Source organism: Saccostrea cucullata, unplaced genomic scaffold (assembly GCF_032062105.1).
Source record: "Saccostrea cucullata isolate Sc308-1 unplaced genomic scaffold, CSIRO_AGI_Scuc_v1 ctg1434, whole genome shotgun sequence".
In the NCBI taxonomy this organism is placed as follows: Eukaryota; Metazoa; Mollusca; class Bivalvia; order Ostreida; family Ostreidae; genus Saccostrea; species Saccostrea cuccullata.
Window position 1 is genome coordinate 1 of NW_026918295.1, and position 141,291 is coordinate 141,291.

The 141,291-nt window shown below is 33.4% G+C and overlaps 9 protein-coding genes and 1 pseudogene across 12 annotated transcripts; 5 read left to right on the top strand and 5 right to left on the bottom strand.

The window, feature by feature from the left end:
• Positions 1-2,312: 2,312 nt before the first annotated feature.
• LOC134262348 (5-hydroxytryptamine receptor 4-like) lies at positions 2,313-3,345 on the bottom strand. The gene has a single exon (XM_062744725.1). It carries the CDS (start codon positions 3,303-3,305, stop codon positions 2,313-2,315), a length of 993 nt encoding a protein of 330 aa, XP_062600709.1. The 5' UTR covers positions 3,306-3,345.
• Positions 3,346-12,379: 9,034 nt separating this feature from the next.
• LOC134262378 (golgin subfamily A member 7-like) lies at positions 12,380-14,433 on the bottom strand. The gene is made up of 5 exons (XM_062744758.1): positions 14,356-14,433; positions 13,779-13,907; positions 13,333-13,485; positions 12,961-13,062; positions 12,380-12,697 (listed from the first exon to the last, which is right to left on the bottom strand). Exons 1-5 carry the CDS (start codon positions 14,371-14,373, stop codon positions 12,659-12,661), a joined length of 441 nt encoding a protein of 146 aa, XP_062600742.1. The 5' UTR covers positions 14,374-14,433; the 3' UTR covers positions 12,380-12,658.
• A 235-nt stretch (positions 14,434-14,668) lies between these two features.
• Positions 14,669-17,322, top strand: LOC134262386 (post-GPI attachment to proteins factor 4-like). Of its 2 annotated transcripts, none has more exons than XM_062744768.1 (2): positions 14,669-14,813; positions 15,101-17,322. In XM_062744768.1, the coding sequence occupies exons 1-2, from the start codon at positions 14,772-14,774 to the stop codon at positions 16,328-16,330; spliced, it is 1,272 nt and encodes a 423-aa protein (XP_062600752.1). In that variant the 5' UTR covers positions 14,669-14,771; the 3' UTR covers positions 16,331-17,322. The 2 variants fall into 2 exon arrangements, with proteins under 2 accessions (XP_062600752.1, XP_062600759.1); XM_062744775.1 differs by having other exon boundaries at positions 14,695-14,818.
• Positions 17,323-22,896: 5,574 nt separating this feature from the next.
• Positions 22,897-24,289, top strand: LOC134262360 (post-GPI attachment to proteins factor 4-like). Its single transcript, XM_062744735.1, is given in 2 exon segments — positions 22,897-23,641; positions 23,644-24,289. Coding segments are annotated over 2 exon segments (1,215 nt in total). The 3' UTR covers positions 24,114-24,289.
• Positions 24,290-30,264: 5,975 nt separating this feature from the next.
• Positions 30,265-49,955, bottom strand: LOC134262403 (putative inhibitor of apoptosis). Of its 3 annotated transcripts, none has more exons than XM_062744796.1 (6): positions 49,896-49,955; positions 34,799-35,441; positions 34,156-34,310; positions 32,288-32,336; positions 31,837-32,004; positions 30,265-31,551 (listed from the first exon to the last, which is right to left on the bottom strand). In XM_062744796.1, the coding sequence occupies exons 2-6, from the start codon at positions 35,337-35,339 to the stop codon at positions 31,355-31,357; spliced, it is 1,110 nt and encodes a 369-aa protein (XP_062600780.1). In that variant the 5' UTR covers positions 35,340-35,441; positions 49,896-49,955; the 3' UTR covers positions 30,265-31,354. The 3 variants fall into 3 exon arrangements, with proteins under 3 accessions (XP_062600780.1, XP_062600772.1, XP_062600789.1); XM_062744788.1 differs by lacking the exon at positions 49,896-49,955 and adding an exon at positions 39,727-39,773; XM_062744805.1 differs by lacking the exon at positions 49,896-49,955 and adding an exon at positions 38,490-38,513.
• A 12,274-nt stretch (positions 49,956-62,229) lies between these two features.
• Positions 62,230-68,411, bottom strand: LOC134262429 (8-oxo-dGDP phosphatase NUDT18-like). Its single transcript, XM_062744826.1, has 8 exons — positions 68,090-68,411; positions 67,782-67,920; positions 67,283-67,443; positions 66,306-66,426; positions 65,850-65,946; positions 64,266-64,412; positions 63,103-63,208; positions 62,230-62,678 (listed from the first exon to the last, which is right to left on the bottom strand). The coding sequence occupies exons 2-8, from the start codon at positions 67,915-67,917 to the stop codon at positions 62,421-62,423; spliced, it is 1,026 nt and encodes a 341-aa protein (XP_062600810.1). The 5' UTR covers positions 67,918-67,920; positions 68,090-68,411; the 3' UTR covers positions 62,230-62,420.
• Positions 68,412-68,457: 46 nt separating this feature from the next.
• LOC134262450 (eukaryotic peptide chain release factor subunit 1-like) lies at positions 68,458-72,827 on the top strand (annotated as a pseudogene).
• On the bottom strand, positions 72,826-77,803 carry LOC134262439 (L-seryl-tRNA(Sec) kinase-like). Its single transcript, XM_062744836.1, has 6 exons — positions 77,679-77,803; positions 76,516-76,740; positions 75,919-76,165; positions 75,466-75,670; positions 73,700-73,881; positions 72,826-73,259 (listed from the first exon to the last, which is right to left on the bottom strand). Exons 2-6 carry the CDS (start codon positions 76,720-76,722, stop codon positions 73,084-73,086), a joined length of 1,017 nt encoding a protein of 338 aa, XP_062600820.1. The 5' UTR covers positions 76,723-76,740; positions 77,679-77,803; the 3' UTR covers positions 72,826-73,083.
• Positions 77,804-77,974: 171 nt separating this feature from the next.
• Positions 77,975-86,318, top strand: LOC134262418 (eukaryotic peptide chain release factor subunit 1). Its single transcript, XM_062744814.1, has 11 exons — positions 77,975-78,297; positions 78,688-78,863; positions 79,694-79,833; positions 80,398-80,536; positions 80,818-81,008; positions 81,383-81,512; positions 81,613-81,768; positions 82,818-82,882; positions 83,545-83,617; positions 84,075-84,149; positions 84,384-86,318. The coding sequence occupies exons 1-11, from the start codon at positions 78,200-78,202 to the stop codon at positions 84,470-84,472; spliced, it is 1,332 nt and encodes a 443-aa protein (XP_062600798.1). The 5' UTR covers positions 77,975-78,199; the 3' UTR covers positions 84,473-86,318.
• A 30,813-nt stretch (positions 86,319-117,131) lies between these two features.
• On the top strand, positions 117,132-118,665 carry LOC134262371 (protein IMPACT homolog). Its single transcript, XM_062744746.1, has one exon. It carries the CDS (start codon positions 117,397-117,399, stop codon positions 118,663-118,665), a length of 1,269 nt encoding a protein of 422 aa, XP_062600730.1. The 5' UTR covers positions 117,132-117,396.
• Positions 118,666-141,291: the final 22,626 nt, after the last annotated feature.

The window sequence follows — 141,291 nt, forward strand, 5'->3', positions numbered from 1 at the left end:
AGCATATCATCTTGAAGGTACGATTTATAGCGAAATATGCAATTGGATTTACGCAAAATAATAGACTAAAGGGAACTGTGTCTTTAATCTTGACTCCGGCAAAATTTTCCAGTAGAAATCTTAATATCTTACGTCGAGTTATTATCCATGGTCCATATTCCTACAGCATTTTCAAATGATAGAAATTAAAAAGAACTGCATCTGGATGTTCCATTGAATTACCCTAGCTATGATAAGATTTAAATTATAATGTGCAAATAAAGTCATAGTTCTATTGTAAATTTAATTGTTTTCGGATCCACATGTCGACTGATCACGCCCGCCGTCTGATTTAAAGAAATCATGTTTGTATACAGTCTACATTGCTTTTTTTAGTAGCACCTATTTTTCTGATCCTTTTCCAAGGAAGAAATCTTCATAAATCACATTATTTCTGTCTTCCACACTTTAAACATTCTCCTAGACCACAGTGACTTTGATCTACCCAACCTATATTGGATCCCTAAACTTGATAAAATCATTACAAACAGAGAAACATTGTCTGGTCCAGCGCAATTGTTTTACTAAACATCTATCTTTACTCCTTGCCGAAATATTAAAACTCTTGTTAAGGTATTGTGCAACATCATACTCTAAACTTGGTGCAAAATTAAGCCTTCAGTTAATACTGTGAAATCACTAATTTTCACAAAGGTTTAACCCCCTTCCCCACAGTCACGCATTTTAACGCATATACCCTTTCCTATTTCTAAAGCAAAATCACGCATATACCGTTTCCCCGCAATCACGCATTTTCACACACTTTAAAAAGTTCATTTAATCTTCAATTTATTGCCAAATTCCATCTCTTTTGTACTTGCTTAAATCTCATTGAATAAGAAAAGTTATTTTCTGAATAAGATTATATGTCATTATATTATTTACGCTAAACTTTAGAAATTACTTGTACCAGGCTATAATGTGCTTGCGGGGAAACGGTAACGTCATATTTCTATGACGTGACATTAAGTGCATGTTGCGTCACAGCTCAGTAAGTTGTAAAGAGTTTTCGTAGTTTTCAAGGTATGAAGAGACCCAGGAATTTATGTCTATCACGAAATGCAATTTTTCACATATGTTAGTCCTGAACAATTCTTCAACCACGAAATCAAATCCCCATGAATAAATATATTTTCCTCAAACCATGAAAATTTGACCCCTCTAAAATATGAAATTTTACAGTATATAAACTGAAAAAACACTCAATTATGACAAACATTACATTGATTTAATTTCCAGTGGTCCCCACTGGTCAGTAAAGATGCTAGATCAGAAGACTTTAGTAATGACAATACTTTTCAAATGATTAATACTACAGTCTGTAGTATCAATCGGCACACCTCGGCCGATTCGTACATCATCTATGTTTGACGAAGGCGACGGACGGAATCAGCCGAGGTTTGCCGAATGACTATAGTACGTGGAACCTTTGTCATGTTTTATTTCAACAAGGTATATAATTACAAAGCAAAAGAGAGCATTAAAACTTTATGAAGGTGTGATGAAAGAGAGTATATATCTTTGAAAAAAATGATACCAGGTAATCCAAAATGTACATGAATCTAATGAATTCATAGTATATACACTTATTAAAATTTCATCGAAGAAAAAAACTCAAAATCATATTTAACAGTACTGTCTAGACTTTTTACTTCCATTTTTTACTGTGATATCCAAAATATTTTTCTGACACTTGGTGGGATTTCTTAGCAGTGTCCCAGAGTCTCATGAACTCGCATACATCTCCAATTCTAAAGATATTAAGTCCTATAAAAAACTCCATGATAGTGAATCCAATAGGAGAATGGTGGGATTTTCAATCCCACCAACTATCCCACCATTCTCCCACGAGAGAAAAAAATGTCAGATGGAATACTTTCTCCAGTTGGGATTTTTTTTCTCCCATGAATTTGTTCAAATGGGATAGATACCACGGATATTGGCAATCTGACATTTCCTCCCGTTCTGAAACATGGAATACATCCCATAAATTATGACAATGACAAATCACTCATCCTAATCTATAGGATATATTTCACGTTTAACTATGTAATGGAGAAAAAGATTCATTGTCAATATCCATGGGATTTATCCCTTTTGAACAAATTTGTGGGAGAAAAAAATCCCACCAGGTGAAAATCCCACCATTCAGAGTTTTAGGACTTCATCTTTTTATAGATGTTTGTGAGTTCAACATGAGATCCTGGGACACTGCTTAGAAATCCAATCAACTGATATAAAAAATATTTTAGATATCACAATTAGAAACGATATTAAAAAGTCTGGACAATGTCTTGTCCGGAGTTAAATGTCGAACTGTTATTAGTAAATTGGAAACGGTCCTTATTTAAAGCTTTATTTTTATCAGATAACTTTAATCTATTATTGATGAAGTAATAGAGAAAAGGATTGATGGTGGAGTTGGTGTAAGCCAGCCATGTTACAAAAAGCATTGACCAAGGCGAAAATTCCACACGAAAGAAATTCTTCAGAATAAGGAAAAGAAAAAAAGGCGTAAAACACAATATAAAACAACTCTGCAAAATTATCATTGTTCTAGCCACTTGAGTATCTCCATTTTGTCTTTTGGATTGAAGTACTATATTCTCGTTCGTAGTCATCTGACGTAGTTGGTTGCTTCTATTGCGAACCTTGAGGTAAATACTGACACTGGCACTAATATTCAAAACGAGTGGAAAATAAAATGCTAATACGGAAACAATAACTGTTGCTTCACCTTCGACACTTGGATTGCAGGTGCCTTCTTTAGCAGTTAAGATAAGAACCACTGAGGCTAAACACGATATAGTCCAACAAATGATCAGGGTGAGGGAGACCAACTTTCTCTTCATTATTTGGTAATATTTCATCGGTTTCTTCACAGCAACATATCTATCAATATTCATACAGGTGAAATGGAAGATGGAAGAAATGGTTAACATTGCGTCCAATGCAAAAAATATATTAATCGTGACTGTATTTCTGAAAAACAATGTTTCGGTAAAGTTGTGAATAATAGAGAATGGCATAACCAAAAACCCAATAGAAAAGTCAGCTATAGCAAGGGAAATCAAGAAAACGTTGATTTTTCTTTCAAACTGTCCTCTCCTGGTCACTTTAAGGATCAAGAAAACATTTCCGGAAATTGTTACTCCAGCAATGAAAAACAGAAACAACATACACAATATTCTTCCTGTATTGTTCGGTAAAATGGCCTCCATCTCATTGCAGTTTGTTTCTGAAAGGTTATCCCAGCTGTTTTCCATTTATTTACGAATGCTCATTAATAAGCTATGTTCAAATTATGTTTCTTGTGTACATAAAAGCTGTAATGGTACCAACCTACTAAATGAAAATAAATAAAATAAAATAAAAGTTGTATTGATAGTTTCTGAGAAAAATCAATTTTTGACAGCAGACTAAACTAATGATAATTACTTCAGCTCTAGGCACATACAAATTTTGATCACGCAATTAATGCTCTGTCCCTCGATTGCTAAGGTTATACAAAGGTCGGAAGAAACAGTAACTGAATAAAACGAAATGAATCCCAGTGAGAAAATTATAAATATTTTACAACAGAGTAAATCATTGGTTATATTTAGTTTACAAAAAATTGTCAAAACACCACAGATTTAATAATTTATATCATATCCTCAAATGCATTTCCCTTCCTGCAATTCTGACGTACGTCATCCTAGAACAGACGTTTATAGAAAGTTGAGTATAGAGTACAAAACGCTTATAGCTACATGTGAGTACTAAGGAAGATCCATTTGATTCATAATAAATGTTATTCGTCATACCTGTCTAGTCTCAATATTTAAACTTTGGATCCATTTTAGTTTCATTTGACGTTATCAACCTTATCAACCTTTATTTTAACATTTCGCATAATCTAGAACTTGTAGCCATAGAACACTAGATAGATAAATTTCCTAATCTTTATTACAGATTTCACAAAGACTTTGTTTTTAAAGTCTATAATATAACTAGGAAAAAAATAATCAATTCTATCAAATGTTGCTGCTATGGGAACCATAGTTGCTCCAACGTACGCTAAATTTGTTATCGGATTCTTGCAAACAAGTTTTATTTAGTACTAAAGAAAAATTCGGTTGGCACTTTGAAACTTCTAAAAAGAAGTAATATATGCGCTACTCAGAGAACTAATTTATCATATGGGACAAAGTTGAAGATCAAATAATGGAATCTTTAAAATATTGTCAAAACTTTTAACCTTACATTGAAATTCACTATGCAATCAAATAGAAATACACTATCCTTCCTCGACACTGTATTCATTAAAGAAAAGAAACTTTAATATTATAATGTGATTCATGTCACTCTAAGCACACTAGGAATAATATTTCAAGACATACAATTTCACAAGGCATCTTTAAACAATAATTCCCTATACGAAAATCTTGGACGCATTACAAGATCTACTCCTTCAAAGACATTATCGTAGATGATTGATTTGAAACGGAATAACCAAGGCAAATCTTTCTTAAGAAAGGATCTACTCATTGTGAAAAACAAACTCGTTAATAATACCATATCATCCTTTTCTACGCATAATCGAAGAAATGCCCTGCTTATATTTTTTAAGGACGAGTCTGGAATGAAGAAAAGAAAATATGAGAACCATCTCAAAATCTCAATTAAGAGACAGTCTTTTGAAATCAATCTTATATATATAATTGGACTGCATCTTAAATTTTACAGTTGGTTTCATCAGGTATAATTGTCTATCACCAAATAGCAAGCTATGCAAGAATTAATAAGAAGTTTTTCAATCATGTTATGTTCTGAAGACTTTCAGAAAAGTATTGAACTCAGACCACTTATTAACTTCATTAGTAATCAAACGCCTAGAGGTTTGGTGATTGGTCCAAGGATTAATCTATATACAGAGAGAGAGAGGAGAGAGTATTAGATATATACTAGTATTCAACTGTCACAACGTTTGATTGCAGAAGTCTCTTACTTCCATCGATTATTAAAAAATGTGTAAGACTTGATTCTTCTTTGTCCTAAATAGTATTCATTTTGCTTACATGTAACATGTACACAGTCTTTTAATAAGGAGACAAATATTTTTTTATGAGATAGTAGCTATTCACCAGTGAAACCCTTCACCGGTAAATGGTAACGTCGCTATGTGAGTGAAAAATTCTCGAACGGGACTTTAAACAAATTTAACATTACATGGTGTGAGGAGCGTGTGCTATGCGAAAGCCTGTCCACTTCTCTAAAGAGAATAAGACAACCACGTGTAACAATTTTATAAGCTCATACGGTATTTAGCATGGCTCTCATTCCTGATTAAATGACTCTATTTCTTTTAAAATTAATTTTTTTTAATTCCAAGAGGCAAGACTTGGTCCTGTAATAAAGTGAACATTTACTCAAATACCAGCGTACACTGATCTTTAAGAACGGTTTATCTGCTAACACAATCCATACAAAACGTTAAGTGTAAATCTATGGTTTGTTGAGTTTTTATGTCAGAGTAGACGCCATGTAACAAGTAGAGGTAATCTGTAAGTTTGTTTACAGTACGCATTTAAATAAAACAATAAATGAACATATATATATGCAATGAAAAAATACCCGGTACACCTTACCGGGTAGCCTACTTGTAATGCGTAGAACAACGAGGGAGAAATAATGCATGTACATTTTGGTAAACACACCAATGTCTGGACAGGAATAAAATTATTGAAAAAATATAAAGAATTGTAACAGAAATGGAAAAAAATGTATGGCTGGATCGGGAACCGAACCCGGGACCCGTACTTCACCAATCATTACCCTACCAACTGAGCTACCCAGTCCGATATGTACATAATAAATCATATCAGAATTTAAGTAAACTAAAGCGAAAGAAATAGTAAATGTCAAACTCTATTCATTAACTTCAAATAAAGAATATCTTAATGATCTACTCTCTAGCTGCTTTATTGTCCAAGAAACATAAATTCTACTTCATTAAGTACGCAAGCAAACAGTGCAATGATCTAATTGTAAACTGGGAAGCAGTGTTTTCTATTGTACGAAGTTATTGCCCTTATCATTTCAAAATTACATTCATTTTTTGTATAGATAAACAATTCTGCTAAATTAAATTTAAAGTAAAATGTTCAAGAATAAACATTTCATATTTTCTTTTGGATAAACAATGTAAGTTTTCTCTTTTATAGAATAAAATATTTTCTTACTATATTCTATTTAAAATTAACTATGAAACATCTCTCTATTTCGCCTTTAAATAGTTTATTTTATAGATTTGGAGGAATCTGAATCAGATTGACAATAAAAAAATAAAGAGAGGGGGTGTTAGTGGAGAGAAAGAGAGGGGGAGAGAGAGAAAGTGGGGAGAAAGGGAGGGAGGGACTGAGTGGACAGAGAGAGGGAGGGAGTGGGGAGAGAGAGATAGTTAGAGAGTGGAAGAGAGAGAGAGAGAGAGAGAGAGAGAGAGAGAGAGAGAGAGAGAGAGAGAGAGAGAGAGAGAGAGAGAGAGAGAGAGAGAGAGAGAGAGAGAGAGAGAGAGAGAGAGAGAGAGAGAGAGAGAGAGAGAGAGAGAGAGAGAGAGAGAGAGAGAGAGAGAGAGAGAGAGAGAGAGAGAGAGAGAGAGAGAGAGAGAGAGAGAGAGAGAGTTTGGCAAAGAGAGAGAGAGGGAGAGAGGGGGAGAGGAGTGAGTGGGGAGAGAGAGGGGGAAGTGTGTAGGGAGAGAGGGAGGAGAGGTAGGAAGTGGGGATTGAGAGAGAGAGTGTGTGAAAGAGAGTGGGGAGAGAGAGTGATTGGAGAGAGGAGAGAGTGTGGGGAGTCGGGACAGTGGGAGAGAGAGAGAGAGAGAGAGAGAGAGAGAGAGAGAGAGAGAGAGAGAGAGAGAGAGAGAGAGAGAGAGAGAGAGAGAGAGAGAGAGAGAGAGAGAGAGAGAGAGAGAGAGAGAGAGAGAGAGAGAGAGAGAGAGAGAGAGAGAGAGAGAGAGAGAGAGAGAGAGAGAGAGAGAGAGAGAGAGAGAGAGAGAGAGAAATGGGGAGAGAAGAGAGAGTGAGTGGAGAGAGAGAGAGAGAGAAACAGAAAGAAGGCGTGAGTGGGGAGAGAGATGCTTTAACCACTGTGCTACTCAGGTGATGAAAGAGAGGGGAGAGAGAAATATAGAGAGGAGGAGAGTATGGATGGAGACACAATTTAGAGGAGGGGTATGAGAGTGTGTGTGTGTGTGTGTGTGTGTGTGAAAAGAGGGGGAGAAAGGGAAGATTGTTGATTGTATGTTGTTTAACATCCCACTCGAGAATTTTTCACTCAAATGGAAACGTCACCGTATGCTGGTGAAGAGCTACAAATTTAGACCTGTACTCGGCACTCATATGACTCATGGCCATTGAGCAGTGAGTGCTTTTTATCATGCCAACGCCTACACGGGATCTAGGTTTTTAAGATCATGTCCGAAAGATCTGTGACTTTCACTTCTAATGCCGAGCGTTTAGCAAAGGAACAGTCACTGCCTATGTTTACGTCTTAGGTTTGACGCGGTGCCGCGAACGAGAATCAAACCCCTGCCTCCCGATCATGAAACGAACGCTCAACCACTAAGCTACCATGACCGGTAGGATAGGGCGGAAAAATGCTACTGTTATACATGTGCACATTTTGTCCCCACCAACAATATAGGTCACCCTATATTTTGAAAAATGAGTGAAAACGACAGCGTGTACGATTGTCTTAACAATTATTTTAAAATATCAGTAATTGTAGCTATCCACGTTTGTTTGATATTCACACAGATAATGGAACTTGAATCTATTGCTTAAAACCCTCAAAACAAAATTTACCATAAGATGTACGAAGGGGTGATCAAAAAGTTCGCGAACTATCTATATATTTACAAAACCACAGTTCAGATCAGAATGAAATTTGGCACAGGTAGAGTCATATACATGTTCTATAAATAGCATATGTAATGGAACGTTTTGACCCGTGTTTGTGACGTCACAATGTGAAAATGACGTCTTTATGTAGATCACTTGTGACAAAAATTGGTTGACTCAGTCGTATTCGAGAAACGAACGGCTGTAAACTTAAACTTACATCTTGGAAATTACTTTGCAGAAGATTATAATAATTTGTACACGGTTTATAAAAACAAAAGACTTGCCAAAAGTTTTGTCATTAGTTGGATTGATTGTTTAAGTAAAGGAAGGGAGATATTTACAAATGATGTTTGTTCTGTTGCCCAGTGAGAGCAAGCTGGGAAAGAGACGTGTCCTTTCTTTAGCAATTTGATAATAAAAATCGTCAACTTACAGTTAGAAAAATAGATGAATATCTTTACAATAATATAATTATTAAATCCCTAAAATATTGTTTATTTTAGACTTTAAACATATCAGATATAATAAAATGAAGGCCCCCATACTTTAAACACATGGAATAAACGACAGAAGACTTCGGTTTTAACTGCAAAAGGATATCATTATCCACCTACACTATTGCCGAGATTTGGCCATTTCTAACAAATGGACTGTTTCTGTTGTAAAAAATAACTTGCGTGTTAAGAAATATGAGTTGAAAAATATTTTAAGCTTCTGTGACAGAACGCTTAGGAGCATGTCACGTGACCGCCTATATCACGTGATCCGCGCATGGGCAGAACGGTTGCAGATGCGCATTAAAATTGGAGAGGACTACTTTGAAAAAAATTTCAACACTGAAACCCTATATCATTTCTTTTTTAGAAGTTATTCAATTAGTTCGTGAACTTTTTGATCACCCCTCGTACTTGATAAAAACAGCGAAGGTCTGACAAGAGCAAAGAATTGCAAGAGCACCAAGACAGATTTATATGCAATTTTCTTAAATGTTAGTGGTATTGTTGTTCAAATTCGTATTCGAGGAGACAGTTTAATTTCTGGAGGAGTCTAGAAAGCAATTTTTTTGCAAAAAAATCGAAAGGTTTATTAGAGGAAGGACCTAGAATCAGGAATGCACTAAATTAAATTTCTTCATGACAGCGTCCAAACCCGCACGCCCTGAAGAGTAAAGAGGTTTTCGGGATAAACAGAAAGTTCATGTTTTTTCACAGTAAAAATATTCGCCAGATCTTTGACCTTTTGACTTGTTTCTATTTCCAACCTTGAAAAAAAAAAACACCTTTCAGAAGGAAAAAACAAGTCCAGGAAATTTGGATCTGTAATTTTCCAGTATACTAAGGGTCATACTCAAAAATGAGTACTAAAAACAATCAGAAATTGGATAAAAAATGTTACGTACATGTGTTTTAATTAAAAGAGATTAATAAGTTAAATCATGAAGACTAAATCATTGAAAAGCGTCTTTTGCTTCTTTCTGAGCATAAAACAAATAAAAGAGTTTGTGTAAAAGAAAGTGAGTTCTTTTCTTTGGTGTTTCTTATGTTATTGTTTTTGGACTCTAGCAGCTACAGATATGCCCGTAAAAATGAAATTATCCCAATATTTGTCATATTTAATTGTGTTCTAGACTAGAGGCCCAAGGGCTACAATGCTCATCTGAGTCAATATGGCCATGTTGTTCTTCATCAGTAGAATTTTTCTCTTTTATATGCTGTGAATCACATAATTTCATGGGGTTAAATTTTCGAGGTTTGATGAAAAATATTGTTTGTGGGGATTTGATTTCGTGGTTAGAGAATGTTTAGCAGAAATGCATGTGAAAGTGATTTCACAGTATTCCTATATTAAACTTTTATCTCTATTGTGACCCCTTCTAATCCTTAGTTGGTACAATTTTTATAGATGTAGCCAGTCCCCACCCCTTAGGATCATGTTTTAAACATTCATGTACCTACACTACTTCAAAACAATAGCAACTTGACATATCAATGTGACTAAAAATGTTTCTGTTCTTTAGCAAAAGGTTGCAAACAGTTCATATATATCCATATGTTTAAGTCTGATAGCACATTGTGGCCCCACCCTACCCTAGGCAGTCATGATTTAAATAAATTTGAATAAACAGGACTGAAGGATGTCTCTATTTCAGTATAACTAAACATAGCTTTCCTGTTCTTTGAAGTTTTTCCCCCTATGTATATTCCTATGTAAAATTTTGATTCCCCATTGTAACCTCACCCTACCCCTAGGGTTCATGATTTGAACAAATTTGAATCTACAGTATGTAAAAAAGATTGAATTCAAGTTTTCAGTTTTTGGCCCAGTGGTTCTTGAGATTTTTAAAAGATACCACGAATTTTCCACTAATTCTTAATTATCTCCCTTTCAAAGAGGGCATGGTCCTTCACTTGAACAAAATTGAATCCCTTCCACTCAAGGATGCTTTGTGGCAAGCTTGTTCGAAATTGGCTCAGTGGTTCTGGAGAAGAAGTTGAAAATGTGAAAAGTTTATAAACAGTCACTGATGGTCAGACAGGTGGTTGACAAATGTGATCAGAAAAGCTCAGGCGAATTAAAAGAAAGCACACAATTGTAAGCGAAGATGAGTTTATTTATCAAGGAACTACAAGACACAGTGTAATAAATACTGCATTAAAATTCCAAGAATACTGAAGCATTTTACTAAATATATGCACTCTTAAAATAATTTATCTTGTTGAGCTTTTTTAAATTGTTACAAAGATGACAAAACTATCAGTTTACTGTTGTACATTAAACTAAATCAACATAAATGAATTTTATTTCTGTTGCTTTTTTACTACCTATTAAACAACATCATGAAAATGCATGTTTTAATTGTCAGATCATTACAAGTTCAATCAAGACTGTGTTGATTCAAATTTCAAATTCTGGTATCATGAACACAGACTCAGACTGACTGACAATGTAATTAGCAATACATGTATTTGGGACTTTTAGAAATCAACATTTTGATTCAACAGAATGACACATCTGAGAGCAATGACCTCCCTTTTAACAAACCTCAGACTACAATGTATATATGCTACAGTACAGATGGTCAAGACATCAAATTTCAACCATGTAGAACTATTGCAGAATTAAAATGACACCTTTTAAGTACAGGATCGCTCAACAAATGTAAAAATAAATGTTTATCATGAATACAACAATAAAAGCTATCTAACAACACACACAGTCAAAAAGTTTTTAAGAGAGAATTCATAGAATTATCCAAATATTGAAAAATAAATACATGAGCTCTAAAAACATTTCACGAAAGAAACATCGGGAGTTCTATTCACAGTATTAACTTACTCAATTCAAAGGTGATTTTTCTTTCCTTAATACCCCTTCATATTCAGACTAGCACAATAGAACAATGATGAAAACACAAGTATCATAATTAAAATGTTCAACACCTTTTGTAACCCTTGTATCTTATTGGTAGAATGATACTGTTATTTTGTGTTAACATTTCTACAAATTGCATTTAACACATATTACTTGCATTTACCTCCGGCACCTGGTGAATTCTGGATTAAAGAAAAAGTGAATTCGGCTAACAGATGGTTGCAGCTGTAAAGTGTGTCTAGAGCATAAAAAATACAGTTTAAATACTGCAAGGATGACTAATGAATTTAGAATGCGTTTTTGGTGACTGTCGTTTTTGATGGGATGATGCTTGGATATTATGCATATTTTTTATGCAAAAATTAAGATTTTTTTTGTTATGTAATGCTGTTACATCCAAAGTAAAATAAGAATACATGTTTATGTAATTTAAGTCTGTAAGTGTGTCTAGAGCATAAAAAATACAGTTTAAAGGTGTTATATTTCAGAGGACTATTAAACTTCCTAAAAAAAATCTTTTCCAAATATACATGCATTTTGATAAATTGTTCAGGTGTTCAGACAACGTAGCAGTATGCTGCTTTTATAGATAATGATAATACAAGGATTAAAATGAAAAGATAACTTGAAATGTACTTTTCAAAAAAAAATGTCAGTCTTTGGGCAACAGAAGACTGGCAACACATTAATCAAATACCTTGGTAATTAAATGATTTACAATGCCACTTTCCTATCAAATAACAGTGAAGACACTAAAAAATTGCACATATAATATAGATCAAAGAGGATGAAATCATCTACATAGACATTGGTGAAAATTTAGTATTTTGGTATAATATGACAAAACTTTAATATACATGTATGTATGGATATCAGTACTTATAGATCATAAAACTTTTTACTGAAAATGAATGTTAAGAAGATTGTTACAGTAAAATAACTATAAAAATTTTCTTTTCTTCCAATTACAACACAATTTGAAGCTTTACTTCAATTAGCAGTGGAAAAGAAATGGAACCCTGAGAGGAGCTGACTTAAAGTGACTCATTCTCAAATCAAGGAATGTTTCTATTCAAGTTTACGTCAATCACAGATATCATGGTCAATAGACAGCTCTAAAATGTTCCTTTAGAAGTCATTGTTCAAGGTGGACAGCACAAAATTATAAAGTTTATTGAACAAGGTGCACAAATTAATTGTGTAGAAATCTGATGAATCCAAGTATAGATATTGAGAAATCTTGGAAGTAATTTTACAGCGCGCTGTTCACAACATCGAGCACAAAACCATGGTACATGTATGATGGATTTAGACAGCAACTGTTTCACTTTTATTTTCTCTTTTGTCTTGATATTGCATTGCCATCATCTTCCATTTGTTTCATTTAATATGCAGATTTCAAGCTACAATGAATTAGATATGTTTTATTAAAAACAATTCATTAAACATTATTAAATGTTATACATGAAAATATATTTCAAAATTTGCTACAACTCAATTTTAAACTTCATCAAGTGCATGGTAGCTTACTATCAAAAAAGATTATTTCAGAAAATTTTTCTTCCAAGAGGTTAATTTAGAAAAAAATTATAAGCAGGATATTGTGGTGTTTTAAATTTTGATCATGTTTACTATTTGTCACTTAACTGAGGGTATAAACACTCACCGTTCTTAACCCCCGCTCCACTGGATCCACCAACATAAGACCTCGCGGGACATACACTGTCTGGTTCTGTTCTGCTATGTACTTCCCAACCTTCTTCAATACCTGTTCAATATTCATTTTGCAAATTTAAAGTATGTAAATATCAGAATAAATTATGTTAAATAACTCATTCTTGGAATTACAATGTCTTTAATGATTTTATAATACACATAAACATTTAGGTAAAAGTAAAAACTTGTAGTATTTCTATACAGTACAATTTAATCATTTATAATATAAATCATATCAAAATCTATGTACGAGTTAACATTTATCAGATATATTATGAATGTGTGAAATAGATCTCCCTTGCATCCAGAAAAAATACCTTACTTTTTCGTAATGTGTGTCAAAGCACAAGTAACTGAGGTATGCTGTCAGGCAAGCAAAGCAGCTCTCACAATAATTCCGACTGGTTAGTGACTCGGCCTCCGAAAACATGGTATTCAATGTGCTGATGGTCCGTACAAAATGTTCGTTTTCAACCTGCAATTTCATAAAAAAATTCAAACAACTGTAGTAATTACCTACTGGTATCTGTTAAGTTTCAGTAGTATTGATATGTAGTTTTTTTTTTTTAAAGAAAGTCACACTGGGGAAAAACTTGTGTGTTCAGGAATTATGTACAATCTGCAGATGACCTTTTTAAAAGACTTCTTCCCTACAGAACTGAAAATGGTCCCTTTGTATCTTTAAAAGTTTAATATACCACACTGTCACATAACATAACAATAGTAGCACATCAATTGCACTGTAAAAATAAATGACCTCTGACATACCTTTCCTTCCAGTTCAGGGGGAAATTTGGTCTGAAACTTGACAGCAGTACCATCAGAGAAATCCCTCTGGACGAACACTTTGGAACAATTGGATGGAAGGATCCTGGTCATGTCATCCATTTTTTGACCCTGAAATACATTTATATATATAAACATACATGTCCACATTCTCTCAATCATATGACTGAACTGTGAATATATCAAAAGGTGTAAACTATGCCAATATGGGGTACCAAGATAAGTTTTAACAGCTGACTGTTAAAAAAGGATGTTCAATATTTTTCTAAAATTATTAACATGAAATAAATAATTAAAATTAAATATATTTTTTATAAACTAAGGTTTATCACATATAGCAAGAAATCGGTATTGTATAGTATTCATTAGGACTTAATCCAACACATGCCTGATGAATGTCCACACTACACAACAGTGACAGTTTGTCATTACTGAGTTATGACGCTGTAAACTGCCGACTGGGGCAAGGTTCTTTGTTTAGAGGGTCTGGCCATGTACAGTGAAATGAATTAAATTAAAATATGGTTGATTTACAACACAATCTAAACAATTTAAGTACCTGTTGATGTATAGCCATCCTAAAAAACTTTATAATTTTATTTGCATTATCCGGGGATTTGTAAATAATTGAGACGAAATAAAACAAAAACACGGTATAGGTCAATGATTTCTTTTCCGGATAATATGCATACTTAAAAAAACAAAACAAAAATGTTGTTGCAATTTTATTTTGTTGAAATAAGATGTTACTTGCTCAGTACGAACATATTACAAATAACAGATAGCAAAATTTTAAATCAAAATAATGATTTTTACAGTACGAGTATGTAATGGTACGATATATTTTGTTTCATTTGAGAGTAAATGCACTTCCGGTGAGGATTCTCTTTCCTGAAATGTGAAAATGAGTTAGTTTAGTTTATAAACAGACGACATATGCATTGTTCTATACTAGATAGAAAATTGAAAACTTAAATGTTGAATTGTTCTCAACAGATATTGTGCACAATTTCCACGGTAAAGTGAGTTTAACAGTCTTTTTCTGCAAGTTTGTCGAGGAAATTCGAAACATATACTAAATGTAATGTTTTGCTGATGTCAGTTTTATGAAAAATAAGCTATTGTTTAAGCTATTTTACTTTTTTCTTATTGATAAATGAAACATACCCTAAACTGGACAGAGCTGATTAATAACAGAGGCAGGCTTTACCATTGCCATTCATTTTTAGCACTATTGATTATACATTGTATTTGTATCTTTAAAGTGTGGTTCAAATTGATTATTACTGTGCTCTTTTTTACAGATCAATCCCTATATTATGATGAGAAGATTGTGCAGACGTTTATGGAAAGACAAATTTTGGAAACATTTGGGATTAATCACTTTGGTGACATATTTTGTCGCACTCCCTCTATTATCACTAAGGTACAGATACACAGCATATGACAAAGTTTGGAACAAGGACAAATCGCATGCACAAGAGATATTAAGGAGAGTGAATGATCAAAGGATAAAGGAGGCTCAGACCTACATTAATGCCTATGGTGAAATGAGAAATGGACTCTCTTTACCACAGCCTGTTAACATTGGTATCACAATCATTACTGTATCAAGAAATCGACACAGGTTGGATCAGTATGAACCAAAGTACTTAACACAAGTTGTAGGAAAGACTCTCCAACTTCTTAATGAAACAAAACATTTAAAACTGACATACTCCTTATTCATATGTAATGTTGATGATGAACCTTCCTCTTACTTTGAGCTTCAAAATCTGACAAAAATAGTAACTACATTCAATAGATTTCCAAACTCTTCATCAAGGCCATTATTTCAAAGGTCTGTAGATCAAACTCTAGAAAAAGAAAAAGAAGACTACATTTATTGTGGAGAGCAGGCATTTAGGCAGAATGTTTCTAACATTCTTCTAGTGGAAGATGACGCATTACCAAATGAGGACATGATATCTGTTGTTGACCATCATCTTTTTTCCATGGGACTTGGTAAAACAGGACCCCATCAATCAAATATCACCTTCATTAAACTATACCACCCTGATCGGCTCCTTGGCTTCATCAGTTTAGAGAAGGAACGCCTCCCAGAGCTCTTTTGTTTGGGATTGATTTTGACAACATGTTTCGTCAAAGCTTATTTGACCATTTATCCAATTGAAGCAAATCATCGAAAAATAATATGGCTGGGTTTCTTTGTCTATTCATGTCTATTTGTGTTGGCTGTAGGTAGACAGAATTTCACAGCCTTGAGGAGGATCTCCAAATACTTGTACCAAGTCACCCCAGCCCCATCTTGCTGTACTCCTGCCATTGTGTACACAAAACCAGGCTTTCGTGCCATTTCATCATATCTGAAGTCTGTGAGATGTAAGAGTGGGTTTGGTAAAGACACTGCAATTGATAAGTTAAGAAAACTCAATCCAAAGTTAAAAGCTTTATTGATTCAGCCCAATCTTTTTAAACATATAGGGATGTATTCCTCTCTGAGAGACCAGGTTTTGGATCCATTTATAGTTTGATGTTTTTGAACTCTGAATCATATACAAAGTATATTTTAATTGATCATTGTCATGATTGTAAGGAACAAAATATTTGAAATTTCCAAATTTAATTAGCCTCCATTGCAACTTTATGATGTTTATCTTTCTATGCTGTATTATACATTTTATCAGTTTTGTGCTGAATACCTTATTTTCAAATTGCTGCATTTGAAATGAGACATCTCTCAATGCAAGATCATTTGCAGTGAGCTTTATACATGTGAAAGTATTCCCTTTTTGAATTAAGCATTGAATCTTGCCAAATTAAATATATATTTATATATTAAGGTATATCTTTTTAGGTCCCCTTAGTAAACTCAGGTGCCCTATTGCTATCTGTTTTTGTCTGTCCATTGTGCGTCAACATTTCCAGTTTCTTCTTTAAAACCACTGAACCACTTATCAACCAATTTGGCATGTAACATCTATTGGTGAAAGGGAGTAAAAATTATCATGAAGTCCATGGCCCCTACCCCCTGAAGCCAAGGGATGGGGCTCCTCTGCGTCTGCTTCTCCTTTGCTCCAGGGTATTAAACAAACAAACTAAATGCATATTTATGATGAGTAAAGGTGTCTCTTCTAAAATTGTGAAATGCATGGCCCCAGGGTCAGGGGTTCCCAGAGGCATATAATATCGTAGAAATACATTTTTTCTTTGTTTCTCCGCTCTGCCTCTGGCTATTTAGTAATCAAACTAAGCATGTGAAGTGTATATTAATGATAAGCATGGCAATGGTGCCTCTTTCAAAATTGTGAATTTCATAGCCTCTGGTTTAAAACACAAACTAAATTCAATGGATGGAAAGTTGTTACATGATACTCAAATGACCTATGAGGCCCATATTTATTTATTAAACATGTTTAATGCAATATAATAATGCAAAAAAAAATTAATGTATATTTGTTAATATGCTGCTCTTTATAAGCTGTGTTATACTGTAATGTTAATGATCTTGTACTTTGTTGATTAAAAAAATATCTTGAAAAAATTATATTCCATGTAATCATTGTCAGCATTTTTATTACAACTTGTTACATGTAAATCAGCAGGGTGACCAATAAGTTTTCTTTCACTGAGTCTTTTAGTATGAATATGAAAATAGTAGGGGAGGGCTTGCTTGCTAAAAAAAATTGAGGCTTTATCTACCATAAAACAAGAGCCTTCTAAGTTTAATTGCAAACAAGTGTTTCTCCTCTCTCTCTTTCTCTCTCTCTCAAATGAAAACCCCCTTTCTCTCTCTCTCTCTCTCTCTCTCAAAAGAAACCTCTAATTGTGTGTGATTAAAAAAGTTGTCAATGATCATTAAACTTAGTTTGAATCCTCAGTAAGGGGTATCTTTTCATATTTATATTGTATCTTGCAATGAGAGAAAGGGGGAAGTGAGAGCAAAATATCTATCATGTCCCAGTGACAGAAAGTATCAGTTAACTAGACACTGCAATTGCAAATAGCAGCATATATATATTTTTCCTTGAAAACACTCCAACAGTGCAGTGGTCAACAAGTTAAAGGAATATTGGTAGCTCCGGATTGCAGGTGGGAAACTGTCTAATTTTTTGGTTAAATATTCTGATCAAGAAATTAGCTTGTGTGATAATAATTAGAATAGACATTTCCTTTAATGATTTGAACATATTTTATTGTATATACTTTACAATTGGGATTGAGCAAAAGTTCTAAAAACTTCTTACTTATTTCCTTTAATCATGTTAATTTTTTTCTTTGTTTTTAGCTCAGCTGAGGTGAAAGCTCAAGAGATCTTTTATGATCACATTTTGTCCGTCATCTATCCATCTGTCTGTCTGTAAACTAATCAAATTTTCAACTTCTTCCACAGAACCACTCAGCCAATTTCAACCAAACTTGCCACAGCATCCTTGGGAAAAGGGAATTCAAATTTGTTCCAATGAAGGGCCACACCCGCTTTCAAGGGGATATAATTAAGAATTAGTGAAAATTTGGAGTATCATTTAAATATCTTCTCAAGAACCTCTGGACCAAAAATATTGAAACTTATTGGACCTTAAACTGTAATTCAAGTTTGTTCAAATCATGATCCTCTGAGATAGTGTGTGGAAGCAATGTGAAATCAATGTTTTAAATGAGAACACATTAAAAAATCTCAAGTACAGCAAAGTGATGTGAAAGCATCCTCAGGTAGTGAAGATTCAAGTTTGGTTAAATCACAACCCCCAAGGAAGGGTGCACCTACAATGGGGGATCAAAGTTTACATAGGAAAATATAGGGAAAAAATCTTGGTCAACCACACTAATATGGAAGCATTCCAAGGTAGTGTATATTCAAGTTTGTTGAAATCATTACCACAGGAATGGGGGTGGATAGGGTGAGGGGTAGGCTGAAATGAAAAAAGGGATAAAACTTTTACATAAGAATATATAATTTTAAAAAAATTGCCCATGGGCCTCATGTGTTAAAATTAAGTTTTCATTGTTTCCTCTATTCTTTCAAGTTCCAAAAGGTGTATTATTCACATCTCAACACAATTAAATATATGTTTTTACATTTTTATTTGCCATTTACTGAGTTTTAATAAACATAGTAAAAACCTCTGTGATTAAAATAAAACAACAATGCAGGGGATAAAACAATATCCCCAAAATCATCCAAATCTACAACACATAGAACCGTCACAAAAAAGGTTCATGTATTTGAATTTCGATTAATTCTCCTCATGTGGTGACATGGGTGACATGCTGTGAACCAGATTTTATTTGTGTGTAAGAAACATATGTGAATTCAGAGTTTAAAAAATAATATTAATAATTGAGAAACTAGTATTTCGTTAAGACTTTAGAATGCATTTTCTCTGGGAAAAAAAAAAGAAAAACAAGAGGCCCATGGGCCACATCGCTCACGTGAGAAGCTTTGACCATTCTGTTCTTTACCAGATTTCCCCCTTGTAATACATAATGCATCCCCACCCTACCCCACTGATCATAATTAAGACATTTTGAAATCTACACTACCCCAGGGTCCTTCCTTGTGCACATAAGTTTCAGCTTTTCTGGCCCAGTGGTTCTTGAGAAGAAGATTTTCAAAGATTTTTCCTATATATTTCTATGTAAAACTTTGATTACCAATTGTGGCCTCCTCCCTTCCCCCGGGGGTCATGATTTGAACAATTTAGAATCTACACTACCCCAGGATGCTTCCACATAAGATTCAGCTTTTTTGGCCCAGTGGTTCTTGAAAAGAAGATTTTCAAAGATTTTTCCTATATATTTCTATGTAAAATTTTGATTCCCCATTGTGGCCCCGCCCTTTTCTTGGTGGTCATGATTTGGACAATTTAGAATCTTCACTATACCAGGATGCTTCTACATAAGTTTCAGCTTTTCTGGCCCAGTGGTTCTTGAGAAGAAGATTTCCAAAGATTTTGTCTATATATTTCTATGTAAAACTTTGATTCCTAATTGTGGCCCCGCCCTTCCCCCAGGGGTCATGGTTTTTACAATTTAGAATCTACACAACCCCAGGATGCTTCCACATAAGTTTCAGCTTTTCTGGCCCAGTGGTTCTTGAGAAGAAGATTTCCAAAGATTTTTTTATATTTCTATGTAAAACTTTGATTCCCCATTGTTTCCCCCGAGGGTCATGATTTATATAATTTAGAATCTACACTACCCTAGGATGCTTCCACATAAGTTTCAGCTTTTCAGGCCAAGTGGTTCTTGAGAAGAAGATTTTCAAAGATTTTTCCTTATTTATTTTCTATGTAAAATTTTGATTCCCCATTGTGGGACTTCCCCCGGGGGTCTTTGAACAATTTAGAATCTACACTACTCTAGGATGCTTCCACATAAGTTTCAGCTTTTCTGACCCAGTGGTTCTTGAGAAGAAGATTTTTTAATGACCCCACCCTATTTTTGTCAAAAATTGGCCCTTTATTTAAAAATTTTAACCCCTCTTTAACCAAGGATGCTTTGTACCAAGTTTGGTCAAAATTGGCCCAGTGGTTCTTAAGAAGAAGTCAAAAATATGAAAAGTTTACAGACGGACAGACAGACGAACAAATGGACAGACAGACGTACGGACGGACGGACGACGGACAAAATGTGATCAGAAAAGCTCACTTGAGCCTTTGGCTCAGGTGAGCTAAAAAGGGTAATTTCAAACAAAATTCGTAAATAAATGTAATTCTCTACTTATAGTACCGGTACATGTTTTAAGCTTGCTTAAATTTAATTTTAATCATTCTTTGTTCATTTTAATCATTCTTTGTCAAACAATTCTCACTTTTACAGAAAAATTATCATTTAAGAAAAAAAAAGTATTTTAGCTGAAATAATCAAAAAAGGGATCGAACTCTTCTATATCCAAAGAAAAATATAGTATTGTAGCATAGAAATACATATACGTCAGAGGAAAGCATTTAAAGCAATGGCTCTCCCCACTAAGCAACAATGACAAAATTATGACATGCATATCAATACCAATTGTTGATCAGTTTCCTTTTCCATAGCTCATATAATTAGACATCCGCGATTTACTTAAATATATATGCATCCAAAAATATACTGAGTAGGTTGTTTTAAATGCGTCTACATTCTCATAAATATATGTACAGTAGCAAAGTTTTGAGATACCTTGCATTACTACAATGTTCATTCACCAATTATAAGAAAACACCTGCATACTGTAGAAGCAGAAAAGTTCGTGAGGGATTAAAGAGCTTCAATTTATGCCTAAAGCCCTGTAGATATACCAGTTGATTGATTAACACTTGATTTTCCATTTGAAGCATTAAAATAAAATAGAGTCTTAGTGCTTTCATTTCGTATTAAAAATTTTCTCCTAAAAGCCCAGGTCTTGGAAAACTGGTTTTATGAAATTGCAATGTTCTTGAATTTTAAGGTAAACAGGTATAATTGAATACTTTCAGTAAAGAAAAATAATATGCGCGCACTCTCTGATCTAAAAAAAAACATGTCTTTAAATCCTCAGAAACAGTTCTATCATTTACTGGTTGCATATTTTAGATCAGAGGCTGCGCTCTAAATTAATTATCGAAAAAATAGCTTTAAAAAGTGGCCGTATTTGTAGACTTTTTCAGAATTATGCCTTGATGTTAGTTGGACACCGGCTGATGTTTCTGCCGAGGAAGGCCAGGGTGGAAATGGCCTTAATTCTTAGTAATCTTATCTATGTGCGTATCCCATCTAAGGTTCTTGTGGATTATGAGACCAAGATATTTGGCAGGGTCGACAGTGTTCAGGACTTGGCCGTGTATTGTATAATCAGCGCAAAGTGGGGATTTCCGGTTTGTAACCCGCATTACTTCACACTTATCCGGGTTGAACTGTATGAGCCATCTGTCCCACTCCTGAAGCTTATCTAAGTCGCTCTGTAAAATGGCTTGCTCCTCTGTTGTCCTTATCCTCCTATATACAACAAGGTGTCCTCGGCAAAGAGGCGAGTGGTAGATGGCACTGTTGATGGCAAGTCATTACGTGATTTAAGGTATCGTTTTCCTCAGTGTACAAATATTGAGTGGGTCAACTCGTACACAAAGATTTTTCTCGTACATTTTAATCTTTTTATATCTCTGATTTTACCTATATGCGCAGATTGTTTTTGTTTTTTGTTTTTTTTTTTACAACATTTTCTCGGCGTAATTAAATTCTGAGGCGTCAACTCCTACACATTTTTATTATTTAAATATATATTTATTTGATACATAAATGAGAAGTTAGTTTTTTGATTCTGTGGATTTAATTGTAAATTAAAATATATTTTATATTTGAAACAAAATACCAGGTAATCAATTTCATTGAATTTGATTTCTAATTGTTAAACATCACAACAACAAGAAATGTTTAATTTTACATTTTAAATTTAGTTTTCTTTTATGCAAGTAATATGTGGATATAAATATAAACTGATATACTTTAGAAATTTTATAGCACCGTAACGTTCATCGTTAGATATAATGTAGATAGTAAATGCGATTGAAATACACCGTAAGATTTTAATGGTATATCGTATCATTACAATTTCCAAAAAAACTTATAAAATTTAAAAAAGTAAAAAAAAAAAAAAACGGCAGGTTAACACGTCTCTCAAACCATGGTGAAGTTTAAGAAATGAAGAAATTGTGACATGATTTTGGTTATAGGAGCATTTCGTAATTAGCGTTTGTCGCAGATCAAAGAAATCTTAAAATTCCTATAGAGAGAAGTCACGGTTGATTTCAAATGTTAAACCACTAAAGTATTTATGAAAAAAATTAAATTAACACTTCTCTTTGTCATTATTTTATTTTTTTTTTAGATTATACATTATTCATATAAAATAATTACAAACAAAACGTTGTGTACGAGTTGACTTCTGATTTGCATACGAGTTGGCTTCTGATTTGTGTACGAGTGGACACATGAAATATACCATAAGCTGGACAGCGCTGATTAACTTTACTATTTCCATTCATTTTTAGCACTTCTGCAATTCTGTTTATATTATCTTGATAGTGTGGTTAAAATTAATTACGATTGTGCTTTCATTTACAGATAAATCCCTGTTTTTATGATGAGAAGATTGTGCAGACGTACATGGAGAGACAGGTTTTTGAAACGTTTGGGATTAATTACGCTGGTGACATACTCTGTCGCACTGCCGTTATTGTCACCAAGGTACAGATATACAGCATATGACAAAGTTTGGCACAATAAGGACAAATCTCATGTGCAAGAAGTAGTGAGGAAAGTGAATGATCAAAGGATACAAGAGGCTCAGACCTACATTACTGCCTATGGTGAAATGAGAAATAAACTCTATTTACCAGAGCCTGTTGACATTGGTATCACGATCATTACTGTATCAAGAAATCGACATACATTTGATCAGTATGAACCAAAGTACTTAACACAAGTTGTAGGAAAGACTCTCCAACTTCTCAATGAAACAAAACATTTAAAACTGACATACTCCTTATTCATATGTAATGTTGATGATGAACCATCCTCCTACTTTGAGCTTCAAAATCTAACAAAAGTAGTTACTACATTCAATAAATTTTCAAACTCTTCCTCAAGGCCATTATTTCAAAGGTCTGTAGATCAAACTCTAGAAAAAGAAAAAGAAGACTACATTTATTGTGGAGAGCAGGCATTTAAGCAGAATGTTTCTAACATTCTTCTAGTGGAAGATGACGCATTACCAAATGAGGATATGATATCTGTTGCTGACCATCATCTTTATTCTATGGGACTGTTTCAAACTGGACCTCATCAATCAAATATCACCTTCATTAAACTATACCATCCTGATCGGCACTTGGCTACATAAGTTTAGAGAAGGAACGCCTTCCAGAGCTCTTTTGTTTGGGATTGATTTTGACGACATGTTTCGTCAAAGCTTATTTGACCATTTATCCAAGTGAAGCAAATCATCGAAAAATAATATGGCTGGGATTCTTTATGTATTCGAGTCTATTTGTTTTGGCTGTAGGTAGACAGAATTTCACAGCCTTGAGGAGGATCTCCAAATATTTATACCAAGTCACCCCAGCCCCATCTTGCTGTACTCCTGCCATTGTGTACACAAAACCAGGTTTTCGTGCCATTTCATCATATCTGAAGTCTGTGAGATGCAAGAGTGGCTTTGGAAAAGACACTGCAATTGATAAATTAAGAAAACTCAATCCAAAGTTAAAAGCTTTATTGATTCAGCCCAATCTTTTTAAACATATAGGGATGTATTCCTCTCTGAGAGACCAGGTTCTGGATCCATTCATAGTTTGATTTTTTTGAATTCTGAATGAAATGCAAAGTAAATTTTCATTTTAATGGATCATTGTCATGACTGTACAGGAACCTAAATTAATCGGTACATTTGTAGTTGCAAGAAAATACGGTGTATAATTTTAAAGGTACAAGTCAACAAAATTTCTCAGTGTAGAATATTTGAATTTCCATATCCACTTTTAGCGATAGCCTCCATTTAACTTTTTATTTTAATATTTTCTATAACTTTTGTATTATATAATTTTGTGTCAGTTTTAAACCTTAGGCCAAGATATATGAAGTGTGTTTCCTTTGCCAACCTGAGAAAAAATAGGGTAGGTAGGTAGGGAAAACATTTTATTTTTCCATTTAATTGTTCAAAAATTCAACAGGGATCAGAAATCTCTGTCAAAAACATTCCTGATTAACGCGTATAGGATATGTCCATTTTCTCAAACATGGAAGTGATCCAAATTAGGATTTCAAACAGTGAAACCAGATTTGTTTACTTCCTGAGAAATTTCGTTGGATAAATTTTTCATATATTTTAGGGTCGGTAAGGGAACCAGAAACACACAGTTTATTTACCTAGGCCTAATTTTCAAATTGCAGTATCAAGAAATAAGACATCTCTTAATGCAGCACCATTTGCAGTGAATCTTATATGCATGAAATTATTTCCTTTTTAAATTAAGCTCAAACCTTGCCAAAGTATTAAAATATATTTATATATTAAAGTATATCTTTTTAGGTCCCCTTAGTAAACTCAGGTGCCCTATTGCTATCTGTTTTTGTCTGTCCATTGTGCGTCAACATTTCCAGTTCCTTCTCTAAAACCAGTGAACCACTTATCAACCAATTTAGCATGTAACATCTATTGGTGAAAAGGAGTACAAATTATCATGAAGTCCATGGCCCCTCCCCCTGAAGCTAAGGGATGGGGCTCCTCTGCCTCTGCTTCTCCTTTGCTCCAGGGTATTAAACAAACAAACTAAATGCGTATTTATGATGAGTAAAGGTGTCTCTTCTAAAATTGTGAAATGCATGGCCCCAGGGTCAGGGGTTCTCAGAGGCATATAATATCGTAGAAATGCATTTTTTCTTTGTTTCTCCGCTCTGCCTCTGGCTATTTAGTAATCAAACTAAGCATGTGAAGTGTATAGTAATGATAAGCATGGCAATGGTGCCTCTTTCAAAATTGTGAATTTCATGGCCTCTGGCTTAAAACACAAACCAAATTCAATGGATGGAAAGTTGTTACATGATACTCAAATGGACCTATGAGGCCCATATTTATTGATTTAAACATGTTTAATGCAACATAGTTATACAAAAAAAATATGTATTTGTTAATTTGGTGCTCTTTATAAGCTGTGTTATACTGTAATGTTAATGATCTTGTACTTTGTTGATTAAAAAATAATTTTGAAAAATATATATTCCATGTAATCATTGTCAGCATTTTTATTAGAACTTGTTAAGTCAGCAGGGTGACCAATACGTTTTCTTTCATTGAGTCTTTTAGTATGAATATGAAAATAGTAGGGGAGGGCTTGCTTGCTAAAACAATTGAGGCTTTATCTATCATAAAACAAGAGCCTTCTAAGTTTAATTGCACACAAGTGTTTCTCTTCTCTCTCTTCAAAATGAAAACTCTCCCTTTCTCTCTCTCTCTCAAAAGAAACCTCTGTGTGTGATTAAAAAAAGTTGTCAATGATCAGTAAACTTAGTTTGAACCCCCAGGAAGATGTTTCTTTTCATATTTATATATATTGAATCTTGCAATGATAGACAGAGAAGTGAGAGCAAGCAAAATATCTATTATGTCCAATGACTGAATGTATCAATAACTAGACACTGCAATTGCAAACAGCAGCTAGCATACATGTATATCTCCTTACTTTTTCAAATTTTCAACTTCTTCCACAGAACCATGAGTGGGGCAGTTTCAGCCAAACTTGCCAGAAAGCATCCTTGGGTAAAGGGGATTCAAATTTGTTCAAACGGGATATAATTAATAATTAGTGAAAATCTGGTATCATCATTTAACAAGAGACCCAAGGGCCTTGAATTGCTCTTCTGATAAATTGTACAATCTATCACTTCTATTTGAAGCCTCTTAAACTAAGTATCCCAAGATGCATGAACTGACAAAGTTTGATGATTCTTAGCCAGTTAGGACTGAAAATATTTCAGTATAGCTAAAAATACCACAAGTAGGTCACGGTGACCTACTTTTCGATTTGAAAATTTTGGAGGACTCAATATACATTTATTGACAAAGATTGATGATTCTAAGCCAATATGTGCCTGAGATATTCAAAAGTAGGTCATTGTGACCTACTTTATGGTCAACTTTCTCCGAAAACCCAAGACGCATTAACTGACAAAGTTTGACGATTCTTAGGTACTTACTGGCTTAGAATCATCAAACTTTGTCAGTTTATGCATCTTGGGTCTTCGGAAAGTGTCTTGCCACCAAAAATACATATATGTCACGAAATGACCTACTGTGATTGACATTTTATGGCTATATTTAAGTTTGTTAGGTACTTATTGGCCTAGAATCATCAAACTTTGTCAGTTGATGCAACTTGGGTTTACAAAGAATGCTGAACAAAAAGTAGGTCACTGTTACCTTGTTTTGAATTTTATGGCTATATTTAAGTATCCTGGGTACTCACTGGCCTAGAATTGTTAAACTTTGTCAGTTGAGGGTTCTTTGGTTTTCAGAGAATGTCTACCAAAAAGTACGACACAATGACCTACTTTTAATTACTAAGTATCTCAGGTACTAATTGGCTTAGAATCATCAAACTTTGTCATATCAACGTTTTTATTAATTAAGTGTAAATTTTGGTCAACTTTGAAGTGACCTTGAGACCACGCCCCTTGCTCCAGGGTCATGCCTTGAACAATTTTTAATCTTCAACATATCCTGATCCTTGATGTAAGATTGGTGAAAATCTCCCTGGTGGTTCTGAAGAAGATTTTTTAGCAACCAGTACTTTTGGTTTTATTTTCCTGATTATCTCCCCTAGTTTTAGGGTCCCACCCCTAGTTTTAGTATAAATGGTAGCCCTTGGGCCAAGGATACCCTATGACAAATTCGACAATGATTGGCCAAGGGGTTCTTGAATTATGGCCCATATTCTGAAAATTTTACGCACACCGCACAAATGGCCATAGCATTAGCTCTTTGAGCCCTTGGCTCAGAAGAGCTAAAAATCTTCTTCTCAAGAACCACTGGACCAAATGTTGAAACTTATATGAAGCCTTCTTTACATACTGTAATTCAAGTTAGTTCAAATCAAAACATTCTCAGGTAGTGTAGATTCAAGTTTGTTTAAATCATGACCCCCAGGGTAGGGTGAGGCCGCAATGGGGGATCAAAGTTTTACATAGAAAAATAAAGGGAAAAAATCTTGGCCAGTCATCCAGTACTTATATGGAAGCATTCCAAGGTAGTGTAAAGGTAGGGTGAGGCCGAAATGGGGGATCAAAGTTTTACATAGAAAAATAAAGGGAAAAAATCTTGGCCAGTCATCCAGTTTTTATATGGAAGCATTCCAAGGTAGTGTAGATTCAAGTTTGTTGAAATAATGACCACAGGGGGTAGGGGGTGAGGCTGCAACTGTAAAATCATGACACCTGGGGGTAGGCTGAGATGAAAATAGGGATGAAAGTTTTACATAATATATATAAAAAAAAACTGCTGATGAGCTATGACTCAGATGAGTGTGGTGGCCCATGGGCTTCCTGTGTTAAAATTATAATTAACTTTTCATTGTTTCCTCGATTCAGGTTCCAAAAGGTGTATTATTCACATCTTAACACAATTAATAAATATATGTATTTACATTTTTATTTGCAATATACTGATTTTTAATAAACAAAGTAAAAACCTTTGTGATTAAAATAAAATAACAATGCAGGGAAAAAATAATATCCGAAATATCCAAATCTACAACACATAGCAAAATGGTACATGTAATACACGTACCAGAATTAAAAAAAGAAACAAGCGCCACTCTGCTAGAAGAGACACAAAGTAATTGCAAGTTCCCTCATAAAAAGGTAAACAAATTTCGATAAATTCTCCCAGTGTGGTGTGCTATGAACCAGATTTTAACTGTGTGTAAGAAACATCTGTGAATTTATAGTTAAAATTCTTTAAATTCTCATAAATATATGTACAGTAGCAATATTAATATTTTGAGATACATTGCATTACTACTTAATGTTCATTCACCAATTACTTTACACTAATAAAGTAAAAATAAAACATCTACATTATATACATATGTACTGTAATACATAAAATAATTGGACATTAATTAGTCAAAATCAATAAATGTGCATATACTGTATGTATAACAAAAACTGACAGTTCAACAAAGTTTCAATACTTGAACAACAGATTTTTAGAATTAAAATAATTAAAGACATGTAAAATATAATTACTAAGATGATTTTTTTTTCTTTCTAATTCAACACCAATACATAAAATTTCTGTGTACTTATTTGTACATCTATCAAGGTAACTATACCTACATTTTCAATTGGCCTTCAAAATCTTCAGTTTATCATATACATATGGATAAATTCTTGAAGCTTTAATTTCTTACTGGCTGGTGGTGGGGGTTAATGGGTCAGTCAGCAAAAGCACTGATTGTGAGAAACTGTATTATAAACTTCAATACATTCTAGGTTCAATTCAGCACAATATACAGGTTTCAAATTTTAGGGTTAAGAAGAGGATTACTGAGCTAAGATTAGGCTCCTGAATATTTACACAACATCAAAATAGCTCTTTATCAACAGGCACACTTTTAATCGTTTATCTTTGGCCCTGATAAAAAGAAGACTTTATATACATACATATACTATATTGACTGACCTACAAACATAAAATTTGATCGAATAGGCACTAACCCAGATGTAAAATGTTGAAATATTTGTGGGGGATTATCCCCAAACCCATTTATTTCATTATTAACAATATCAACAAAAAAAGAATCTCCGAAATTTTTATTTTACTATATTTATATTTTTAACAAAACAATAAAATCATTATAGTCCAAATTTTTTTTTGATAACCAGGAAATCATTATCCAAAAAAATTTGTGTTTACAGTATTATGTTCCAAAAACATAGTATTTAAATTTTATGTTTTGAGGCCAATAATTTCAGACAAAATCAATTTATAAAGATGTATTTTTTTTCCCTGTGTTTGTAAAAGCAGTAAAATATGCCTAGGCCTAACATGGACCATTGATTTTTTTTTTTTTTTTTGGATGAAATTGCTCACTTTGTTGTAGCCAGGTGAAAAAATTCAATATTTGAATGAAGCTAAGATCTATAATTCACAAACTTTAGAAAGTTCAGAGGTACATGAAACTTGTCTGATAGCTAAATGCGCTCTTTTTGTATACAGTAGTTCACAATTTCTATTTTAATAATATACATTTAGCATATGATTTTCAAATATATAAATGCAGGCAAAAACTACACAAATAACAAATTCATAACAAATTTTGTATAATCTGGAGTTAAATTTACATTTGTTTCAATCACTAGAGATATAAACTCTAATATTTTCAAGAATTAAAAATCTAAAAAAAATCACCAGACTTTTGCATTTCAGGGGTTGTATCTCCCATTTTTTTTCGTTATTAGAGGACATGCCCAACATTTATCAAAGAGTTTCAAAAAAATTTGTCAAATTGTTTCAAGAGATTTTTTTAATTTTACAATTCATCAAAAAAAAAAGATGCTATATAATAGCATAAGCTCACTTGGCCCTCTGGGCAATTATAAATTAACTTCTTGTAATAAGTACAGAAATCTGTTTATATAATAGAGTTACACATCATTTAAAAATGAAATTGTACATCAGAATTATATTTCAGTGATTACATGTCTATATCCAAGTAACTATATATAAGTTGTCCCTGGACCAGACTTGCATAAAGATGTATCAAGTTTGAATGAAGTATATATATTACCATAATGGCAATATGCTTTAAACTTTTAAAATTATATTTTTTTTGTTGGCTCATTCGAAAGTTAACATTAATACTATTCAATTTCCATGATTGGGTAAATAGGAAGAGATCATTTCTCTTCCATGGGTGACAGAACTTCTCCATTTTCACATACTACAGTGAGGCCGTCAACATGGAAGGCTTAAAATGAAGCTTGAGTAATGAAATAAATCAACAAACTTGCAAAAATAACAAAAATGGAGGGATATCTTTAAAGTTCTGTTTTTAACAAGATTATTTGTAATACCATGAAATACCTAGGGTATTCAATTTTGAAAAGCAAGCAGTTTAGTTTCCAGTCAAAACCAGACAAATTAAATTTTAGATTTACTTACTAAAGATAACCCTGAGAAAATTCACAGCCATAACAGATATAAAAAAACATAACAAAATTCAAACATAGTAGCTGCTCATTAAAATATATCCCTTTTTTAAGAAAGGAAAATGTTTACACCATGGAATAAGAAGGCATTTAAAAAAAGTATGCACCAATGTCTGAAAATGCACTGCACTCAGAGATTTTCTATTGTGAATCATGCAAAGGTTAATAAATGGTTTTCCATTGAGGTGATTTAAGCAAGAATTATTCCCCATAGCTGCCATATTGTAGGTTAACATTCCAAGATTCCTTCAATATTCAACTAAGTTCAATTTGTTATAATGGTTACTGAGGTAATGATAACACTATATGGATATATATATTGCTAAAGCCTCTTTTGGTTCATAATTCCAAGACTGTAAATATTTTCCCCCTTGTATTTCTGGCATGCATGTTTAAAATTGGTAGCTCAAAGAGGAAAATTCATTACTTTGCCCTACAAGATGGCGGCTAAGGGGAATAACTCCGCGGCAAAATATTTCATAGGAAAACCATCAATAGTGTGGATAAGGCGAAAAACTAGAAGGGTGTGGGCGGTTAAAATGTCCCCATATACAATATAAAACTGACAAGATGAATCTTCTCTCTTTCTCCATCTTGTGTATACAGTAAAACACAAGTATAGTGATATGCCAGGGATAGACGATCTTGCTTGAGCATCATTCATTATATCCAATAAATTTATGATATATATTATAAAATCAAGGTGAATGAAGATCACTTCTATATGTGTCTATAAGCATCTGTTCATTGAAAGCATTTTCCCTATAAGTGTGTTTTACTGTATTTTTTATAAATATACAATAAAATATGCAATATGATGTGTTATAATCTTATGAGATAAAAGCCTTGAGTGATTTTTGGATGGGTTTTCGACATATCGGACATTGTTGTAGCGGGGCAGCACAGCTGGCACAACAACAGATGTGTCCGCAGGGTTCAAATAACACCCCCACCTCCTCGTCCAGACAAATCTTACACAGCTTCTGTTCTTTTAGGTTCCGATTCTCCTCTAATATTTCTTTCAGTTCTAGGGGTACAAAGAAATCAATTCAATAATTCTTTAAAATTCAAAATATATTTCGTTATGATTTGAACATAAAATAAGAAGCTATTTAATTCTTCAATAAATATCTACCAATTTGAAATTAATTTGAAACAAGATAAATGTGTACCTGTTGCTGACTCTTTGGTTTTTTATTTTAAATTATGATTCTTGATTAAAAAGATGATCCTTTTTTAATTTTTAATAAAGAGAACTTTTATCAGCATTCCACTGTTTGATACTACAAATACACACATATAAATTACTCACTTTTCTCTTTATCCGAGGGTTCTTCCGTTTTACTGGTTCCCGCTGCCGCTGACTCAGCTGCAGGTATTTTACTGGCCCCTGCTGCTGCGGAAGAAGAGGGGCCTGAAGCTGCATAATCTGATACCGAAGATGGGGAGGGATCAACTTCTTTAACACTAGTCTCTTGGGCTATTTCAATGAAAAAAAGATATAAATTATAAATTATGATATACAGGGAATTTTTTGTCACATCTACCAAAATAATTAAAGTTCTCCATTTGTGAGAAATATTTTTAATACTAGAAGTTTACATGTAATGAGTGATAAAAAATATATATTTCTGATTTTTTTAAAAATCAAATTTTGAACTTTTAATTGAATTTAGACTCATATTGTTGCATACACAATGTGTGAATACATATAAGGAATAAGGTTAAAATATCAATATTTACGAAATATACAATATACAAACCTATGGGACCATGGCTAACTTCGTCATCAATCTGCATTCTGTTCATTTCCTTTAAAGGAAAAAAGTATAACATTTTCAAAATTGTTCACATGTATGATTAAAATTTAGTTTGCATACTTACCATATATATAATTTTTCTTTTCCCTCATTTTTTTTTAAGTAACTGGTATTATAGTGAAATATTCAGTAAATACCAACTACAGATAACATTTAGTATGCAGAGAACCCTAAACATCTTCAGAATATTTAGAAAATGAAAATTTGCATCATATTCATACATATTATGCTTTATAAAGATAAATGTTAACTTAAGTTGTCCATTAAAAAAATTTAATATTTTAAAGACAGAAATATTTCATGAAGAAATAACTTTTTGTGGAGCTGGAGGAGGAGACATCAGTTGACTATTGTACACAGTTATCAACAGATAAGGTGTAAGCATGTTATAGTTCAATTTCATATGGAATTCACTTCCTTAAAACATCCCATATGAATGAAATACACATGCTTCCTGGTTGTGGGTGTAATCTCACGTCCTTTTCAGTTTTTCCGCCCATTTTCTACCCTATTGAAGGGGATTTTTCTAGGTTTTACTTCATTTAAATGCATTAAGGATTAGATGAAAATTTGTGCATTTATTTGTGTGTGGTTTATCAAAACAAACATAACTGAACTCAATTAAGAATTTTATCCCTATGCATCTGACGTAAAAGGAAATTAGGGCAGCATAGTTCATACGTATTTGTCTTACAGTGGACAAATGATCGTCTTTCCTGTTTACTACCTAGTACATCTTAAACTTAATTGCTTCTTAATTGAGTATCCTGTTTTCCATTTTATTTTCCATTGATAACAACAAAATATGCTGGTCATGTACTTTACTTGTAGTAAGTTTGACAATAACACGCAAGTGACACATAAAGGATTTGTTTAAGAGTATTTTTGTCCTGTTCATTTTAACTTTTAAAACGTGTTGTGGAGTTTGAAATTGTAAACTTCAATTGTCTACTTCATGGGTATTTTTTTTTTTTACATGGAAACCTCCTAAAATCTTCCCTTTAGCTAAATAATAAAGGATTTTTTTTTTCATAATTTTAGTTAAAGATTTTTTGTTATTATTTCTACTTTCTATGCAATTAATTGTTTACCCAGGAATTTTTGTCTCATTATTTCTTCTTTCAATTATATCTCTTAATTATTAAATGAATATGTTGTCGTCTTCCACAAGGTCAAGAAATATTGAATGCATCATGTACATTGATTAAGGTTTTAATTTTATAACCATGAAAAGATTCAAATCAGTTTTAAAAAAAAGGTCCATTAATCTTTAATTAGAATCAAAAATATTTTGAAATAATCTATTTGGCATTGTAAATACATTGTATTAATTAATCAAATGTCTGCCAAAATAAAAAATTAAGTATAGTGCCAAAAATCGTAAAACAACAAGTGAATACACATATAAGGCAGCTGTATAAGGCAGCTCTATAGCAATAACTATTCAGAAGTTATGGCCAAGGTTAATGTTTTTTGCAGACATACAAAAGTTATTTCCCTTGCATCTCCAACATTGGGGGAAAAAAATCTAACTTTTTATTTTTCAAGAAATAGACTAACTAAATATAAATTTGAAAATAATAACGACAAGAAGTCTGTGAACCAATGCTCATTAGTAATACCCCTGCTCTGATGTGAACATACACATAATGTAAATTTACAAAGTTCAGTGACGGCAGATGCACAAATAAATAGGAAGCTGTTTAATTCTCTGATTTATGCAGTATCCTTTGATCATGTTGATTTTGAAAATTTAGTTTTGAACATATTGAATGGACAAACAAAAATATTCACAATTTTTGTATAATTACCTCCTGTACTTGTTGAATAAACTGGTCTCCCTTGGCCAGTTTGATCCAGGGACAGTCTGGGAACCATTTGGCGTGCTCCACCCAGGGGTCGTCCCCTGGCTCCCAGTCCCACAAAATCCCCCCACAGTAAAAACATTTACATTTGTCCCCCTCACCTGTTTAAAAAAAAAACATTAAAAAGTTAGTCAAAAAGAGGTTTGTGAGCAACAGCAGGGCTCATCTGAGTCACCCAGACTCTGCTGTTCTTCATTATTCTGTAATGTTTGATAATAGGTGTGTATGATATTTGGCGGAAATTAATTTTTCAACAGGTAACTAGGGTAAATTTGATTTTGTGCTATCTGAGTGTGTAGATATAATGTATAATATACAAAACATATTTAGCAATGTACAAGATGTACTTAAACTGATTACCAGGTTAAGTGGATTCTGCTTACCGTCAAAATTTCTAAAAAGAATACATCACAAAACTAATACGTTTACAGTACTTTTAGGGAAAATTTGATCCCAATATGTAGTCCCAACCAAAATCAAGGGGCCATAACTTAACTGAATTTCAAGAATGTAAACTACCTGAGGATGCTATTTGTATCATTATGTTTAATTACTGTTCTGGAGAAAAAAAAATTTCGAAAAAATTTACCCAAATAAAAAAATCCTGCTTTAGAGAGAACTTCAGGTCTTTGTGTGATCTGCGTTGGCCATCCTGTAAACGAAGCTTTCCTCGCAGCTTCCATGGTATAATTCTGAAATTTAGGTCGAGTGACACCAGGAACGTCGGTAGGTCCGTGGGACGACTCGTATCGAAAGTTAAAATTTTCACCTGAAGGTGTCTGTTGACTGACACTAAATCCTGATAAATTTGCCATATTAGAAGGCAGGGGAGAAGTTGGAGTGTAGCCATTGTGCATGCCTCCTTGTCGCACCCAGGGACAGTTAGGGAAGTGCTGTCTGTGTTCGATGGTCACGACGTCGCCCTCGCACCACCCACTGAGGATCCCCCCACAATGAGTACATTGTACCTTGTCATCAAGTCCCGTGTAATAAAATCCGTCCTGAGCCAATGCTTGGGGAGTGACCGGTACGCCACTGGGCCACCGGTGTTCAAATGTCCGTAATCGCTTGTTGTAATCATTTCGCAGTGGTGCAAGTCGTTCGTAAGGTGTTTGTGGAATTACGTCCATATTTCTGGACGTTTACCCCCCAACACAATTGAATATTGTCCTCGGTTCCATTTTCATTTTTTTAAGTTGTATTCAGTCTTTTGTAACAGGTGATCATTTGTTCTAAAATTAAAAGAATGATGCATATTATATACGTTTATTTCAAAAGTACCAAAACCATAATTAAAGCAAGTAACAGACCCTGCATTCTATTTCTATCTTAAATTTTTTTTTTGGCCTGGAAGGAAATTTTAGAGCACAAAAAAGATCATGACAATGACAGTCACTTGGGAATTTCCCCTTCCCTGACTCTTCTAAAAAATTAAAAATAGTCAGTCTTTGCATGAATTAATCTTTATTCTAATCATGCTAATAGATTGAGGAAACATATCACAAAAAAGTCCCTAACATGAAAAAGATCAATTTTTATCAACTTTTTCTATAGATTCCAAAGTATGAGTAGCTGCCCTGTAAATAAAATCAAGAAATTTTTGGTCTGGCTTAATTGATTTCAGTGTCCCTCTTGAGAATGTTTCACTGATATGGAGACACCACCACTTGCTGATGGAGAGCTGCAAATTTATACTTGTACTCAGTACTCATGGCTGTCGAGCAGTGAGAGATCTTTTTCAGGCCAACACCTACTGTAACAGAGGACCTCAGTTTATACAGTCTCATCCAAAGGACAGACCTCCATGCCCCCATTTGCCAATTGTGTGTGTCAGCTCTGTTACTTGTGTCCTGTGCAAGTTAATGGTTTTAAATAAATGCATGATTCCTCAAACAAATTCAATTGATACTACACCCACTGTCAATTGTAGGACATGTAGAAAGTGCACATATATGTATATTAAAAACATAGTACTTTGCAGTTTAAAGTTTAAAGTCTCATACTTTTAAAGTGCTCATACTTTAAACTAATTAAAGTACTAAGCTCCCTCCAAAGAAAATATTTTTAAATGTACAGTTAAACTTCAATATCTTTAAGACTATGAATATCTTAAAGTCAGTTGTAAATTCCATCTTCTTCATCTAAGTATAATTTAAGTTCAGTATCTCAAAGACATGTATATCTCAAACCTTTATCTCAGTCCCATTGAGTTTGAGATAATGAGGTGTAACTATATGTTTAAATTATGACAATAAATACCACATATAACAAAATCCAATTACATTTCATTTTTCATTCAGATTTTCTTAGAAAATAATTTGAATGCATGTGTTTTTAATATGTAAGAAAGAGATACCCAGTAATTGAAAAAGAAAGTAGTACAGAATGATCGACTTACTGGCATTTGTTTAAAGGCAAAATGAATAATGTTGTAGAAATTATTTTCATTTTTTTTCAATCATTTTGATGTATAATCATTTTCAATTAATACAGTTATAACAAATATAAACCAATCCAGGCATTCTTTTTTGCTTGTAGCATGTGGTCTCAATAGGAAGATATTGTGATCATAGATTTTCAAGCAGTTAATTATTTCAATGGATCAAAGTGGGAAATTCGATCATGTTCAACTTATCAATATTGAAATAGGTTAAGTCTATACACTAACAAAATTCCTGTTTAAAAAGGAAAGTACTTTGTAAATTTAATTAAAAATTAATATATGTCTTTTTAAGGAAATTATCCTAATAATAATAATAATACATTTCCATGTTTGATCACTTTTCAAATTTAACTCAATTAAAGGCCAGAAACACACTATGCCTCATAAATGTACTATTTGAATTCTGAACTTTATTAAAAATATCATGCAGAGCTCTGACACTGCTTTTCAGAAATGGGGTATGGGCCATAAAAATTGAAAAAAGATTGATCTTTTATCTTTAGTTAAATTTAAGGAAAATTATTACACAAGTACATTAAAATTGTGATATATGTACATGTATACAGTCAGGGTTTTTGGTTTTTGTTGTTTATCAAATTTTTGTTTTGCAATACAAATTAACAGATATGAATAGCAAGTTTAACTTAGTAATTACAGTACTTACATATCTATTATTTTTTCTTGGGGGGGGGGGGGGGCAGCAAATGAGAAAACTAACATATTCAGTTTGTAAATATTGTACCTTTTTTAAGTGCATGGGAATGGGCCCTTGCACAGATTTAATTATTGACGATCAATAGTCCGAACTATCTGACGTTTTCCATGCTTTTTAACAATTTTGATATTTTACCTGCCAGGAAAACATCAGAACCGGTGCCATTACAAAAACTGGAAATTTTGCTTCAATCATAGGTGCCATTGTCAGGTTGATTTTAAATACTTGCAACCCAAATTAATTTCAAAACTCAAAAGCTATCAATAGTACAATACTTTTAGTACATGCCAACATCTTTTTGATAGTTCATTTATAAAATATAAAATCCGATGAACATATTTTATAAGGCTGTCAAGATTTGTCTTCATTTCGCATATCAAAATCTTGCAAGTCCTATATGGAAATGTGAGGTGATGTTTTCCTTTCACCAATATTGTTGATTACTATAGAAGCATTGTGCTATTGATAAATACTGATTTCGGCATTTATTTCAGTTCGCAAGTATTGAAAATCAACTCAGTTTGGGAATGGCAAAATTTCACTTTTTAGTTATGACACCAGTTCTGATGATTTCCTCATTCTTGGCATGTAAAATATCAAAATAGTGAAAAAGCCTGAAAAACGTCAGATATTTTGGACTAACAATCAAGAGCATTGCCATTGTCACATAAAAATGAGATTACAACTGCAGACATAGCCAATCTTTCAAATAAAAGAAATCAACATAAATATAATACCCCCCACCCCTGTAATTTTTTAAAGTGACTAAACACGCTTTTGCAAAGAAAAAATACACCCTGCAGGGACAAATATGAAAGTGAACCTTAGATTGTAATTCGAATTATATATTCTGTATTACATGTATAATATAATTGACAGAAAGACGTCTTAAAATGAAAGTATTATTTTTTAAAGATTGCGACAAATCAAAGAAAATATCTAATTATTTACATATACTTAAAAAAAATACAATATGCTCAAATAACTAACCATATCGTACAAGGCTAGAAATATGTTACACCAACAAATCCTTTAGATCATATTATCATAAGTCTGATAGAAAAATATTAGACCAAACTATACAATTTTGTATGATATATATTAATTTTGCAGGTTACTTACGCAAAATGATTTTTAGACTAAGTAATTTGAGAAATTTACCATTGATTTACCGATTTGTAAACAAACCCTGACAAACATTAATTTTTGGAATCGCGAACCCGACACTATTGTGTGACATGCGTTCGTAAGCCGCTAAGCGGTCTAACATCTCACTCCGGGGTCAAAATTGATTTTTGTTGTGACCGCTCAGTTAAACGTCGTAAATGTTAGACTTTTTTAAAGTATAGAATTGTATAGGATTTTTAAGGGTATAACAACAACGGTTTTGAACCCCCCCCCCCCCAAAAAAAAGGGAGAGAAAAAAAATAAATAAAGAGTGGAAACTAATTGAAAAAATCTATAGAGAAAAAAAGCGGGAGTTGCTCCCTGTTCCACACATCCTCCCCTCCCCAACGCTCTATGGATCTGGACAGAGACTAAAGAGTAAAATTACAGTTCGCTGCTTGTATTAATTTCTTAAAATATTTGTAAATTTTGTATAATGAAATACCGGTAGTAAGATAACGAACAGAACTCATGTTCAAAAGTCCATACATATCAGAAACAGAGCAAACAAGGACCACTAAAACCATCAGACACGGGATCAGGTACCATTAAGGAGTAAACAGCCCCTGCAGATCTGTCTCAACCGCTGTCATGGCTGTGTGCTCCTTGTCATGAACGGGGAAAACGACAAAATCCGTAGACAATTCAGTGTGTAAAGGTATGAAAAATATTAGTCAGCATTCGACTTTATTTATATAAGAAAATCGGTATTTGCTGAGAAGTAAATAAAAAACCTTAAGAATGCGAACAGTGATCGACCTTTAAAAAATATAAATATTAGCTACAGAACTGTAGGTTTCCGAAAAAAAAAATATATTGACACTCTCCGGTCTGGCATTATTTTTTTTCGGAGAGCTACAGTTCTGCAGCTAATGTGAACAGGATACATAGACAGCTCGACCCCTGGAAATTCCAGAAATGGAAGCAGGTGTCTGAGAGAAGTAAACATCCCTTGTCGCCGTGAACGCGACGTGTATTGTTATTCTAGGCAAAAATATTACTTTGAAAATTTAGCATAAAAACAAGGGCCTTACATAACTTTTATGAAAAATTAAATTCCTGAAATTCAGTCAATATAAATAAATAACCCGACGATAGATTACATTTGTTCACATTATGATGACCATAAAACTTATAAAATACTCGGTATAATATCGAGGTTCCTGAAGTGTAATATGTAACATCAACTTACCCTTCAGTAGCCTGCCTTGGTTTTTAATTGATTGTACGCATGATCAGTTGGGAGACATACACTGTAAAGGAGTATATAGGTGATAGCGGAATACTGTTCTATAAATAAGGAAAATTAATGAATGAAACACAACTGCTCTCTGTTTTACATATAAATGAATGAAAGTTCAAAGGTCAACTTTTCAAGCGGAAAATGGTATAGTCAACTATATTGATTTTGAGGACGTTTAGGATATTTACGGGGTAGCTCAGTTTTCCTCGTCTAAATAATAAAAATTGATTTAAAGTTCACAGGAACAAGGCTTTTATGAATTATGCAAGTTTCCGTTTGACTACAAAATACATATCAGTATTCTATAAATAAGAAATCAAGCGGAGATGTCGGGATTCCAAACCTCTCCCTTATCTGTATCCGCCCATGAATTCAAACTTGCGATTGAAGATATACATAAATCGACTTGCACTGATTAAACCACAATAAATTAAATGCTCGTCAAACCCGCCCGCTAGTATTAAAAAAAAACTTTACCAAAAAAAAAAAAAAAAAAATAAAATAAAAAAAAAAAATAAAAAAAAAAAATAAAAAAAAAATAAGTAAATATAATAAATAAATGAATATATAAAAATGTTAATTTAAATTTCCCGAACCCAAAAAATTGTGTGCTAAATTCTGTTACGTTTCCTCTCTATTTTTCGTCTTACACATGTGTCAACTCTACAAATCTGAAAAAAAGTTTTAAAAAGTATAAATGTCCGCTCAATTAATTTATTCATGTTTCGCCTAAAATTTTTGTCAATAAAGTATGGTAATAGTGTTATATTATCCCTTTCCAGGTCCTCCTTATTTATCGGAAGTCCGAAGAACAAGAAAATAAATTGGTGTGGCCTAAGATATGATGACGAATTACAAGAACTTGTTCAGCGTTGGGTTGAACTATAAATTATACCAACCATGCATATTTCGGGTTCATTTTAGAACAGCAAGTATAATTGTTGCACAATTAATCCACATATGTACAAACTCATTTTCAATTTCCTGGGAATTGACAAATTCCATGTCGACATTACAACAATCGGCAATCCTTGCATTATATTTTCAAACTTTCTATTTATGTCACAAAGTTACAAATTGTGACAAAATAATTTAGACTGATAGTCTCTAAATCGGCCTAGTTTACCACAATTATGAAACATAGGAGAAAACGAACAGTGCTCAAGCTCAAAATTCCATTAAACAATACAAAATGAAAATAGAAGCAGAGCAAACATGGACTTCCAAAACATCACAGGTGGGATCAGGTGCCATGGAGGAGTGACCATCCCCTGCCAACCGGTCGCACTCCTTGTCATAAACGGGAAATACATGTAACGGAAAAAAATCCGTCGATAATTCGGCTCAACTCCAATATAAGGATAAAGTAGTACTTTGACTGAAACAATACTAACAATATTCATACATCACTGCATATTTAAGTAATGTTATGGAGTTTATTATTTCTACAATCCACACATGAATTTACTGTCGACCAGAAATAGGTTGACAGTTGACAGTTGACACTTCCCTTGTGTTCTAGTGTCAACCGGGGACAAGTTGACGGTTGACAGTTGACACTTCCCTTGTGTTCTAGTGTCAACCGGGGACAGGTTGACGGTTGACAGTTGACACTTCCCTTGTGTTCTAGTGTCGACCGGGGACAGGTCGACAGTTGACACTTTCCATATGATCTACTGTCGACTGGGGACAGGTTGACGGTTGACAGTTGACACTTCTCTTGTGTTCTAGTGTCGACCGGGGATAGGTCGACGGTTGACAGTTGACACTTCCCTTGTGTTCTAGTGTCGACCGGAGACAGGTCAACGGTTGACAGTTGACACTTTCCATATGATCTACTGTCGACTGGGGACAGGTTGACGGTTGACAGTTGACACTTCTCTTGTGTTCTAGTGTCGACCGGGGATAGGTCGACGGTTGACAGTTGACACTTCCCTTGCGTTCTAGTGTCGACCGAAGACAGGTCGACGGTTGACAGTTGACACTTTCCATATAATCAACTGTCGACTGGGGACACTAACCCCAATCACAGCTTATAAATGTGAAACTAACCCTAATCACAGCTATAAATGCGAAACTAACCCTAATCACAGCTATAAATGCAAAACTAACCCTAATCGTAGTTATTTATACGAGACTAACCCTAATCAGCTATAAATGCAAGACTAACCTTAATCACAGCTATTAATGCGAGACTAAACTTAATCACAGCTTTTAATACGAGACTAACCCTAATCACACTTATGAATGCGAGACTAACCCTAATCACAGTTATAAATGCGGGACTAACCCTTATCACACTTATGTATGCGAGACGTACCAACTGTCAACTGTCCCCGGTCGACAGTAGAAATGATTAGATGTCAACTGTCAACTGTCCCCGGTCGACAGTAGAAATGGTTAAATGTCAACTGTCAACTGTCCCCGGTCGACAGTAGAAATTGTTAAATGTCAACTGTCAACTGTACCCGGTCGACAGTAGAACCGAATTACTACTTTTGTAAATAAAGCTTCCGCATAGGGACTACATACCCTTATATTGGAGTTGACCCGATAATTCATTGTGTAAATGTCCTAACAATTAGTTTGTAAAACGTCAGACAGCATGCGAATGAATGATAAATTGTAAATGCCATGACAAGGTCATTATATTGACCTTAGAACTTACGAAATAATGACTTTAAACGAGACTGCTAGCTGAAACTCCTTTTTCATTAGCTTGTTTGTCAATAATTTACCTCGTTTTAGAAAGTGTACATACGTAGAGCATGCTCAAGATTGCGTATCAAATCATCTGAGAGATATAAACCCTCAACCAGAAACTAAAACATATTTGTAGTGACAGCTTCAGAGTACTTGTGTGTACAATCAGAATGTTTATAAACAAAATAACTTTTGCAAATGACCAATGACAAGGTAAGTAAATTTACGAGTTCCATTTTTTGAAAAAAGCAGTTGTCAATGATATCAAAAAAGCGTGGACTTTAATTTATAGTGAGGAATGGTTGTGTATAAAGTTGAAAAAGTCATGGCATATATGCATTTCTACGCATCAGTGGTGTAAACAAACATTCATTACGACCTTAATACTGCAAATATCAAAATAAGTCTTGCACTTTTAGAAGAAGAAAATAATTACGATTAGAAAATGTACAAAAACAATTTATTGGTTGTACCAGTTTTTTTCGAACCGAGTTAAACTTTACGCACTATTTGAGCGATTTTTCCTTGATCGAAATCAACGCGGTGGTTTTTTTCTTGGGGGGGGGGGGGGGGCATAGCATTTTATAACAATTAAGATATTTAAAAAATGTTGAATTCTTGTAATTACCCCAAACCCCACCCAATCCCTCGAAAAAATTAAAAATTGGTTGAAAACAAAAAATGTACAAAATGCTGATATTATCAAAAATAAAATGTAATTTTTAAGAATATTTAACTGAGCAAACAAACAGAATGAAACTCATTCTGAATAAATAGAAATTCCAGCACGATTACAGTGTATTTTGTTGCCATGGCAGCAGAAATAATATTTTTAAAATCATTTTTAGAAACTACACAATACCCTGCTTTCAGAATATACATACGTTGTTATGTACAAAAATTGCAAGAAATACCTAAAAAAAAAATGCATTGAAATCTTCACATCGATTTCCAAAGAAATGCTTTTTTAAAAATCTTTGCCATGAAAGGGGTAAAGCTGTTGATTTTGGTAAAATGTTGTGATTTCAAATTTTCCAAAAATTCCTTGGATTTTCTTAAGAACTAGTATCCAAATCTGATTTACAATGTACACCACTTCTCGAATATATTGATGCACAGTAGTTTTGAAGTTTCTCCATCACAACTGTTAATATTTAGGGAGAAGTAAAGAAAGCACATTGGTTGATCATTAATTGGAACCTGTATCTGTATCTTTGTAATGACTTTTCTGAATTTAACTACTCGCAGTGGCCTAGTGGTAAAGCGCTTGCTTCTTAACAGAAAGGTCCGAGTTCAAGTCTCCTTCCCGGCGCTGTTTCATACTGCAGTGACAGTTCCTTGAAATTTCCAAGCGCTCGGCACAAAAATGGAGACTCGTGGGTTTTTGGAACGAGAATGTAGACGTAAGAACGATCAAGTACGCAACGTGAGCACGGCCATAAACGTCACTTGCAAAGGTCAACATTTGTGGCACTATCCATTTTCTCCGGACCACAACCATGCAAAACTACACTGAAGAACTAAACTGACTTAAACATATGCTCTTCATATCGCGACTCAATGCGACCTGTTCAAACAGTGGGTGAAAGACTAACCGTTAATTAAATGTCAAAAAGAGTTCATTTCCAGCCATTTACCCAGTGTGGCTCTTACTTGAGAAATGCGACATTGCATTTACTAGCAAATAAAAGAAAACAATTAGCGACCGATGTTTAACAACATTCAATCAATACATCTATGTAGAGATTTCACATTTTGCAAGTAATCAAAAGACCTTATACTCACTCAAACTTTATGCATCGCAAAACATAATCATTTGTACGACCTTGTCACTTTTTGGAGTAATATCATGTATGTATCATGCGATATGGAAGTCATCCGTAAGAGCATCTTACACTATATAATTGTAGAAAGGTCGTGATTAATATCATACATATTATACGCTTCGATTTAAATATCATCATGATTCCTTTTGGTTCCTGGTGGAACATAGGGCCTCGGCTACAGTTCTCCATCGCACTCTGTTTTGAGCAGCCTTTTTCAAGTGTTCCCAGCGATGTCCACACTGTCTGATTTCCTCTTCACAAGACCTTTGCCAAGTTGTCCTGGGACGCCCAACTCCACGTTTGTCTTTTGGATTCCACTCGAGCGCGTTGCGTGTAATGTCTCCCGATGGTTTTCGGAGGGTCTGCCCAATTCATCGCCTCTTTCTACCTGCTACATGTATTTGCTTAGTGATTGGGTTTTGGTGTGTTGTTTCCCACAGGTTCTTGTATATATTTCCTGGCCACAAGTATATAGTATGTGGCACAGACATTTGTTTGCGAAGGTTTGTTGTTTGTTGGAGGTGGTATTGGTGACTCTCCATGTTTTTCCAGACCCGTAGAGGATTTCCATTAGGGTTATAGATACGAAGTTTTATGCGTGTGGACAGTACTGTTGAACTACGCACAGGCTTGAGGGTGATGTTTTTATGTCTTCATCTGTTCTACCAGTGGCTGTGACGATTAGTCTGTACAGGACTTGTCCTTTCTAAAGCCTGCCTGTTCTGGACGAAGTCGTTCTTCTATAGCATTTTTGAGTCTTTCCAGTATTATTCTTGTCAGGATCTTGCTTGAGACAGAGAGGAGAATGATGCCACGCCAGTTCTTGCATTGTCCCAGGTCTCCTTCCTTGGGTAGCTTCACTAAATGTCTTTTTTTCCAGTCAATTGGAAATTTTCCCTCTGACCAGATATTCTGCAGGAGAGGTAAAAACATATCTGCTGGAGTCTTTATGTCTGCCTTCAGGGCTTCTGGAGGAATTTCATCAGGCCCAACTGCTTTCCCACTCTTTAGTTTCTTCACAGCCTTGAAGGCCTCAAAACCTGTGGTAGGGGCGGTAATCACTGCTAGTTTAGAGCCTGCTGGTGGTATGTTTGGTGTTGTTTCTGGTGTTGGACAACGTAGGAGTTCTCAGAAGTGTTCTGCCCCAGCGCTTTTTCTGGTCTTCTTCCTTTGTTATACCGTTGCTTTCCTTGACTTTTCCTGGCTAGGTCTGTGATGGTCTCTTCCCAGGTTCTTGTGATTTTGTACATGGTTCTGAAGTCTCTTTTTTCTGCTGCTTTCTCGGCTTCTGTAGCTAGCATGTTATAGAAGTGTCTTTTATCTCTCCTTACACTTTTCTTTACTTCATTGTTTAGAAAACTGTGTCTGTCTTTTGATTATTATTTCTTTTGTTACCTCACATCTGATAATTTGCTGTTTGGGAAGTTTTCTTTCTTCAACCAGTTTCCATGTGTCTCCTGAAAGCCATTCCTTGTCTCGCTTTTCCCTAGGATCTTTTCACATGTGTCTTTCCAGTTGTCTTTGATGGCGTCCCAGTGTTCTTCTAGTGGTGTTTCTCGACAGACATTGTTAAGGACCTCAAATCTGTTTTTCAGTGTGATGCTAAATGTGTCTCTTGTGCCCTTTTCCTAAAGTCTCTGGGTGTTTAACTTGATGTGTGGTCTGTCACAGTTGTCCATTGAAAGCTTTCAACTTTAATAGTGCCTTGTACTAGGTGTTGTCTGAAGCTACACCAGCCCCTCTTCTTGATCTTGTATCAAGAGACTGTGTCTCCATTTCCTTGAGATAGTAATGAAGTCTATATATATGGTTCTTGGTTTTTCCATAAGGGGAAATCCAAATTTCTTTTTTGTGCTGGTAGACACTTCCTTCTATCACAAGATCATTGAATGCACAAAAATCTGTGAACAGCTCTCCATTCTCGTTCAGAGAATGTCCCAGGTCTCCTTTCTTCTTTGACAATCAAATCGCATAATTGTCTGAACCTATCTTGGCATTCCTGTCACTCATCAAGGTTTTCATGCCTCGCCTTGGTGCCTTGTCTACTGATGCCTGCAGGTTTGTGTAAAAATCTTCTCTTGTTTCTTCATCTGCAGTGTTTGTTGGTGCGTAACATTGGATTACAGTTACTTCTCTTCCTTTGGAGTGGAATCTTACTGTCATAATAATTGATGAGATTGGTTCCCATTCAATTAGTGCATTGGCAGTAGCTGATGACATCATGATGACAACTCCTCCATCATGCTCATGGTTTTCATCTGCATGTCCAGAGTATCTTTTCTCCGCCAGTCAATGAAGACATGACAGTTCAATTCAATCTGCTCTCGCATATTCCAAGCAGTTGGATTTTATGTATTTCCTCATCTCTCTTGCTACCTGGGCTGCCTTCCCAGTTTCAAACATGGTTCGCACATTCAAGGTTCCTATTCTTGTTGCTGCTTTCATCGTCAGGAGAACTTTCGGCTGGCTAGTTTCCATACTACTTTCACCTGTCTGTGTCTTACGGCCTACAGGTGAGGCTTCTGCCTGAATGGAATTCTTCTTCTGTTGCTCTGGTTTCTGTAGCATTGAAAGTTTTTACATGATATTGATAGGGCTGCTAACCCTGCGCAAAACCTCCTGGACCCGGAGGACCGGTGGTTTTCTGATGGAGTTTTTCTTCCCCTAGTCAAAAGTTTCAGGTATTTAAAAGCGCTGGAGACTCGCCTTTTGCCACTGTCACTCAGCTACTGAAAGCATTTATAGGGTCACCACGAGGAGGTGTGACATATGTCTAGCTGGCAGAACCTATTTGAGAGGGTAGGCAATAACTCGAGGTCTTGGTAGTTTAACTTAGTGACATCAGTTGCACCCCTCTAGACCTTTACCAGCCTTTGACCCGATTTAAACAGGTATCGTTAAAAACGTTGTACAATGTTGAACAAACGTCGTAGTCATGTCATAAGACCCCCCCCCCCCAAAAAAAGAAGAGATGTCACTCATATAGAGTAAGACATGGAAATAACCAACAACATTCATCTCAAAAGCCCATTAGTAAACTTAAGCAATTATACAAATCGAGAGCAGAGCAAATGCATCCCTCTAAAACATCAGAGGCGGGATCAGGTGCCAAGGAGGACTTAACATCTTGTCGACCTGTCTAATCCGCCGTGTGATCCATGTCCGCATCGGGCAAACGGGAAAATCCGTAGGTGATTCGGTGTGTAAATAATGGCCTAACAATAATAATGGTATGAAAGACATCAGTCGGGATTCGACTTAATGACAAATGATATACTTGCTGACAAAGTCATTGCTTCGACCATAGAACTTGCAAATTCACGATTTTTAAAAAGACGGTTAGTGTTCTTGTTGCATATACTAGTAATTTCAGTTAAGTGTGAAGTTTTGATCTTTTTCGACAGATGTATCCAGTGTTAACAATGCTCGCCCCCGCTGTGTGATTGGTCTACTCATATTATCAACATTGTCACGGAAATAATCAGGGATTAGAAGAAACTTCAAGTCGTAAAGCTTGCGGTTAGGAGGCGTGTATTATTTACATTGAGCGCAGCCGTCATCGTAGGTTGTGACGTAATGCAAAACTTCACACTTAACTGAAATTACTAGTACTTGTTTTTCATTAGCTTGTCTGTTATTAGAAATTGATCGTACGCAGAGCATGCTCTTGCATATTGAATCGACTGGGAGACATACACCCCATTTCTGCTACACAATTAAGGGAAGGTGACAAGAGAAAAAATAAAGTTATCACGTTTATCGTATAAGTTTTGTTTTGAAGATTACCATTAACGTCTTAATTAAAATAATCAAATATGAGATGCGTCAGACTCTTTTAATGAAAGTAGGTCGAGTTGAAAACCACAGCCAGTTTTTTTCTTCTTATCCTCCAATAAAGTTTGCTTCATTTGAATACAAAAAAAAAAGGTTTGCTAATAACAGCACGTAATTGGTACCCATGGAAATTTAAATATATTGTCATATTCTCGAAGATACATGCAATCTATCTTGTGCGAATAGAAGTCATTTTTAAATTAGTATATAAGTACTAGTATAGCACCTGGTACTTTCGGAAGTTTTTATTGGCGCTGCTAAAATTATTGGACTTGTAATTGAGCACGATCATAGTTCGATATTTTCATATTTTCAGTCGACAAAAAAATGGAGCTATGACACATTGAAGATCTAGCGTATATTAATCCTTGACGAAGTATTTGTATTTTAAGCAAAAATAGTATATGCACATTTATTATTAGGTATGTGTATAATTTTTTTTATTAAGGTAGGATTCTTCTCACATTTCTTGTATTTAAAAATTAACGAAATTTTTACAGAATCAAGAGGACAATATCACTATAAGTTATTGTATCAGTGAGATTAGATTTGACCGCTTAATATTAGAGGCAAGGTCAGGTCAAGGTCATTACCTTTTTCCTGGGCATTAACAATAAAGAATTACTGTTTCCAATCATGCGATCTCTACTTGTAATTCAAAAGATTGAATGTTTTTCTTTTTGCGTAAAAAGATACTAACATATAGGGCCTATAAGATGATATTACCAAATTGACATGGATAATTTAAATAAAATGGATATTTGCTAATCCGAATTTCCTCTAATTTTGTTAAATTTTTGGATTTATTAGTTATTTTTATATGCTTCCTATATTTAACTTTTTCCAATTTTCACCTATAATAAAGTTGTTACATAATGGTACAAAATGATACAAAAACTAAAAGTTTTGATCGTTTATCAAGAGAGAAATAACACTTTTTACGGATTTTGGGCTCAAATCTGTACCTAGATTTGAAGCATTTAAAAGCAAATATAGTTCTAGTATATGTGAAAAATCTTATTCATTTGATATATTTTGAAACTTTAATCCCTTATTACAAGTGTATTAATTTAACTTACATTTAAAAATTTCGTCCAGTTTTTGATTGCGTAAAAATTATAACTAAATTCAATGTTCTATAATGATTTTGAGAGGCAGAAAAGAAGATATTTTCATACGCCACCATTCCGCCAAAAATATAGTCCCTGCTAGTTTTCAAACGCAGTTTACCATTTCTATTCAAAGTTGAAAAAAAAAATATGGTCTTTTAAATCTCTTACATCTAAATATATAAGACATATCAACAAATGTACTTTGAATATTCCATCTAGTCAGAAACCAGAGAAGAATCCTACCTTAAAAGAAAAATAAGTAACGTCAGATGCCTGTGTGCCTGCTAACAACTTTACTACTTTTGGAATATACTGCTACATGTAATCAACCTGACTGACATGCAACAATTACATTCGAGTTCAATTCTCGCTCGAAATTGACAGAAACGGAAAAACATCATTCCTTTCCCATGTTTCCTCAATTATAATGTCGACAGGATGTTTTGAATAAGTTGCATTTTAATTAATTTAAAACACAATTTCATGTTCTATGAAGAGTAAACAATACACATAATTATATAATTCATCATACATGTAATTAATTCATTGCTCAAAAATTGCTTTGTTATTTTTTTTCTTTAATCGAAGCTAGAAAATTTAGTGGCCCCTACTTCCCCCAACTCCTCCCCTACATCTGACCTACCTTGAAATAAAAAGTCCAACTATATAAGGTGACAATCAATGCATATTTCAGAAGAAAAAAAATGCACAGTCATGGGGATGAACATCATATGTATACGAGTTATGTCCTGTGAAAAATCGGATAACCTATAATCGTAATGCTATTTATTAATAATTTCCCGATAAGGTTAATGTTAATCTTTAATAATCAATGATTATTCATCAAAATTTTATGTACATGTAATACCAGTTATAATGTATCGTTTGTGCTAAGTGTCAAATGAAAGCTCACAGGCATTTGTATGATGTTCTATGGAATATTAAATCATTAAAATAAACAAGATGTGTTTGTGAAATACTATGCGCCCGGCAGCATATTTTTAGCATATAGGTCACAGTTAAGGTCACAAGGTCATTGATCTTAGTGTCATTTAAAAGAACTTAATTAGTAGAGTATGCATACCAAATATGAAGTCTCTATCTTGCATTGTTCAAAAGTTATGGTGAATGTTCAAAAATGCTATTTTTAGCATATAGGACACAGTCAAGGTCACAAGGTCATTGACCTTGGTTTCATTTGAAAGAACTTAATTAGTGGAGTATGCATACCAAATATGAAGTCGGTGTAAAAGTTATAGCGAAGGTTAAAGTTTGCAGACAAACAGACAGACAGACAGGACAAAAACAATATACGCCTCGGATCTTTCGATCCAGGCGCATAAAAAGACTGGTATTTTTGCAGATGACTGAATGAATATATGTACTCTTTTTATCTTCTCAATCTTATAAAAAGATTTTCAGCAATAATTAAGATACATGTATATATAACTTTTATATTTTTAACGATTTATAGAATTTGTAATGCTTAAATTATTTTTTTTTTTTTACACATTTTTTTCTTCTATATGAGGCGATATGAAAAATGCGTGAGAAAGTACCTTTATAAAGGATCTCTTTATTATGAAATTCAGTATATAAGTAACTGAACCGATGGTTCTTCTGTTAGAACAATCGCAATTTGAGATTTTTACATGATAGCGAGACATATTTGACATTTAAACCTTGTTCAACTGTAAGTTAAAAGGCATTTTAAAAGTCTGACTATGTAAAGAATTCCATGCATGTATGTAGGGGTCAAGAATAGTGCTATGGGTACTTGCTATGTCAATCCAAAGTATGTTTGTGAAATATCTGAGACACCCACACGTGGACGTTAATAAAGCTTGTACTTTATTTTATTGCTAAATCGCCGATTAATGAAAAAAACTATATCACTAAGCGGTTAAGAATGTCAACTATTACATGTAAATTAATGCAATAATTTACGACTTTACGAGATGAATTACGACGTTTACAGTAAACGACATTTTGCCATAAGAGGTTGCTACAATGCATGAATAAGTTGATGTCACAGGACATTTGAAAATTCTATAGTCGACATAATGACTCTCTTCACAAAATAATACATCTCTTGACCGTTGAGTTGTATTTTTACTAACAATATCAGCACCGACTTTTGGGGCTTCTTTTATAAAATGATCAAAATTACTGCGATTACCTTATCAACACTTCAATTGTACAGAGGGCTCACAATTGATGAGTTGGCAGATGAGGGATGCTTACTCCTTTATGGTACATGATCCCACCTCTGGTGTTGTTTCCAGGATCTAGGTCTTTTTTGCCCTGTAACTGATTTGTAATGTTTTAGATCTAGTATATGGGATATTGTCAACTGTTCTTTATCTGCATCTTTTACAAATATAAATGTATATACTCTGACCAAATTGTGAGTAATTAGTAAATACTAAGATTCCTATTTGTGTCCTGTTTGTTACCAAGCTGCAATTATTAGAGTGAATCTAATTAGGTTCAGAAATCCAATTTATTACAATTAGCATATTCAGAAAATTTCGATAAAAACTACGGATTTCTTCCGATAAAAGGATTAACCCGGAGAAAATTTGTTAATTTACACGTATGTTACGTTAAGATATTTGTGTAAAGATTAATTTAAACATACTTACAAATTTTGACAATTTAAAGCCATCTCCATGCCATGTGGGTATCGCGTGATGCGTAGATGTAGGCTATATTTAACTTAGGGGTTTTTTGTAAAGTGAAACAAGATTTCTTATAATAGTTCTGGGATTACCTGAAGAAAAAAAACATATTAAAAGTGATTAGGTTCTTGGCATTGAGACTGATCTCCAAAGATTACGTAGATCTGACAATTAATTATAAGTGAAAGCACTAGCATCATACTGTTAAGAAGAAGTTGTATCATGAGGAATGGAACCTTTGATAAAGCATATTGGAAATGTCGTATGTTCTGATGCGACATGGATATTGATTTTTAGAAAAATTTCGTAATCTTAATTTGTCCAAGAGTTCTATAGAGTGTTTTAGAATCCACGTTTTATTTATTTAATTTTTGAATATTTTTCAACACAATACCCTTAAGATATACAAGTCACTGGCGGATTTAGAGGGGCCAGCCCCCCCCCCTCCCCGTCCTAAAAATACACAAAATTTGATAAATCAATGGTTTTTAATGCCTAGGTCACATTTAAGCCGATGGTCGGGCGACTAAATTTTTCTGGTCTTGTCGGCTGAAAGAACAGGATCGGCCGACACAGTATCGGGCGACACGGAGCAGTCACATTATTTCCGAGGGACACCGATGATAAATAACACAAAAAACTTGGATCTATAAATAACAAGTTGCAAGGAAAAGTGGCAGAATCTTATAAAATTGTGACTCAATGTTGAAAATGTGTGCAAAATTTGTATGGAATTGCATAAAAACGACAAATGGTGCATATCTGAGCAGCAAAGAATACTTAAGATTTCTTTATATCTTACGGAAAAATTATTTATGTTATTTTCGTTCAAAAATTTATATCAATCCATGCATCAAAATTTTGTTTGTGTTATGTATCCTTAATAGGTTAAATATTCACAAGTCGGCCAATCGTCGCCCGATCATCGCGCTCTGAGCTACAGATTGATTTCAACCGTCGGCCGAAATTTTCAACACCCTAATTGTCCAACGACGGACGACCGACTTAATAAACTGACCGCCGATGGTCGGACGATGATCAAAGGTTGGTCGACGGATAACTGCAGTTGAAGCAATCGGCCACCGACGCATGAAAAATTATCACTTGGACCGATGGACACAAAATTGGTCGGCCGACCGAAAAATTTATTAAAATCGGCCAAGACAACGGCCGATGAACAGACGACTGTCACCCGAAGAATCCCATTTGTGCTTCAAAACCCGTCGGCCGTTGGTCGTTTTTGGAAATGTGACTGGGGTTTTAGGTGTGACTGTGGATCCCTACCCTGACCCCAAACTGGTCCCCCCCCCCCTTCAAGATTTCTGGATCCGCCACTGCCACTGCTTATAATAGTTTAGTTAAACATTTACGCACTGGATTCTGCAATGCACTATCGTTCCCATCGTCGCAGACCACGGCCAAAATGTACGATCCTCTCCCATTCTGGAGAAAGCTATATATGCGGACTACGAACTGTGGCTTGAGACGATGTCTCTTTTTATTTTCCTTGATTCATAATTTATTTTTTTTTAGGAAATTAATTCACTGGCAGATTTAGAGTGAGATCCAGTGGGGCCCGCCCCTTTTATGTCCAATATATAAATAAGATTTAATAAATCATCCTTTTTGTGGATATGGGCCCCTACCCCAACTTCAAACTGATCGGGTCCACTTTTTTTAAGATTCCTGAATCCGCCACTGTTAAACTACCCATTGAATATATATAACCTGTGAAAAAAAATTAGTGAACGGAATTCATGCGGATTTTTTTTCCATTGAAGGACTGATGAATTTGTAATTTAAGATAACCTATATATATAACCAGACAAATAAATATGTTTGTGTAAACTACGCTTTAAAATAAGATATCAGATACTAGTACGGTAACTTACATTTAAGTGAAATACGCAATGTCCTACATTGAACTCGGTGATATTCCTAACTGATGCAATAAAACATGAGATTAATTAAGAAATTTTAAAACCTTTATTAAGCATTTTTGAAACTACATTTTAAAACTTAATTACTAATTAAGTGTATATTAAAAGATTTAAAGAGATTTAAAAAAAACGGTGGTGGTGGTGTGGACCCTCTTTAATAAAAATGAATTCTAATATGAATCACCGCAAGAAAAATTAAAGTATTTTATTATAGTTACATGTATTTATTCTTTTATGTCGATGCATCTAGTTTTAGAAGTTTCAACTCATTCACAGATCACTTTCTAAAATACTAGTAAGATAAAATTCGTCAAAAATCACCTTTCAGACTTTTTATCTCTAATATAATTAAGTAAACGAAGTTCGATTTATTTTACCTGTATTGGATTCCAAAACTTCACAGAAATCCCTGCAAAGAAAGATACACTGCAAGGACCATCAAATGCTCTACCAAGCTTTTATCTTTGCTCCTTACAAAAACTTTAACCTCGGTCATATAACTTTTGAGTGGGCGGAGCTGTGACTTTCATATTTCACAGGTGTATTCCTTATGACCTTGACCTTGGAGTTTGAACCATTCTTACAAAAAAAATTCCCTAACATTAACTATAGCCATAACTTTTGAATAGTTGGTGATTGGGTTTTCATACTTCACATGTGTATTCATTGTGACAAGAATTTTCATTGGGTATCAAAATATTTGACATTTTGACCTTGACCTATGAATTCGACCAACTTTAAAAATTAAAAATAATCTTGACCACAACTTTTGAACCATAAGTACTAGGGCTTTCATATTTTTCGTATAGTCCTTGTGAGATTGAGATAATCTTCCATTTGGTACCAACAATTTTGACCTTTTGACCTTGGAGTTCAACTTCCATTTGGGGAATTTATCCCTTGCTAAAAGCTGTCATTCGGGGGCATCAGTGTTTCACAAACACATCTTGTTTTCAATAGCAAATTTGAATGCGAGATATTCCTCATGGCGGATGGTTACTACTGCTAGGCAACTGATCCCATTAGAAATTTTCAAAAGGTCAGTGTTTGATGCCATGTTTACAGCAGATTTGTATAGTTTATGTTCATTATCCATTTTTTCTCACTTTTTTTCATTTACAGTAATACACTGGAATTCAAGCAGTAGTTATCGTCACACAATATCAGTAGAATAATTCAATTTTAAATATTTGAGGTATAAAAAAAACCCAAACAATATACATGTTAAATGTAGCTAATTTTAATTTTATCAAAACACTATATATTTATACATGTAGTTTGAAAAAAAAAATCAATAGGGTAATCTTGTGGCCTAAATCTTTTTAAGGCAAGAAGTTTTTAATAAATTCAAAATTGGAAATAAAATATCAATAAAATGGAGACAGTGTACTTTCATCTGTAATATAAACTTTGGAATACAGGATCATAATAATAATTGTACTACAAACTGTTAAATGACCCTTAAAGTCCCTTAACAGATCCTCTTAAAGTCATATATGGCGTAACTGATCAAAAAAATATATTTTTTAAAAATACAAAATTAAGTAAAGAAATATAGTCGATACATTTAAATTAAAGCTTTTCATACAATTCTGAACGCGGAGAACACCTCGTTTCATCTGATAATACGATTTTATCTTCTCTGTATTGTATTATTTAAATCTTTTGTATTTTCTTCCGAGTCGGAGAAAATGCCGAGAATCCAAATTAAATTCTGATATCTTTAAAACGCAATTGACTTAGATTTTGTAATTTACGGAAAAGTTCTATCTTTATATAAAGTAATGATACAAATAATAAGTTCTCAGAATTTTAGTCTAATAATTTTCATTGTACATACGCCATATATGGCTTTAAACACTTATAGTCGCCCATGAGGCGCAGTGGTTAGAGCATTTCTTTTAAGAGCCGCAGAGCAAGTTGATCCTTACGTTACGGGTTCGAATCCCACTGCGAGGAGTGGAGGTCAGTCTTTTTGATAAGATCGCATGAAACAAGCAGACACTTTTATTATACAAAAATTAATATCGAAACAAGTGCCTGTGAAACCGAAGTCCCGTCTCAGTAGCTATAGGTATTGATCCCTCAATGCTCAATGACCCTTAGTGCCAAGTATATATAGGTCTAATTTTACAGCCCTGCACTAGCTGTTAAGTGGTGGAATCTCAATATAAGTGAAAATTTGGGAAATAAACAAAAGGAAAGAAAAAAGGAGCAAGCTCATATACCCCACGCTCCCCCAAAAGTCCAAGTGCTGAAATTCCCGGAAAAAATAAAGGAATCGGAATTTCCTGGTAAAGTGCACATCTACACATTGTGCCCTAAATATATATCTGCAAAGTTTGACGAAATTGTGTGCAGCGGTTTATGAGCAGTTGTGCTGACAAACTACTAGTATTCATCTCTATATTAAGATATGGCCAAAAATCTTAGTTGAAAAGTGCGAAAATTCCCGGAAAAAAATAGAGGAATCGGAATTTCCTTGTAATATGCACATCTACATATTGTGTCCTAAATATCTGCAAAGTTTGACGAAATTGTGTGCAGCGGTTTATGAAGAGTTGCGCTGACAAACTATTCATCTCTATATTCAAGATATAGCCAAAAATCTAAGTTGAAAAGTGCGGAAATTCCCGGAAATATGAAGGAATCGGAATAACCTCGTAATATTCACATCTACATATTGTGTCCTAAATAGCTGCAAAGTTTGACGAAATTGTGTGCAGCGAGGACTGACGGACCGACTCAGGACCGTAGCATCGATTTTGAAAGTGGGGGCCGGGCCAGCCACTGACATTTTTTTTACTTACCTGAAAAAGTTGATAAGCAAAAAAAAAAAAAAAAAAAAGGGAAAATTGCCCAAAGTCGAAAATCCTATTTCGTGCGGGGTGGGGGGGAGGCAAACTTTTTTCACTACTAATTTCTTTCGATATCCATTTTTTAAGCTTACAATACTATATTTCCTTCATATTACTTTACTTTAGTATAAAGTGTGGGGGGGGGGGGGGGCAACCAGCCTTTCAATGAACATTTTCAATAGTTGCCACGTCCCTGCGACTGACACTCTGACTGAGAGACGGGTCAAAAACATTATACCTCAGGCAACTTGTTGCATGGGGTATAATGAAAATCATTGTTCACAGCTTGTGTACATATTGTATCTTTTATTCAGCAATAACATTTAAAGACAAATCAACAACATCAAAAATATCACAGCATATGTATCACCAGTAACAAGTCTCTGTATTTTCAAATCATTCTCTATACTTTTGAAAATTTTAAATTATTCTACAATTGAGTATTCTCTGACAATGGAAAACTGTCAAGCTGTATTAGTTCTATTTTGTGCCAATATAACTTAAGATTTAAAAGAATGTGCTTTTCGACCCTGGACCATATTTATTTAATGATTATGATATATACTACATAGTTAAAATGCGTAATCTATAATGGGGGGGGGATAATGAGGGTACATGTACACATTAGAACACTCGTTAATCTGCTGGTTAATATGCATAAACAAATACAAACTATTTATACATGTATACTCCAATAAAATGGCTAAAAGTTTCATTTAAACAATTAAATGCTTTCTTTGTTTGTTATTACTGGAATGAACGGAAGCAGCTGTTGCAGAAAAAATACATAACCCACGTAAGCAAGACATTTTATTGTTTATATTTATATCTGTTTAAATAATCAATTAAAGTAGGATTAAAAAGATTAATTATTGTATTAATGATGTGAACGTCTTTATACGTTTCATTGATGGAACAGCCACTGATTAAGAAATCTGTACATGCGACATGCCTACTGTAGTTTATGCAGTGATGAACGCAATGGGATTTCTTAAGAAATAAAGGAGAAAATATTCAGTGGATGTAAATATTATTCCTTAAGGTCTAAGAAAAAAATGTTTGTTTGTGGTAACCAAACAGCATGTGTCAACCCAAATATATATAAATGGAATCACTGTATAGTTAATAGACTATGCCAGGGCATCAATGATACTTGGAATGTAAAACCTGGTAATTTCAGATTTCCTTCAAATGTAATGGTTTACAGGTTAAAAGTTCACATTTCATAGCTTTAGGTTGATTGTAAAAAAAAATAATGGCTAGAAAAAAGGGCTTCAAATTGCTTTTAAAAAATGTATTTTAAAGATTAAATTTGTTATATATAAAAATGAAAATGATTTATTGGGTATTTCATTCAAACCTATCAAAATTCTTTTTAGTTAATGTGGCTGAGCCAATACTGGGCAATTGGATTGACTTTTAATAATTTTTTTTTTCTAAACATAACTTTTTAAAAAAATAGTTGTAACGAATGAAATGTTGCCTTTGAAGAAAATAAGTTGGTTGACATGCTTTTTCTGCAAAGACGTTTCATGCATGGATTGAACTCATGAATGGCTATATCTGTATATTGGTATTCTATTGCATGTACATGTATCTACAGGGTAGAGAGATTCAATTGATACCTCAATATCAAAATGGTAAAAGTTCTCAACACAGAGTCAAATAACATACATTAAAAGAAGAATTAAAAAAACAAGAGGCCCACGGGCCTTATAGGTCACCTGAGCATTATGCAACAACTTTCCAATTATTGAATTTGATTCATGTTTTAAGCCAGATGCTATATGGCATTCACAATTTTGAAAGAGGCACCATTGATCATCATAACAATACACTTAGCAGTTGCTTAGCTTGGTTACTGACATAGTTGCCAACTCACCCGATTTCGTCGGGTCACACCCGATTTTTCAACCCGTAACCCGATTATTTTTTATGACCCGGCGGGTCATGCTTATCACCCGATTTTTGCAGAGCAACCCGAAAATCTCCCGATTTCCGGATTTGGTTCGTAAATTAGGTTGCACTTTTAACTTCCAGTTACAACCCAAGCTTAGATCTACGTAAACAATGCCGATGGATTAATTATCAGTGCAGTTGTAAACAATTAACTGGGTGTTGTTTGGACAAATCAATGTTTGAAGTCAATTAAAATGGCTTCCGATAGAAGTAGATCGTTATCAGGGCCAACAGGAACAAATTGAACCAAACATATGTCTCTGATTGAAGCAAGAAAAAGAGAAACGATATTTATGTACATATCAAGGAATCTTGGGGGAAAAAAAACTTTCATTCTAGATATTAAAATAAAGTGATCGAAGACAGTGTAGGCCTAACTTCATATTTAAAACATATTGTAGTAGTTAATTAATTACGAGAGAGGAAAAATAACTTCAAAACTGAAATTGGTATACTTTCAAATTTAGCAGAATTTAAAAAAAAAAAATGCAAACTTACTCCAGGTCAATACTGAAATATGAAACCTTCAATTCTCATTTTTTAACATGTAAATTAAATCAAATTATGTATGAATTTTTTGTCATAGTAAATTAAATCCTTTTTCAATAAAAGAATTCTCAATACACAAATACTTTGTATATATATGTATAAAATTTAATCATGGTAAATATGTCGTGAATGTCGTTACGCGTTATGACCAGATTTTTTACTTTCCAAATCTGGTCATGACCAGATTTTTGCATGCTGGAGGTTGGCAAGTATGGTTACTGAATACCTATACGCAGGGTAGGGGAACAAAAATGCATTCCAACTAATCAGTAATATTCAGCAATAAACAGTAGTGCTCCTAACACTGTGACAAAAACCCCTGACCCTAGGTCCACACATTGCACAAATTTTAAAAAGGCACCCTTAAAATTGCCTATCCAAAAATAAATAAATGTTTTATAAATACAAAGGAGCAGATTTCAAACAATTAATTCATTTTCAGTATATAGGTATAGCCCCTCCCCCCCCCCAACACTGACCCTGGGGCCTTGAAATTCACAATTCTGCAAGATTAGGGCCCTTGCTCATCATAACTATATAGGTAGTTCATCTGCTTCATACCCAGAGACAGAGAAGAAAATTTTCAAAGATTTAATGTATTTTCACTATATAATGAATAGAGCCCCACCCTAACACCAGAACCCCTGACCCTGGGACCAAAAAATTCACAATTTTGATTGAGGCACTCTTGTTCATTATAACTATGCACTTAGTTAGTTTATTTAATACCCAGGGGCAGAAGAAAATTTAAAGAATTCATGTATTTTCACTATATAATCAATAGAGCCTCCCCCCTCCCCCTCCTAACACTAGAAGCCTTGACCCTGGGGCCATAAAATTCACAATTTTGGTAGAGACACTCTTGCTCATCATAACTATGCACTTAGTTAGTTTATTTAATACCTAGGAGCAGAGAAGAAGATTTTCAAAGAATTCATGTATTTTCACTATATAATCAATAGAGCCCCCCCCCCCCCCCACACACACACACCAGAACCCTTGACCCTGGGGCCATAAAATTCACAATTTTGGTAGAGACACTCTTGCTCATCATAACTATGCACTTAGTTAGTTTATTTAATACCCAGGAGAGCAGAAAAGATGATTTTCAAAGAATTCATGTATTTTCACTTAAGAGCCCCCCCCCCCCCCCACACACACACACACACCAGAACCCTTGACCCTGGGGCCATAAAATTCACAATTTTGGTAGAGGCATTCTTGCTCATCATAACTATGCCCTTAGTTAGTTTATTTAATACCCAGGGGCAGAGAAGAAGATTTTCAAAGAATTCATGTTTTTCCACTATATATAATCAATAGAGCCCCACCCTTACACCAGAACCCCTGAACCTGGGGCCATAAAATTCACAATTTTGGTAGAGGCACTCATTCTCATCATAACTATGTACTTAGTTTGTTTATTTAATACCCAGGAGCAGAGAAGAAGATTTTCAAAGAAATAATGCATTTTCACTATATACTTAATATTTAGCCCCGCCCTAGCACTAGAAACCCTGACCCCAGGGCCATGAATTTCACAATTATGGTAGAGGACTCAATGCTGATTACAATCATGCAAACAGTTTGACTGCTTGATGTCCAGAAGTAAAGAAGAAGATTTTTAAAGATTGCATTAATTTTAATGGTTTTGGCCCCACCCCTCAGGCCCCAGGGGGGCAGGGATCATGAAATTCACAATTTTGTTCTCCTTCACCCATAGATGCTTTGTGCCAAATTTGGTTGAAATTGGTTCAATGGTTGCAGAGAAGAAGCTGAAAATGTTCAAATGTTAACACACGACGCACGACGCACAACACACAACACACGACGCACGACGACGGACGAAAACGGATAGCAATAGGTCACCTGAGTTTACTCAGGTGACCTAAAAACATAAAACACAACAAATAATTCAGCAAAAAATGATATGTTGCCATAATTTTGCTTCAGAATAAACTTTGAAAACCAGAAGTCTCTGTCGAGACTGTAGCTCTACTGGTTTGTACTTATAATAAAGGATGAGAAAAGAAGCCATTAACATCAGACCAAAACTGTAGGATGACTAGCGTTTTAAAGGAATTTCAAAGAAAATTCAATTTTGAGTAACCATGGCAACATCGTTCATCGAAATTAAAATTCAATGCACTATTTTATGTATCTTAGTGTAGTCTACTTGTGTGTTACCTAATATTGAAATCAGACCAAAACTGTAGGAGGAGTAGCATTTTAAATGGATTTCAAAGAAAATTTTATTTTTAGTAACCATGGCAACACCGTTCACCGAAATCAAAAACCAATGCACTATTTTATGTATCTTAGTGTAGTCTACTTGTGTGCCAAGTAATATTGAAATCAAATCAAAACTGTAGGAGGAGTAGCGTTTTAAAGGAACTTCAAAGAAAATTCTATTTTTAGTAACCATGGCAACACCATTCATCGAAATCAAAAACCGATGCACTATTTTATGTATCTTAGTGTAGTCTACTTGTGTGCCAAGTAATATTGAAATCAAATCAAAACTGTAGGAGGAGTAGCGTTTTAAAGGAATTTCAAAGAAAATTCTATTTTTAGTAACCATGGCAACACCATTCATCGAAATCAAAAACCGATGCACTATTTTATGTATCTTAGTGTAGTCTACTTGTGTGCCAAGTAATATTGAAATCAGACCAAAACCGTAGGAGGAGTAGCGTTTTAAAGGAATTTCAAAGAAAATTCTATTTTTAGTAACCATGGCAACACCGTTCATCGAAATCAAAAACCGATGCACTATTTTATGTATCTTAGTGTAGTCTACTTGTGTGCCAAGTTATATTGAAATCGGACCAAAACTGTAGGAGGAGTAGCGTTTTGAAAAATTGTTTACAGACGGACAGACAGACAGACGGACGGACGACGGACACCTTACTATCGCATAAGCTCTTCTGGTCTCTGACCAGTAGAGCTAAAAATTATATAAACTTAATAAGGTTTACGACATAATTTTTAAATGAAAGTACATGTATATATATAAAAAAGAGAAAGTCCTTGGAATTTCATTCCATATGAGCTAATGTCACTAAGATTCACTAAGACCATATGCCAATGAGGTTATGTTGAACTGAGCTTATATCTGAAATTATTAAAATCTTTGGTCTTTTAATATATAAACCTTTGCTAAATCACCTAATTTTGTAAGCTAAAATGCATTACTTAAGTCAATGAAAGGCACTATCTTCTCCTCATCAAATGCTGCACAGATATTCTGAATCAGACTTTGGTCCTTGAGTTTCACCCATTTATACCCAGGATTCCCTAGGACAGGAAGTTCTGAGGCATCAAGGGAGACCAGTATGGTGAAGCAGATTCCATCCTCTCTACACCCCGGCTCTGCTCCATGTTCCAAGTTCAATACGCCACAGAGTTTAGGTTTTAACTTTGAATTACAACCAGCTTCCTAAAAATATTGTAATAAGCAATAGCGTTAATGTAGTTTTTTTCAGTGCAGGGATCAACATTAATCCTAGCCTGCAACAAATGAAAATTGAGGTCAGGCTTTAAACCAGTCATTAAGCTTGTCCTGCAGTTTCATATAGTGATTAAGAAATTTATGTAATTTCCTACCTGCGGATGGAACTGATTTTGTGATTCAACAGAATATTGACCCCGTGTAAAAAAAAAATATGTTTGCAATTTTACAAAATAAAGTGTCTTAATAATAATATTGATAATAATTAACATAACAATTAATAAATATCCTAAGTACTGTTAAAATGATATCCATGAACCCCATAAAATGTAAGATTTATATATCCTACAATTATGTCATTGTAACAGTATTTACTAAGCCACGTTAACAACTTTTAAGTCTTAAAATTCACCTTGAGAATATATATGGTTGTCAGAAGTGCAGACGGAGTCCTACTGAAATCTACACCACATGGAAATTGTGATCCACCCTCTGATTTCACCAACACATAGATCTCACTAAAAAAAATTAGAAATTATAAATAATTAAAGGTATAATATATATATATTATGTAACATGCCAGATAGGGTGGAATTATGATATGAATTTCAAGAATTAAGTGTATGTAAAAATCTATTATTAAACCTTCATAAAAAAACAAAAGATGTTTGTAAAACACTTATGCCCCCCTCCCCCCAAATAATTGGAATTTTTCTAAGTCCAAGGGACAAATGGCCCCATCATACCCAAAAAAGAACTTGACCTAGATATTCTTATGATAATTCTGTATACTGAATTCCATTTCAGTATGTGCAACCTCTGCAAAGAAAATCACTGGAAACTGCAAATAATTGGAATTTTCTAAGTACAAGGGGCATAACTCTGTCCAAGATGCCCAATCGTACCCCAAACAGAACTTGACAAAGATATCTTTATGATAAATCTGTATACCAACTTTCAATTCAATATGTGCAACCTCTGCAAAGAAAATGAACAGAAACTGTTGGGAGACCAACAGACAGCCGCAAAGCAATATTCCCTCCCTTCTTCGAAGGGGGGCATAAAAAAAAAAAATAATAATAAAACAAAAACAAAACACAATGATGGGGTATAAGAAATTTCAGTGAAAAACAAATAGATTTTATATTCTGTGGTCTGGAATTATTTAAGTATGTTTCTACATAAAACAACATGTACTACAGTATTTTAGCAATTTCATTAAACTAGGAACCTTTGATTGCTCATTTACAAGAAACCAAGCAAATCAAAGAATATCATTTTCAACTGACTGCGTTTTTTGGACAGGGGCTGACAAATAGATTTTTAAGGCATTTGTCTAAGGGCAAGTACATAATTAAAATTCACTTGCCCTACCTGAATTTTTGCTTGCCCTACCCTAAACATATAGTGTACCGTACTTATAAATATTTCAAAAAAAGTGGCAGATAAACACTGAATAGATCATGCAAGTCCCTAAAATTTCACTTGCCCACCCCTGAAATTCACTAGTCCCGGGTAACGGGCAATGAGATTTGTCACCTCCTGTTTGGATGTAAGTCTTGTAGCAAAACTTACCTGTCCGAGATTCTCTGTACTATCAATGGTCTGTTAATGATGTGCTTGTGTTTGTAGGGTAAAGGAAGTAAAGGTCTGGGCCTCTGTGCTGCAGTTTTCTCCCAGTGTTTGTAAGCCAGCTTAATCAGGGGCATTATATCTTTGGCCCTAAAACATAAATAATTAAAATAAAACAAAATAACATAACCATTTGGAGAAAGTAAAAGGACAAGTGCACTTAAGCAATACTTAATGGGCCCTTTTTATGTGCCATTTTACTTCAGAATATATTACCAAATCATTCTCTATTGGTAATAGTTAGATACTAGTGGATATTTCTAATCAAAAAGCATGTTTGCCACTTAAATTGGCATGGGTTTGAAACAATTGAATATTTTGAAAGGCCTATGGATACCCTATAAATAAATACCGAACCTTCTTTTAGTTTCCTTTATGTAAATCAAGGGAATAGATATTTAAATCGATACTTTAACAACCTGATGGTGGATCATATTCGGGCGCGTTTGTGGAATGTTACTTCTTGCGCCAAATCTGTTTTTAAAAATATGGAATGAAGTTGTGTAGTTGCCTGTATCTAAAATGATTAAACTAAGAAATTGGTACTCTTGCATTTGAAAAATTACAATAATAGTTTCATTGAATTTGAAATTAAAAAGGAGTGTTATAGGTGGCTTTCAATACCTGTTTCATTGTCTTGCATGAAGGTTAAAAATGTTTGACACTAAACTCTCTTTAACCGCCGGTGTTCTTAAAAACAAATACATAAAAACATCTCTAAGCGGCACGACTTTGACTTGAAACAAAACCTGCCTATGTTTTACAGTGAGCACTTTTTAGGAATGTTTACCTGGGTAGAACTCACGTGACTATCAGTATTTTAAATAATTTATTCCACACGTGGGTTCAACATGGGTCATACAGGTAAATAGCTCTCACTTGCTATAGGAAAAACATTGTACTTTTTATACATTTTTAATATTTTAAGTACGAGCCTAATCGTGTGCAAATTTCATACTTTCACACAAGTTTTATTAATGTAATATGCGTCTTTTGTCATTCGCACAAGTTTGCACAATGTTAGGCTCATAGTTAACAAAGGCTTTGAAATGAATGACCGTTCTCGATTTACTATAGAAAATCGCCAATGTCGGCTGACCCCTACCACATTGTATAGTTTTGTTCTTTGTATATTCGTGGATTTCAGCGGTAAAATTTGTTGAATCGTATGGTTTAGATATCAATTAATGATTTGAGATGAAAATTTTTGTTTAATTTGATTGTTTATTTTTTCACATTTTACCGGGGCCCATAAGTGCACTCGTTCTTTCATGGTAACTTTAATCTGAATAATATTGCACATGCATGACATGTATATACTGCAGCATTCAAGTTTTGTTAAATCTAACTTGATTTGGCTGACAAAACTTTTGAGATATATCCAAGGATTTGAATTATTGAGGATAAAAAACATAAAAGAAATGTGAATGTGTCTTCTAACTTTCCACTACATAATTATCCACAGTATTAAATTGATGTGTGAGAAATTCAACTGTATCTTGTTGAATGTCATGAGAATTCAAGTACCTGATAGGGAGGGTTTTATTGTGTAGGTGTACAGGATCAATCCATTCTGCCTGTAATGATTCCTTATCTTTTCTCTCCAGTGTCTTCAGTTTTCCTCCTGTTAAATTAGCAAAACTTTTTAAACATGAATCTCTCATATGGTGATGCAAGGTGTTTGCAAATTCCACGCACACAAACTGTTATACACATCCCCCTCCCTCTCTCTCTCTCTCTCAAGGTCATAGAATAGATAGAGTTTAAAATTCTGACAAAATCATTTTATATAATACAGTTAAACTCAGTTATAATGAAGTCATTGGGACCTATGAAATTACTTCGCTATATATATATATAATTTGTTATATCCGTATAAGGAATTAGTTAAAATCATATAGCGGGGGATCCATACTTCGCTCTATCTGTGAATTCGCAATATCTGTGATTGTACTAAACGAGTTTTACCGTATTCTAAAATACCTGTGACATGGCCAGTAAATATTACTCGATACCAGTATCCTGAGCCGTACTCTACACATAATAGAGTTGTGGGTTCAAAGGTCAGCCCCGCCTCCTCCTCCACCTCCCTTTTACACGCATCCTGATGGTAATGATTACAAGAAAATGTTAACTGGTTGATATTCAAAAAAATATGTCATGTATAATTTTTGACAAAAATTTCTTGGCTAAGAATTAAAATTTAAAATATGTCATCATAAAGTTAATGGGTAATATATAAACAGTATATCTCAGGCATTGAGGGGTGGGGGTAGGAGTGGATCCTAACATAACTTTTTAAAACTAAAAATGCACATTAAAAAGCCGGTTGGCCCCCTCCCTCACCTCTTTTTACATATTACCCCGGTAATAGTAAAATAAGGGTAATAAAGTAGTTGTTGGAGAAAAATTTAATTCTGAAAAAGTTGGAAATGCAAAGCAGATCAAAAGATGTAAGATAATCAATGTTTTGTAGTTTGATATGTACAACTAACCTTATTGCCTCATTTAAATCTGCTGGCCTAGCTTGCTTTATTCGTATCCTTATCTCGGAGTCAACAAACTCGTCAATAAATTGATCTTTAGAAAGGGTCTGTCTTATGAAAGTTATAGGATAATCAATGTTTTTTAGTTTGAAATGGAATTTAATTATTTCAAGAATAGTGAAGGATTTTTTGGGGGATGGCTAAATTCCCCAAATTTCACATATGTATGGATAGACAGCCCAGTCAATATGGTAAAATTCATTTAGGTAACTGAATGCAGTTTACTGAAATGACTGAAATGGTGACTGAATGGCTAAACTCTAGCTCAGTCACGTTTCAGTAAAATATCATCAGCTTTCAGTAAACTTTCAGTCACCTTTCAGTTATTTTCACCCTATGAAAGCAGTATCACAAATTTTCAAGCAGTAGATATTTGAAAAAAGAGACTTTGTTGACTAAACAGCCTTCACATACCACAAGGCTCTCTTCTTTCTCCACTCTTCCACAGGGGAGGTACCATTGTCCATAACATGAATACTTGGCCTCCTGTATCATCAACACCTGGCCTGCATCATTAATAATGACTGCTCCCACAATATAATATACAGTCTTTTTAGTCTTTGGTACAAAATTGCCTGAAAAACAATAATGACAAAAAAATAAATATTTAATTTTATTCTTTGATTAAATTGAGCTATATTATTCATGCCTGAGAGAAAACAATGAAATTAAATCCAACTTTAATCATTTTACCTCCGAAAATGACTGTATAAAGTCAAAAATATATGTATTGTCTTATCTTTAATCTATTTATAAACTACATACTTTACCAGCCTTGTCATCACAATTTCACTTCAAATGTGTAAATTATGTGTTATAATTATTAATTAAATGAACATAAAGTTTATACTACTTTCTTGATTACAGTACTGAGAACATTATCTGAGATATATTATTGTTCAGTTATTTGTACCTATCCTGTCTAATCCCACAGTAATGTCATTGACCGGAACATGCTGACCCTCAAGAATTTTCTTCAAGTCTTCCTCTGTGTTACTATCTAGATTTGCCGAGTCTAGTTCAGAGGAAGTCTGAACACTATCTGCCATAATCTAAAACAAAATCGGTTACTTTGAACTTGAACATTTATTGTATGTATATTAAACATTCATATTCCTTAAGATAAGTCCAAATCATCATGCAGTTTAACTGTGGCAAAAAGAAGTGTCAAAATGAAAACAATCATGAAGTTAACATAGTTGATATTGCTACATAGCCTACCTTTACTGGCTCGAATTTCCTGTCCTTTAAGGAGTCTTGACCAATAAGGCTTCTACATTACCAGATTTGGAAAATAAAGTTCAATTATTTGCGTTAATTCTGTAAAAAATATCTCAAGGAGGCTTCTTTAGCAACTTCAATAACTCGTACCTAATATTCTTTCCCAATACGAATATTTTATGCCCGAACTGTTTCCTCGTAAAGTTAAATCCTGAAAACGTTTGAGAATATTAAAATCTTGTAAGGGATTTAAAGCTTTTATTTAACTGTGATGGAGGGTTAAGGATTGCGCAACACCTTGCACAATGTGGTGCAAAGACCAGTATTTATTAACAGTAGGTAAGGACAAAATCACTATAACGATTAAGTGGCAAGAAATTGAGTCATCGGGGATTTACAACTGTCAAAAATGGCAGAGGCTAAGAATGAGTTTGTTGCCTTTGCAAACTCCGATTCGGATGTTGAACTATGGAGAATGAAAAAACTTGTCCAGAGTTTGGATAGTGCCAGAGGGTAAGATGCATGATATTGTCAGAGCTTTGGATATTGAATTATTTGTTTACTGGTACTAACTTTCAGATTTGTTTAACATTCCAAAGATGTTTCTAACGATAAAAACTAAAAAGAAAGCACTGTATCTGTGACTGTGTACATGTATAATAAAATATTTATCATTAAGCATACTTATTTTCTATACCTGTTTGTAGAAATGGAACAAGCATGATCTCTCTGATTATACCGCAAAATGGACAACTCCCAATTGTTAACAAAATGTTGACAGAAGAAATGGGAACAGCTTCACGAATCAAGAGCAGGGTGAATAGGCAGTCAGTGCAGAGTGCAATATCATCAGTACAGCAGAGACTGAAACTCTATAAAGCAGGTGAAATAATCAGATGAACAATTAAATGCTGGTGATAAAAAAAACCATCTTAAAATATGTAATCAATTTTACCTGTCGTACTTGAAAACGTCATCTGAAGCAGATGAAATTTTACTAATAATGAATGATTCGTCAATTATTTAAGTATTTTCAGATTAGTTGGCTTGCAGGGATAGATTTCAACCTTGATTACTAAACTAGTAATTGGATTTTGATTTGATGCTGTAATGTGCTGGTTAAAAATTGATTATTAAACAAATAAAATGTTTAATTTTTATTTTACAAACTTGTAGTTCCAAAGAATGGACTTGTGATTTTTTGTGGAACCATTATCACTGATGACGGAAAGGAAAAACTTGTGAACATTGACTTTGAGGCCTATCGCCCAATCAATCGCTCCCTTTATCTCTGTGACAACAAGTTTCACACCGAGGTATGGAATTTATATTTTACATATACTGCAGATATATCTAGCTAGCAACTGTACTGATTTACATTAAAATTTTTGAGACGTCATGATACATGTACACTGAATTCTCAAATTTCCTATTTAATTAATAAATATTTTTCTTTTGATTTTATTAATTTTAGTTATTTTAACTTCAATTGCTTGACATATTTTTAAGTGTTGATCGAAATATGTTGTATTTTTTTAGCTGTTAAGGGCGTGACTAACCGATGACAGCAAATATGGTTTCATCATAATGGATGGGAAAGGTGCCCTGTTTGCAACTCTCTGTGGGGATCACAAAGAAATTATTCAAAAATTTTCTGTGGAACTACCACCAAAGCATGGTAAGGGATATGTTTTATATTGACTTCTGATAATCATATATTTAGAGGACACTCCTATCATACGATGCACTATGATTATGGAAGATGATTAATGTAAAGAAAGACTGACTTCTATTTATTTTCAACATTGAGTGAAAGTCTGACTTTTAAAGTGCATTTTCATAAATTTAAAATTTCTTTCATTTCAGGAAGGGGAGGTCAGTCAGCTGCACGAATGGGAAGAATAAGAATGGAGAAGAGACATAACTTTGTGAGGAAGGTCGCTGAGACTGCAGTCAAAGTGTTCATCACTGAGGACAAACCAAACGTCTCCGGTCTTATACTGGCAGGCTCTGCCCACTTTAAGGTGGAGCTCAGCCAAACTGACCTTCTGGATCCGGTAATTTCATTTGTTTTTAACTTTCATTTAGATATTTTTGCATTAGGCATGCCAATACCATGATCTCTGCAACTGTCTGGTTATAAGAGAAAACCTACACTGGGGGCCAAAAAGGGGTCTTAGCTGAACTTGTCCTTTTCATTATGACCCAAAAATTCACACAATTTCTTCCAATAAATGCAATGAATATACACATGTACTTCATCATTTGAAGGTATGTCTGTAAAGTCATGTACATTTCTCTTGTTAATAGATGAAAATACTAGTACATGCTTGCTAGTATACGGGTATTGTAATGAACATTGCTTCAGCAAAAGTCAAGCCAAATACATTATGTATAGATTTCCTTTTGAATGGTTTGAATTTGTTTTCCAGAGACTACAAAAAGCAATCATTAAGGTAGTAGACATTAACTATGGAGGAGAGAGTGGATTCAACGAGGCTGTCAATCTATCAGCAGATGTGTTGGGGAACATTAAGTTCATTAGAGAGAAAAATCTGCTAGGTACGTACAAAAAAAAAACTACAAACTACAGGGTTGATGTTCAGTAATAGCATTTCAGATAGTACTCAACACTAATAATAACAATAATTTTGCCAACATGAGATTGAATGTCCATATAAAAGAAGTTTACTTGCAATATGATTGATTATATGGGGGGGGGATGAACAAATAGGAGCAAATGTACTGTTTACTGTTAAACATGCATGTAGCAAATATGCTTGTAATGAATTGATGCTGATAGTGAAATGTCATTATAGTGTCCAGCATAATTGTTCCAAGTTACATGTATTTTAATTCCTCAGTGCTATAATTTTATGATTTGTTGACATCTTCTGTAGATTTTCTTTCCTTGCTCTGCCTTACTGTTAACAGCAGTGATAATCTTCTATTACAGATAGCTACTTTGAGGAGATTGCTCAGAACACAGGGAAGTACTGCTTTGGAGTGGATGACACGCTGACTGCCCTGGAGGCCGGGGCCGTGGAGACACTGGTGGTGTGGGAAAATCTAGACGTCACTCGCTACGTCATGTCCAACCACAAAGACAACAGTACGTACCAGTGGTGAATAGTTAAACAAGATTGATTTTGAAGAATAATTTGAAACCAATCTTGCTTTTCTAAAGGGAGACCAACTGTGGGTTTCTGACCATGAAAATACAGTGTGTTTTGAAAATCTGTTTTCAAATTATTATATCATATTTAATCTTTATTTGACAGGTAAAAGTACCCTGTTTTTGAAACCAGAGCAACAGATGGACAGGACTTTTTTCCTTGACAAAGAGGTAACACATTCTTCCAATCTTATTAAAATTAGATCTTTGATCCACTCAAAGGAGCAGATTAAAGATCTAATTTTATTAGATCGCACATTCTTCATAATACTAAATGTATAACCATTTTCTGTCAAATTTACCTCAAACATTGAACAGTAAATTTGAAAAATCTATTTTATTTTGTAGACTGGTGTCGAATTGGAAATAGTAGAGGAGATGTCATTGGTTGAATGGCTTGTCAACAACTACAAGTCATTTGGTAACATTTTTTATAATAATCATTTTTTTTATTAAATTTAAAAAGATCTGTATAATGCAATCCTCAGTAGCTCTCTTACTCCTTGATGAGCAATATGACATCAACCAGGACATATAGAGAAACTTACCCCTTCATTATAATAATATAATTTTAAGCAACGTTTCCTCTTCTAATATTCATGTCATTAGTATGACAATGCATTAAACCTTCCAAAATTAAGTTAATGAATGACCAGTAAAACATCTTTACATTAGGTTCTCATCTTGAAATTGTGACAGACAAGACCCCAGAAGGAGCCCAGTTTGTGCGTGGTTTTGGTGGCCTTGGAGGTAAGGGGTATTGCATACTGGATATAAATAACTGTTGTTGGTAGAATTTGAAATTAGTTAATTGACCATTTTATATTGACCTATACATACAGCTGCACTTTAAATTAAATATGATTGCAATTCTGAATTGCAGTAATTGTTATCAAATTTATCAATTATTTTGCTGACTGTGAAAGAAGTTAAATGTATCTTATTTAATAAAATAGCACAATCACATGTATAAAATCAGATAAATTATATCACACCATTATTTTCAGAATGATAAACTTGTGTGCATTCTCCAAAAACTCCAACTTCTAATTTTCATTAAATCCTTTGAAAACTCTGCTTTAATACTAAGGCTTTCACCAATTTATGCACTGCTGAGAAAGAAATGGCTTTTTATCAGGAGTCCATGACAATTTTATGAAGAAACAGATGCAGTTGTTATTATCCAAATGAGGGTCAGACTTCAAGCTTTTTGTTATATCTAGAATTCTGTATTTACAGGATTGCTGAGATACAAGATGGAGTTCCAGAGCTCGGACGATCTCTCCAATCTGGACTTTGATCTGGATTTAGATGACTATTAAAACAAACAACATGACTGATTGACGAAATGGAAACTTAATGACAATGTAATGATCAAGTCATATCTGCACTCTACATATTTTTGCTTTCTAGTTTGTCTTTGAATTATATGCATTTTTCATTGTCATGATTTTTTTTACATTTATTTATATTTTTTCAGACACTGTACCCTTTCTTGGAGACCTTTTTCTCTGTAGCACCAAAAAAGTGAACTAAAAGAACTGTGTTTCTACTTGTGTATTTAATCATTGAACATATACTTGATTCAACAATAAAATCTACTATTGCACATAACCTTTGTTTGTGTTGATCTTGGAACATTTGTGTTGATTTAATGAAAAATTAAATGATCTTGCTGGATATCCCAATAAAACAAATGTCTCATTTTCACATGATCATGAGGTACCTTGATTCACTCTTGGGAAATTTTTGTCCTGGACTACACAGTATTTCACTTAGTGGTTACTAAAATCGATTTGTAGAAGTGTGTACCGGTACATCATCCAAAACCATAAGCACCAAGCTTTTCTTGAAAAACATCCCTTATTTTGACGAGTAACTCTTCATCAGAACTAAAATACACCATTCCTCTCTTCAGGTCCTGTAGAATGTCTGATTTACAGCAACTTAAACAGGAAGATAGAGACTTCATGTGATTTTTGTCTGTATTTTGACCTGAAACAAATAAACCTGGTGATAAAAAATAAGTATCAGGTAATGGTTTACTGGTACATGTATAACAAATCACTCCCTTGCTTCCTTTGGTATTAGGAGAGGGGAGAGAGAGACTGCAAAGGAGCAGCATTAAATGGGTTACAAAGCTAGGAAGCTAGAATGCAAGAACAGCAAAGAAAAGAGATTTGGGGAAACAAAGCAAGGGATGGAGGCTATAAAGCAAGACTGGGGGCAACAAGCAAGGGTATGAACAAGGGGACAAAAAAAGGAGCACAAACATCCTAACAAGGAGAAGTAGCAAGTGGCTCTATCAGTGCACCATGATTGTTGGGGGAAAAAATAGGATAAAATTTTTGTAAACTAAAGATTGTAAACAAAGATTGACAAAAAATTGAAGTCCAACAATGTTTAAAAATAAATTGTTGAACTGGTAGACCTACCCCTGGCCTGACACATGTACTCAGCTATCAGTTTTCTCATAACAATGTCAGCCTGGTGAATGACATTCTCACTACTGATTTGTCTGTCTATCTCTTTAGAAGTTTGATCCAGTTCCTCCATTACCGGCATAGATGGATCTGATAAGGCTTTTGACATTAGCTCCAACACTTGATTTGCTGAACTGAAATTTTAAACAAAATATTTGCATGTATTTTTTTTTTACAGTTAAAATTCTGAAAAAATACCTTGTTATACATGTACAGCTAAAGGTGCGGAGAGAGAGAGAGAGCTCTTATTGAGGCCCAATCCTAACTGAGTAATAAAATATAACTCAGAATTCATGATATGAAAAGAAAATCTTTCTTATGTCCTGAAGCGTTTACATGAGATCTTTTCTAGTTCAGTGGTTCTAACTTTATGGTGTTAAAACCAAAGCAGAATGACAGGGGCATTACAAGATGTTATATATATTACATAATTTTATATAGATGGGATATATAATCAATTCCATTGAAGTGTACCCTTTTGCATTAAGTCACAACCTATTTTGACAGCTGTGCTCAGTAAATTGTATGAGGGGTGATCAAAAAGTTCACGAACAAATTGAACAACTTCCTTAAAACAAATAAAATTAGGTTTAAGTGTTCATTATTTTTTAAAGAAGCCCTCTCTGATTTTAATGCATATCTGCAAGCGTTCTACACATGCGCGAATCACGTGATCCAGGGGGTCACGTGACATGCCCTGAAGCATTTTGTTCATAGATGCTATAATATTTTTCCAAGTCTTATATTTCTTACCATGCAAGTTGATTTTTATAAAAAGAAGGATCCATTTGTCAGAAATGACCAAATCTCGAAGATAGGATGGTTGGATAAGGATATCCTTTCCCAGAAAGAAGATGGTGACCATCATAACCCGATATCTCTGTCTTAGGAACGTTGTTTATCAAATATAGATTTTAGTCATACGGGGCCTTCTTTTTATCATATTTAATATGTTAAAAGTCAAAATTAAAAGATATTTTAGGGATTTAATAATAATAATATTGTTAAGATATTCAATCTTTTTTTGAACTGTAACTTTGCAATCTTTCATGACAAATTGCCTAACAAAGGACACATCTCTTCTCCAGTTTGCTTTCGCTGGCGGTACAAAACAAACGTCATTTCTAACCATCTCCCTCCCTTAACCAAAACAATCAATCCAATTTATGATTTTACGTCTGGAAAGTATATTTTCTTCATAAACCTTGTACAAATTATTAGAAGGTACTTTAAAGGAATTTCCACATTATATGTTAAACTTTACAGCCGTTCGTTGATCGAGTAAGACCGAGACAACCATTTTTCGTCACAAGTAACCTGCATATTGCGTCATTTTCACACTGTGACGTCACAATGATGAAGAAAATCAATACTTTTCATATGCTATTTATAGAGCATGTGCATGACTATAGGTGTGTCAAATTTCATTCTGATCTGAATCGTGGTTTTGAAAATATAGAGATAGTTTGCGAACTTTTTGATCACCCCTCGTACACGCCTTCTAACTGCAAGCTTCATGATTGGTACTTTCTTCTTATCCCTGATTGGTTTGCTTGTGCAATAAACTATTTCAGGAAAAAAAACAAACAAGAAACATCAATCTTGTAGTTAGTAGGTGTGTTCCATTTACCTTGAGCGCAGCTGATTAAATAGGTTGTGATTTAATGCAAAATGGTACACTTCACTGGAATTGATAATAAGATGACTATACTACTTACTCCTCTAATGCCTCTGAACTCACATTGGTGTTTATTTTGATTGAGTACTTCTCCCAGCTATTTTGTTCTGGGTCAGGGGCTTCAAATCTGGCTGCCATATTGAGAATGACATCCTCAGGGACTTGTCCCAAAGAACGCTGTCTGTTTCTGATCAACGCCAAATCAGTGTCACATTTGATGTGTACCTGACAAAACCCAACCTTGTCTGCCAGAAAAAAAGGAAGAAAAATCATTTTCATGCTTTCAGTTTCTTTATAGATTTGGAACAAATGTTACATATTTTCACAAATGGCTAAAGAAAATTCTGTTATAGAGCATTAACCCTTTCACAATAACTGCAGTACTTCTCCTTTGCAGGGCGCATTAATGATGCTTTATAGAGTTTTTGTCGATAGATAATTTTGACCTGCAAAAGAATAGTACTGTTAAAGGGTTTATAGTTTGAAAACTTACATTTCCTAGTAAGCTGATAATACTTGTATCTCATACTGCTATAATACATATTGTCATCAATAAGTATCACAACTGCACCATTTTTCTTTCCAATCATTCTCTGCAGAAATGTCCTAAAACTTTCAAAACAGCAATCACTTTTATCTTCCATTGGCTCTGTAAACTCAGAGTCTGCTTGCAGTCTCTGTATAAGGTAAACGACAGCATTCTGAATATTTTCTCTGTATAGCTTCCAAGCATTTGGCACCTACAATGGAAATTTGCAGATATTTAACAATAATTCACACTGAATAAAAAAATGACTTAAGTTTACATAATTTAACCTGATATACCGTATACCGGTAAGTAAAATTTTTAGCGAGGATTTAATTTTGGCATTATTAGCTAGGGTGCTAAGATCGCTAAAATTGAATATCGCTAAAATTTAATTGCATTTTATTCATAATAGCTTCATTAGTGAGCATTTTAAAACCACTTAAATTTATCACTGAAAATATAATACCAATTTTTATACAGAAATCACTAAATTTGCTTCTCACTAAAATTTCCACTTATATGCTTTTAAGTGCAAATTATAATATTTTTCAGACCTCATACCTCTTTTTCAATTATATGTTTCTCTGTATCTGAAGGAATTATATCATCATATGATACCAACATCCAATCGAAGGACTCTGCATTTTTCTCCTGTTCTTGTCCACTCCCTGCTGTGTTAATTGTTTGATTCCTTATAAGGCTTTTTGCAAAAGTAGATTTTCCACTCCCCGGAATTCCACACAGGACAGCAATACAGACATCCAGCATTGTTTGACAAAATATAACCTATAAAATCAAATGCAATATCTTATTTAAATTTGAACAAAAGGTTGAAAGTATAATTTATATCAAAATTTTGCCTTTTACACTACAAAACAGAAATACCGTACACTTAATTGAAATAATTCAATGGTCATAGAATATACTGAACCAGCTGACAGTACTAGTTGGTTAGGTGCATGTGGTTTATTTGATATCCTCACAAGCCAACTACAACAAGCCAACCTAGAAAGACTGATACACCTGATTTGACTACACTATTGTCGTTAAGTACCATTAGGAAGTCAATTTAATAATTTATATGGTTCAGGCATGCTTTTACTTGAAAAAAAAAATCTGAGTAATTAAAACAATGTTGAAGCATAATTGTAACGACCAAGAAGTACTGTAAGCAACTGCATACATCACAAAGATATTTTAATGCCTTAACATGTCTCACTCTGATATTACTTTGCTCACTGACTGTTGTTTGCTTTATTGATAAATCTGCTCATTCCTATGCAACAGGCCCAACTTGCTTTACAGTTATATTCTTTAAAAACAAAGTATGCCCCTCTGTTTACATTAACACCCCCCTGAGTTTAGCCAAGGGATTTATATACCACATGATTGTATTTCTTAAGTCCCTAGTCTAGCTAGTATCATGCATTTATGATTTTTTAAAAGAAAAAAATAAATCTTTAAAAAAATCAAAGGTAAAGACACTCAGACTCAATACAATCAAATAACAAAGGCATTAAAATGGTAATGAACTTGTAAGAATGATATACATACATGTACACTGTAAATGACAACTAGAATGTAAGCCACTTTGATGAGTTGATCTGCACTGTGTATAGCTGTTACTTTCATCAATATAAGCTGGTAAATATACATGTAAGTATTTTATTTTGTTTGTATTTTGTTTGCATGTGCCTGTATAAAAACTTCTCATCAAAACAAACCTATGTCATTTTTTAGCAACACCGTCTGCTGTCGAACTATCTATATTGCTCTGTTTACAGTTTAGGTCAATGGGTGGACATGGGCGCAGCCATTGTGACCTTTGACATTAGGATCCGCACAAAATGGAACAGATATTAATAAAATGGTGTCATTTTCTAAAAATATTACTGAAATTTATACGTTTTGTTTACCAAAGGAACAAAAATGATTGAAGAAATTATTTTTCAAAAATAATGTTGAAAATCTATCCAATCAAATAGCAACAATTTTTTGGTGCAATGATGATGACGTCACATACACCTCACATGGTCAATGGCGAAGTGTGGTCGTTGGCATTTCACCACATAAGAAAACAAAAAGGAAGCGTAAAATTGAATCAATTGGACATCAGAAAGGAAAAATCGTGAATCAGGGAGTCCTAAATAATTTTCTGGTGTTCTTTGACTGCTTTTTAAGCCGGCGGGTTACGATTTATTCCCGCCATACGGTAAATTGTTAATCTTAGTCGAGTGTCACAAACATGGCATCGAACGGTGTAGACGGAGAAAGCAGTGCTGATCGAAATGTTGAGATATGGAAGATCAAGAAGCTTATAAAGAGTTTAGAAGCTGCAAGAGGGTAAGCTATTTACTCATTCTCATTTCTTGACAAAGAAACTTTAAAAAAAACTGGACTGACCCTGTTTGGTCTGGATTTTTAAACTTTTGACTTGTTTGACATACAATTTTCATTTGAAATGTGAACCATGTTATTTAAATCGGATGAAATTAAAATTATAAGTATAAAATAGGATCGAATAATATGTGTCACAGCTAATGTGAAATGTGAGAAATTTCCACTTTGATTCGAAGTACATTCAGAGAAATTGGATATGTAAAAAGTTTTAATTATTACAAAATAAACCTCTTCAATACTTTTAATGATTATCAATCGAAAAGTGCAGTAAATTATTTTCTTTGTTAATAGATGGTAGAAACATATTCAAATGTTGAAAAACTAATTTTACAGAAATGGTACGAGCATGATTTCATTAATCATTCCACCAAAGGATCAAATCTCCAGAATTGCCAAAATGTTGGCTGATGAATTTGGAACCGCATCCAATATCAAGAGTAGAGTAAACCGCTTGTCCGTGCTGGGAGCCATTACATCTGTACAACAGAGGTTGAAGCTGTACAACAAAGGTAAAACTAAAAGGAAAAGAAAAGAATTATAGGGCTGTCCCTAAGATCTGGGGGCCAGGTAGTTTCCCACGAATAAATAATATTCTGGGATTTCCCCAAACCCCTTTCTACTCTTTTAACGTCTCCTGCAATTTCAATTCTCAAGGAAACGCAACCCTAATAAGGATGTAAAAAAAATTGTTTCATGAAGAGAAGAAATTATAAATCAAACATGTCAAAGAAAATGTCAAGGAAATAGTTATTTGAATAAGATGTAATCATTGTTTCAAGTTCATCAGAGAATTATGACCAGACCCATGACTTACGAATGTATAGTTAATTACACTTAACACTTGAACTTAGATGGTTTCTAACAATTTTAACCAACTCCTTTCCTGCTGAATACACCAATTAAAAGCGATGCAGAATGCACTTATGTAGGAGTTTCTAATAATTATTTTCGTTTTGCATTTTACACTTTAAAAATCTGAAGATGGTCCCACAAAAATAGCGTTGCAGCTGTTAAATGTTTGAGTTAGGTCTATAAATGATATGATAAAACCTCTGGATTTATGAATACTTTCTCACTGAATTTAAAAGGCTATAGTCTTTTATCCCGCAGCCTCTCCCTCATTTTTTCCAGTATATCCCATTTGTGAACATTTACCTTGTTAGAAATATCCTTTCCAATAAACCACTCTTTGCTAAAGGTACATAATCATAAAACATAATACATAGGAAGTGGCTTGAGGAATTGTTGAAGCCAAAATACATAGCAGTGTAATAGTTATGACAGAGACAAACATAAAAGGTTGACTTTCTGATGTATCTTGTACTTCTCCACTTTTCAGTTCCACCCAATGGATTAGTGATATACTGTGGTACCATTGTAACAGATGAAGGCAAGGAGAAGAAAGTGAACATAGACTTTGAACCTTTCCGGCCCATTAATACATCCCTGTATTTATGTGATAACAAATTCCACACAGAGGTTAGTAGTTAAGGCAGGGATTTCTTTTTTTTTTTGGTCAACCTAGAGAAAGCTGCTCTGTACAAACTCCATTTCTGCAGCAAATTCATATGTAATTTTATGTAAAAGTCATTTTATCATGTGTTTGCTTCATTGCATAGTGGATGTGGCTCATAAGATATAATTTTCAGATCTATAATGGTTTATATGTTTAATTGATCAGACAGTCAAATTATGCGGAATTACATCTATAAAACTGTAAATCATGAAATAGCTTGATGTAAAATTTGTTAAAAAGAATTCTTTCCGATTAGATATGTTTTTTATCCATCTTATTCCCCACATCAAGCCTCTAGGATAATAACACACAATTGAAGTAAAAAGTTGTACCCATGCAAGACCAACCATAAACCATGGAAAATCCTATTTTAATCTATTTGCATAAATTAAAAGTCAGCTAATTTAACATGGCAGTATGTGTCATTACATCAGTAAACTTAAGATATATGTAGATAGGTAAACGTAAGGATAAAAACTTTTTTCTTGTTATTCCTCTTTTCTTAGATTTTCTCTTTTATGTTGTAGGCATTGACAGCATTGTTAGCGGATGACAACAAATTTGGTTTTATTGTGATGGACGGTAATGGAGCATTGTTTGGGACTTTATCAGGAAACACGAGAGAAGTCCTACACAAATTCACAGTTGATTTACCCAAGAAACATGGTAAAAATTTTATTTGGTTTCATTTTTCTGGTTGATCCCTCATGGAAATAAAAGGGATTGTTAAGTGTCATAGTCAATAGAAAATAAGAATTGGAAAAGATAATAATTAAAAAATATTGTTAGGAAAGAGGAAATGTTACATAAGGATTAAATTCAATTAGAAGTGTATGTGTGGAGAAAAAAGTCAATTTTTTATGAGAGGGATAGAAATGTTCTTGCTTACTTTATTTACTTTAAAATCAGGGGCTATGAACAGTTCATCACCTTTTTCAACATTTCAGGTAGAGGAGGTCAGTCTGCACTGCGTTTTGCCCGTTTACGTATGGAGAAACGTCACAACTATGTCAGGAAAGTTGCAGAAGTTGCTGTACAGCTGTTCATTACCAACGACAAGCCAAACATTGCTGGGCTAGTATTAGCCGGATCAGCCGATTTCAAAACGGAACTCAGTCAATCAGACATGTTTGATCCAGTAAGTTTTTCTGGTCTTTTGACTATCAAGGATTTAAGCTTATCAAATAATTTAGCAGTGTTTTCCCCAAGAGCTGCCTACCAGCCAAATTGACCACTTAAGTTGATAAAAATATGTTATACCACTCTGTCAAAAAAAAGTCAGATTTGATTGTAAAGTCCATAGGAATTTGTTCATAAATGTCAACCCAAAGCCTGTAAGAATTGATTTTTACTTTAAAAGAAAGAGAAAACACTGATTTAGTAAGACAATGATCCATTATGAGATATTGTTGCTAAATGAGTGTGTAATGTAAATGAGCGTGAGATGTTAAATGCTTCTGAGATCAAACCATAGTATAGGGAAGTTTAATATAATAACATTACTTCACACAGAGATTACAAGCCAAGATCATCAAAATTGTTGATGTATCTTATGGAGGAGAAAACGGTTTCAACCAGGCCATTGAACTAGCGACAGATTCTCTCGCAAATGTGAAATTCATACAAGAAAAGAAACTCATAGGTATGGAACCCATTACTAAGAATTGTAAATTACGTGTAAAATTTCATGTTGAAATAAAAAGTATAATCATTAAGTTTTAATCAATTTTAATTGATTGTAGGTCGTTACTTTGACGAGATCTCACAAGACACAGGGAAATATTGTTTTGGTGTGGACGATACTTTGAAGGCATTAGAAATGGGAGCCGTGGACATTCTAATCGTCTGGGAGAATTTAGACGTCACAAGATACGTGCTGAAGAATCATGCTACAGATGGTAAGATAATGGCCAATGTAACTTAAAGGTACTTGGACACAGATTTGAAGTCATTTTTTTCTCTATAATATAACGAATTATATATCTTAATAGCATTTCACACAAAAATTGATTAAAAATCTTATTTCATTTAAAAGTTATTAAAACTTCATATTTTTTGGCGGGTTTGATTGACACATCCTTGCACTTTTACAAATTTTAATTTTACTCTTAATACTTAGGAAAAGAGGCAATCTTGTTGTGCATGAATGAAAAATATTAATACTACAATCCAGAAAATTCAGAGTAGACATGTTCGAAAGCAAAATAAACACACAATATATTCTCAGTCCGTGCAGTTGTGGTGAGCAGACTTTGACAATTGAACGCACCCGGTGAAATCAAAACATCAACAAAAACAGAGTTCCTGCCTTGTTTACAAAAACTGTGTACATAACACGAGTGTGATCGATTTGCACACACGACTTAGCTCGGAATGACGATACTTGTGAAGGGGTTTTGCTTTCTAACATTTCTACTCCGAATAAAATTATTTTTCTGGATTAAAGTTTTAATATGTCTCATTAAAACACAACAAGATTGCCATTTTTCTGAAGGATTAAGAATAAAATTAAAATACGTGAAAGTGCAAGGATGTGTCAATCAAACCCGCCAAAAAATTTGAAGTTTTAATAACTTTTAAATGAAATAAGATTTTTAATTAATTTTTGTGTGAAGTGCTAATAAAATATATAATTCGTCATATTACTGTGTAGTATACAGAAAATATTAACTTCAAATCTGTGTCCAAGTGCCTTTAAAATATGCCGCAACCCAAGTGAGAAAAATGACCTAGTTTTCTGTCAGTTCACTTCTGTAATCTAATGCAAGCAGTATCTAAGTCAAAGCAATGTAATTTTTTATTGACATGTGCATTTCAGCGTATGTATTATCTTTTAGTTATAAAAGCGAAAGTACAGTATGTTCAAAAGTTTTTCTGTAGAGAATTCAACCTTGCTACACCTCCAAAGAAAGCATTTACCTACACATTTTTTTCTTATTTTTTTCAGTGGAGAATATTCTTTTCCTTCGGCCTGAGCAAGAAAAAGACAAAACCCACTTTATAGATAAAGATGTAAGTATTGGATAGCAATTTATAAGATAGTATTATATACCTGTACATTTTCTTTAATATTATTTTCTGAAAACTGCTCAGGTACTTTATAACATCCCTTTTTTGTCACTATAAGTGAAGCAAAATTTAAAATTTTTTCTTTAAAAGTTTCCTTTAGTCTTAGCTATCAGAAATATACACAAGTATGAAATTATTGCATTCAGACCATTTCATGTAACTAATTGAAAAAAAAAATTATTTACTGTATTCTCAAAGCTGCATATAGTTTGACCATTTTTGAACATATTAGAAAAACGTGACGGCAAATCATAGATGCGTAATGTAATACAAAGGTCACTGTTTCTTTCAAATCATTAGGAAGTTATAATTCTGTTGTATAATTATTTAAGTGAAATCAATGCTTATACACCATAAAAAATAGAGGCAAGATTGAAAAATACTGGCTGGAAAATTTTGCTCCCAACTTATATATAAATTTCTTTCAATCTCTCAAGATCAACATATATCTGAGAGAATTTTTTTTCAAACAATATTGAAAACAAGTGTGTTTGAGACATCCCATATAGCCTTTATTTTTGAAACAGTAATGTAAATGTATAATTGCGCAGCTTGCGCATGCTTTGCAGGTATATTTAAATAAAATGTGATAAACCTCTTTGTAGACTGGTGTAGAATTAGAATTGGCAGAGCAGATGCCCTTATTAGAGTGGTTCGCAAATAACTACAAGAATTTTGGTAAGTACGGGGTAGAAACTCCCTAAAATTACAACTCACAAATAAATGCGAGTACCAAATAAATGATCTCGCAATTTCAAAAGACAGCTCACAATTTTAAAATGAAAGTTTTTTAAAATAAATATCTTACTATCAATCTATTAAAAAAAAATCCTAATATCTGAAATGATCAATGTGTATGCCTAAAATGGGTTGAACCTGATATTTTTTCTCAGTTGAAATTTACAATGAAAAAGTCAACGTATATAGTGAATTTCGAACCCTGAAGTATCTTTTGACAATTTCAGCAATTCTTTGTGGCTATGCTACATGATGTGTTAAATCAGTTAATAAATTTCATCATTTAGTGTCAAGTTCATTTATCTTGTGAACTTCAATTTGTATGTGGTCCATCTGAATTTCTCGTGACAATTGCTTAATGAATTTTAAGGTTGAGTATGTTTTTCCCTCATGACAGGTGCCACCCTAGAAATCATCACAGACAAGTCACAAGAAGGAGCCCAGTTTGTACGAGGATTTGGTGGAATTGGAGGTCAGACATGTCATAGTATTGTTATATTTATACTGTATAATTTTGGCGTCTTTTTCTTGCAAAGTGTCATCAATTCTAATGCATAAAGTCTCTTAGGCGCACAAATTTTGATGCAAGCCACAAATTTTCCATTTTAATCAAACAGTCTGTAATTCTGTATTAATGGAAAGTGTTCAATGTGAATAATTTATGAGAACAAATTATTAATGAGAACCATATCATTTTTTTTTTCAGGAATATTACGGTATCAGATAGACTTTCAAGTGTTATCAGGGCAGGTGCTGGATGACCTGGATGATGATTTTGATCTAGATGACTACTGAAGGATTAGTCCATTCTCTTCAAAGGAACCAAATTTCACAACTGACCGACCTTGCACTCCCGCGGTGCAGGATGGGATATCGATCGTGGTTCAGTGAACGTAACATTACTGGCCTCAATTGGATGTCATATTGGGACACTGCCTCTTGCTGACGAAAAATGCTTCAGAATTTTCCAGCTATAAATTTAATGTATTTATTATTTCAGGTCTTCTTTGTTATTATTACCTAGATTTAAAAAAAAATGATGATGCAAGTCATGTTTCATGCTCATGTACAGTAAATGCAACTTTCACTGACCAGTGGCTAAGTGTATTGTATTATTTTTATTTTTACCAATATTTAAGTTGTATGTTGAATTTATGTTCATGTACATGTATGTTGATTTTGCAAAATATTTATGGTCTAGACGATGATGTTAAAATGTTAGGATGTATCTAAAAGGGTCTATTGAAGAGAAACACATGCAAGTTGATGACAACAGTACTCAATTTGCTAAGTTTTTATTCTTTTCCAAAATTTTTTTCCTAGTAATATTATTTTCAATGATAAGTCTCAGTCCTATTCTAAAAGTGCACAGTGTAGTTTAAAATTATGTATCTGATGCAATATTTTCATGCTGGCATTTATATATCCAAGCTGGCTTCATTGATTTTAAAGCACATTCAGTACATGTAACTATCCTTAGGAAAAGTAAAATATTAAGTAATTCTTATCATAAAATAGAACAATAAGAAATGGATGTTTTCTATAACTTTCTTGTTTGTTCAGTTGTAATTTATGATTTTGTTTTATTTAAAGTTGAAAATAAAAGGTGTTTATATTAGCACTGGCCTTGTGAAAGCATATCTATGTTCTTGATCTGATGTTATTACATGAATGAATGGAGATTGGTGTATTTGTCTGTCATAATGTGTGCTTCATTCCATATGATGGACCTGTGTTATGATGGTGACATTTTAAGAGGAATCTGAAATTTGATGATGCAGTGTGCTTATATGTACACTCTATCCACATGAATTACTATTTACTTTATTTGTTATACATCTGTTAATAATTTTGTGAATTTGAGATACTGTATATTGTTATTTAAAATGCTTTGTTCAAAACTGTTGATAATGCAATATTTGCAATTTATTTACCAATTAATTTCAGTATGTCCACATCTTAAATTCACTCCTCTCCCCTCCCCTTCCCAACCCACTTTTTTTGCAAGTCAAGCAATGACAACTTGACATGTACTGTATCACTTGTGAATTAGGAGTCTGAAACTGGATTTGTCACCGAGATTTGATTTACAGAATATATGGTATGGTTATTGAATGCTTTTACCAATTATTGTCATCTTGCTCTCAAATATTTTCATGCATTTATTTCGACTTCTGGTACACTCATTTATTTTACTCAATCTAAAATGTCCAAGACCACATTTTGATTAAATTCCATTGTATCCCCTGTATATGAAATGGAGAAAGAACGACTTGGTTATAATTTATTATCTAGCAGTTGGCATTATATCAAGTATAAATCAAAAACAATTATCTGAATTCTGAGACTTGTTTACTATGTGGATTAAAACATTGATTCATTACAGATTTTATACTACCTCATGTGTCTATTAAGTTTTGACTTAGATCACAGCATGAATACAAGATGTTGCATCTGCTGAGGAAATGATGGAAGTGTTTTAGTACAATGAAGAACTAGTTATTATGTATTTATGTCTTTGCTAATTGCTTTCTGAAATCGAGAATACATTGTCTGCTATGTTCAAAGAGAAATCAAACTTGGGGACTTGGTACCCAAGTGTTTTTTAAAAGAAACACAGAATAAAACATGGTTGTCATGATTGTTTTCTTACATTTGTCAGACGTTTTGACAGTGCATTTGTAAAGACCAGTTAAATACGAGTTATCTGGTTGCAAAAGAGTAGCTTGGAGGGAAATTGTCATTTATTTACAGAACATTGATATGTTCTTAGGATTAATTTTTCAATCCTCACGTCCAAGATGATAATGAAAAAAAAACTTTTAATGAGGAAAAGTAAATTGGAAAAGGTTAAGGTCATGGACAGATCACTTAATTTAAAGTTGCTCGATGGCTGGAAGAAGGATTGTAATGAACAATAGTAGTCAAAATGAAGTACAGTAGAACTCTGTTATAAGGAAGTTGCTTCCTTTAATTGAGATTCAATTTCAATTAGATGTACAAGTATTTTTCACATAGTTTTTACAAATCAACTGAATAACAATCTTTCAGAAATTCATACTCTGAAGGAGGAAAGGTTCTTTTGCAGAAACGGATTTTACATTTATCAATGGTGTGGGGAAAAATGGCACATTTTAAGTCATAGTATCACATGCATGTCATATGTGCTGTAAAATACGACACACAGCAACAGTTATTCTCAAAAATTTTGTTTTGAAAAAAGTACCAGATAATTAAAAGCCAATGCATGTTACATAATGAATAATCTACCATATTAGCAAATTGTTTACAAAGAACTATAAAAATAAGGTTAATTCTTTTGAAGTTGCCTTTTTTACACTAAAGAGTAACGTCTAATGTTGAAACTGGAGACGATTCTTAGGCGAAAAGCAAATGGTTTCGGTTAGGGTTAGCTTAGGGTTAGGGCTAGGATATGAATTGGGGATAGGCTGTAAGGGCTAGGTCTAGGGTTATGGTTAGGTGGCCAGGGTTAGGGTTAATATAAGTGTAATGGTTTTTGGGCCGTGGATATCGGCCTGGATAGCTCAGTTGGTAGAGCACCTGACTAGAGATGCACAGGTACCGGGTTCGATTCACGGTCCAGCCATCTTTAATAAGATTCAGTTCGATGTCCTGTGTTGCAAGTTGCAACTACTATTGAAATAACGACGACTATTGAAATAATTATTTCAATAGTGGTTGAGAGTGCATCTTAATAACAAACAGGCTGCAACCATTTTTGAAATGATGTTCACTTTTGAAAAAAGATTTCAATAGTAATTGAAATAATGATTTCAAAAGTGATTCAGATAATGATTTTGATAGTTGCTGATAATTAATCCAGTACAAAAACCACATTGCAAGACATTGAAACAACTTAACTATGTGAATTATTCTTTCAAAAGAAGTTGACAATACAATTCAAAACAACACCACATTTTAATTACTACTGAAATGCATGTAACACCTACCATTGTAACAAACCGAATATTAACTTTACTATCCGTATTTTAATGCAGGTAATCCCATGAATATGAGCGACAATTTAGTTCTATACCATATTCTTTTTATGAAAAATAACCGTCTTTTTATCAGAAAGTTTGTACACAAAATTATTAGTATTCCTTCTTTTTTCTTCCATTTTAGTCCATGTATTCTAATTTCTACATCTAGATGTATTTATGATATCCTTTCCTTTCCAAATCAATGACAAAAATGAACTTTATATGACAAATTATTTCAAAATTGCATATATTAATTGATTGCCTGTTGGCCGATTCGACCAGATTCAGCGAGAGCTTGCTTTTAACATTTGCATACAAGTTTGAATTATAGATACATATAGGTCAGTTTAATAAAAAGTTACCATGTATTTGAAATTTCTACAAAAAAGGGAAAAAACAACTTTAGTTATCATATTTTTAACTCAATAAATTAGTTTCTTATGTAAGAAAGCAGAATGTGAAATTCATCCTTATATCTGTTTTAATAGTTGGGACACTTCTATGAAGCTTGCGATGTGGTCTTGGTATTGTACGTCAGCAATTGTTAAAATAATTATTTTAATATCTATTGGAATCATTGTTTAAAGCACTATTGAAATCAAAATTTCAATCACTTTTGAAATCTATATTTTAATCACTATGGAAATCTTTATTTCAAAAATGAACATTATTTCAATAGTGGTTGCAACCTGTGATATTGAAATGCATTCTCAATCACTGCTGAAATAATTATTTCAATAGTGGTCGTATTTCAATAGTTATTGCAACCTATGTTTGTTATTAAAATGCACTCTCAACCACCATTAAAATAATTATTTGAAAAGTGGTCGTATTTCAATAGTGGTTGCAACCTATGTTTATTATTAAAATGCACTCTACCACTATTGAAGTAATTATTTCAGTACTGGTCGTTATTTCAATAGTGGTTGCACCAGTCCGGATATTGTCCAAAATAATGTAAAAACAAGTTTTAAAAAAATAGCAATGTTCCATTAAGTATCGTATATCGACGTCCAGATATAGATAAACATCCTGGTATACCTTACAATGTTCTAAATCCGATTAACAGTTTTGTTCATATTTACGAAAGGTATTACACTTTCATATCCTGATTGGAGTATAGGTCAGTGCACTCTATCATATATATATATATATATATATATATATTAGGGATGTCAAATCGGTCAATTTTTAATACTCGGTTACTCGGACGTTTTTCCGATCGAGTACCCGGGTACTCGGTAAAAGTGTAAATAAATATGAACAAGTAAATTGATGAATGTAAAACATTGTAAACACTTGTAGAAATAAAACAACATGCTCTGATAGTACACGTAAAATTAATGATTTCTGTTGTAACAATGATTAGAACTTCGTGCCCGACGAAATTTTATAGAACATTTATTTAAGTTCAATTTATTTATCAGATAAACACAAGAAATAAAATCGTAAGTGGTTCATGGTGTTTTTGTTTAAAAAATAATAATCTACTACGTTAAGCTCACAACCATATCAACAGTGGCGCGTGTAATAGCATCCGTCTCTATTCCCGAGAATTTACGGCTTCTCGGAGAATTGATAAATTATCTAATTTATTTAATCATACCAGACCTTAAAAGATGTTCAGAGAAAACAAATAATTAAAGAAAATCAAAAAATAAGGGTAGAAGACAGCCGAAGGTGAGAAAAGCCAGGTAACAGTGCTTGGTCACGATAATTACTGTATAAACACTGCCACGGGCGATAACGGTCATTTAGAGGAGTAGGAAACCCTAATTACTGTATGTACAAGTGTAATGAGTATTTTATGTTTTAAAACAGATTGTTTAATGCATTAATAAATAAGCTTAGAAATATTCAAAAATATACATCCGAGTAACCGAGTACCAATTTTAGTATTCGATACTCGGACGTTCGATCGAGTACCCGGTTAACCGGGTACTCGTTGACATCCCTAATATATATATATAGAAAGCACAGAGAAATTCACTTTTACAAGGATACTCACTTCCGCCCCAGCCCGGGGTTGAACTCTCGACCTACGGAATCTGTCTCCTAGCAGTGCAGGAACAGCGCGTTAGACCGCTCGGCTATCTAGGCAAGTTAAAAACTTGCTTTCGATGCCGATGGAATTCTCACAACGCTGCCCTACATTACATGGTCATTGAGAATGGAAGTGAGATACAGTTATTTGGACATTAGTTTTTAGAGGATCGTTACCAATACATGTTGTGATGAAATTAATTTTATTTATAAAGCACAAATTACAACAACTCTTAAACTAATATAACTGCCCTAAGTGAAGAAATATTAATATAGAAAGCACAGAGAAATTCACTTTTACAAGGATACTCACTTCCGCCCCAGCCCGGGGTTGAACTCTCGACCTACGGAATCTGTCTCCTAGCAGTGCAGAAACAGCGCGTTAGACCGCTCGGCTATCTAGGCAAGTTAAAAACTTGCTTTCGATGCCGATGGAATTCTCACAACGCTGCCCTACATTACACGGTCATTGAGAGTTCAACCCCGGGCTGGGGCGAAAGTGAGTATCCTTGTAAAAGTGAATTTCTCTGTGCTTTCTATATTAATATTTCTTCACTTAGGGCAGTTATATTAGTTTAAGAGTTGTTGTAATTTGTGCTTTATAAATAAAATTAATTTCATCACAACATGTATTTGTAACGATCCTCTAAAAACTAATGTCCAAATAACTGTATCTCACTTCCATTCTCAATGACCGTGTAATGTAGGGCAGCGTTGTGAGAATTCCATCGGCATCGAAAGCAAGTTTTTAACTTGCCTAGATAGCCGAGATAACGCGCTGTTCCTGCACTGCTAGGAGACAGATTCCGTAGGTCGAGAGTTCAACCCCGGGCTGGGGCGGAAGTGAGTATCCTTGTAAAAGTGAATTTCTCTGTGCTTTCTATATTAATATTTCTTCACTTAGGGCAGTTATATTAGTTTAAGAGTTGTTGTAATTTGTGCTTTATATATATATATATATATATATATATATATATATATCCAAAAGAAATGAAATGAATATCTCAGTTTCCGGTAATCAGTATAAAAATGAAATTAAAAGGCAACACTTTTTAAAACAGAAGCTTTATATATATATATATATATATATATATATATATATATATATATATATATATATATATATATATATATATATATATATATATATATATATATATATATATCCGCTGTCATTGTTTCTTCAGACGTTTTGTAAAACGTCTGAAGAAAACAATGAAAGCTCTTACGTTTTAACAAGTGTTGCCTTTTTATTTCATTTTGTGTGAAATAATTAAACTTTTAATATATATATATATATATATATATATATATATATATATATATATATATATATATATATATATATATATATATATATATATATATATATATACTCTGATTTATGGATTAGGGAGACCAGACCTTTATATATGGCTTAAGGAGACAATATACATTTTTTTAATTATGCATTTTTCTAAAGAGGAATACTGTAAAAAGTTTATGATTTTTATTTTGTTGATTAAAACAAATATATTAAACCCTATAGGTTTACAATTGTCCCCATGTACATGAAATTAGAAATTTCTGCAGTAAATCTCTTAGCTATAAACAAGAACATTTATTTCAAGATGATTCACAGAAAGGACACAGATGATCGATGCAGTTCCTTGTAACTTTAGAACGGAAACACAGAGATGTGGTTCATTCGGATAATTGCAACGTGGTCATTGCGTGTAACTAGTGTTTCTAGGATCTTTCCTCCTTATTGTGTAAGTTTGTGTCAATGCTGTAAAATATGCCAGTGATTAAGAATATGTTGAGTCATAAAGTTTTAGTATATATGTATATCTAAATACGGAAATATATACACAAGTTCATTATTTTCACTCATATTAGATGTGTATAAAGGAATGAATACTGTATATACCAGGATTATGCAAGTTGTTACGCATTATCAGTTGAACGAAAGCACTCTCAGCGATTATAAAATTTCTCCAGTATACAGGTACCGTGTATATTCTATTTATGTTCATTGTCACAGTTTATACTTTCGTATATCGGAATTTTAATTTAACTACAATATTGCAAAATCTGTGAAATGCTGCAACAGAAATCAATTATATCATTAGTTTCCAACGTTTTCTTCATTTGTTAACATCGTCTAAATGACTGCTATCAACTGTCGTATTCCTCATTTCCACGAATCAATTCAGGATCAGTATAAACGTATATGACGGACCCTTCGACACTGGGTCAGACGTTTTCTCTGCTCTTTGCATGTATCAGACCAACGTTACATATAAATATGCTTCAAATGTAGTCAACGATGAAATCTAATGTTTCTATGATAATTGTTGCAATATTGTCAGAATTAAGATCGAAACTTCGATTTAGTCAATTTTCAAATTCCGTGAAAATGAGACAACGAACGTGAAGTTAACTTCATCAACATTTTCTCCCGTCTTACCATGTTTTCTTTTCACGTTTGACATATTGAAATACTTCGCTAAATTTATTTTATATTGAATTTAAATTCATTTCGCTACTTCGCTGGTCACGGCACCAATTTGACTTTTTATAAGTTAATGACAATTAGGTAGATAGTCTTTTCAAAGATTTTATTTTAAAGTACAGAAAATCTTAGATAGAACATATACTGATCGTATAGTGGACCCTGATCGTAAAGTTACTCCTGATCGTATAGAGTCTCTCCCTCTTGGAACGTTGCTCCGAAGAGCTCCGCTCCGAGATGTGCGGTCCAGACGAAAGCTGTTGATAAAGTTTGACTGTCATTTTTAAAATGTGCAATGCATAATATTCATTTACATATGAAACAAACAAGTAAGCTTTAAGTAAGCATGTTAAACAATAGATGGGGAAGAAATCCTGGAATTTTATAAGAAAGATTGTAATTTGAAAATTAACTTTAATATTAAGATTCAGTTCAATGTTCCTGTATTGTGCAAAAGTTAATATAATGATAAAACACATTTTAGCAATGTTCCATTAAGTATCCTGTATCGACGTCCAGATAAAGATGAATATCCTGGTAGCTTACAATGTTCTAAATCCGATTAACAGTTTTGTTTATTTTTACGGAAAGGTATTACACTTTCATATCCTTATTAGATCATAGGTCAATAAACTCAATATACTCTATCATATGTACATTGTAAATAGTTTATAAAAATCGTATAAATTAAGTAAAATGTATCTAAAAAGATATTGTATCTCGTACGAACGACATACTGTGGGTATATTATGTATTTCCTCACGCAAAAAAGGTGAAAATAACGAACAGTGTTATATTTAAAAATATCCTCAAACAATGCGATTCTGTTAATAAGGCATGGATACGGACCCCTGCAAATTTCAGATGTGGGATAAGGTGCCTAGAAAGATTAAGCATTCCCTGTTGACCCGTCACACCAGCCATGAGCCCTATGAATAAATAGGGTGAACGGAAAACGCCGTTGCCGAATTAAGTATAAAAACAAGGGCCAAACAATTGACAATATAATTATAGGTTATACTTATTGACAGAGTCATTGATACGACCATTGAATTGCAAAAAAGCTGACTTTTAACGAGGTTGTTGAAATCCCTGTAACATCAACTTATTAGCATGTATCTGCAGGTAGCCTGCCTAGATTAAAAAAATTAATCGTGCTCTTGGGTATCGAATAAGTAGGTAGATGTAAACATCATATTTATGCAAATGATAGCGGAATATTACATCATACGATTTCGGATTGGAATGCAGGTGAAATAACTTTTCAAAATTGTTTTTAAGGAAAAATAAATACTTATATTCATCTGGAAGGTTAAGAAAATCTTTAATTATACATGTAAATTGAAAACATAAATCTAACTTCAATGTAGTCACTGTATTGAAATGCAATACTAGTATTGGATGACAAATGTAGCACTGTTTAATATGGAAGCGTATAAGTGCCACTTGGACACTTTATTTTTTTGTAAATTTCTACACTTTAATCTGTAAATTTTACACTTTAATCTGTAAATTTTACACTTTAAAGTGTAAAATTTAAACTTTAATCTGTAAAATTTACACTTAAAGTGTAAAAATTACGTTTTAAAGTTTAAAATTTACACTTTAATCTGTAGAATTTACACTTTAATCTGTAAATTTTACTCTTTAATCTGTAAAATTTACACTTTAATCTGTAAAATTTACACATTAATCTGTAAAATTTACACTTTGATCTGTAAATTTTACACTTTATTCTGAACAACTTGTACTGTAGTCTGTTATAAGCAAACAGTCGTTCGTGATGTTATACCAATGACATTTGAAAAATAGTATGAAACTAAGATGTTCACAATTGATTGCATAATTATTTTTTTTACATGTACGTACATATATGATAAGTAAAGGTGGGGCGATTTACTCATTGGCCTCATAATTGTCCTCAGCAAAATATCAGGAATCTGCTTTCAATCCAGTATATTTCTTTAGTTGTACGATAACGAACAGTAAAAATATATATCTCTGACAAAGATTTTTTTTCTTATTTGCAGTTCAGATTGATATTGCAAGTTTATGGGTCTATGATCATGATGATATAAAATATAAAATTAATTTCAATTCAAAAAGTAATTCAATAATAATTATTGTTGCCGGTAACACAAGTAGAATGTAATGCTTTCAATATTTACAGTAATTGAATATAATTATAAATTTCTTTGATGATATCAAAATCATATTCATGAGAATATAAGCTGTGTTTGATTTGCTCTTCATATATTTAATTATTTATATATTAATTTGCTAATTATTTGCATTTATTATTAAAATAAAAAATACATTATATTTTTTTTTTAATTTCATGGTTTGTCAAAAAGTATAATTCAATTTGTATTATAATTATTGTTGCTGTGTATAACACAATACAGTGTATCATGATTTTTCAATATTTACAGTAATTGAACTGTATAGCGAATTAAACTCACCTTTCACTTTCAACCAATCAAATGATATCAATATCATATATCATTACTAAATATAGCACATTGTGTTTGATTTGCTCTTCGAAAAACTCGTGGTTTTATATTGTGGAAAATAAAGCTGTACCTACCACAAAAAAGATGCTAGAAGCAGAGCTTATCATTATCGTTTTTATTATTTTTTGCGTGGAAATAATAGTTTATTTGCATTTATAGCGTGTGTAAAAGAAAGTAAAATACAAAAGTATATTAATTTTAATCTTCATGATTCATGGTTTGTTGGCTTAAAATGTGTTACTTAGGACGTATGAAGTTTTCAAATTGACTAAGTGAATTAAACAGATAAATGTGTAAATTTTACACTTTAAAGTGTTAATTTTACAGATTTATGTGTAAAAGTTAGAGATTAAAATGTAAAATTTACATATTAAAGTGTAAATTTTACAGATTAAAGTCTAATATTGACATATTAATGTGTAAATTTTACAAATTAAAGTGTAAATTTTACAAATTAAAGTGTAAAATTTACAGATTAAAGAGTAAATTTTACATATAAAAGTGTAAATTTTACAGATTAAAGTGTAGAAATTAAAAAAAAAGTAAAGTGTCCAAGTGGCACTAATACGATTCCGTAGTTTAAAGTGGATAAAAAAAATATTCCTCTTATATGTATGTATCCAATTCGCAGACGACCATATTAACATACCGGAATGTACATTATACTTAGATTCTTCTTTATTACTTCTACATGTATATTTTGAAAAAAAAACAACTACCATAATGTAGACCACATTTAGGGGGAGGTGTTATGCATATACTATCCCACGTTTCCAACTATATCGTTGATGTCCCTGTTATACTTTAGTTACTAACTAGACAGTGGTTCCTTATATTTCCATTTCATTATTAAATAAAATTGTAAATTTAGATATTAAAGAAGATTTAAATTCCACGAGCCCTCCCATGTCAATTTCAATAGTCCTCGACCATTGACGTCAAACACAAAGACAACCACACAAGATTTACATGCATATTAGGCCTCCTTAGCGTCAGACACAAAGACAGACGCACACGAGATTTTCATGCGTTTCAGGCCTCCCTAGCTCCTGACCTATTGCTTTGCCTAATTAACATTCCAGTCGAATTATTGAGAAATCAACTCAACTAACTTTCAACATGTTCAAAGAGTTATCAAAGAGAAAACAATAAAAGTGTTAGGTTAGTATAGCATTCCAGGCCATCAACGATAGTGGGAAACGTGCGTGGGATAAATTGCATAACGAATGAACCCCGTTATGCATAAAGTATCCCACGTTTCCCACTATTGTTGATGTCTCTAACTAAACAGTGATTCCTTATATTTCCATTTCATTATAAAATAAAAATGTTAAATATAAATTAGACTAATATATTAATAGATTTAAATTACTCCCGTGTCACTGTCAGACGTCAAATACAAAGACAGCCGCACATACGTAATAGGCTTCCTTAGCTCCTGACCTATCGATTTGCCTAATTTACATTCAGGTAGAATTATCAAGAAATCAATTCCACTAACTTTCAAGTAGATATCACAGAGAAATCAAATAGAAATGGAAATATTCCCAATTTAGCTCAAGTGAGCATTTTGGCCAACAGGTCTCTTGATTTATAGTTTTTATTTTGTCCCCTAAAATTTTCGTGTTTAATCCTCTTTAATCCACAAGGGGTGAATATTCTAGGGGGTCATTTTTTCTTCAGAGGAAATGCAGATTTTTAATGTGATGGCACTTTTCGACGTAGAAAATTCCATGGGGTCATTTTTCGTCTTTACACCGGAAGATGGCTGCAAATTTAAATTTATGCTAGGCTCTTAGGGCCATTGAGCACGTAGGGTTTTTTTTGTGTCAGGACGTACATATGTATTGCAACACGGGAACACGGCAAGCGTAACGGTCAACAGCGAATTCTTACACCTCCTATAGGCAGTTATTAAATAAAATATTTGAAATAAAACAAACTAATAATAGGATTGTATTTACATACATGCTATTATACGAACGACCGAAGCATACGTTTCTGCGCAGCGAAGAAAAATTAATCCCGGGTCTTCTAGTGTTTTGAAATATCGTTGAATTCAATTAAAAATATACATAAAAAGGCCTCTTGCTGTGACATTCATTTCTACACTTAGATACATCGGCGTCATTTATCTTTTACAAAGTTCGTTTTCATTTCTACCTGGATTTGCTATATTCCCTTGAACTCGAAATAAAAGATACATTATTCTGATATACTGATCTGTCATATGGTTGGATATTTCACTAGAAGTCAATAACGGTAATTTTATAACAAAACTTTATGATAACTGTGATAATACATGTATTTAACTTTTCTTTCTTCAACTTTTCTAATTTAAGTAGTAAAAGACCACATTTCCGATTACTATAAAACGAGAAAATATTTCGCACTACTAATTTAAGCGCCTTTGACGCAAGTGTCCCTGGACGCTAAACTTTATTATGCGCTAACGGACTTCTTTAAATACATACAAAGTATATACTAAATATTTTGTGTTGAAAGCAATCACTAAATACATCTAAACCGGAACGCGCGAAATCTTACGTAATGTCGCAGATCGAGTCGATGTATTTTTATACAAAATTATACTCGCACTGGTTAGATATACGTTCGATCGACTCCCTTGCCGAAATGATGTTAATTATTTAAAAAAATGAATATTCATTGCTAAAATTAATTATATGGTCTATTCTCCTTTATAGCTTACTTAATTTATTTAATCTCACATTTTTTCTAGACCCATCGTATTTCAGCTATAATGTAAGCCTGAAGACTAGGACAATCACCGGTTGAAATTTAAATTCAGTAATAAAGCATGACGGTTATTATATTGTCTATTTATAGTCCCTATATAATCTATACAAACGTAAACAGTTCATAACACTAAATATTCACCGGATTGTGAACCAATGAGAAGGAAAATAGTCTTTTCTTAGAATTTATTTAACAGTTTTGAAATTATCAAAGAGTACAAACAATGATCGTATAGTGGTTAAGAGCGAAGATATCGGTCCTAAAATGGCTCGTGATCGTACAGTGTCTCTCCCTCCTAGAACGTTGCTCCGAAGAGCCCCGCTCCGTGAAGTGCGTCCCAGACGAGAGCGAGAGAGTGAGCGCTTAGTAAAGTTAGACTGTCATTTTATAATGTACAATACATGATACTCATTTACATATGAAACAAACAAATCAGATTCAAGTAAACAAGTTATACAATAAATTTGGTCAAAATCTTAGAACTTTATAAAATAAATTATAATATAAACATAAGCTTCAGTTCAGTGTCCTGGTATTGTGCAAAAGTTAATATAATGTTAAAGTAAGTTTTTGCAATGTTCCGTTACTCTTCCTGTATTGATGTCCGAAGATAGATAAACATCCTGGTTGATTACAGTGTCCTTAATCCGATTAACGGGTTTGTTTACTTTTGCGGAAAGGTATTACAATTTCACATCCCAATTGGATTATAGGTCAGTGCACTCTATCATGAGTACATTTTAATAGCCTTATTTTATTTTCTTGATTAAAATAATTGTCTCAAACCCTATAGGTTTACATTCGTCCCCGTGTAATTAGAAATTTCTGCAGGAAATATTCTGAACTAAGGAACAAGACAATTACTTTTACTTGGGTCACAGGACTATAATAGGAAACTGATTATGAAAATCCTTTGCAAAATTGTGAACACTCACGAACGGTTCGCATGCGTAATCGCAATATGTTCATCATGGTCATTGGATATATAAAAGGTTTTTCAAGGTTCTCTTCTTCTTGTACAAGTTTTATGTCACTGCTATATATAGTATCAGAAGGATAAATTACGAATACGGTGAATTATACAGTTATAGTTATATTAAATTATGGATATACAAAATTTCACTTTTATTTCACTCATATTGGATGTGTACATTTCGGTTCCTTGGTTTAAGCAGGCTTGATGGTGATGCAAGTTGTTACGCATTATCGGTTCATGTAATGAAAACACTTCCGGTGATTATAAAAAGTCATAAGTATACCTTGTACGTCTTATTTAAGTTCAGTCTCACAATTTATATTCTCGTAGATCAGAAATTGTTATTAACAAAAGCATTGGATAAATTCGTAAAATACTGCAACAGCAATCAATTACGTCATTTGTTTCCAGCGTCGTCTTCATTTGTAAACATTATCTAATTTACTACTATCACCTGTCGTATTCTTCATTTCCACGACTTCTTGTGATTTCCACAGTAATATACTAAAACATAAACATGGTACTATCCTCTTCATAATTGCATTCTCTGAGCGAATTAATTCAGGATCAGTACAAACACATATGACGGACCCAAAGACACTGGATCAGACGTTTTCTCCGCCCTTGGTATCATACAATGTACCAACGTCATATAAAAAAAATATGCATCAAATGCAGTCCACGATAAAATCCAATGTTTCTTTGATAAGTGTTGCAATATTGTCAGAATTTGGGTAGAAACTTCGAAACAAATTTAGTCAATTTTCAAAATCCATAAAAATGAGACAACGAACCTGACGTTAACTTCATCACCATTTTCCCCTGCCTTGCTACGTTTTCCTTCCACGTTTGATATCTTCCAGTACCTCGCACACCCTGGTCACGGCACCAAATTTGGTTTTGTGAACCAATGAGAAGGAAAATAGTCTTTTCTTAGAATTTATTTAACAGTTTTGAAATTATCAAAGAGTACAAACAATGATCGTATAGTGGTTAAGAGCGAAGATATCGGTCCTAAAATGGCTCGTGATCGTACAGTGTCTCTCCCTCCTAGAACGTTGCTCCGAAGAGCCCCGCTCCGTGAAGTGCGTCCCAGACGAGAGCGAGAGAGTGAGCGCTTAGTAAAGTTAGACTGTCATTTTATAATGTACAATACATGATACTCATTTACATATGAAACAAACAAATCAATTTCAAGTAAACAAGTTATACAATAAATTTGGTCAAAAATCTAGAACTTTATAACATAAATTATAATATAAACATAAGCTTCAGTTCAGTGTCCTGGTATTGTGCAAAAAATAATATAATGTTAAAGTAAGTTTTTGCAATGTTCCGTTACTCTTCCTGTATTGGTGTCCGAAGATAGATAAACATCCTGGTTGATTACAGTGTCCTTAATCCGATTAACGGGTTTGTTTACTTTTGCGGAAAGGTATTACAATTTCACATCCCAATTGGATTATAGGTCAGTGCACTCTATCATGAGTACATTTTAATAGCCTTATTTTATTTTCTTGATTAAAATAATTGTCTCAAACCCTATAGGTTTACATATTCACCGGGGGTTCAATGCGCGTGCAGCGACTGCAGCCAGCAAAAATTTCTGAGCAGGAAAAATTTTAGACAGATTAACTTATCGTAGGATTATTTTTAAATATTTGGACGTTTTACTTATAGCAAAACTCGGATAGGAAAACACGGAGGTTACAAACTGTGATCTGACATTTTTTTTTTAATTTTCAACAAAGGAAGATCGTAAATGAAAATGGTGTCATGCAGCCTTCAATGTCTTATTTGTTCAAATCTCGACTATATATTATAACAAATTATGGACTCTTTTTTAGTGTTAAATATGGTTTGTTATTCACTAGAAAACATATTCAACACCAAAAGAGTCCATAATTGTGTAAAATTTCATTCCAAATCTTCGTATTACAACATTGAGACATGGAATGTTTTGGGCGGGCTCCACCGGTTTTAATATTGCAAAAGATTAATGAAATGCATGCTAAACCCATGATTTTTCTTATTTAAAAGCTATCGTTGGGGGTAGTGTTGTTTGTTGCGATAATTTGATTGATCTTCAATACTTCACAAAAAAAAAGAAAAGCCTAGAGAAAATGGAAACCAAGTTCACAAGCAGTATGGTTAAAATGAAAAACAGGTTCAGCAGAAACTTTGTGTACATATTTGGAAATTGGTTGGGGAAATTATAGTTTCCAACTTCTCGGAATACTTGTAATTTTCACTATAAACCTTGAGAATCTGATTAGAATAATATTTCATGTAAAATCTGCATGAAAGTTGAACAAAAATTATTCAATTTTGAACTGTCTTTAAAGTTTTGGTAACATATATTTAAAAGGATTTTTTTATGAATATACGAAGACAATATAAAAAATACCGAGGTATTTAACATTTTGGGAATGACTGTGAACATGTCTAAGGTGATATATTTTGTATTTTGATATATTAACATTATTGTAATTCAATGCATAGGCAGTTACTTTTTCCTCTTTCAGATTTTGCATGAAAAATTATTCTCATCACATTCTCAAGGTTTATAGTGAATATTACAAGTATTCCAAGAAGTTTGAAACTATAATTTCCCCAACCGATTTCCAAATATGTACTCTAAAGTTTCTGCCAAACCTGTTTTTACTCCTAACCATACTGCTTGTGAATTTGATATATTTTTCTCATATATTTCAAGCTATCTGATTGGTTCAAACTTGATCACATGATCAATTATATAACAGCATTCATACTTGAGTTACTATTTAAAGATTCTAAAATCGACTTAATGTTTTAAAAATGTGAATAACTATCTGTAAAACAACATTAGTGATTCAAAACAGCGAAGACAGAGTATGATTTGACCCCCCCCCCTCCCAAAAAAAAAATGAGAGAGAGAAAGAAAAATTTACTTCAACTCTTTAAAATTGTGATGTTTTGTAATAATTAGAAAGAGATAACGGTGCCCTGAAGAAGGACGTACTAGTAGAACTTTATACTAAAACACAATAGATATGTTTTTTCAAAAATAAATGCAAAACTTAATTAGACAAATTTATCCTTTTGAAAAAAAATCCCCTATTTTACTCTCGGTACAAAGAAAATCGCACATTACATTAAACAAAATTTATTTTTTTTAATCTCTTCTCTAGTCTCTCAGTGTTGAAAAAAGACAAGAGAGAAAATTTGTGGTGATTATATCAATCTCTTATAAAAAATAATATAACAAATGTAGCTCCTTGATGAGATCAATCCATGCATATATCGACTTCTCAGAAAAGCAAATCGACTTCGCACTTTGTTCTCGGCCGATATGCATTTTTGTGAAGTCGATATAACTATGGATTGACCTCATCAAAGGGCTATATTTATATAATGTTAAAGTTTCAATCCTAATACACTATACCAAATTTGTCAATCTCAGTATTTTCTTTTAGTTTAAACTTTAAATAGAAACAGATATTCATTCAGAATTAAAGCGGCATTTCTATAAATTAGAAATTGTTCTTGATGTTTCTGGAAGCCCGAAAGTTTAAATCTGACCTTTTAAGCAACACTGAATATTGATACATATTTATTTAGAAATCACATACGTAAAATTTGAATTAAAAGATTATTGAAAAAAAAAATTGTTTAACATTAATTTTACACTCTACCAAACAATCTTCTGACTAGCGACTGTGTTCGTGGATATATTTTACTCAGAAAATAATTTACTGTAGAAGTACTTTTTTCCGCGTGGTATTAATTTACGCTATGTACGCGGTCACAAATTTTCCGCGGAAATTAATCCATGCGTACTTAATATACATGTAAGGCACATAGTGACAATCTAGAAAATCCGCGTAATTTTCTACCCGTGGATTAAACAGAAATTGAGATTCCGCGGAATTATGATCCCGTGGAAAAAAGTATGTCTACAGTATTTAAATTAATTTTTTGAAGCTAGTCTGTCAGTTGAAATGTTTACCGTGCCAGTTCATCGCCATTTCAGGTCATAAATTTGATTTTTTTTCTATAAATTTTAAATCAAGTTAAATATATATTAATAATGTTGCAAGTTGTGAATACTTAAATCTTTGTCTTGTTAAAAATTGAAAATTTTCAACGTATACATCTGAAAAAAAGAATAATAACAATTTTGTTTTACCTGTCTTAGTGGGCATTTATCCTGGCATTCGAAACTTAAAATTCAAATTCATGACTGAAATTGATGAAATTGATGACTGAAATTGATGAAATTGATGACATCTGGTACTGAAGGTTTAAACATGTTGATTTCGCTTTTCAAGAATCTCAGGTTTTTTTTCATTTTGCAGACTTCATACGAGTTGGAAAAGAATGAAATGTTTAAAAATCATTCTGGCAATTTGCGTATTTTCTGGTGTCAGCTGTGGATTATATGTTTATTCATACATTAATACCTCTATACGACTATTGGAAAAGTCCTCGAATTTCACATACGAAGGGCGTAGTTTACTGACAATGTTTTCTACTTGGCCAAAGCCCGAATATCCAGGAAAATACGATGTTCGTAATAACACCGTGGCGAACTGGAAAAAGTTTCAGAAGTTTTTCACGCCAATTTATTTTACAAATGAAGAAAAATTGAAACAAGATGTCGAACAAGGCGGCTGGAAAACACTACCACTGACAAAACTGGGCAGTGGTAACGATTCACCCGTTTTAAAGAACATGTACTTAGACGCCATGAAACACTTTGACTCCTGGTTCTACTGTTTAGCAAGCGGGGACATATTGTTTACGGAAGGACTCATCAAAACACTTCTTGCTTTGGTGAAAACACCTGAATTTCGAGATCAAGTAATCCTTCTTGTTGGCCAAAGGACAAACGTTGTTAATGTAACTAGGGACGAAGCCACAGATTTCGAAACTCTAAAGAATATATCTAAAGAGAGGGGGGAGTTGTTTATTCCATATGGTATAGATTACTATATTACCTCTAAAAACTTTCCATGGGAAGAGATGCCGGAGGTGGTCTTTGGAAGACGTGGAATGGACAATTTCATAGTCATGGAATCACTTTATCGAAACTATATTGTAATTGAAACTACTCAAACGATTTTAGCAGTGCATCACACGAGCACAGGCGGAAATTTTGAAAATAGCCGAAAACCTAACAAAGATTACAACATACCACTTATTGATAAGTATTACGGTAGTAAAGGTTATGATTTTAGGAAAGGAGGAACAATATGTGGAAATTATTTTTCGCAGTCTCTCAACAACGACACTATTATCTTTAACAAAAAACTTAAATCCCCGTGTTTTTGAGGTGTGTATGATTCAGCCTTTTTTTTTTTAGAATGAATAAATAACCCTGTAAAAAATCAAATTGACGCATGTTCTCTAAAAGATTAAAACCGTAGTGAAAAATAGAATGTTTGCAATTTGCTTGCATGAAACTCATAGATTTACATCATTTTGTTGATAATCGAAAGTTTTATTTAATAGAGTTAAAAAGCATTAAATAGTTTTGATAAAGGACATATTCAACTCCAGAAAATGAAAATAACTATATTGGATTAGATAGAAAATATATTTTAAAAAATTTCTGCATAACAGATTTTGTCCAATTAACTCTATATAATTTATAATTTTTCACTGAGTAGGATAAAACACTTGTTTCAAACTTTCCTGAAAATTATACACCGTTCTATGCCTTGGTTCGACTTTGATATTTCGGAAATACACTGACAAACAGGCTCATTCTCAATCAATCTTGCAAAGAGACAGCTATAGAAACTTTAAATCATTCCATTTTCCCACAATTTCATTTTAAATATGATATACCTTTGTTGATATTTTCCTTTACTGTATTTATTTCAGGTCTTCTTTGTTATTATTACATGTATAAGAAAAGATGATGCAAGTCATGTTTCATGCTCATGAAAATGCAACATTTACTTACCGGTGACTATGTGTATTATATTATTTTTATTTTTAAGAATATTGAAGTTGTATGTTGAATATTTGTATATCATATTCATATTATGTTTGTTTTGCAAGATATTTTTATTCTAGAATTATTGATGATAAAATATTAGGGTGTGTCGAAAGTGTCTATCAAGGAGAAATACATGCAAGTTTATCACTAAGTACTCAATTTGCTAAGTTTTACTCTTATCTATATTTTTTTTCAAGTTAAGTTTTCTTTTATGATAAGTCTCAGTCCTGTTCTATAAATGCAGTGTAGTTTAAAAATATATATTTGATGCAATATATTTTCATGCTGGTATTTATATCCAAACTGGCTTCATTCATTTTCAAGCACATTCAGTATATGATGTAACTATACCAAAGAAAAGTAAAATATGAAGTAATTCTTAACATCATGAAATGGAACAAGAAATAAGAATCCATAAGAAATGGATGTTTTCTATTATTTAATTCTTGTTTGTTAAATTGTAATTTATGTTTTTGTCTATTGAATGTTAAAAATATAAGGTGTTTGTATTAGCACTAGCCTTGTAAAAGCATATTTATCTTCTTGACCTGATGTCATAATGTGTGCTTCATTCCATATAATGGACCTGTGTTATGATGATGACTTGTTTTAGAAGAGGGATCTGTTTAATGACGCAGTGTGCTTATATATAACTCTATCAACATGAATTACTATATACCTTATATATATTATACATCCGTTGTAAATTTTGTCAATTTGAGACAATTTATATTATTATGAAAAGTGGTTTGTTCAAAACTGTTGATTATGCAATTTTGCAACTAACAACTAATTGTAGTACATCCACATCTTAAAGTTACCTCTCCCCTCCTCTTCCCCCGACCCCCAATTTCAAGAGTCAGTGATGACTTGACACACAATGTGCCATTTGTGTATTAGGACTTGGAAACTAGATTTGTCACAGAGATTGGATTTATAGAATATAGGGTTTGGTAATTGGATGATTTTTAATAAGTACTGTCATCTTGCTCTCAAATACTTTTCCATGCGTTTATTTAAAATTCTGGTACACTCATTTATTCTACTCAATCCAAAGTGTCGAAAACCACATTTTAATTGAATTCCTTTGCGTCCCTGTTATATGAAATGAATGAAGAAAAACTTAAACTTAGTTATAATTTATTATCTAGCAATCGGGATTATATATGGCAACTATTTATAAATCAAAAACAATTATCTGATTTCTTGCACTTGTATACTTTCTTGCTAAAACATTGATTCATTACAAATTTTATACCACCTCATGTGCCTATCATTTTTTGACTTAGATTACAACATGAATACAAGAAAGACTTTGCATCTGCTGAGGAAATGATGAACTTTTTAAAAGTACAACACAGGAGTTCGCGTACCAATCAATTATACCGAAATTTTCATTAAATAAAAAAAACGTAATACATATAATAATAACACAAGGAGTGCAACGCATTTTAGGTCACCTGGGAACCCCTCGCTTAATATCAAGGCTGTCGCACAATTAATCTTCAATCGAAAATTATAAAACACAAACCAATCTTTTGGGAAGGGACCATTCTTTATGGCTCTTAATGCATATGATTTCAAACGCACGTTTTACAGCAGCAGCGGTGATATTTCTCCACAACTTCGCTCAACTATCCGTTGTCCGCGACGCCATGACGTGACGTCACGGGCGCGTCCATTTACACAAAAAGGAACAAAACTGTCTGAAATGCTAATCTACATGATTGAGGTCATATGCGAAAAGAAACCAGAGACAAGTTAGTAGACATTCAAGAAAATTTAAAACGGGGAGGTATGAGTATTGTAATCGTATCTAAACGTGATATCGTTATCTCTAGTTAATTGTGTATGATCGTTTTTTTTGTTCCTTTTGGGTAAATGGACCGCCCGTGACGTCACGTCATGGCGTCGCGGACAACGGTTGCACTCCTTGGGCCCACTCGATTGGGACCCTTCTAGAAGCAGCGTGGAATGTCAGAAGGGTTGGAATTCGAGTGCTCAGAAGGGTATTGAATATGATGGAATATCATCTGCAATGTTTTGAATTACAGCAGTAGTTGTTTTTCAAGAATTTGAATCATTTAATTTAAAGCATTAAATGTTAGTTCGAAAGGGAAATTTGAAGAGATAATTAGGAGTGGAAAAAATTTATTCTATATAATAGTTTTGGGAATTTTTTATTTATGTAAAGAAAGGTTAAAACATCAAGTGCCTGAGACAGAAGAATATTAAACTACGAGGGTTGATCCAAAAGTAATGTCACAACTTCGATAAAATCGCTATCCGTCGACGTAAAACAACAAAATTAAAAATGATGAAAGCTACGTTTATTTCAAATCAGACCTGAAAATTTCAATTCAACATGTTTTATACTTTTCAAAATATCGGATTATATACAACGTGCGATTATGGTAGTCGCCGCAGCTACGTAACGTCATATGACGGATACACGCCGTCATACATTTGAACGCTTCCCTTCGTTTCATTAAAAATACTTGAGATTTGATATCCACGAACACGTTCGCAAATTTCTTTTTCCTACCCTTAGTACCCATCGTTCACTCACTCTTTTCATAATTAATTCTGTCAAAATTCATTGAACAATAGTAAAAGACCAACTTAAAATTTCACATATCGCTCTATCCGTTTGTCTTTTTGACAACGTCACACACCATTGAACATTTCCGTCCGCCCTCCAATCTTTCGGTTTTCTTGTCATCTGCTGAGCATTTACTGACCCATCACCCACCGAAAATCGCTGAAACCATCTAAACAAGTCTCTTATTTACATTCTTTCCTCCGAAAGTCTGGTGAATCAACGTAACTGTCTCTACTGGCGATTTCTCCATTTTGAAGCAAAAATGCATTACAGTTTGTTTTGGCTTTTTTGTCCATTTTGATATTTCCTTTTTTCAATGCACCGGAATAAATCAGCGATGTTTTTCATTTAAATAGCAGTGATGTCATATAATTTTCAATTTAAGACTAGAAAATGATGTAATTTTTGTCTTTTAAAGTATTTTGCGTTTAGAAGATTAAAAGATGCTTTTTAATTGTTTGTCTTTTTCATACTAAAAAAAGTACACTTGAATTTGTGACGTTCGGTTTTGACGCGGCGACACCCCCTATCTTATATGTTTTAAACATCTATAAAATAAATTCAGTTAAACATTATTGAATGAGAAATTAAAGTTTAATTAAATTTATATTTGTGCATCTTTTGGTATATAATATTTGATAATATGACGCCAAATATAAAAGATATGGAGACTGTGACATTACTTTTGGATCAACCCTCGTACATGTATAAAAAAAAAAGATAATTATGGTCACATCAGGGACCTATTTATGGCTCAAATCTTTACCCCATATTACATGGTAAATCATGAATCTGTGTTCGATGATTGATTTTACAACAATTACATAACAGAAAAAATGCTTCTCAACAGAATTACCCTTCATGAATTATAAAAGTACTTTTTTGCAATTGTATTTTGTTTTAAGTTTGGTTTATTTACAATAATAAAAGTCCCCAAACTTTTCACCCTCCCGATGGACGCCATATTAGAATGCTATCATTCCATCTCTGACGTGGAAGGCTGAGAAGGCCTTCTAAGTCTACTCTACCAAACCAATTGAGAAGACAGAATGGTTATTCTGGAATAAGAAGGGTCCCAATCGAGTGGGCCCAAGCTTTGTGTTATTATTATAGGTATTACCTATCTTTTTTATTTACCGAAAATTTCGGCAAAATTGATAGGTACGCGAACTTCTGTGAATACAATGACGATTTAGTTCTGTATTTATGTCTTTGCTAATTGCTTTCTGAAATCGAGAATAATGTCTGCTATGTTTAAAGAGAAGTCAAATTTGGGTACTTGGTTCCCAATAATTTTTTTTAAGGAAACTTAGAACAAAACATGATTGTCATGATTGTTTTCAAACATGTATTAGAAGTCTGGGGAGAATGTTGGTAAATGGTTATCCCCTTGCAAAAGAGTGGCTTGGAGAGTAATTGTCATTTATTGAATTTTTACAGAACATTGATATGTTCATAGGTTTTCAATCCTCGCTTCTAAGATGATGAGAAAAATGCTTTTTTCAAAGTAAATTTGAAAAAAAAGAACCAAGGTCATTGACAGGTCATTTAATTTGAAGCTGCTTAATGGCTGAAAGAAAGATCATGATGACCAATAGTTGAAAAATGAAATACAGTAGAATTCTGTTATAAGATATAGAAGTTGTTGGGAGTGAAGGAGGAGAATGTGCTTGATTTTGCGGAAATGGATTTTACACTAAACAATGGTGTGGAGAAAAAAAAAACAGTTATATGGTAAATAAAAAATATTAGCGCAACGTAATATTAGATTGGATGAGGTACATATGAAAAAAAATATTTAATGTCATATATATTATTCCTTTTACGGAAAAATGAGGCGCTTTTAGCTCACCTCGACGAAGTGGAGATTAGCTTATGCGATACCCCCGGCGTTGGCGTCCCGGACCAAGTTTCAGGAGCAGGTTCATTCCAAAGTAACTATAAGCCCTACCTGGACCAGACTCCCAATGAACTATATAAAACCTACTTAAACAGAACTTACATGAATATTGTTATCAGGATGCATACTCTATAAAGAAAATATAATGTGAGATTTGCAATTAAAATGACAACATTCGTCGAGAAGAGTTTCGTAATCTTTAATTAGACATGTGTAAGTCATTGTATTACATGCATTTATCCTCTGTTCTGTAAAAAGTACAACACAAAAAGCAACAGTTTTTCTCATAAAATTACCACATAATTAAAAATTGCATGCATGGTATACATAATACATAAATTACTTTATTATCAAAATGTTAACAAAGAAAGAGAAACTTCTCAGTTTAACTTTAGAATATAAAAAAGGTGAATTCTTTGGAAATTATCTTTTTTACTAGAGGTTACATGTAACACCCATAGAGACGATTGTTATGTTTAATTATAGACCTAAAGCAAATGGTTTCATGTATCTACACGACTGTACCAATGATTTGTATATAAAGAAAAGATTATTGACTTAGGTGAACGTTTGGACTATGGACCATTATTCAAAATGTTTTTTTTAGTTTGTTTGCAATAGAAAAAAAAAGAAAAGGTTAGATTAGAAGCTAATTATGTTTGTGTTAGTTTTCGGAACAAGAAAGATAAAACTCATTGCTTATGCAATTCTTAATTTAATTGTTGTTCTCTAAGAAAATGAGGTTGCAAACATATATTTTAAAAAATATTTCAAAATACAGAATCCTTGTATTTTCCAAGAGTTTCCTTCTCTGGGAACATGGAGATGAAGTTTTGTATACCAATTTTTCTTCACTTGTGAGAAAATAAACCGGCACGTATCTTAAGATCAATGGCCGTGGGAAAATATTCTTAAAGTAATATATTGTTTATCGAAAAACACTGTTGGCATGTAGATAGTAAGTATTTTTTCTTATAGGAAAATGCTCCAGCTATATATATGATCAACATTGCATGTTTATGTCACTGATCAGGTCCTTGTACGTGTGTGTGTAGGTTATTTCACAAGAACATTTTGATACATATGGCTGCAGATGAAGGCCAACATTTTAAATTGACAAAGGAAAACGTCGAATCCTTAAAACAAAAATCCGTGGCCCCCCTAGTCCCCCGGTTCCGACGCCTATGTATACTAGAGTTTTTATTTTTTTATTCACGCAAAGGAATATTTATTTAGTTCTTCATTGACAAAAAAAAGTTTGTATGCAGCGGCAAAAAAAAAAAAAAAAAAAAAAAAAAAAGATTTTGCTTTCAAACTGTCATGCACCTTCACAAGCCGATCTACTTCCAATATGGTTAACGTGCCGATCAAAACAAATTTGGTTTAAGAGCCAGTCTGCGAGAAAACCATACAAAATTTTGAAAGATCGTCCAAATGGAAAGCAGCAATTAAGGAGTTTTTAGTGGCTTAAAATTTCCTACATAAAAAGTAGAAATTCAGAATATCTACAAAAATTGTTGAACCCTGCATCTGTTTTTAGTAACAGTTCATTTGTATATTTGCCGAAAATCACACGAAATTTGATAAAAAGAATCTATACAAATTCACCGATTCAAGAAGCTAGCGTCTTCAATCAGTTTATTTTCAAAGATGGGAGAACAAGGCGGGCAGAATGCCTATAGCGTCGGTTATTAAGAAATCACATTCAATATGTGAATTAAGTATTTTGATTAACTTCTCATTATCGAAATTCATGAAATTATGAAGAAAAAAAACTTTTCTGAGAGAAAAATTCTCATAATTTTTTTTTCTTCTATAAAAATATTAAATGCTATTCGTGGGATTCGAACCCTAGCAATAAAAATCCGACGTATCATATTGCTTTGAGACTAACGCGCAAACCACTATGCTACACACACAGGTGTTAGCGTGTAGAAATAGAAATTGTGAAAATCTTTAGTCAGTTAGTATAGGCCTATAATTTAAAACATCATGATGATGTTTTTTTGTTTACTGGAGAGACAGCAAATCGTGCATGAATGCGGATAGAAGGCTAGATACATCCTAAAGCAAGCAAGGACAAAGCAGGAATTTCATGATATATGATACACGCCGACACTTGCGCAAAGAACATATGAGTCATGGCTGCACCCAGAACATTTAACATATGCCGGTTTGCAGTACGACCTGGTAAGAATTATTGTTTGTTTGTTGTTGAACATCTCTCTCGAGAATTTTTCACTCATATGGAGACGCCTCCACTTCCCGATAGAGAGCTGCATATTTTGTCCTATACACTCGGCACTCATGACAATTAAGCAGTGAGGGATCTTTTCGCTCCAATACCTAATGTGAAACGGGACCTCACCTCTGTTTTAACGGTCTCCTCCGAAGGATTTAAACACCTGACGTAAGGATCAACACCTTACTTTACGACTAACTACTGTGCCAAGCGAGCAACTCTGGTAAGATTATAAAGAATTTAAAACCAGCATTTATTTAACATGTTTAAACATGATAAATGAGTCATACTGTGGTAATTTCATTCAAAATTGGGTGTCAAATTTAGTCAGATATATTTTGATAATATTATTTATTTAATACAATTGTCTAATGCTTTGTAATTTATTCGATACTTTGTCTGAATAACCATAATGGTAATAATAATACCCTTGCAAACAGAGTTTAGATTTGAAGATGATTCGAGATATTATGATTTTTTTTTACATGTATATATGTAATCACTAAAACAGTTGGCAGGGGGGGGGGGGTTAGATACCATTCAAGTTCAGATTATCTTCCCAGTCGAGGAAAGCTTATTCATTTTCAAGTTAAGGATATTCAATATATTATATTATATGTGCATCTACAACCCAGTAGTGTTTACACCACCCACCTCCCCACAAGTTCAACTCAATCAACTGAAATTGTTTTTTCTAAGGAAATGAATAATGATAACAGGCGCGGATCCAAAATTTTTTCCAGGGGGGTCCACTCTAGTGAAAAAAAGTCCAACCCGGAAATTTGTTGACAAGTTAAAAAACATCTCGCCAAAACGTGCAAATCCTATTTCGTGTTTGAGAGGGTATGTTAGGAAGGGTGGGGGGGGGGGGGGGGGTTGTCGTCGACTTCCAAATCTTCTTCATACCTATGACTTCCCATACCAACTTAACCCTATACACGTTTTTTAGGGGAGTCTGCGTTTTCTTGGGGGGGGGGGGTCTGAGGTCACTTTTTACTTGGTTAAGTATATAAATTTAATAACTCTGCAAATTCCAGAAGGGGGGGGGGGTCCGGACCCCACAACCCCCTCTAGATCCGCGCATGAATAATGTTCTATAGGATCAGGAACATTACTGCAAATGATGAGAAATGTTCAGAACAAATTGAATGGTTGAATTTTTTCATTTTTCTCAGATTAGGAAGGGATATTAAGATTTTGTGAAATAATAAAAACTTATATAAAAAGTTCTTTTGTTCAAATTACAAAAAATGGTATATAAGGGATTTGGAAGAAAAAACTTTGAAAATGTATGGAAAACACAGATCTCCAGGATAATAGTTATTGACTTAAAATTTTCAAAATGTCGCAAAGATCTTAATTTTATACTTTTACAATACAATGTATATAAAATAGACCTGTAATTGTATATTTTCCCTGATCACTACTGCAGATATTCTGTTAATTAAATATCTTTAGAGCGAACTAAATTGATAGTGTGTTTTTAAAAAAGGACCAAATGTTTAAATCTAATACATTAGATTTTTCTATTTTACGTATATAAAGTCTATTATTAGAGAGGGAGTATTCCTTCCTTCACCGTAAGTAAAAAATATATGTTCGCCATTCAGTATGATTAAGACCCCCCCCCCCCCCTCGCGCCTTTTCTCCCAAAATCGAATTCTTAGTATTTTCAGTATATTTTAATTAACATTTAATGCGTATTTTAACACAAAAAAACTTAGTCTTAAAACAAACATCAAAATAGTAATTAAACTATAGTATTTCAAAATATACAAGTGCCGACAGTGTTATTTTAAATTGTCAGGGAGTATGTTTCAAATTCAATTTCAAACTTAATCCTTTGAAGTATATATTCCCAATATTTATTATTATTTTTTTTCTTCAGAAATGTGGAAATCAAATCTAGAAATGATAGGAAAAATGTTAAAACTTCTTGGAAAACTAAGTGACTCTTTGCCTTCGGCATGTTCTGTGAAACGAGGTTTCTTTACCTCTACTGTGTCAAACGATTTTGGTTGACAGGACAAGCACTTGGATTTCGTGTGAACCGTGTGAACTTGAAGAAGGAAAATAAAAGCCGATGATTACAATCAAATGGATTTGTTAATCTTTAAAAAATGATTACTTTTACTGCCTGGAATGTTTAGAAAAATTAATAACAATTTTTATTTGATACAACAGAAATCTGAGAATGGAGGGATCATTTCTCTCTCTCTCTCTCTCTCTCTCGTATTTGTTTGTTCAATAAAAACTATGACAACATATTACTTATTTAGTTTTGAAAATCTAATATATAACAGATAATTTACATGCCTCTTTCCGTCATTTTGTCTGAGTATAATCATGGCCGGGAAATGTATACAGATACATGAAGAACTTTGCTAAGATAATCATCATGAAAAAAATAAAAATGACACATAAGTATATATTTATTTTGCATTAAAATTTTAAAATACGAGTGTATTTATGCAATACGTCAACAGATATTTGTAAATTAAAAAAATCTATTATTTTACACCGAATCGCCTTGACACGGAAATATGGTTGTTACAACCGTGGTTTAGTGTAATTATTTCATTCTTTAATTAGTAGTTTTATCTTCTTAAGTCCACATTATTTTATTCTTTAAAAGAATAAGCATATTTACAATATAAGTACGAGATTAATTTTATATTTATACTACACGCGATCGGTAACATTTACACATGATTTACGGTAATAAAAATCGTATTATCAAAATGTCGATTTAAAATATCATACGTATGTGCAGAAAAAAAATGTATTTATTATTCATTTATTGATCTATTGTTTAATTATATTTTAGCACCTGAAATTAGAATAGAATAATAGAATAATTTCAATGCACGGACAAGGTCGGAGGCATTCCGAATAGTTAAATCGTTCATCTTGCGTTCACCGTTCACTTTGCGCTTGCGTTCTGCGTTCACTCACCGTTCACCGTTCACACATCGTTCACCAAGTTGCGTTCAGCGTTCGCACATCGTTCACTCACCGTTCGCTCTGCGTTCGTTCACCGTTCGTTCAACGTTCGTTCAACGTTCAGGTGGGAAAATAGAACGTTTCAGGGACTGTATATAATTGCCTTATCATGGTTTCTCAAATTTGCAATGTGTCCAACGACCTTTCTGAAAATTCATTAAAACAATAGATATGTTGAATATCATTTGAACCCTACAAATTTAAAACACTTCTAGAAATCTTCCACTGATTATAGTTACTCCATTTTTAATGCATTTACTGTTTTTAAGAACTCATTTATTATTTTTCAGGAATATCTGTTGAAATGAGTATAACTTCAGCATTATTAAGGTATTAATATTCTCCCTTTTTACTTCTTTCAAAATTGAATATAAGTGAATAACATTACTAATTTTGCAAACATGCAGTGCATAGTGAAATTTTTTCCTTCGTAAAATAAAATTATACGAAGTAGAAAGTATCCGTACAAAAAACATACATGTAAAATTTTTGTACGGCTAGTTTTTAAAAGAATTCAACGATAGTTCTGACTGTGCAAGCCTTGAAATTTAATCCTTTGCTACATAAAGACACTTTATTTGGTCCAAAGGCACAGGATTAAGTTTTTTTTTGAGAACCTCACTTTAACAATAAAATAAAATGCTTATTTTTTTTTCAGATGTCGGACTTTTTGGAATGGAATGAAACGTATAAAAAGTATCCTTGTAATTTTTGCTGTCGGTACCACCTGTGGACTATACATCTTAATATTCATGAACACTTCTCTTCAACCATTCGGAACGTCTGACAAATTTAAGCATAAAGGGCGTAGTTTATTGACAATGTTTTCAACTTGGCCAACGCCCGAATATCCAGAAAAATATGATGTTCGAAATAACACAGTGGCTAACTGGAATAAATTTAAGGAATATTTTACTCCAATTTATTTTACAAATGACGAAAATTTGAAACACGCCGTTGAAAAAGGCGGCTGGAAAACGCTACCGGTGACAAAAGTGGGTAATGGTAATGATTTACCTGTTTTCAAGAACTTGTTCTTAGACGCTATGAAACACCACGACTCGTGGTTCTATGGTTTTGCGAGTGGGGACATAATGTTTACAGAAGAACTCATCGAAACACTTCTTGCTTTGGTGAAAATACCTGAATTTCGAGATCAAGTTATCCTTCTTGTTGGTCAAAGAACAAATGTTGATAATGTTACTATAAAGGAAGCCTCGAATTTTGAAACTCTTAAAATGATATCAAAAGATAGGGGGAAGTTGTGGACCCCACTGGCTGAAGACTACTTCATTACGTCCAAACATTTTCCATGGGGAGAGCTGCTTGATGTAGTTTCTGGAAGATGTGCGATGGATAACTTTATAGTAATGGAGTCGCTTGATCGTGGTTATATAGTTATTGAAACTACCCAAACAATATTAGCTGTGCATCACACAAGCATAGGCGGGAATAATGAAAATCTTAGAAAAGCTAATGCAAATTATAATCTCGATCTTATTAGAAGGTATTATGGACGTAAGCCCTATAAATACGGTAAAGGACGAACAATTTGTGCTAATTATTTTTCGCAGTTTCTCAACAAACACACTATTATCTTTAGTAAAAAAAAGTAAATCTGTCTGTTAGGAATATGTCAGTTACGCATCCCTTGTTCAAAGAGTAGACTTAGTGAAGCATTTATACTCTCCATTTGTGTCTTCAAACAGTGTACTTTTTCTTTTTAAAAAAGTAAAGAACTTAATTTGGTAATAACCAATATTTGCCCCCCAAATCAAACTTTGATGGAGGTATATTTAATTAAGTTCTTAAACGGGGGAGCATTTGCTGACTTCAAAGCACTGAATATTTTCATACGTAATGACGTCATATGTACGTAATGACGTCATAAACATGACGTAAATTTCAGTTTTTTATGAATTCTACAGAAAAATGTACATATTTCGTCGATATTTTGAGTAAAAGTCACCGAGCGCATGTGTGTTCAGGATCAAAATTTTGATATAATGTGTAGAATGATAATATCAATGAAATATGAAAATATTGTTCCTGAACAAACTTGCGCTCTATAAATTTTAAAGCTAAAATTGTTCAAATTTTGTCCATTTTTTCCTCTTTCTGAAAAAGGATATAAAATCTGACTAGTTTGTGACGTCATAAAAACAAAAATTGTGAATAAACTGCTTTGAAACTATAATATGTTCTGTTAATTTATATTTCTCATACAATTTATTGAATTCAGCACATTTCAGGAAGTTTTCAAAATTTGACTTTTGTGGGGGCAAGTATATGCAATATACCGCATATAGTTCTTTGATTTTATAACGTAAAGTTGAATTCCTTTTTCTGTGAAATATTTTCAATTCAATTACATTAGAACGTAGATCTAGCGAATCGTTTGGTAGTTTTGCTGGCCTTGGATATGTATTGTAAATTTAACGAGGGATAACACAATTAATTGAATTATTTAAATGTTTTAAGACAAAGCACAATCTAACATTCTATAAGTACTTTAAGATCAGTATTACAAAGTGTTGTAATTACATGCAAATCGCATTATATATGTACATTACGATCAGTCCAAATTATGACACAATTCAGTGAAGCTCAGTAAACATGTAATTTAAGCAAACAAACTACCTGACATTTATATTAATACACCCTTTTTCTAAAACTCTGAAATTGAAAGTGTTTTAAGCATCCCCGAAATCGCTAAGCTTAAATTGGGACGCTACAAAATAACTAGCAAAACTCCTGTACTATTATCCTGGATCTTTTAGTAAAAGAAAAAATATCAACTTCATCTTGGTGTTTTAGTTTTATTTAATTATAATGCAGTATTCACTCAACAGGTATTACTGAATTGGTTAGTGGCTTCAACCGCACAGACTATTGTGTATGTTGACGACAAAAATAATCAACGAAAGAGGAGTGCGCATGCCCAACATGTAAGACACACATTCCTGGCAGAGGGAGAATTTTTGCCAAAAACCCTGTGAAAAAGTGAAACTCTGAAATTTAAAATGCAGTGATATTAATCAAGATATTCTTCTGTGTGTTATGTGCAGATTTAAGTAGTTTACGGAAAGAAATAGATACACCAGAGAGTTGGTAAACTTTTCGGTAAGTCAGTGGCATTTAACTGTTAAACGGTGAGCGATACTCGTATACCTAAATACAGTGTTATTCTGTCTTCACAATGGCGGAGATCTCTAAAAAACGATCACTGGACAAAACAGATGATACGGGTGAATTGTCAATGGAACAAAATGAACAAGGTAAACAAAAAACTGAAGGTTTTCAACTTAGAGAAATTATGCAGGGCATTTCCAGCATACAGACAACGCTAGCTAATTTCATGTTACGACTCGATGGTCAGGGCAAGCATCTAGACGACATTACAAAAGAAATTAGAGCGAAAAACGGTATTCAGGAGAGGCTAGAGAATGTCCAGGAGCAGGCCAATGATACTATCTACCTCGTAACAGAGTTGCAGGACAATCAGAAGAAAATGGAGAGAGAATTAAATAGACTCAGGGACTACGTAGTTAAGCTTGAATATCGTGTGAACACGCAAAATAATCAAATTATCGACCTCAAATCAAGATCAATGGAGAACAATATTATTATCAGTGGGCTGGAGGAAAAAAGTCCAGAGAGAAAGTCCCCGGAAAATCTTGCTAATATTCTTAGAAATGTTTTCATGTCTGAAATGGGGATGGAAGAGGCAACAGTTAACGAACTCCGAATAAACAAACTTTTCCGCATGGGAGAGTATGATGTACAAAGAAAGTTCCCGAGACCCATCTGTGTACAATTCAGTGATAAGACACAAAAAGACCTTGTGATGAAGCATATTAAAGTCTTGAAAGAAAAAGAATCAGTTATAAGAGTAGCACAGCAGCAGCCGGAAGAGATCCGAGAGAGGAGAAAGCAACTCTACGAAGTTCAAAAGAAGTATGCGGAACGCAGTATCGAGTCAAAAATCAAGGGTGATAAACTTGTATTTACGCAAAGCAACTCCGTTTACCGGGAAAAAGTCGGACCTTTGCCTACCGCAGACGAAGTAATCACAGATGACGTGGCAAATACTGCCGTTAGTACAGGGAAGTCCATAGAAGATAACGGGAACCGGTTCATAGCACACGCTACACAGGTCGACTCCTACAAACAGATCAAGAAATCGCTGGTGGATATCATGCGTGTTGAGACTGTGCCAAGCGCGAGTCACAATATTTACGCCTACCGTTTCTCAAGTAGTGATGGAGTGGTGCACGAAGGTTCAAATGACGATGGAGAGCATGGAGCCGGTAGGTTGCTATTAAAAACGCTGGCCGATAACGAAATTAACAATGCACTTGTAGTTGTGTCAAGATGGCACGGAAATAACATCGGACCCCGTCGCTTCTCGCACATTAAGGAAGCAGGTCTCGGTGCGGCAAAGATCGAAGTTCCAGTCTCAGTTTGATATAGCTTTCAATCTCGCATAAAAGGTGAATTCCGACTGCTATTTGAGTGGACCACTATCTTATTACCGATAACAGTGTAAACATCAGGTGTGTTTATTGAAATATTCCGGAATATTTTTTTCTACCTAATAATTATTCCGGCTTTTTTTGAAATGCTGTATTTCCTGTTTTGTTTTTCGCATTTGGTAAACAATTTTCTTTTCATTGCAAATATTACCTGGTGTTAACATAATATGTGAATATATTATTTGACTTAAATACCACATAACAATGGGGGAATCTATGCACATAGTCTCCATAATATCAAACAAATATACATTATCTAATTGATACAAAATAGTCAAGTTATGATTTGTGTAAAACCATAGTTTTCTCTGTTATTGTTAAAGTTATTAAACTTTTATCATAACTTTCTATGCTCATATCCTTTTTCTCTATTAAATAGAAAAGTCTTTGTGCATAGTATTCTCTACAATCCGTTAGCATTTTTGATTTTTAGCTCACCTCAACGAAGTTGGGGGGAGCTTATGTGATACCCTCGGCGTCGGCGTCGGTGTCGGTGTCGGCGTCGGCGGTTAAGGTTAAGTTTTTTGGAGCAGTTTTCTTTTTAATTACTTCTGTGTCCTATACTGATTAGACATGCATGGAAGATGGTTTTAGTGCGTTTTATTGTACCAGACAAAGTTTCAGATGCTGCAATTTCAGCAAAGGAATTACCAGGTTAATGTTTTTGGAGCAGGTTAACATTTTTGGTGCAGTTTTTGGTGTGGGTTTCATTTCCAAGTAACTATAAGCCCTATGTTGACCAAACTTGCATGGATGATACATCTAAGGATGCATACTACCGGGCTTGCTTCGGATGTTGAATCTGACCTACATTTTCCGGTTGAGTGAACAGGTTAAAGTTTTTGGTGTAGGTTTCATTTCCAAGTAACTATAAGCCCTATGTTGACCAAACTTGCATGGATGATACATCTAAGGATGCATACTACCGGGCTTGCTTTGGATGCTGAATCTGACCTACATTTTCCAGTTGAGTGAACAGGTTAAAGTTTTAGGTGCAGGTTTCATTTCCAAGTAAATATCAGCCCTATGTTGACCAAACTTGCATGGATGATACATTTAAGGATGCATACTACCGGGCTTGCTTCGGATTTTGAATCTGACCTACATTTTCCGGTTGAGTGAACAGGTTAAAGTTTTTGGTGTAGGTTTCATTTCCAAGTAACTATGAGCCCTATGTTGACCAAACTTGCATGGATGATACATCTAAGGATGCATACTACCGGGCTTGCTTCGGATGCTGAATCTGACCTACATTTTCCAGTTGAGTGAACAGGTTAAAGTTTTTGGTGCAGGTTTCATTTCCAAGTAACTATAAGCCCTATGTTGACCAAACTTGCATGGACGATACATCTAAGGTTGCATACTACCGGGCTTGCTTCGGATGCTGAATCTGACCTACATTTTCCGGTTGAGTGAACAGGTTAAAGTTTTTGGTGCAGGTTTCATTTCCAAGTAACTATCAGCCCTATGTTGACCAAACTTGCATGGATGATACATCTAAAGATGCACACTACCGGGCTTGCTTCGGATGCTGAATCTGACCTACATTTTCCGGTTGAGTGAATAGTTAAAAGTTTTTGGTGCAGGTTTCATTTCCAAGGAACTATGAGTTCTTTAATGACCAATCTTGCATAGATGATACATCTAAGGGTGCATACTTCCAGGCTTGCTTCGGATGCTGAATCTGACCTACTTTTTGTGGATGAGTGAAAATGTTAGTTTTGATGCATGTTTTATTTCCAATAAACTATGAGCCCTATAATGAGCAAACTTGCATGGATAATACATCTAAGGATGCACACTAATGGACTTGCTTCAGATAATAGACAAGGTAAAAGTTATGGTTGCAGGTCTATTACCAAAAACTATAAGGCTTATATAACATTGTATAAACCAAACTTGCACAAATGCTGCATCAAGAGATGAAAACTCTCAAATTTGCTTCAGATGCTGGATTTTCATTACATTTTCATGAAGAAGAAGTAGTTTAAATTTTTTATGTAGGTCTATTTCAAAGTATCAGATCAAAATTGCTTTTAAAAATATTTTCATTTTTGGAATGTATACTTTTTGTTGGTTAATTGTGTGACTTTGCCTTACTTAAAGACAACATTCGTTTAGGTGAGCTCTGTAATCTCTGATTACCTATGTTTATAAATGTGCCTACTTCCAATTTATTATCATAACTTTTAAAAAGTTTTTAGCAAAATCCCCCTCCAAATAATTAACAACAAGAGGCATGTCTTTTTTTTCCATACTTTTTTCCACTTTTTTCCAAATATTTGTTTTTGACAACTGGGGGTCAGCATTATTCCTATCATCATACAGACATTTATGGGACATAAGGAAAATAACATAAAAATACTGTCAGTAAACTGCCATGGCCTGGGGGATATAGATAAAAGAGGTGATGTTTTCAAAAATCTAAAAGCTAAGAAATATAATGTTTATTTTCTTCAAGATACACATTTTGTGGAAAAAGATGAGAATATGATAAGAACACAGTGGGGGTATAAAGCTTTTTTTAGTTCTTTTAAATCCAATTCAAGAGGAGTTGCTATCTTATTTAATAACAATTGTGAAGTAAAAATATGCAACGAGTTTAAGGATAATGAGGGAAATTATCTTATTTTAGATGTCATCATTGAAGACTTACCTTTTTTATTGATAAATATATCCGGTCCAAATTGTGATAGACCCAATTTTTTTCTAAGTTTACTTAATAAAATAGAGGAGATAAACTGTTCTCAACACATTGTTATTGCAGGTGACTTCAATTTAATTTTTGATAAAGAGTTAGATTCAACAAACTACAAAAATTTAAATAATCCCAAATCACGACTTGAAGTTTTAAAACTTATGGATGCTTTAAACCTAAAGGATGTATATCGTGAAAATAACCCAAACTTAAAAAGATTTACATGGAGATGAAAAAACCCAATTAAACAAGCTAGGCTTGACTTTTTCTTAATATCAGAATCTTTGTTTACCATGACTCCTTCTGTAACTTACGAGAATAGTTATCGTTCTGATCACTCACCAGTTGTGTTAAGTTGTAAATTAAATGAGTTCATAAAAGGAAGAGGATTCTGGAAATTTAATAACTCTTTATTAACTGATAAGGAATTTGTTAAAAAGATAAAATATAAGATTGAAGAGGTCAAAGTTCAGTATGTCTGCCCTGTTTACAATATGGAAAGACTTAGGTGTCTAGGTAATGATGATATTCAATTTACTATTAGTGATCAACTTTTTCTTGATATTTTACTAATGGAAATAAGAGGAAAGTCAATCTCTTATTCCACTTACAAAAAGAAGGAAACAAATGAAAAAGAAAAACAATTAGATAAAGAAATATTTGAATTAGAACAAAATTTAACAGAACAGTCAATAAATGAACTTGCAGAAAAACAAACAGAAATAGAAGAAATAAGAAAAAAAAGGTTTAAAGGACAATGTATCAGGTCAAAAGTTAAATGGATTGAGGAAGGAGAGAAACCATCAAAATACTTTATTAGTTTAGAATCAAGAAACTATGTCAGTAAGCAAATTCCAAAAAAAGAAAGAGATGATGGATCATTTGTTTCTACTCAGAAAGATATTTTAGAGGAAACAAAGTCTTTTTATGAAAGTTTATATAAAAAAAGGGAAAATGTTGAATCTGAAAATATTCATGAAAAATTAAAAAATTATAAAGATATTCCCAAGTTAAGTAAAGAGGAATCAAATAGTCTTGAAGGTCCAGTGACAAATTCTGAAGTTCTTAATTTCCTAAAACAAATGAAAAATGAGAAGAGTCCTGGCCCCGATGGATTTACTTGCAAGTTTTTCAAATTTTTTTGGAAAGATATAGGTTCTTTTATTACAAGAGCAATAAACAATTCATATGATCTAACACATTTTACAGAGTCAAATAAACTTGGAATTATAACTTGTATTCCAAAATCAGGAAAACCAAAACAGTTTTTAAAAAACTGGCGGCCAATTAGTCTACTAAATGTAGTTTATAAAATAGCTTCAGGTTGTATTGCTGAACGAATGAAAACAAAATTAGATACATTAATCAATAGAGACCAAACTGGATTTATAAAAGGCAGATTTATAGGGGAGAATATTAGATTAATATATGATTTGATGCATTATACAGAATTAAACCAAGTACCTGGTTTACTAATGCTTATAGACTTTGAAAAAGCATTTGATACAATTTCTTGGAAATTTATATATCAAACATTGGACTTTTTCAACTTTGGGCCCTCCATTAAAATATGGATTGAGACTTTCTACAGTGATATTAAATCATGTGTAATACAAAATGGTGTTATTTCAGAATTAAATTACATGTCAAAATTAAATGATATTAAAAAACTACTATGTAGTTGGAGTATGAGGAAACTTACCCCAATTGGTAGATTAACAGTAATTAAAACTCTTATAATACCAAAACTAAATCATCTGATTCTTACACTACCAAATCCTAAACCCGAATTTCTAAAAATGTTTGAGACAGAGTTGTTTCATTTTTTATGGAATAGTAAAATACATAAAATAAAGAAAAATGTTATAATTCAGGACTATAAATATGGAGGGTTGAAAATGGTAGATTACACAGAATTTATTTCTGCACTTAAATCAAGTTGGGTTAGAAGACTCATTCACTCAGATGCAAAATGGGTAAAGTTGTTTAAAGCTGAACTAAAAACAGACATTGAAAGCATGTGGATAAGGGGCTCAAATTACATTCTAAACTTAGCAAAGAATTTAACAAACAATTTTTGGAAAGAGGTCCTTAATTCCTGGGTAAGACTTATAAATATAAACCAAGAAAACAAACATGTGTTATTAGAACATATATGGAATAACCCACATATAATGATTAATAGAAAAATTTTTTTCTGGAAAAGCTATTTTGATGAAGGCTTTGTCTTTTTAAATGACCTTTTTGATAATGATGGTAACTTTTTAAGCTTCGATACCATAGTAAACTTAAAAGTGAAAACAAATTTTGTTGAATATAATGGTCTTAAGAGGGCTATATTAAAAAGACTGAAGTATGCAGGGATAGAGGACATTAAAAGATTAAAGGTTATTGGACCAAATATTCCACATTCAACTTTCATTTTTTATAGAAGTAATAAAGGGTGTAAGGATATGTATAAAATATTTATAAATAACAAGAGAGAGCCAATCAGTTCTCTTTTAAAATGGAATGAAAATAATGTTTTCTTTGATGAAGCAGATTGGAATAAAATATTTGAACTTCCTTTCAAAGTTACTCAGGAATCCAAATTTCACTGGCTCCAATTTCAAATATTACACAGAATTATTCCAACAAATTATTATCTTTTTAAATTGAAGTTGATTGACTCACCAGCCTGCACTTTTTGTTTAAGTGACATAGAAACAATTGACCACTTGTTTGTAGAATGTTTCAAAGTAAAAGATTTATGGTGTAGGATTGAAGAATGGGTTTTGGACAATTTTGAGATGCATTGTAGTTTTGATAAAATATCAATACTTTTTGGTAAATACGAGAACAGGAATATTTGTAAATTACAAAACTTGATTATACTTACTGTAAAGCAATTTATTTTTGCTAGTAAATATAAAAGTATTCCAAAATTAAGTATCGACATCCTAATAAAGAGGATTATAGAGAGAATTTCTATAGAAAAGGTGTTGTTATTAAAAGTTGTAAATATATGGAATATGAAAGGCACTGGCAAAAAATCTGTGATGTACTTTGAAAAAAAATCATTTGTTTTTATGGTAAAATGTAATTATATGCTAATTTTAAGGATTTACATTAGCTAATTATAAACATTTGAATGCATTTTTCTACTACTGCTGACCCCCCCTTTTTTTTTAAATAAAATAAAATAACTTTCACGTATACAAGTAAACTTTGTACTGCTGTAAACGAACGAAATTATCAAGACATTTACCGTGTATATGTGTTTATATGCTTTGCTTATATATATATATATATAGTCTGCTTTGTGTACTTGTGAAAGCCAATAAAAAAAAAAAAAAATAATTAACGAAATCATAACAGTAATTTACAGAGTTTATAACAACCAAATATGCTTGTGATATGGCAGGAATAACAGGTTCAGGAGAATATGAAACAAGGCCCATAAACCGATAGAGATGATTTACGAACAAAATCAAACAAGTCGCATGGCAATAAATGATTCAATATGATACAGCAAATTCACGCACATTCAAAAATCGCAGTTAATGTAACTCAAGGGCTCACTTCGTGTGTGACCGGTCAACAGATAATCCTTACTACCCCTGGGCATCTGATCCTTCCTCTTGATTTCCCAGGGGTCCGTGGCAATAGATGTTTCAAAGTATTACAGTTAATTTGCAGAGAAATGCTAAAAAAATACAGTTAACACCATGGTAAACACAAGGGCTCACGGCGAGTGTTTTAAAAAGTAATTTTTAACATGGTTATGTTGCTCTATCAAATTGATATGGGTTGATAAAATTCTCCCTATAGCTAGTAATTAAAATATTTAATGAAAACTTTTAAGGAAGCCGACTGGGGTTTCATTGCGTGAAAACTACGATAGGGAAACTCTTTATTTTTTATACCGTATATAACTTACATTGACATCAGTGTACATTCCACGTTTGGGGAAAATCTATTTTTAAGGGACCGTCTCAAAATACAGGTACAAATACTATAGGATTATATAGGAAAGTGAGAATTTTTCGCACTTTAAACCAAATTTTCAAATATTACATAAACATTTGCTCAAAAACGCAACATTAAATATTTCAGATTATAGAAAAGGAATGTTTCAATTCATATTTTAAAAAAAATTAGAGTAAAGCTAGAATCAGAAAAAAACTGTGTTAATATGATTACAGACACTAAACCGTGCTACTACACTACTTGCACGGTTTGTTTCGTTTCGTTTTGTGAACGGTACGCTTCTTTGAAGGAAGGGTTCGTTTCCTGTTGAGGTAGAGTAGCATGTTTTAGGGTCTGTATGATGCAATGAATATAAATGTGTACAATTATATACCTTCATATATTTTTTATGATTGACACGCCAATATTATGCCAAAAGCTATGATATTATGCAACAACTTGATCATGTATCCATATATTTTTCTAGCTTTTTGAAAAACTATGACTTAATCCTCCTTTCTGTGTATGTTAGCCACCAGGTAACACTTTTTTATTTCACTTTTTTTGAGTTTTTACTATGTTTAGAAAATATATACATTAAAATTTAGTATAACGTATTAAAAAGAAATTAACTTCAAAAAAGTGTCTTTTCAGTTTGCTGTTTTCGGTTGTTTCAACGATGAATTTTATTGAAATTTGAAAATCATAGAATTTTAAGTCTTGAAATTAGACTATTTTAAATAGCGTTTAGTATTTGATTCTTTTTTAAATCATGATCATAAGCTGAAGTTTTAAAGAGACCCAAATCTAGCAATTTATATATACCAGAATGTAAAAATTAATACTGAGTATATATCTTAAGTGAGAAGTAATTTTTAGCGATTTAAAATGTCAAGGGATATAGCTATAGGAACCGATATACATGTATGCGGAATAAATTGCTTGCAATATTCAATAATAGCGATATTAAAACGCTCCCTAATAATGCCAAAATTGAATCCTCTCTAAAACTTCTGCCGATCCTGTAGGTGCATTCATGGTTACCGGTACTGAGATTCTAACATTCTCTTGTCTCCTATGAGTGAACTGATGGAAACGGTTCAATGCCTCTCTTTGTCTAGGCAGAGTTTAAACTTATTACAAAATTGACCCCTAATAGAAATAAGCCATTGGGAGGTCAACATGTGCTTGAAATTTTATTCATCCCTTTGTTTGTTTGTTCACTCATATGGAGACACCACCACTTGGTGGATGAGGGTTGCAAATTTTACCTATACTCGTCACCCAGGACCATTGAGCACTAAATATTTTACGGTCTCCTTCGAAGGACGGGTTTTCACGACACCTTGAATTCGTTATATAAACTAACTCGGTAAGACTAATCTTCATATCGTTAACAAGAAATGTTTATTATTCGACTTATTTCATTTGGATAAAAGTTGATCGTTCGTACAGCATATTTACCACTTACATGTACCTACCCTGCTAAAAAAACAGGATTGTTGTAACGAATTCCACAGGAGATGCTGTACGTGAACTAAAAAAAGCGGGCTTCATATTTTAGTGGCTTTGGCGCGGACAAGAATGCGCTAATTCATGAGTACCACTAAGAAATCATTTTCTTATACAAAACAAGGCATAAACATGTTTAGCGCTAATTCATGATTACGCTAACAACTCTATTCCCCTTGATTCAGTGAATGTTTGAATACGCCAATTCATGTACTTGCAGAGTATATAGAGTATATTACCCCTTAGGCCAAATGGCTTGTTTAAAAAAAAACCCAACTTCGTAGGGATAAAAAAAACACCTGTACTATTAATTCGCAGATATTACATTTACATTGCTTTAAGGACTTTTCTATACTAACAATCTCCCTTATGTATGCTTTTGGCAAATGTGTCCCTTTATATAAAACTACTGGTAGCAATGCGTATCTATAACCGTATAAATACAGGTTCCTCGAACGTCATAAACGTTCGACGTTATCTCTCTGTGACGTCATAAAGGGTCGACGCGCAGTCAATAGACAACAAACATGCCGTTCGGTTTGAAAACAGAACATTTCACGCTTTAAAAGTCATAGTCAGGCACATATAAAACATAAATAAGTCAAATGTAAATAATTGATAAGTTATCGTTTTAAAACATCTATCGAGCTATAAATACGGATTGGAACAAGATAAAATTCACCATCAAGCCCTTTGGGCAATCTTAATATTTATTTACTGTAGTTGTACTTTTTCGACGGGATCATAAATCCGCGAAATCTCTATTCCTGTTCAATCCGCTGGTAAAGTATTACGCAGATATCTTAAGGTAGGTCGCGTGTTAACTACATCAAAGTTCTTGCGATAAAACATATTCTGAAAATTTGATATAATGTTCCATAAAATTTACAGCCTATTATCTGTAACTTTTGATGAATTTGCCTACGTAGTTTTAATGCTATATTACTGTAAACTCGGTATAGTTTTAGTACTATTTTTATACTTCACTATTAAAATATGTGGAAAATTGACGTTTTAAACCAAATTTGCGGATATAGTTTCTTTTAAAAGGATTTGATAACTTTTTAAAAACGAAGACTAATAAGTTAAGAAACAAAAAGAATCAATGTCTTCTCGCTAGATTTTTTGTTAAATAATTTCAAAGTTTGCTGTTATATTGCCAACATGTTGCGTTTATATCGTTATTTAGCTCCACAACGTCATATGTTGAACGTAGTCACGTTAAAAGTACGTCAGGTATAAATATTTTGACATTAGGAATAGGAAAGATCTAAAAGGTAACATAGATGCAAAATGTAATTTTATTCATCATTTAACCTATGGCGGAGAAATATTATGTTGACCAGCAACTTATTTACACTTATATTGTGAAATTCATATTCTGCCCACAAAGTCAGAATAAACTGTAAAAACATTCGTCGCGCATGAGAACATGAAGCGACAAAACCGCGAATGTTATTAGTTCTCGGCTCGGGGATAAAAACACTTCTCGTCGGATAAAAATCAATCATGAGAGATTGTACATGTGTATATATATTATAACCATACAATGTTTTGTTGTTTAATATACAAAATATACACTGAACGAAACTTCTAAGTGTTCACCCATCATTTTTAAGTCTTAAAGAACAAATGCATACAATAAATAATTTCTTTAATTCATGGTTAATGATGCATATTTAAGTTCGATGTTGCATAAATTTCATGTAAGTATCTCGTCAGAATTTTAAGCAAAGTGTCAAGGAAATGATGTAATGAAAATTCACACAAAAAATCTCTATAGAGTAAGACCACCACTCGCTCTAATTACTACAAGACAATCTTTACTGTTGGATACCATGTACCCCTGAATAGGAGATTGACCCATCTGCTGCCACACCTACAGCATAGATCTTGCCAAATCGTTGAAATTGTGTGGAAGGGGGGGGGGGGGGCTTTGACATTCCTGATAAAAATCCCAAATGTGTTCAATGAATTTCAGATCCGGGAATTTGTGTAAGCCAATGACGACTCTTTTGTCGATTTCAAAAGTTTATTAATAAATCCAATTTACAGTTTTTCCGTGATCGTATAGTTTTAGAAATTTTCGTTTCTGAAATATGATCAGAAAAGACCAATACACTTTTTACATAACTGTCCAAAGGGTCCGTCCAAAATATAAAGAGTTTAAGACCGAACTCCAAATAAATAGATAAACAAAAGTCCAAAAGAATGATTCCCAAAATAATAAAATGCCAAAGAGATGTAATAATTTGAGAATAAAACCGGGAATAGGAATATAAACGGGAATCAAAACGGGAATAGGAATGAGAGCGGGAATGCTCTTTTCTGACCAAAACAGGGTATTTTGTGCTCAGTGGGTATCCATGGTCCCGGATATAAAAATGCATTTCATTGGATAATTTACCATCACCAACCACCTACGCTTTGTCCGTAGGTCTGTCCGTTGACCTATGAACCCCAACATGGCACCACCCTCGAATACAGGTAAACACTCATTACTAATATTTATGGGCTCAGTCCCCATCTCTGCACCACAGGAGTTCTAGCCTTAAGCTCTTTTACTTATTTACTTCAAAGTCCCCTATTCCATTGTTCTTAGTCAAAACTCTTAATAATACCATTGTATTTCCGTTCAAATTTTATTACTTACTATCGATGGGCTTGATTGGTCTATTCGGATCAATTTCATTACAAAATGGTCTAACAAATTATAGTGCATTTGAACAACACCAAAATCCAATTTGTTTTAACAAGATAATAATTGTTTACAAAATAAAGTCCTCTTTCCAATTATAAAGTCACCGAATTTGCGTCACTAATAATATACATTCTGATTTAATAAACTTTTATATCATTTTACTTTCACTGCTAATAACTAAAAATGATTATGATATTAATATTGTCTAAGTTTAAAATGTTCAAACAATATGTCTGTGCTAAACCCTATAGGTTTACATTTGACAGTGTATCATCACACAGATGCCTTTTGGTCAATATCCTAGGGTGTTTAGCACGTAAGTGCACCGCTTTAAGGATGATTCAGACTGCTTGAGCTGATATCAGATTGTCATAAGCACCAATTTCTTATCATTTTCATACGATTGAAATTGTTTGTTTTCTTGTTTCTAAGATTGTTTCAGGACGATTTAACACTTTTTAAACCTGGTGTGACGCGAAATTTTGGCCTCAGACGAAGATCAAGGTCACTTCCGGTTTGCTTAAATTTTGTCCAAAACTTTCAAATTGTGATAAATTGGCGATGAAAATGATGCACAGCCTATAGAAAAATGTGTTTGAATGAGTTTTGATACTGGTTGTTAATTTTTAAAAGTAGTATCAAGGACAATTAAACAATAAAATAAAAGTGAGTAAAACGTGGTGCAATATGGTCTAGATATCAACATTCGAACTTCTCTCCCTTCATTATCAATGGTCATTTTGCCAATGTTTTGTGTTTTTTAGTGAAACCAGTTTTCAAAATTTGATAACGATCACAAAAAGATACTAATTACACAAAACACGTGCCGCAAAGTACAGATTTATTATACCCGCACTTTCTAAAGAAAGTTAGGGTATATTTTTGTTACTCATGTCCGTCCGTCCGTCTGTCACACTTTTCTTTCCTGAACTCCTCCTACATTTTACATAGTAGCCTAATCATCTTTTGGTAGATGGTTGGTGGTATCATGTAGATGTGCAGTAAGGTTTTGGAATTTTGATTTTTCCCCGGGGGGTCAAATGGGGGTCGAAAAATGACGTTTTTTATGTAAAAAGCCCCGTCTTCCCTGAACTCCTCCTACATTTTACACAGTAGCCTAATCATCTTTAGGGAGATGATTGGTGGTGTCATGTAGATGTGCAGTAAGGTTTTGGAATTTTGATTTTGCCCCGGGGGGTCAAATGAGGGTGGAAAAATTACGTTTTTTATGCAAAAAGTCCCGTGTTCCCTGAACTCCTCCTACATTTTACACAGTAGCAGTATAATAATTGGGTCTACGTTGGCCCTATATAAATATCCCATCTTTTAAACACCTAAGGAAAACAACACTTGTGTGTATTACAAACATTGTGCCAATGTTGGCCAGCTTGATAGGACTAATCATCTTTTGGGAGTTGGTTGGTGCATGGTGTCATGTTTCCCCGGGGGTGAAAATGGGGCAAAAAATGACGTTTATTATGCAAAAAGCCCTGTTTTCCCTGAACTCCTCCTATATTTTACACGGTAGCCTAATCCTCTTTAGGGAGATGGTTGGTGGTGTCATGTAGATGTGCAGTAAGGTTTCGGAATTTTGATTTTGCCCCGGGGGGTCAAATGGGGGTGGAAAAAATACGTTTTTTATGCAAAAAGCCCTGTATTACCTGAAGTCCTCCTTAATATTACTCAGAAGCCTAATAATCTTTTAGGAGAGTTAAATATTTTGAAACTTAGGTAAAGCATCAACGTCAACGGGTAAAAAAGCATCGCATGCTGGGAATCATCTTGAATTCTTATGAGTAATTAATGTACATGTCAAATGTGAGAGTCATATCTCTTCTCAATCAAAAGTTATAAGCAAATGCAACATTTTTGAAAAGTAGGTTAGGCTTCAAGGTCAACGTCACAGAGTTAAAAGTCATGACTTATTTGGAAAGGTCTTATCACAGGTAATAATATACATACATTATAATATGAATGCCCTAACTTTTCTCTTTCAAAATGATGAATTTATAACAATTTATCTTTTTTTGCTAGTAGGTCAAACTTCTAGGTCACATGTAAATAAAAAAACCATGCCATTCTCACAGGTAAATACTAGTACATAAGTTTAATATGAATGCCTTGTCTCTTCTCACTCAGTAGATATGACCGTGATGACCAAGGTTAAATTTATTGAGACAGATGGACAGTCTGACATACAAATGTACATATTTCTATAAGAATTAGGTAAAATTGGCCCAGTGGTTCTAGAGAAGTTAAAAATGTAAAAAAAATTTCAGACAAACAGATGGACGACACGTCACAACAGATGTTATATGATAAGGAAACCAGAAAAACTCAAATGAGTGTTTTGAAAGGGTTACAATATGGTTACAGTATTTGAAAAGCTGTTTTTTTCATTGCAGAGATATGCATGACCAACATATTCATGTTTTATATTTTCTTTAGTAATTTGTTTGTTTGTTGTGAATACATCTCTCTCTCGGGAATTTTTCCCTCATATGGAGACACCACCAAACAAGAGGCCCAGGGGCTACATCGCTCACCTGAGCAATTGGCTAGGAAAAAGCACATATCAGATCAGAACTGAAAGTTTACTGAGGGAGGGGGGGGTTCACATTTCCTGGCCCAGTGGTTCTTGAGAAGATTTTTAAAGATTTTTCCTACATATTCCTATGTGAAAGTTTGATCGGCTATTGTGGCCCCGCCCTACCCCCGGGGGTCATGATTTGAACAAATTTGAATCTACACTACCTGAGGATGATTCCACCTGCGTTTCATCTTTCCTGGCCCAGTGGTTCTTGAGAAGAAGATTTTTTAAAAATGCCATTAATTTTTCTCTAATTCATAATTATCTCCCCTTGGAAAAGGGCTTGGCCCTTCATTTGAAAAAACTTTAATCCCCTTCACCTAAGAATACTTTCTGGCAAGTTTGGTTGAAATTGGCCCCGTGGTTCTTGAGAAGAAGATGAAAATGTAAAACGTTTACGACAACGACAACGGCAACAACGCCAACAACGACAGACGACGGACAAATTTTGATCAGAAAAGCTCACTTGAGCCTCCGGCTCAGGTGAGCTAATAATAATGAAGACAAGATGTGTTTGTGAAACTCTGATCCCCCTGTATGGAAGCCTATGGCGAAGGTGGAAGTTTCTCAAATATATGTCAAACTCAAAGGTCAAGGTCAAATGGTTCAAATTGTTGGTATCAGAAGAAAGTCTTGTCACAAGGAATACACATGTGAAATAAGTAATCCCTAGTTCTTCCTGTTCAAAAGTTAATTGCCAAGGTTAAAGTTTTTTTTTAAAGTGGTTCAAACTCTAGGGTCAAGGTCAAACATATTTATACCTGTTGACAGTTCACAATACACATGTTAAGCATGAAAGCCCTAGCACCTACTGATCAAAATTTAGCCCAAATTTAAAGTTTGGTATTTTTCTTGTAAAAATGTGTAAAAATCCTAGGTCAAGCGATCAAGAGATCAAAATAAAAGGTTTTATCACAAGAAATAAACCTATGAAATGTGAAAGCCATGTGTATAGCCCATCCCACTTAAAACTTATGGGCAAGGTTAAAGTTTCTGCAGACAAATAGACACTAGACAGGCATAATAATATAAACACAAGAAACAAAATATGTATAATTAGTCAAAAGGGAAAAAATCTACAATTTAATTGGAATCACAAAATAGATTGTTATTTCAGGGACAGGGAGTGGCTAAGGAGATTGGACCCCCCCCGGAATTTGCTTTGTTATTTAAACAAGACTACATATATATACTGAAGCAAATAAAAAATGACTTTGGACATCCTCCCCCTAACTTAGATACATTGACCCCACTATCATTGTTTTTATTTTGTTTATTTGTTTTCAGTTTTTCTTCTCCTGCTTGTCAGGAAATTCTGGGCTGGATTATTTTGACTGAGATATGAACCCCTCTCCCCACTCCCGAAAAAAATTCTGGATCTGCACCAGTATTAGCAGTAACTGAATGTCACATCGACAATGGGAGATACCTTCGCAATATGAAATTCGTCTAGTGTGGCATGCGATGATCTTTGACCCTTTTTGAACTTTAACCTAATCGTTTGGGTTTATTTTACCCCCACCATACTTAAAATTGAACTTACCGACTGTCATAGGTCTTGTCAACTTCATGAAATATAATCCAATTATAACACAAAATGAATTAATCCAATGTACACCAGACTGCAGCATGTGCTGTTGCTGTACCATTCGGCAAATCTTCGTCGATTCCGTCACCTTATCAGATGAAGTGGGAATCGGCCGAGGTGTGCCGAATGGTGTTTAATCTAAAAATATGATAATATGGGTGACGCAACCCAATGTGATGTAGAAATGTTAACATGGTTAACATGTATAGTACAAGAACAAATTTTACATTAATTCATAACAAACGATGTTTTAACAAAACTTTTCCATCTAGCCTCTTCCAAATAAAGTATGTGCTGTGTGTTTGTGGTGTCGGGGGGGGGGGGGTAGTAAATTTAAAATGGTCCCATTATGAGCAAAACATTTATCAAAATATAATATACAGGCGCGGATCCAGAAATTTTTCCCAGGCGGGGTCCACCCCAGTCTCCAAAAGTCTGGGGGTCTGCGTTTTCCGAGGGGTCCAAGTTAACTTTTTTCTTGCTTTTGTATATAAATTTAATAACCTTGGAAATTCCAGGGGGGGGGGCTGAACCCCCCCCCCCGACCCCCCCCTCTAGATCCGCGCATGCATTTACATCATTAATTAAATTCAAACTGGTAATGAATTAAGCATGTAAAATACATATAAGAGGTTCTGAGTCATAGGTCACAGGGTCACAGGGTCTGAGAATTTCATACTCAATTTGACGAATACATGTTCTGTGTAATTTTTAGAATTATTTTGACTTTTTCCTTGGAAAGCTGCCCAATATGTACGAGTGTGTATTTAGAGGCAAACACATTAGTGCGGGTATTACTGTTTCATGACAGCATCTAGTTGTTTTTAAGCTTCGTCATGGAACATAGGTTTTCATAGGTGATATTTTATTTTCTTTTACAATTGTTGAGAAGACTCATTTGTTGTAATAATTTGAAAATATCATACTATTTTATAAAGTATTTTTTAAATAAATAAATTTATTAAAGTGAACACTTAGAAGTTTTGTTAAGTGTATATACCACAAACGTCATTCCTAGTTATGCAGGTAATTTACATATCTAACTGTAATATGAATGTGATTTTTTTTCTACACACCCCCTGTCACTGAAACTTTGTGAGAATATGGCCTTTATTTTTATGTCTAGTCATTGTTTCTCAAATTGGCATTGTGGACATAAACCTTTCTGGAAATTCTTTTAAAGGATAGATATGTTGAATATCATTTGAACCCTACACAATATTTCTAGAAAATCGTCCACTGATTACATGTAGTTACTTCATTTTAATTCATTTAATGTTTTTAAGAACTCATTTATCATTTTTCAGGAATATCTGGAGAAATGAGTACCACTTCATTATCAATAAGGTATTAGTATTCTCCCTTATCTCTTCTTTCAAAATTGAATATATAAGTGAATAACATGAATTTGTCTGCACGCAGTGCATACTGAAATCTTTGTCTTCGTAAAATTGTCTTACTATTACGAAATAGAAATTTTCCGTACAAAATATGTAAAATTTTTGTATGGCTAGTTTTTGAAAAGAATTGAACGATAGTGTTGCTCCTAATTTGTATTATTTTATGGACTTTTGATCTTGAATACTCTTCGTCATCTTCATATATTTCATTCTGACTGTGCAAGCCTTGAAATTTAAACCGTTGTCACTTTATTTGACCCAAAGACAAAAGATTTTTTTCAAGAACTCCAGTTCAACAATTATAATAAAATGCTTCATTTTTTTTTCAGACCTCGGACTTTTTGGAATGAAATAAAAAGTAGAAAAAATATCCTTGTAATTTTTGCTGTCGGAACCGCCTGTGGACTATACATCTTAGCATCCATGAACACTTCTCTTCAACCATTTGGAAAGTCTGCCAAATTTAAGTATGAAGGGCGTAGTTTATTGACAATGTTTTCAACTTGGCCTACGCCCGAATATCCAGAAAAATATGATGTTCGAAATAACACCGTGGCTAACTGGAATAAATTTAAGGAATATTTTACTCCATTTTATTTTACAAATGACGAAAATTTGAAACACGCCGTTGAAAAAGGCGGCTGGAAAACGCTACCGGTGACAAAAGTGGGTAATGGTAATGATTTACCTGTTTTCAAGAACTTGTTCTTAGACGCTATGAAACACCACGACTTGTGGTTCTATGGTTTGGCGAGTGGGGACATAATGTTTACAGAAGAACTCATCGAAACACTTCTTGCTTTGGTGAAAATACCTGAATTTCGAGATCAAGTTATCCTTCTTGTTGGTCAAAGAACAAATGTTGATAATGTTACTATGGAGGAAGCCACGAATTTTGAAACTCTTAAAATGATATCAAAAGATAGGGGGAAGTGGTGGACCCCACTGGCTGAAGACTACTTCATTACCTCCAAAAATTTTCCATGGGGAGAGCTGCTTGATGTAGTTTCTGGAAGATGTGCGATGGATAACTTTATAGTAATGGAGTCGCTTGATCGTGGTTATATAGTTATTGAAACTACCCAAACAATATTAGCTGTGCATCACACAAGCATAGGCGGGAATAATGAAAATCTAAGAAAAGCTAATGCAAATTATAATCTCGATCTTATTAAGAGGTATTATGGACGAAAGCCTTATAAATACAGTAAAGGACGAACAATTTGTGCTAATTATTTTTCGCAGTTTCTAAACAAACACACAATTATCTTTAGTATAAAAAGTAAATCTGTCTGTTAGGAACATGTCAATTACGCATCCCTTGTTGAAAGATATACTTAGTGAAGCATTACTCTCCATTTGTGTCTGTAAACAGTTAATTAATTTTTTTTTAAAAGCAAATTTGATTTATAACGTAAAATTAAATTCCTTTTTCTGTGAAATATATTCAATTCAATTACATTAGGACGTAGGTCTTGCGAATCCTTTCGTAGTTTTGTTGGATAAAAATCGTATTTTTTATATACATAATGACCAGTCCAAATTATGACACAATTCAGTGGAGCTGAGTAATCATGTATTTTAAGCAAACAAACTACCTGACATTAGTAAAAATACATCTTTTCTCTAACATTCCAAGATTGATAGTGTTTCAAGCTTCCCAGGAATGGCTGAGCTTAAGTTGGGACGCTACAAAATAGCTGGCAACACTTCTGTACTATATCCTTGATCTTTTAGTAAAAAAGAAAATATAAACTCCGTCTTGGTGTTTTAGTTTTATTTACTTGTAAGGCAGTATTCATTCAACAGGTATTACTGCAATTGGTTAGTGGCTTCAACAGACTGCTTTAAATAAAGATGGCGTGTATGTTGACAAAAACAAAAACGAATATCCTTAATTATTATAGTTATTAACAGAATGTAAAGCAATCAATTATGCTTGTGATATAGCAGGAATAACAGATTCAGTTAAATACGAAAATAGGCCTATAAACCGATGAAGATGATATATGGAACAAAAACCAAGTCGCATGGCAATGCATGTTTCAAAGTGATACAGCTAATTTACGCACATTCAAAAATCACATTCATCTCAAGGGCTCACTGCAAGTGTGACCGATCAACAGCGAGTTTGACAGATCAACAATGAATTCTTACTCCTGCTAGGTATTTGATCCTTGCTCTTGATTTCCCAGGGGTCCGTGGCAATAGATGTTTCAAAGTGTTACAGTTATTTCACAGAGAACTGCTAAAATAGATGCAGTTAACATTGTTAACTCAAGGGCTCACGGTGAGTGTTTTAAAGGGGAATTTTATGACACGGTTAAGTTGCTCTATAATTAATATGGGTTGAAAACAATTCTCGCTATAACTTATAAGGAAGTGGAAAGGGAGACAATTCTGTACTAAGTCAGTATTTAAATGGTGGAAAATCAAGTCGGGGTTGTTTTTTAAGGTTGATGAGAAATTCTAGTATGCTAGTAAGCTCATTTTTTCTGAAAAACTTAGAAATCAAGCTCTTTTATCCTGGAACACCGGCATACTTGAAACTACATGTACATGTATTATGACGTGTAAATATCCACGTGACTTTGCCACGCCTCATCCCCCCTAAAACATTTAAGAATTTCGCCATCATTTTTAGTATTTTTTGTATCTATCCTTCATATCCGTTAGATTTTGTATTACTCTATAGAAACAGGAATATTCGTTTATTTTTGGTATTTTAAGATACACCCTTTTTAAACAAGACAATAGAATTTTGTGTATCTTACATTTAAAATGAAAACTTCTAAGGGAACCGACTGGGGTTTTATTGTGTGAAAACTACAATAGAGAAACTCTTTATTTTTATACCTTATATAACTTACATTGACTTCAGTGTACATGCCACGTTTGGGGAAAATCTACCGTCCAGGTATTTTAAAGGGACCGTCTAAAAAAACCCAGGTACAATTACATGTATTATAGGATTATAGAGGAAAGTGACAATTTTTCGCACTTTTAAAAAAAAATTCAAATATTTATTAAACTTTTGCTCAAAAACGCAACATTGAATATTTCAGATTAAAGAAAAGGAATGCTTCAATTCATATTTTAAAACAAAATGTATTTGTGAAACACTATGTGCCCGGCAGCAACAAAGTTTTTAAAAAATATATATATTTTTAGAATACGGGTCACAGTCAACGTCACAAGGTCATTAACCTTGGTGTCACTCGAAAGAATTTATTCTGCTGAGTATGCATACCAAATATGTAGTCTCTATACTATTGTTCAAAAGTTATGACGAAAGTTCAAAAAAGCATTTTTTTAGCATAAAGGTAACAGTCAAGGTCAAAAGGTCATTGACATTCGGTCATATGAAAGAGCTTAATAAATGGAGTATGCACATCAAAAATGAAGTTTTTATCTCTCATGGTTCAAAAGTTGTGGCGAAGGTTAAAGTTGACAACAGACTGACAAACAGACAAACAGACAGGACAAAAACAACATACGTCCCGGTCTATAGATTCGGGTGCATAAAAATAGAATAATGCCAGGATCAGAAAAAAAAACTGTGTGAATACTATTACACACTCTTACCCGTGCTAATACGCCTTTTGCTCGTTTTGGTTCGTTTAGTTTTGTGAACGGTACGCTTCTTGCAAGGAACGGTTCGTTTCGTTTCTGAGGTGTAGTAGAATGTTTTAGGGTCTGTATGATCCAATGAATATAAATGTGTACATATTTTATGATTGGCACACCAATATTATGCCAAAAGCTTTAATATTATGCAGCAACTGATCACGTATCCATATATTTTTCTAGCTTTTTGAGAAACTGTAACTTAATCCTAACTTCTGTGTATTTTAGCCACCAGGTAACACGTTTTTCACCTTATTTGAGTTTTTATTATGTATAGAAAATATATATAACGTATCAATAAGAAATTTATTTCAAAAAGAGTTTTCTTTATTACTTCTCAGTTTGCTGTTTTCGGTTGTTTCAACCATGGATTTCATTGAAATTTGAAAATTATAGCATTTTAAGTCTTGAAATTAGACGATTTTAAATAGGGTTTAGTATTTGATTTTTTAAAAATCATAATGTAAGTAGAATTTTTAGCGAGACGGAAAAGACTAGCGATTTATATATACTAGAATGTAGGAATTGATACTGTAAAATCACATATTTTCGTGGGTTCAATTTTTCCTGGTTTGAGTAAAAACGTTTGGTTCGTTGGGATTTGAATTCGTGGAAGAATTGCTGAGTAGTTATGGATGTAACATTTTACATTTCGTGATGGACATAAATTCTTGGGTCTCTTCATACTTCGAAAACAGCGAAAATTAAACATCCACGAAAAATTGTTTTTTCACAGTATATATTTTAAGCGAGAAGTAATTTTGTCGATTTTATAATGTACAGTGAGATATCTAAAACGACCGATATACATATTAACGGAATAAATTGTTAGAGATATTCAATAATAGCGATTTCAAAACGCTCCCAAATATTGCCAAAATTGAATCCACGCTAAAAATTCTGCTTCTGTTGTAGGTTTATTCATGGTTACTTGTATTGTAATTCTTAGATTCTAAGAGTGCTATCAGTGTAGAGACGGCTATGGGTTCAATGCCTCTCTTTGCCGAGGCAGAGTTTAACCTATTACAAAAATGACCCCCAATAGAAATAAGCCATTGAAAGGTCAACATGTGCTTATAATTTTATTCATCCGTTTGTTTGTTTGTTTAACGTCCTTGGAATTTATTCACTCATATGGAAACGCCACCACTTGATGGTGGAGGGTTGCAAATGTATACTCGTCACCCAGGATCATTGAGCACTAATTATTTTTTTTCTTGCTAAAACATATACTGCGACACTGGACCTTAGTTTTTTCGGTCTCATATGAAGGACGGGTTTTCACGACCCCATTGAATTCGTTATATAAACTAACTCGTTAAGACTAATCTTCATTTCGTTAACAAGAATTGTTTATTATTCGACTTATTTGATTTGGATAAAAGTTGATCGTTTGAACATCATATTTACCACTTACATGTACCTATCTTGCTAAATCAAAAGCACAGGATTGGTGTAACCGTACGCCTAGAGATGCTGTACGTGACTTCATATTTTAGCGGCTTTGGCGCGGACAAGAATAAATGCTGCTAAGAAATAATTTACTTATACAAAACAAGGCATGCACGTGTGTAGCGCTAATTCATGATTGTGCTAACAACTCTATACCCCTTGATTCTGCGAATGTTTGAATACGCCAATTCATTTACTTGCATACTATATAGAGTAAATTACCCCTAAGGCTAAATGGCTTGATTAAAAAAACAACTTTGTAGGGATAAAAAAAAACACCTGTACTATTAATTCGCAGATATTACATTTACATTGCTTTAAAGGCAGAGATTTTAAGCACCGCCTTCAAAAATACCTGGTCTAGCTAGCCCTGTCAATCAAGTGCGTGAAGGTACATCATTGGATGCTGGAACATGATTGACATTTACCTACTGGTCCCTGTGTATACCCTGTACACCTTGTTTGGGACTCATGGTGACCTTCTAATTAACTTTTGATCCTTTGAAGTTTACTGAACATGGTACATGTATCGAGAAAGAGTATTACTATGAAATTTTTAGATTGATAATCAAATATATGAATTAAATATATCTTTAGTAGAGCAGCTCTGTGTGAAGTAATTAATTATAAATTTGAAAATAATGTTTCTATAATCATGGGTCACTAATATTTTCCTTTTTGATTCAGATAAGAATTCACATGCAATCTTTTTCGCATGTTTCAAGGTGACAAAGGTTTATTAAGGTTTGGATAAATCTAGATATTTTTTGTGAAATGAAGTTAACACGGCTCTTTTTTCATTTAATTAATAGAAAAGGATCCTGGGGATGAATGCAATAAGTCTAATGAGGTTGTTATAAGACTTGTTATTCCTTTACTTAGCTCATGCACTAACATCTAAAACAATCTTTGTTTAAATATTTGAATTTATAGTATATCATAATAATTTTTTGAATGGGTAGGGGTGTTTTCAAACAGTCAAAAATAAATCAATATATAATTGAAAAACCTTTTTTACTACTAATTTTAAAATTGTCTCTAAA

Coding starts and splice junctions, on each gene's coding strand:
- LOC134262348 (XM_062744725.1), bottom strand. CDS start 3,305: ATGGAAAACAGCTGGGATAACCTTTCAGAAACAAACTGCAATGAGATG.
- LOC134262371 (XM_062744746.1), top strand. CDS start 117,397: ATGGCGGAGATCTCTAAAAAACGATCACTGGACAAAACAGATGATACG.
- LOC134262378 (XM_062744758.1), bottom strand. Junction 13,486..13,778: donor CCCCTGAACTGGAAGGAAAG/GTATGTCAGAGG, acceptor ATGAAATTGCAG/GTTGAAAACGAACATTTTGT. Junction 13,063..13,332: donor TTGACACACATTACGAAAAA/GTAAGGTATTTT, acceptor AATATTGAACAG/GTATTGAAGAAGGTTGGGAA.
- LOC134262403 (XM_062744796.1), bottom strand. CDS start 35,339: ATGGACGTAATTCCACAAACACCTTACGAACGACTTGCACCACTGCGA. Junction 32,337..34,155: donor TTATTCAACAAGTACAGGAG/GTAATTATACAA, acceptor TTTCCTTTAAAG/GAAATGAACAGAATGCAGAT. Junction 32,005..32,287: donor AGTTAGCCATGGTCCCATAG/GTTTGTATATTG, acceptor TCATTGAAATAG/CCCAAGAGACTAGTGTTAAA.
- LOC134262418 (XM_062744814.1), top strand. CDS start 78,200: ATGGCATCGAACGGTGTAGACGGAGAAAGCAGTGCTGATCGAAATGTT. Junction 82,883..83,544: donor CCCACTTTATAGATAAAGAT/GTAAGTATTGGA, acceptor ACCTCTTTGTAG/ACTGGTGTAGAATTAGAATT. Junction 84,150..84,383: donor AGGATTTGGTGGAATTGGAG/GTCAGACATGTC, acceptor TTTTTTTTTCAG/GAATATTACGGTATCAGATA.
- LOC134262439 (XM_062744836.1), bottom strand. CDS start 76,722: ATGCTGGATGTCTGTATTGCTGTCCTGTGTGGAATTCCGGGGAGTGGA. Junction 76,166..76,515: donor AACATATAATTGAAAAAGAG/GTATGAGGTCTG, acceptor TTTCCATTGTAG/GTGCCAAATGCTTGGAAGCT. Junction 73,260..73,699: donor GTACATGTGTCAGGCCAGGG/GTAGGTCTACCA, acceptor TATTTGTTTCAG/GTCAAAATACAGACAAAAAT.
- LOC134262429 (XM_062744826.1), bottom strand. CDS start 67,917: ATGGCAGATAGTGTTCAGACTTCCTCTGAACTAGACTCGGCAAATCTA. Junction 63,209..64,265: donor GTACAGAGAATCTCGGACAG/GTAAGTTTTGCT, acceptor AATTTTTTTTAG/TGAGATCTATGTGTTGGTGA. Junction 62,679..63,102: donor CAACCATATATATTCTCAAG/GTGAATTTTAAG, acceptor CAATATTTTTAG/GAAGCTGGTTGTAATTCAAA.
- LOC134262386 (XM_062744768.1), top strand. CDS start 14,772: ATGTTGAATTGTTCTCAACAGATATTGTGCACAATTTCCACG. Junction 14,814..15,100: donor TATTGTGCACAATTTCCACG/GTAAAGTGAGTT, acceptor TCTTTTTTACAG/ATCAATCCCTATATTATGAT.